The sequence below is a fragment of the Melopsittacus undulatus genome, chromosome 1, assembly GCF_012275295.1.
Source record: "Melopsittacus undulatus isolate bMelUnd1 chromosome 1, bMelUnd1.mat.Z, whole genome shotgun sequence".
Classification (NCBI taxonomy): Eukaryota; Metazoa; Chordata; class Aves; order Psittaciformes; family Psittaculidae; genus Melopsittacus; species Melopsittacus undulatus.
In genome coordinates this window covers 119,300,658-119,416,041 of record NC_047527.1, presented here as the reverse complement: position 1 = coordinate 119,416,041, position 115,384 = coordinate 119,300,658, and the positions used below count along the sequence as shown (strand labels likewise).

At 40.6% G+C, this 115,384-nt stretch overlaps 1 protein-coding gene across 2 annotated transcripts; it reads right to left on the bottom strand.

Moving 5' to 3' along the window:
• Window positions 1-4,875: 4,875 nt before the first annotated feature.
• Window positions 4,876-99,387, bottom strand: FAM171A1 (family with sequence similarity 171 member A1). 2 transcript variants are annotated; one of them, XM_034063026.1, is made up of 8 exons: window positions 98,972-99,387; window positions 40,986-41,213; window positions 35,337-35,429; window positions 29,859-30,017; window positions 24,513-24,689; window positions 11,039-11,155; window positions 8,477-8,591; window positions 4,876-7,755 (listed from the first exon to the last, which is right to left on the bottom strand). In XM_034063026.1, exons 1-8 carry the CDS (start codon window positions 99,063-99,065, stop codon window positions 6,054-6,056), a joined length of 2,685 nt encoding a protein of 894 aa, XP_033918917.1. In that variant the 5' UTR covers window positions 99,066-99,387; the 3' UTR covers window positions 4,876-6,053. The 2 variants fall into 2 exon arrangements, with proteins under 2 accessions (XP_033918917.1, XP_033918919.1); XM_034063028.1 differs by lacking the exon at window positions 98,972-99,387 and having other exon boundaries at window positions 40,959-41,011.
• Window positions 99,388-115,384: the final 15,997 nt, after the last annotated feature.

The following is a 115,384-nucleotide window of genomic DNA, read 5'->3' as shown; positions in this document are numbered from 1 at the left end:
TAAATCTCATGGAAGGTGAGGGCAGAGCCACAGCAGAAACTCAGCATCAAGCATGGCTTTGACCCTGCAATGTCAGATCACAAGGACAATTAATTAATACACGTCTTTATGAGCTCTTATGCTGGTTCGTCCAGTCAGCCTAGGTGACTGACCTTTACTTTGGCATCACTTGATGTCAAAATGCTGAAAGTAGCATTTAAGCCAGCTTTTATATTAAATACACATGTATCTACACATGCAAATACACACATACATTTACTCAGGTATGCTTCACTGATTTCAAGGAATAAAAGCCCAATCTGTCTCTCAAAAGAAAAATTTTCCTCATATGGGGGAAGACAGCTACCACACTGAGCTTCTGCCATTGTTACTGTGTTATTCAATATAGGATTACAAGCTGTTAACTTCAAGGTAGAGCTAATGGCATAGACACAAAGAGACATAGCTTGAGAAAGTTCACCCTCACCAACACCTACAAGTGGCATTCCTGAAATATTATAGTGTCACATTTATGTCCCATCCATGTTGGCCTCACAGCATGGCACAAAACTGAAGGTAGAACTGGGATTTGAGTTTATAGAAGGGCTATTCCCTGAAGACACAGAGAAGGAAGCCAAGACTCATGGCCTCTCACCTTCAGGGGTTGGGGACACTGGGAGAAAGGCCTTGCCCTGAACATGTAGGTAAGGGTAGTATGTAGGCAAATCTGCTGTTAGTTTCTTTCCATGCAGATTTTCCCAAGTTTGAGGTGTGGTTCTGACTTCTTCCTTTTTTGATGGAAGAAACCCAGAAGAAATGCATAGGGAAGAAAATCTCCCTGGAGTAGCTGGCACAGCTCTGGCTGTGGTGCACATGCCACAGCCAGAGCTGTAAGCTCCAGCATCAGAGTAGGACAACAATGGGTTTCTACCTAGGGAGAAGCTGAGGGGCCAGCATTGCTGCAAGTGTGCTTGTGAAAATCTGGTGAGGGGTGGCAAGAAGACAGTTTTGAAGATTTTTTAAAATCCCCACAACAACTAAACCACCAAAACCCTTTAAAAACCAATGCTGGTAAGAGGACCCCTTTCAGATAATTTCTTACAGCTTTGATGCCAAACATCTTTCTCAGCAGGACCAGCCATTTCTCTGAAATGGTATTTCTCATTTCAAGAACCATTTCCTACCTTTATAATATAAAACTGGCAGGACCATTCCTCAGGTGGGTTTATGCAAGAACACGTTTCTCTAGTCACGTGAACACAAAGTGCTTCTCTCAAGAATTACCATAAAATAAACCAGAAATAAACCCCTTCATTTGTACCTCCCTATTACATTTTCCTTCTCTGCAAGATTCCCAGGCAGAAGAAACACTTAATGATCAAACATCCTAACTGGTACTGTTTATTCCTAAAAGAAAAGCACAATAATAAACCAAGAAGTACTTCAGTCAAATGATAATGGACCATGTGCCACATTTTGCAAGCTAGTAATCTGTAGATACCAGAAGATTATTAAAAAGAACTAGATACCTTGTCTGTTCTTACTGTCACATAGAAGACAGTACCTGGTGTCAGTTTTGCAGTTGGAATTATACCAGTAACATAAAAAAATGGTCATCCATGCTGAAAAAGGCACTTGGCTGCTGCCTACTGGTCTACCTGAAGCTCCAATTCCAGAAGGTTTGCAGCCTGGAAATGAAAATATCAGACATATATCATGAAAATATCATGTGCATATCATGGTACAGGATCTATCATTATACTATTTGCACCATGTATCATATATATGAGTAAGGTCAGCAGTGAACCTCACAGCTTACATTTATCTGTAAGCAGAGGAACAGGAAAAGAGTAATTATTCAGTAGCTTTTATTTTTCTCAACTTCTGAAGCATTCAGATTGACAACAGGCCCATGGAACAACTGATGCTCTTCTGCCAGCTGCCTTCAATAACTGGTGTTACTGAAGTTACAAACCGTGCTTCATATTGAAATTATGAACTGTTTTATAGAAAGCATGTACAGACAAACAGTTCACCACCAGGTGGCAGATATTCCAACTTCAACAATTTCAAATGCTAAGTGGGCCCAAACAGCAGCAGTGATTTAAAAAATACCCTTTACCTGTCACCCATTTTAGAAAAGCAAACTTCTTTTAATTATTATCTTATTAAATTTTTTATTTTATTCTATTTTAGAAAAGACATTCCTCTTCTAGTTTGACCAAGTCCAAGGACGCATGGGATAGATGCTACCATGCCCCAGGATACAGCCTATTGATAGTTTAAGAAGTACCGTGTTACACTAGAAGTTTTAATCCTCAGATAAATTCTTGTTAAGAAAAACATGTCTTTTTGTTTCATTACGGACCTTGCTAGAGAGAGTAAATATCTAACCCAACACTTGCTCATTTACACCTGTACTCTTCTGTAAGCTAAACCCTACATGGGACAAGTAATTTCTTACCAGTCCAACCATGTTGGTTTAGGATAATTACATTGATCCACCACAGCATTTATGGATAAAACAAAAGAAAGAAAATGAAAATACTGCCACGGCATTTTGAGAGTGCTTAATTTACTCTAATAAAGCTACTAAATCCTTCCTGTAAGAGAGAAAAGCATCATAAGCTATTTCCACATGATGGGGTTTCTTTGTAAGCTGTTTATTTAAGCTCAGTACCACAATTTTGTGTGTTTGTGTAATGTGTTATTGCAAATGCTGCAAGGCAGGAACCATTTTTTTCCTGTACTTGTAGAGGGTTTAGCATGCTGGTACAGACAAAGCACTCTATCAAGTAACAGAGGGTCATTATCACAATAAGTCAAGGTGCTTTACAGACAGTTTAATAAGCTTTGAGAAGCAAGTATTTATTGGGAACAAAGAGGGAGCTGAGAGACAACCATGAAGTGAATGGATTCTTAATGAGTGTATTAACTTCCAACAGTCCTAACATTTCATAGGCCCTATGATATGGACTTTGGATAATATAAACCTGAGATTTTACTCCTTCACTCATTATCCATCTGAAAATCCTGATTACTGACAGATCAACTGAAGCCCTGTTCTTCGTTTAAGTCCAGTGTATTTTCATGACTTTTGTAATCTTTGTCATTACAATATTTTGCATTTTTCCCCACTAATACTTGCCATCAAAAAGTAAGAAAATGACTACTTTTCTAGGTTATCTTCTACGTGGGCTAAGATCACCTGGGAGCTGCTTAAGCCAAGACCTATTCAAGTTATAATTCACTCTGTTTTATACGTCTTATTGGTACTTGCTTCACTGTGCAACTGCAAAATGAATATAACAAAAGTTCTTTATATTTTACAGAACTCTTCCTCAGTATGCTTCTGAAAATTAAAACACAGAACTTATCACTGGACTATAAGATTACACAAAGTGTGTACAATGGACACACTTTAATCTCAGCTATTATCAGATCTGTGTTACTCTGTTCCTATTTCATTTAACATGTGGCTCAGGTCTGTTGGATGTATCAAGAATTACGTTTCATAAACTATTTATTCTGCACAACCCAACTACTGTATGGCTCATGGTATCACAGCAATTTTAAAAAATGCTATTTTAAAGATTTGCAAAATACCCACTTTGTGTTTGTTCAAATATATTTGTTGTATACTTTCACAAATTATCAGACCATCAAAATACATTTTGAACATAAAACCAACACAATTAAAGAAACAAACCACTGCAATTTAATAGCAACAATCTCACTTCACAAGATAATAATGATGTAAAATGCAAAGGAATCTGAAAAAGAATGCAATTAAAAATGACCCATTTAAGACAACAGAGAGTTCAAAATTAAATAGCACGATAATTCTAGTACGTGGAAATTCTAACCAGATGCAGCATTCTGATTAGTGACACTGTGTTACCAGCACTTACTGACATCTGACAAATACTATTCCTTTAAAGCAGTATTTTTCTGTTCAGTGACCTTGCACAGACAGGCCCCAGAGACAGTTCACATGTGGTCAGTAGCAAAATTCCTAAATAGAAGAGGAAGGATCTGGAACACATGATGAATAAACCATAACTTCCTGCCAATATGGTGATTTCAATATTCAGCACACTCCACAAATATTATTTTAGATTTCTTTTACAACATACACCACTTCCAAACATAAATCAAAGCAAGACAGAGGTGAAGTGACTTTGTGGATGGAGAGGAGCACTGGCCTGGCAACTAGGAAATCAGGATTTGGTTGCTGGCTCAAGCCCAGATCCCAGTTAAGACATTCAGTAAGACAGAAATTACAAAACTGGCCTTCTAAGAAAGCCCTGAAATCTACTTAAAAAAAAAAACAACCCAATGAATCCAAGTCAGGGCTTATTATTAAAAATTAAATAGGACCTATGTAATACTTTCTCTAATCACTTTGGAAATAATGTAATAGTTAACTTTATTAAGCATGACTGCTGCTGATGCTGCATATAACAATTAAACATGATAAACTGAATGTATACAAAGGATTCCACAACAGTGAATGTCAAACTTTCCCTTCTTTGAACCTGATTCATGAAGAAGTGAGAAGTGTGCTATGAGCACCCACAGAAATCTCAGAAAGAAAACTGGTCCCACAGGAAGTGTGACTCCATAGCAAATTTTAGTGATACCAGGATTTCATTTCCAAGGTCTTCAATGATACTTAAGTAAATAGTTATATATTTATCAAGACAGGGAGGATGCTTTTCTGAAAAGTGGTCTTAATTTCAGTATTGACTGAAGTTCATGAGAACTGCATGAGAAAGTATGTAAGTCACCGAAGCATAGATACATACGCACAGCAAAGTGAACCCAAAGTATTTTTCTCATTAAATAACATAAAATAATGTGATGACTATCAACAGAGGAAAAAATCCACAAAGGTATTTTTTGCAGTTTATTTTCAATTATAATTTTTGGATAACCAAGCAGCTCTGTATGGAGAAAGCACAGAAGAGTCATTCTGGCACTTTTGGATAGTATATTATTATTTGTTTTTTCTTTCCCAAAATTTTTCTAGACACATTCAGTCCACTTGCTCGGTCTATAGTCCATTTTATATGAGCGTGATTAGCTCATATGATTCCAGAGGAAACTAACAATATATACAGTCAATGAAACTATCTTCTTGGCTACTCTGGGCCCTTTAAAATGACTTCTAAGTCTATCCTGGCTAAACAGAATCCACAATATACATGATAGCTACAGAATACACTGTATTGAAATGAGAAATGCTCAGCACAAATTGGGACTCTTGGCATGCAGCTTAAAATAAAAGGTAGAAGTTCAGAAATTTATAAAATCTCAAATGGGGTCAATTAAAAGGAGTTAGCAAAAGAAGGGACTGTTCATTGTTACTGTAAAAAAGGCACTTTGAGTAAATGGGACCAGAATTGGAGGAATCTTAGTCGACACAAAGTTCAGTTTGGTTTCATAAAAAGGCTTCAATGCTAAGGGATGCTACTCAAGTTTCCTGCAGTTTTACATTAAAATAAATTGCTGAGTAGTTTATAATAAAGGACATAAAATGTTTACAACCAACTTGTAAAATTAAGAAAAGCATAGTATAAGCAAATATTACTAAAAGCAGCAATGCATAGCCTTTCATTAAGATAATGCACAATTTTGGACACCATGTGTCAAATTCTTATTTTTAAGATACTTTCAGTAGCATTATCAACATAAAATTGGCCTACAAAACAAAAGCTTTACCAGCTCCCATTCATAAGGAGATTGAGGTCATAAACCAACCAAAAACAACTTGTCAGTATTTTCAACATCCTGGATGACCAATATCAAGTATATGGAATAATAATCACACTCTTTGTTCAGCTCTCTCACTGGAGGCAGCTGTTAAATCAGAGGAATGATTTTAACTCTTTTCTAACATTTACACAGTAATGCATTTAAGTTCTTTCAAATGTTGCTCACCACAGTTTGTTTTTCTCGTTTCTCTCCACAACAAAACAAAAACCAAGAAAGGAAAAAAAAAATCAAGCACTTCCACAGAAAGAATATTTGGCAATTTAATACTCCACTGAAGGGTGGATTTTCACAATAGCTCACTTCAGATTGAAAGTCATTAGTGGTCGCTCCTCTCGCTTCTGCCAAGGACTCTTCTTATCTTCACCTTGGTCATCTTCCTCATCCTCCTCATCCTCCTCCTCATCTTGAACTGATGTTCCATGTTCAGGACTAGTTAATGGCTCTGGTTTGGTATCCACAGTTCTCGTTTCCTCCTGCAGGCTGGGCAGCTGCACGCCACTTCTCTTACTCGTGCCTTCTAGTAGGCATCGTAGAGCATTGTCCTCAGGGCTACAAACCGCTGTTCCACACTCACTGCCACTTTGGTCCATATCATCCAAGTACACAAGCTGTGTGTAAGCTGTGCTATCTGAAACCTTCCGCTCTCTCTGCTGGTGCTCCTGCACTGGTGGGTGACTCTGTGGCGCAGACAGATGATCTCCTCTTCCCTTTCGGGCAGATTTTGGTTCATTCATGTCAACGCCAGAGTCCAAACTGGCATCGTTACTCCCATTCCTACCAGCTCTTTGGAGATCAATGTATGAATGTCTAACATGAGCATTTGAACGTCCATCTAGAGAAACAAACCATGCTCGAGGATGAGGCAATGGCTTTCCACCTCCTAATTCCATCAAAGCCTTTTCTGTAAGAAGCTGCACTTCACTATTCATTTGAGCCAGGGATGCATCGTTGAGTGAGGCAGGAATGGAAATAGATTCAGACATGGAAGCATTCTGTTGACTCCACTCAGCTGCACCTGCATCTTGCAAATGTTGCTGAGATATTGCTTGGGATGCTAACTGCTGGGGTTGCAGCTGTTGTGGGGGGTGTGGAAAAAGTCGTGCATGAGGGTTAGGAAGCTCAGCCTGAAGTCTTTCTATATCAATCTGCTGGTCAGCTGGGACAACCAGTGGCTGGCTAACAAAAGGATGCTCTCCTGGCAATTTCATGTAATGACCGGGGATGACCAGTGCAGGCAAAACTTTTCTGTAAACACTGTCATTGACTTGGTCAACAGAATTGCAGCAGATTAACTGACCTGGTCGAGGGAAAGATGTAGGTCTTTCAAGGTGATCAACTGAACGAGACATCATACAATCAGTAGGTCTGCAGTCCAGCAGCTCTTTTTCAGGAGCTGAAGGTGTGGGGTATATTTGTTCCTGAATATTGTATTTACTTCCAGTAGCAATATGATTCATAGATACTTGAATTTCTCTCTCTTGCTTTTCAAATAAAGGCTGAGACAGCATAGCATTGTAACTCCTCCTATACTCATCTTTGATAGGGGACTCATAGCCTTCAGCTGTTTCTGTAGATTTTCTTGTCTTTAAAGGAAAACTATCTGCTGACTTGTGGTAGTCTTTCCTTAGAGACCCACTGGGAGTCAGGTCATCCAAGGAAATTCTGCTCTTGTCTTTCTCCTTCTCAGAGTGCAGTTCTTCTCGGGAGCTAAACTCCTGGGAAGTGCTGAATGAGTGTTTGAGCATAGGCGTATGCATATCTGCTTCTCCACTAGGTGATGCCATCTCCATGTGGACAGCGCTGATTAATTCCTTTGCACCTGAGTTTTCAGTGTGTCCATTGCTAGCAACGGACAATCCGCCAGGAAATTCCGACTCACGACGTGAAAAGATTAAATTTATATGGGACATTGAGGTTGCCTGATCCTTTTTAGAAGTGTCCAGTGCTGTTGAAAGCTGCAGCTTCTTATGATGCTGACGTGGTCTTAAACATTTTCTTCTACAAAAGCCAGTAAAAAAGAAGTTACACATTTATGACTGTTTTACACAGAAACAAGAGCAGCAAGTGTGTTTTAATGGGAGATTTTTAAGCAGTGATTAGTATTAGGGGAATTGTACTTCTATTACATAACCTAACAATTAAAAGCTTATTCCAGCAGCGAAGATAAAATTTAAGAATAACTAATGTCAATTGGGAAATATCTCATGCACCAATTATAAACTGGAGCAAATATCTGGAGGAGGCAAATATCAAATCACTCATTAATATACACATGCTGATATAACATTCATTTTAATGTAAGACCAACAGAAAGATCACTTGCAAATACGTGAGGTGTCCCTGCCTATGGCGGGGGGATTGGAACTAGATGATCTTAAGATCCTTTCCAACACTAACTATTCCATGATTCTATGAAATGTATTACAGGTACAATGACAGACAGCTTGTACCTATGCCCATGTTTGACAGGAGGTGTTAGAACATCTTACAAGAAAATCACAGGTACAGATGCATATGATTCACTCAACTCTACCTGCTGCATGTAATCAGGAATGTATGAAATTTGATTTCACTGTTTCTTTTTCAAGCCTTTGCTTCCCTTCCCCCTCTCCCAAATTTCCAAAGTGAAAAAGTTTCAATACAAAAACTTGTAATTTGACAAGCACAAAACCCCTTCTATTTCCAACACAAACTAAGTAACCAGGGTTGTGAATCTTACCTGCAATAATACAAAAGCAGACACAGCAAGACTAGAAGTATGAGAGCCATTCCTCCTAAAATTGCCAAAAGAAACACTGTGTGATAGCTGGTAATGTCGTGAGTTACAACGGGACCTGGAGGGCCAGAAAAGAGAACTTAGACCTGTGACAACATGCAAACAAGAAGCAGAATAACACTTAAACAGAGAGCAACATCCACCCCTGTTATGAGGGTGATAAGTGAGCAACACTGCCGCTCATAGCCCTGGTGCCTATTGAGCAGACCATCTCTGGATCAGGGAGCAAGTTGTGGAGAAAGCATGTGGTGGTTTTCAGGACTGCGAGCCCAAATAGATCATTCTGTGGAAAAGCAGTTAGTTTCAATGGGAGTATGTGCCAGTGAAGGCTGCTTTCCAGTTCCTGATGCCAACACAGTGCACCAAAGCTCTCATCATTGCAGAAAAAAACCATTACAACATCTTCCAGCACTGTAATGCATGCAGCAGCCCTGTGGCAAACAACTTCTCTTTAACAACACCTGCGGTGCTTTGCACTAAACAGTACATACAGTGCAGTACAGGATTCACTGGAAGATGCATTGGTGCCCTGAAGTCTAGATCAAGCCAAGCCAAGCAGATCTTCAGTAGCTTTAAAAACCAGGCTGCCAATGAAACAGTGTTGTTAACTCCAGGTTTCAGTAATGCTTAGTAAATGTTCTAACATACGAAGGAATGCACACACATGAACAGCATCTGTTCACAATTATGCATGTGGAACCCTGTTGGTTTGTAAAATCCTTATCATGATTTTGACATAACAGCCCAAATGTTCATCTGCAGGCAAGGAGGTACAGCACCAGCTGACAGAGTAACATGCACATATTGTGAAGGACAGCCAACTTGGCCAACATTAAGGTTCTAGATCATGAGGTTTGTAAAACCTCATCTGTGGATCTTGAGTTGTCAGCAGAGCCACTGCTAGGAACACAATGCTCATTTTTGCCCATTTTTTGAGGTAAGAAATTAAATAGATTCAATGAGGAGATAAAATAAGCAAAGACATTAACCTCATTAAAAACAACATCAATTATATGGCATTTGGGGAATACAAATATTTATACATTCTGGCCCACCACTACCTTTATATAATTGATTGATATTGTTGCTTCAGGACATTAAGCAAAAAGAAGAGATGAACCACTTGAATTTTTTCATGGAGATACTGTTCTCATTACCATAAAGTTTTAGGAACACAGATCTAGCCCCGAGAAAGAAGGAAAAGTAAAATACAAGTAGAAATTCTGCCATACAAGTGAACCTTCAAGGACAAATAAGCCTTCTGTTAGTGTTACACAACTTCTAACCTTAAGAGTTACAGGAACAGTTTCATGGCTAGTGTAACTTCCTTGCAGTCCGCAAAATGTCTGATTCAGAGCAGTTGCTTTTTTTTAAAGTACAATTCTTTTGTAAAGTTCCATTAAATTCAGTATGAGAGCTTATCCAGATCTGCACCTGCCTCTAAGCTCTGCTCACCAAGGACTCAGCTGAATATTCCAGCAGTTTCATTTGATATAACCTCAAATAAAAAGCTTGCTTATCATGGAACAACTTCATGGCATATACAACAGACTTTAAAAACAGTCCTCATGCTAGAGTTTGTTTTGTTGGTTAAATATAGTTTATTTAGCTTGCACAGACAAGGCAAGAATGTTTTCATTTCTACTGATTTAGTTTTCATCCAGAAAACCTACTAAAGAAAATCTGGAAGAGGAGGATGTAGTTTTTGTTTGATTGACTGGCTCTTTTATACAGAGAGGTATCTCTGGTTATTGGTGGCTGAAGAACTAACACTATGAAATGCAGGCAGCCACAGACAGAAAAAAAGGAAGAGCAAGCTGCAACATTAATGATCTCCATAGGCACAGAAGTACATATAATGCCTAATTCAAAGGGATTTTCGACAGTCATGCCAAGAGGCTTGCAGATGGTAACCAGTCAGCTGGTCTCCTAATGCCACTCTGTTAATACACTTTCCATTAACTTCTGCGCCAAGCTATTTTTGGTGTGAATTAATCAGTCACCAAGATGACGCAAAGTGTAAGTCAGGGCAAAATGGGCATCTTCAGCATAAAAGAAAAACAAGTTACGATCAATCAGACCATTAGTAAACATCTAACGCAGAACGATGTTGGTCTTAGGTGAATTCATTTCTTTGAGAGTTTCTGCACAGAAACTTCACAGCACGTATTTTTCTACCTGCCGTAACACCAATACATTGATGTTATAATTCCCCTTATTTTCTAGCAATGGCTCTACCAGGCAGTGGTGACATATATGCATCAAAGCAGGAACACTTTAAAAAGTTTCCCATTTAAATGGCTCAGAGATTTTGAGCACAAGGGTTGCCCCCCACAATCCCCAAAAGATTTTAGCCCTTTACTTTCAGATTTCTTTTTTCTAATAATCCATTATTGATCAAGCTGTGGCATCTCAGATGGGGTCATTCTGAAAAACATAAACATTATAGATGAATAAATAATTACTCAGTGCTGTGAACATCAATAAAATTCAATTTCATCTTACCTGGGACAGTAGGTGACATAGCTGCAACCCAGTAGCCCAGCTGAGGTGCAATGTAAGTCCAAGTCAACTGGTTTCCTTCTTGTTGTACAAGGCCCAAACTACTCTTCAGCCATGTCCCTGTAAAGTTTGTAGGAAGGCGTTACAGATATAGTCATACCTTCCTCTGCAAACAGGTGGAAAAGTAAGTAGTAACAAACCCTGTCGGGGTTGTATGTATTGCTGTTAAGTGGAAGATTGTGCCTTTTTGTCAATGGCACTTGAGAACTCCCACAAGCAGTCATCCCCACGGCCTTCTCAGAAGCTTAGTACAGAAAAAAACATTGAAGATTAAATAAAACTAAAAATATCTTCAAAAAGGGTTAAAAGAAAATTATTGCTCCAATATTAGATTCCATTTTTTAAAGAAGGGTATTCCTGAAGCTGATTATATGTAGGCAGCCCACTTAAAAACTGTATCTCAAGAGACATCACATCTCCCAGACCACATGCGTGTTCTTCACACCATTCTTCTATGAACTCTGGCTGTCAGCTTCTGAGGGCTGAAGAAAATACTTCCACAAAACGTGAGTTTTTCTATACAGAAAACAAGCTTATGAATATTACTGCCAATTCATGTAGAATTAAGTTGCACCATCACTTTGATTCATTCAGAATGTGTATACACCCAGGAATCCTCTTTGATAATAGATGAAGAGTTTTTTTAAAACATGCTTCTCAAAGGAAATGTAAAAGGTTTTTTAGAATTACCAAATGATCATCCTGAAATAAATAAGACTGGCAATTGTAAAACAATGTGTTTACATTCACATAGCTCTTAAGTAGTCCAGACTGACAATCTACACCAGTTGAGCGTTTTTCTATTTACAGAAGATAGATTTTGTTGCAAGAACTGGGCTACAAAAAAAACCTTTATAACTATATCAGCTGTATGCCTTTTTGTAATTCATTAAGACCGCTGATTCTGGGGCTATAGGAGAACAAAATTGTCATAGTTTCTGATGTATTAAATGTCCAGCATGGCTTGTAGACTGCCCCCATATGTACGGTCTCTAAAAGAAACACAGAATTGCTGGCCTGGACACAGAGCAGTTGCTGGGAAGCCACGCTTGACACCAAGCAGTGTTTCCAAAGCTGCAGTCCTGGTCTGGCATCTCCAGTGGGTGCCGTAACACAGGACATTAACTCACGAAAGAGGTTCTTCACTTTGGTGGCTGTGTACAGAGAAGGGATAAATCCCTCTGCACTTCTGTAGCACAGCTCTCAAATTTTGTGCATTTCCCTTACTCCAACTGCTCACTGTAAAGGCAAGCTGCATCTTGTACTTGTGATTCCCTTTCCTTCAGTCTCTGGCATGTAATTCCTGAAACAGTGCTTTTCATCAGATGTCACTTAGGGCTAAGACTGACCATCTGTGGATGACAGTCATGTCAACACTTAGCAGTGAATGCATAGCATTCAGAAGAGATGCTGCTATTGTTTTGGGGTTTTTTTAATAACTCTGAGATCCTGATGATTTACCCTGTATTCCTTAGATTATCCATCTGTGCAAACCCTGTACAGATCAGAATGACTTTCCTAAGTATTTAGTTTCTCTCTACTACTGACTTGTCCTATGTAAGCACACCCTTAAAGTCCACTATCTTTGGCTAAGAATAAATGCATTTACATATTGTTTATGTCTGTTGTTTAGTCTGGAGAAGGGGGCGGACCTTATCACTCTCTACAACTACCTGAAAGGAGGCTGTAGCGTGTGTGTGGGGTGTCAAGTCTCTTTTCCCAAGTAACAAGTGATAGGACAAGAATTAACAGCCTCAAGCCATGCCAGGGGAGGTTTACATTGGATATTAGGAAAAAAATTCTTCACTGAGAGGGTGATCAGGCATTGGAACAGGCTGAACAGGGCAGTGCTGGAATCACCGTCCCTGGAAGTATTCAAAACCCATTTAGATGAAGCCCTCAGCGACATGGTTTAGTCATGGACTTGGCAGTCTTGGGGTAATGGTTGGACTTCATGATCTTAAAGGTGTTTTCCAGCCTAGATGATTCTGTGATTCTATGATACAGTGAAAGGTTTAGAAAAACACATGTCTGAGAGGATTTCTAGGTCTAGGTGACTAGTATTGCCAGACATTTGTAACCAAACTGAATTTGTGGGCAACAGGGTAGGAATTACTGATGTAATTTTCAGCTTTCCAAGTATTGTTTCCAGTCTGTACAGGATAGCTATAATCTGCTATTTCATAAAGAAAGTTACACAAGACAAATGGTTTTGATTCATAGTACCAAACGGACCAAAATCTGTACAGATCTGCATTTATGGCATCCATAGCTGTCATATCAGAACACACAGAATAGAACTGAATTGTCCACAGTTATGTGTGAAGGTTCTGGAAAACCCAGGAAAAGTAGATTCATTTTCTCCACTAAGATGGCCACTATCCCTTCAAATTTTCTACCCACACAGTTTTTGGGAAGATGTCATACTAATAGCCCTGAACTACAAGGTGAGAAATGTCATTTGTAAGAAAACTCCTGTAAGTTTAAGCTTTGTAACTGTTTTCTGCAAGTTCTAGACAAGATTGTGCACCAACTATTCAAATACACAACAATGTGAAACAAAACTTTGAAGACTAAAAGAGATATAAAAGTGCTCATTAAAAACAGAAGAATGGGAGGACCTGGGTGATGAATTCATCATGCTTCCCATACTTACCTTACCATCTCTAAGCCCTTTACATTTACACACAAGCAGAACACATATGCAATGTAGCAAAGTTCATTACCTTTACAATCTATATAGCTACCTCCCTGCGCAGAAACTATTACTGATTCTCTCACTAGGGGGAAGTTGTGCTCAGCTTGCTTATTCACATTGCACTGCACTCTAATGAACACAATCCTCCTAATCGCTCTTTAAAAGCCTTTTGCTCAGTAATACTCTGCTTGCATAATGCAGTGATCAAGATGCTAACAGAGGCTGAACTCTTATTGCTCTGAGCAGAGCTCAGCTGCCATCCTGCCAAACAAGCAGCAGCTCAGATTGCTCATATTTTAGCAATGAAAGGAATTCCTGTATTTGCAATGGAAGCAAACAATAGTATCTACTGCACATGATCAGACAGGTTTCATGCTTGTCTTCTGCTCTTTTAGGTCACCCTGTTTTGCTAAGCACTGGATATACACAAGAAAATGTAAGGGTCTTTATATCATTAGAGAAAAATGTAATTCCCTCTTTCTCTTATGGACAGTGAAGAATTTCAAAAGACTAACAAATATATCCGATACTGGTAATGGAACTTTTGTTGATGACACCCTACACATCAGTATGTGACGACTGCTAGAAAAGAACTACTTTTTAAATGACACTTCCCGATTTCCTTCATCAAGACAACAAGAGCAGGTTCCTGGGAACCATGGGTACACATCATCAACTGCCTTTTTTAATACCTTCTTGGTCCAACATTTTAGTGATAAACTCTCCTCTTAAATTTTCACCATATCTTACCAATAGTCCACTAATAAAACAGAGCATCCTCCCACATGATGGGATAATGAGAATAAAGCACCTGATCCTTCAGAACAGCAGCAGCAAAACCCAAACACACTGTACTTTCTGCCCATTGCTTCTAGTGTTTCAAGCTGCCTTGAGTAAGCAAGACTTCACTGCTGTGCAGTCTCAAGAGTGAATTTCCTATCCTGCCCCAGATTCTTCCTTGCAGGGTGAAACAAGATGTTTTTCTGTTCTAAAAAACACAGCTGCTTATCCTCTGTGTCCTCACATACTTGGTCTTGTAAGCAAGACAGGAGACTGAGGGGCAATGAGTAAAGGACTTTTTCTGTCCTTTCCTATCCACTAGCCTGTAAATGAAGTAAGGGCAAGAAGCACTCCTTTTGTTCTGTGCAGGCAGGATTACAGCTGCAGAACTAAGCAGAAGGATTTAGGAGGGAAGAGAGATCTCACCTCCCTGCATGGCTGTGTTATGATCATTTAATTCATTATTCTCCAAATATCCCATAACATCTACTTCCTCCCCCTGCCCAAGGCAGCTCAATCAACTGGCTTCATTGCTCATAAAGTTTAATACACGATGTGAAATAATTGTTAACTAACAAGCAATACAGGATTATAAATAAAAAGCAGTACAGATAATTGATGTAATAGAACTGGTAATTTTTGCTCAGGATTGAGTGTGTACTTACAAAGAAAACTTGTCAATGCATCTCTGGAGCAGAAACAGCAAGTTCATATAGTTTGTAAGCACTGTATGATTTGGGACAGTTTGCCATTAATTCCTAAGAAGTGTCTGGTGCTCCATGGAAAACTTCTATATATAGAGACATTCTTGCTTATAGATCACTTTTACATTTCTCTTCCTCTTTTTCCTCTATTGCTGCTCAGTGAAGCCAACATGCTGATCCAGGATTCAAGTCAGGGGAGCTGTCTCCTGGCTCAAACTAATGGCAGGGGGAGAACCAAAAAGTTTGTTAACTCTTTCTTCACTAAAATTATATTTAGTGTTACTGACCTCTTCAAATAAATGGTGTCATTTAACAAACTTTTAAAAAAGCTTATGAAGGAGTGCTACCCCTACACAGAACTTAAAACCAAGGCAAGAGAATTACCATCATTGACACTACAAAGGATATAAAAATGAGAGTACTTTAAAAGAAATACAAGTCAAAAAACAATTGGATAAAGAAATCTGAGCTCCATCTGGCTGCAAAAATACCCAAATATCAGAGACAAGTTGAAGATTTCAGCAGAGCAGGAGAAACAAATTCTGCTACAGAGAAGCATCTTAATGCTTTGCAGTGACTTTGATTCTGATGAACATGCTTATTTATCTGAGGCAGCTTTTAGGACTTGCCAATGGGGGCAAGAGAGGGTTACAAGTAAATTTAATGGCAACAGGTTTGCGCATTAAATCTTTGCTTCAACACACATTTTGGACTAAAAATGTCTTTCTGTAATTTGATCTAGTTTACTTTTAAATTAGCTTGAGATACCACACTTTCAGCAAGGAGGGTGTCCAGGTGGGCAGCTACTGCAGAGAAACCATCACAAAACAGATATTCTAGACTATTTCCCTGCACAATTAGGTCACTACATGCATGCCCAGTCTACCAAGAAAAGAGACATCTTGTTGTCTTCAAAGACACTAACTATTCAATGTGGCAGCTTGCTGGATCCAGACAGCATGAATGGATCTGCTTTTGTAGCATGATGCCTCTGAATAAGACATTGCTTCCATATTTTAAAGCTAGACCTTATTATTTTAAATTAATCTGTGGTGAAATCCAGGGAATCATACACCTCTCTGGCTTCAATGTGTGTGACTCTGCATGCTGACAACCTTGTGCTGCTCCAGCTCAAGCAAATGGCAAACCTCTGACTGGCTTACATTAGGCAGGACCAACCATACTTCGTTTAGGCAGGACTGCCCCACCAGGCCACCTACGCTAAGAGACATGCTTGTGACTCCTATTGAAGTCAAGAAGAAAGGAGACAAATTCCCCTTGTGTGCTGGCTGTAAGGGAGGGTATGCATGCTGGTGCCCCAGCACACCGTGCGACTCTCTTGGAGGATGCACAATGCTGCTTACTTCAGGTTGAACTTTCTAAACTGACTCTTTCAGAGCCCCCCAGATCATTACTGCTGCAGTGATTTCTGTTGACTTTGACTGTGACTTCTTCCTGTCACTGAGCAAAACAGTTCTGGTAAATGACTGCCAGAGGAGCATGCTGTAGCCAGCAGCTTCCCCTAAGGACAGTCATAAAGTCTAAATATTGCTAGTGTTTAAATATATGGAAGCTCTGGTGTCTTTTTTCATGGATTACTTTTACGTGTGAGCTTTTGGTAAGAAACTCTTCCACTGCTCAAATACTAGTTGCGTTTTGTTTCTTTTAACAGGCAACAGCGTCATCTGATCCCACTCGATCAGGGAACCAAAACCGTGCTATTTACAGCATGAATTATTTCCATCCAATAGGTTTGACAAATAAGAGGATTTAATTAGCCAGAGAGCAAATTAAGCATAATCCTATTATATGAATTTATTTTTATTCACAAGATTATCTTCCCTGGACAAAGGAGTTTTGGAAAGAAAAGAAAGAGATTGTCAACTGTACAATTAAATAGCATAGATGTTTTAAATAAACATAATGGGAAGTGCTTTTCTTTCAGCATGGATCTTTTCTACGCTGTTTATGATGTCTTGCAAGACTGCCATTGCCCCTTCCTTGGGCAGAGATTCACAGTTAAATGGCAATAAACGTGTCAAAAGGAATTGAGGCAGGTTGTTAAACAGGGTGTGGGACAGCAAAGGATATTCAAAACATACAGTGTTTCCAGGGGTAATTGATTTAGACACTTCAAATGGCAATGTTGTTATGGAGGTTAATCAAGGGCAAGTTTGTGAAAATAACTTCCTAAAGCATGTTCTGACATACATAAAATGCAGCTTTTCATTCTACCAGCTGAAAGCTGCTTATCAGATTTCTTCTTCCAACCAGAAAAACACCTCTAATCTGCATCAGCACAGGAAGTTTTACTACAAAAGGATAGTTCGGTGGGTTTTTTTTTTTTTTACATTTAATTTCTAGAAAGCAAAAAGCTGCTGGCATTGGAAGCCAAAAAATTCCTTCTTGAGTACTGGTAGAGATTAATCTCCTCTTACCCTCCTCCAATACACAGGGGTTTAAAAATTCATAGTATTTCAGTTAATATTACAATTTTGGTTTTGGAGTTGCTAGGCAACATCAAAAAAAAACAAAACGTCCCTGCTCTGAGCTCATACCTTCATTATTCTGCCACTCTCACAGAATTTGTTACACAAGCCTTCCAGGGCTGAATCTTGCTACTGTTCGAGCAGAACCGCCATTATTTGGTGTGCTGTAATGGAAATGTTTTTAACATCATACCTTGAAGATATTTGCAAGGATGTCTAACTGTTCTATTTGCTACTAGTGTCTGAGAAGCTCTGTAGTTTTTTGCCATCTCTACTCATTTTTCCCCTTAAATCACCTGTCAAGTAAAAAACAAAAGAACAGGACAGTTTCATTATTTCATAGTTTTAATTATGTCAGGGCAGAAGGCAGAGCACACTGTCCACAGAACTGCTTGCATTGCTTCAGTCCCCTCAACATTTCCTTCCAGAATGCCAGAAGAGATTTAATTAAGGAAATTACTTCCATACATAATTATTGGTGAATAATTGTATTTCAAAAGGGAAAGCTTAGCTATGCTCACTAGACCACCATCCCTAGTTACTGGTGTACGTGAAAGATATTACCTTTAATATTTACTTTATCACATTATTAACCACATTCAGTCAATTATTGACAAAATTGTTAGAACAAGTAACAAATAAAAGCTCAAGGCAGTTCAAAACACTGCATGCCTTTTCCTTCAGTCAGCCTCACATCATGCTCACATTCAGTTTCTATTTTTCAAGCTGGAAGTAGAAGCAGACGCACTTAGATTTGATCTGCCACCCCAAGGCCATAAAGGTTGTCCCAGCCCCTCCTCAGCCTTTTCCAGCTCCACCCAGACACTTCACACCCCTGCTCTATGCACTCCTGCATGTATTTCCACCAATCTCAAAGTCCTCTCCAGCCCAAGCAGCTGCACAAGCACAATAGCCTTTAAGTTTCCACTTTTGAAATTTCCATGTCCACCTCTTCCCACCTTCTACTGCATGCCTTCTGTAGGTGGAGCTACAGGGCCATCTACATCATGAAGCATATAGTCTGTTACTAAAACCTGTTCCCAAAACCCACACTATTTGTATCATCAGTGACATAATAGTAAAGTATTTGCATTTATCACTAAGCTTTGGCACCAGCCTGATTCCTTGAACATCCTCTTAAGCTCCACCAGCATGCTATGGCATACCATACTTGCTTTACCACAAATGCAATTCACATGGTATATGAGGTGGGCAGAAGATCAAACAATCCATTCACATCACTTTCACATGTCTAAGTCACAACATCCATTTAAAAACCAACATACGTATCAATAAACAAGCACAACTGCATCCTGTGATCCACTACACCTCTCCATAGGAATCATGATAATGAGAACATACCTCAGTAAGCTACATTGTGAAGCATTGGAGGAAGAGCTTCTTTTCCTTTGAATGCTTAGGGGTCTGTCTACTACTCTACAATTATATCTGCACCTATTATGTAGACATCGTAAATGGTAAAAAAGCTGAGTTTGGTAGCTACCATTTCTATGGCAACACTCAAAACACTAAATTCTTTGAGAGCAGTTAGTTAAAAATCTGTATTCCTTGGTGTATTTAATCTTTAAGAATAACTTAACCTGCACAGCTGAGATAGGAGTCAAAATCAAGTTGTCAAGGAATTTGTAAAGTACAGTAACAATGTAGCTATGAACTTTGTGAAAACTTGGATTTCTCCTTGCAATCTGCAAATACATCTCCGTATTACCAGTGAATATGAGCTAGAACCAAATGTTCTGGATCTGATTATATTAAATTCAAAGAGGCAAGTGCTTGTACCCAGTTTCTGATCAAGTAACAGACTGCAGAATGATTATTTTGTGTTACGCAGTGTATGTCTGCAGTCAGAAATTAACAGAATTCATAGCAAAAGGGAATGATTTTTACTTTTAAACGATGAAAACGTTAAGTCAGTCTTGTCTTTGGGTGGGTTATCTTTGCTACCACACTGGAATCTTGAATCAGATTTTTACAAACCATGTTATTTACAAAACATGTGCAGTGAACTGGACGGGTAAGTGAAGAGAAACCCGCTTACATCTTCTGCCTGACAGTAGCTGTTGCTCTCTCCCTATGAACAAAAACCAAGCACCATTTCACCTCCATGAAATACAGCAAAACCGTACCGCAGTCAAGTTTAAGTAGGCACTGATATTGTTTGTGCATAAAGTATACCCTCATGGCTTCTTCTGAACACAGAAAACAGTATCTGCATTTTGCTGAGGAAAGAACATCAGGAAATTCTGACTCTACAAAAATAAATGGAAATTTTACCGCCGAAGGCAGGACATCACCTTGAAAAAGCAAGTACTAGACTCTGAAATGTATTTAGAAATCTATGATGGCATTAAATGCAGTCAGAAAGCACTGACCAAGCACAGCAGAGTACATAAATTATTGTGCTTTACAAAGCTATAAAAAGAGCTCCCCAAGATACTCTTCTCTGTATTCTGCCATCACTTTACATTAATACATGGTTGAGATTTCAGGCACTGGGGAAACAGCCTGCTCTGCAAAGAAGCTAGTAATTTAAAGACAACAAGGTCATGTCAAAGATGTATACCAAGTATTCGGAGAGGAGGAAGAGCAGTCAAATGGTACTTCATTTACCGTAGTGCACAAGAAATAACACATTTTAAGGAGGAGGAGCAAAGGAGTGTAGGTTAAACCCTTCACAGTCCTTTGCCCCACAAGGTAAAAATAGTGTTGAAAATATTTTCCTGTTATTGGGTGGAATTAATAAACTAGCAGATACATTGATATTGCCACTTAAGAATAAATCCCATTTCTGTATTATGCATACTGGAATATTTGGTAATATTTTAAAGTCCTTCATACAGCTCTAGATGTGGTTCTAGAAGTCTAGGTGCAATATAATGCCTCTGTATCACATGGGATGAAACTGAGGACTTAAAATGGAGAACTCTGGTCTTACAGTTTTACTCACTGAATCCAACGAAAAACAGACACCTTAACATAAAGCACAAATCATTTAAGTGGGGGCTGAGGAGAATGCAGCTAAGTAAGTGCTGTGTTATTCAGTCCAGCTGGTGAGAGCTGGAAATGATACAGGAGGTACAAAGTTTCCTTCCTACTGGGATCTGTAGTATTCATTTCTGACTGAAGAGGACAAGGCTAGAAAGAAGTATTGGACAGAAATCTGGTGTCCAAGAACAGAGAGATTAATTTCATTGCTGTAAATCCTGCTGACATCAAGGCAAATACAGAGGGAGGAAGTCATGATCCCAACCATCTGTTTATGGATAAAGAAGAAAAAAAGTTTTCCATCCCTTCAGATTTTGAGAAAAAAAAAAAAAAAGACAACACTCGGGAAAGAAAAAAAGCCAGGAACCCAGAAAACCAGACTGAGCAATCCTGATTTATAAAAACAAGAATGCCTATCTCTTCTTGTTCAATCCTGTAAGTGTGCACTATGAAATAAAACTACTCTGCTACAGTAGTGTGAAGCACAAGAGATACAGATATGTCAACAGCAGGGAATGATTAGATACATTTTAGAGTATGTACCTCCAGAACATCAATGCATCTGTGCTTATTATTACCAACACTAAGAAATGCTACAGAGAAAAGTGGTGGAGTGCATTTCCATCACAAGAACAAGGCTAGACATATTCCTTTACCCTAAAACTCCCAGGCATAGCTAGCTGCTCTTCATTTTATTAATTATTCAAAAAGGTATTACTGCTTTAATTTGCTTGCTGTGCACGTAGAGCAGTAAGTTTGTTCTGTAATGGAAAATCTCATTTGGAACAGCATAAAGTAGATGGAGCAGATTGTCTTATTTTGATGTCAGCCTGCTTTTTCTGGCTGTGTGTTTCATCAGTGTCAATGGAACCACCCTCAGCCCTAAGTAGGCTATGCTGCTTCTCCCCCTTCTCTCAAGGACAGAAACTGTAGTCATGAAAATACAGATTGTTTACAGTAAACATCCTAAAAAGCCATTAATTATTTTTGGCTGCTATAATATGCTAATATGCCTAATTTCTGTAGAAACTATAAAAATCTCTGCACTTCCAATCAGATGCCACTGGGTTTATATTAGTACATTATGAGAGCAGCAAAATGTATGAGATTCTAAGGTTTAAAACATATTTGTGGTATTTCTGTCCCTTCTCCATTTTCTCCTCTAAAAGTGAAAAGTAACTCTGCTTTTTAGAGCAGAAATTATACTTCATGCAGTAATGATGACAACCACATGGATTCTAAACAAAAACAATGGCTTGCACGAACAAGCACCCACTGTACTCTAGTATGCTAGAGAGAAGCACTGCACTATTGCCTGGTAATACAGTCACAGTTCCCTATCTCTGGCATTTACTCAATTTTCAGATACAAGTGTGAAGATTTAATCCACTGAAAATCTATTAAGGAGAGACTGCAACAGAAATATCGTTGAAAAAAGCAGCTCCTGAAATGAAAAAAAATCAGAATAATGAGGTTAGATGTCCTCTCCTGACAAGGCACAGATCTGGCAGTGCAAATGTGTTACTGTACCTTATTTGCTAGTTAAATACTTCTCCAGCATGGAGCCATCCCAGCCATCATCCATCCTCCTCCCTTTACAGTCCAAGCACAACAGGAATGGGGAATGACAGGGTAACACCGTGTTTACTTTACATATAGCTAGTTTGACAGGCCTTAGAGTGCTCATGTAGCCTGCACAAATAGAATGGCTGCTCTACTTATTAAATTAGGCTACTTTAATATAAATTGGTTGGGACATGGCCAAAATTCTACTAGAACTGGCATGATGCAGTCAGGGCTTAAATGCGTCTTTGTTCAACATCTTTGGTTGCATGGAAAGATGCTTGCTTCAGCTGAAGTGTGAGCTGGAGCCTAAGCGTATCATCTTCAATACCTTCCTCTCCATGGCTTTGTGAAGCTAAGTGGCCCAACAAAGACACATTTTGTTTAGTGGTCCTCAAGCCTTCCCTTTCCAATAATACAAGTGCTCCAGCAGTTTGTCATGAATCAAACAAGGCTGGATTTGTCTCAAGATTGGGAGCCTCAAGCCTGCAACACTAATTAACTAACCCATATTGCTCTTTACTAATATATACTGCAACAAAAGGGTAACTAGCTCTTTATATGCAAGAGTAAAAAAACATTTTCCATACTAAGAGCTTTTGTGGCCCCACGACGGGGGCATGGAAATTCAGCCATAAATGAGAAAGCTCCATAATCAAAATCAGAACCATTTTACTGGAAGTGAGTAACTAGCAATGAAGCAGTCTGCAGCTATAACACAGCTAACAGGAAGGCCTGGGGATGGACTGCTTTTTGTGGAGAAAGTAAAGGTGAGTCAGTCTTCCCTTTTTCTGAACAAGGGAAAACAAAATAGCTTATAAATTCACAAATTAAAATCAGTTTCAGGAAGAATGCAGCGAAACTTAGTGTGAGAGCACCACCAGACAAGTGCCATTTCCACAGTTCAGGGAAATGCTGAATCCATTCATTGCACTCTTTTTTCTATTGCTCCATTTTATACCATATTCAAATTTATTCTTTATTAAATCCCACTGTTTTATGCTCTAATACAGCCAACTTCTGACAAAAGATTTATAGCATGCTGTTTGAAAATACATCACCTTTTTCAATGAACAGAGGCAGGAAGGAAGCAAAAAATGTTTCCCCCTTCACCTCTCTCATCCTCCCTCCCCTCCCTTCCACCAACACGCTGGTTTCATGCTTGTTGCTCTACTTCTGGATGTGATCATACACTGGCTCAAAACATTTGCCTTGCAGGGACAAAAATCCCACCAATTGTCTATACAGACACACATTTTTGTCTCCTTTTTCTTCTTCTCTTCCTCACAGCATCTATCTTTCCCACCTTCAATTCTTCTTTTTTTTTTACTTCTTTTTCTTAACAACCATCTGGTGCATATTTAAGAAGACACAGTACAACTTACTGAAGGGGAACCACCAGAAAAGACTTAGGCACCCCTTAATCCTTTACACTTGGAAGGTGTAAAGATAGCCAGCAGAGTATACCAGCTAGCAGTGAAAAAAACAAACATAAATAGGGAGCCTAAACCACATATTTATGGAAAATGTCCTGTTCACAATAGGAAACATTATCCTAAAGTGTAGAACACTGAGTACATTTTACAGCTAGCATTACTCACTTGGTCCTTTCAAAAATATTTTATTAATTTTGCTTGCCTTATTTTTTTTAATTTTAAATCATTTATATGTACTTTTCTTCTTTAATGCAGTAGTCAATCTTAAAGTGATTTACAAAAGAAGTTGGTACTATATACCCTATCTGACAGGCAGGAAACTGAGCTACAGACAAGAGACAGACCAAAGGTCAGATAGCTGGCTGCTGGCAAAGATAAGGCTAGTTTCCATTTCTCCAGGCTTCCAATTCAATGCTGCAGCAAATACGTCTTCCTACTTCTCCGTCTGTGGGTGAAATCAAGTTCTTTCAAGATAGTTTTTACAAGAAATATTTAATAACTGCAAAAATGGTACATTTACAAAAAAAATCTGTCTAGAAGCAGCACACAATGCTACTCAAGTGTATTTGCATATATACTATGTATTACTTGATGAATAAAACTCAGTGTTCTCTTCTTTTAGACAGAGAACAGGTTTCTGTATGCTTATATGACCATACTATGTTAACATAATAAATGCAGCAAGACATTTGTTTCAGACAAATGAAGCCATCCAGGGAATCCCAATGAGATGTTACCTACCAAATTTTTGGTCAAACCTCCACGCTGGAACGTGCGCATTGTGCTTCAGGTTGCTGTTTGTTGGCAGAGGCACTGTTACATAGATGGGGCCATTCACAGGGATTGGAGTCCCATCACTGTTGAGGAGATGAACGCTGACTGCAGTGACAGGGGTGAGGTCATACCTAGTGCTGTTTCCTATCAAGAGAATGAATTAATATTGTGACCACAGAATTTCCTAGAATTTACACCCATGGTGTCCAAAACTGCAGTACCACACCAGCATATTTCCTCTAGGGACTGTGGAAGTAATCCTCCCCACCTTACAAAATTCACAACACAGATATCCATGCTTCTGTATTTTTCACTTAATATTGAAAAACTGTGAAGAAAACTACAATGAAAAAATCTCCTGCATATACTTTAATTCATCTTAAAGAAATACATATGAGTATCACAGTGATAATCATAGCAAAAAAGAAAATAATCTCACAAGCCTTTACTATAGCCTCACATGCCCATATTATAACTAACAGACAGCCAAACATGGAGTGAAAATACCATGATGGTCAGGCATATGTTTAAGAATGCCAGGATGGGTTTCCTTTGGCCTTTCACTGAAATAAACCAAGCTAAAGGCATTGTTAGGATACACAGTGTTAGCCTCTTATCTATGTAAGGTAATAATATTTACTCTTTATGTTTAAACTGCATGCCAATGGATGTTACTTCATGACAACACTACTTAAAAAAGCGTTATAACCCTTCAGCCATTTAACCAAATTAATCATTGACAGGGAAAAATACCATATACACACACACACACACATGTATTCAGGGTATATACATATATGTATTCAGAGGAGAAAAGCTTGAAGTTTAAAACCAAAGAGAACTGAAACTTTAAGAAATAGTGATAGTAGTTTAAATCTGAAGAGATGGAGCTTCCAGTTTTATGGGTCCCTAGTGCTGCCAAGAGCAGCAGTCCTGCAATCTCCTTCGTGCTAATCTGGGGCTGTGCAGCTGGTCATCCTGCTGTGGGGCTAATGTGACAGAAGTAGCAGGGGTGCCTGGTTGGCAGAGCACGGGGTACTGTCCTTCCTGTCATCCTGGTGCCTTACATCAGCATAAACTGCCTGTAAAAGCACATTCACACCCCTCAGTGGTACACTACCTGTAACACTGAGACACAGAGTATTCTCACGAACATGCATTATCTCAGTGGCTGTTCATTAGGGTAAGTACATTTGAGGGAATGAAGGGAGAGCACTAAGGCTTTTATGACTTCTCCTAACAGTGAGTAAGTCTCAAGGAATGGCTTTTAAAATTGATATATCTGAGTAACAGCTCAGCAAAGTCAAGACATCACCAGGAAAGGGGTGGGAAAGTGGCAAAGGGAAAGTGGCAAAGGGAAAGGAAAAAGACAAAACTCCTCAGAATTTTAAAATTCTTTGGATTTTGTGAGAGTTGCCAAACTAAAGACATGGAAAATAGCTTGCATGTGGCTCATTTACTATAGCATCTACTCTGATGCACATTTTCTCCAGATTCCAAGGCGAGTGTCACTGCTGCACAGCTGACATGCAAGGGGCATGCACGCTGCTTTGATCTACTGTGAACAGCAGGGCAGAAGCATATCTTCCGAATTAAAGTGCTGAGAAAACAGGCACTCTGAAGATGGCCATATAAGAAAGCCACAGAGCTAACAGAGAAAAAAACCTGAAAAAAAATAAGGTTTGGAAATTCAGTTAAGGGGTAGGGGAAGGCTGACAGCCTACCCAAGCATTTGTATATTACAGGTTCCAGCGGTGCACAGTATCATCCCCTTACAGCCTTAGAATATAAAATAGAAATAGAGGAGGAAACTGGTGGGGGGAAAAGTTGTTCCTTTATTCCCAATTGTTCAATCCACTGCTTCTGTCATGCATCTATAACTTATGTCAGATTGATACTTGTCCCCGGGTCACTGGACTTGAGCCAGTAAATTTGTCAGGCTGTATCAGAGAAATAAATTCCTGGTACTTATTATCATAACCTGACTAAGTTCTGGCATATACAAATGCCTAATGACAAAAGGTACAGCTTCAGATCTTAGTTATCTGAACTAAGATTAATATTTAAGATTAAATTGTACTTATTTTTAGGTATCAAATGTATTGAATTTCTCTTTCATTACTGTCTTGATAAAGCATATCTGCCTACTATCTGTAAATATGAGTTTTCATCCCCAGAAAAAGCATTCTGACTTTGCATCTTTTTTACGTAAGATGTACTGACTTTGCTCTGTGTTGTCTTGTACTGATGCTTTGCTCAGTGCTGGGTTGAACAAGTTACATTAGCAAATGGAAGAAATTTCTGAAATCCACTGACCTCTGCAAGAAGAAATAATCCTCCAGTTTTCCAACTTGCACAGTATGCAAATGCTCATTAAAAAGATAAATCTTTGTCTTTTCTGTTGTAAATGTAAATTAAAATCAATGCTTATGAAATTCTCACATGCTATAAAAATGATAAGCACTTGCACAGATTAAATGGGAATGGACTTCAATAAATGTCAGCTTTCATTTCTTTCTTGTCACTTTTGACTTCTGGTGACCTGCAAAGAGCTCTAAAAATAATCAGAGGAAAATCCACTGTGATTTAGACTCAACTCTTCATAGAACAGCCTACAAATGCAGCGAGAGTAATGGTTATTAGCCAGCTTTGCCTATTGCTGCAGCTGATGGCAAATTTTGTTTACCTTAGTTAAAAGGACAAGATAGGGTGAAACCAATCTGTCCAACTGGTGATTAATACAAACAATAAGCTAATACTATACAGGCTTGTCACTATGAGCAGCTAAATTCTTGGAATTTTTATGTTTGGAACATGCTGATTCATGCAATGAATTTTCACTGCTCCATATTCAACACCTAGTTGGGATTTAGTGGAAACTGTTGAACTCATAGATAATGGGTTTTAATTAAAACAACTGTAAAGTCACTCTGGATGAATACTAGTCAGAGAACTGAGCTCACTGAAACAAACGGGAGGACCTCTCCAAAACTCTGCAGACATGTAGAACTGTGAAAAAACAGAGGAGTAACTGTGTAGGGAAGAGAGGTGAGAGACAGGGGACATGGAGCAGTGGTCAGGAACACTCCAAAACTTCCCATGCATGTAAATGCTAAGTTTTTTTTAGAATTCTAAAAGTTTTACATATTTTCCTTTTGAGAAGAGAAATATTCAAATTCCCCCAGCAAGTGGTGATCTCATTTTTTGTTGCTTCAAAAGTTTTTCAGGTGAAATCTTCACCAAGCCACTTGGAGATGAAGGAAAGCAAGTCAACCCAAGTTTAGGATTTTAAAGTTTCATCTTCCACAGGAGGAGAAACTTCTAATAAAAATGGAGAACATTTCACCTATACTACAGTACATATACAAATATATTGTATTTGTAGTCTCTATTATATCATACTGAATACTAATACTATAGCATTCAGAAAACATGGCTCTTCACAGTCTCTTAAACCCCATCTGCCAGTTATTTTGGTCTTTTGTGACATACATTTACTTGAAGGCTAGTAACAGTCCAAACCAGGACCCCATGCTGAAGCAGAAAAGGTTCTGTCATGCAAGCAAACGCAACACTAAAAATCCAAGGGTGTGTTCACCTGTTCTGTAGGAGGCAAAACAGGAGAGAGATGATATCCTGGCTATTTGGGGGTGTTCAAGGTCAGGTTGGACAGAGCCTTAGGTGACATGGTTTAGTGTGAGGTGTCCCTGCCCATGGCAGGGGGGTTGGAACTAGATGATCTTAAGGTCCTTTCCAACCCAAACTATCCTATGATTCTATGTAATTCTCAGGAGAGTGATCATCTGAAAACTTTGCAAGACCTGTTTTCACTAAATAAATGCAAGGGTGGGAAGTTGTGTTGCTGAGTACTAAGGAAAGACTCGGAAAGAGGAATCCCACACACATTGTTAACTCTTTGTTCAGTGGGTTTAGAGATAAAAAGGAAGATGAGGAAGGAGACAGAAGAATGAGATCAAGTGCATTCCTTCATTTTAAAAAAGAGATAAAGAGATATTTGATCATGTCTGAGTATGAAGAGCCAGATAAGACTGACGGTTGAAGAAGAGAATAGGGAAATAACAGAGGGAGAGAATGAGATAGGATGAGATGTACTCCCTGGAGCACACAGAAGTATTAGAGTAAGGTAGCAGACATTCCTAATCATAATAGAGAAAGAGATATACAGATTTGTGTAAGTTTTTTTATAAATTTGTATAAGATTTGTATAAACAAAGGGAAGTTTATTTTGCCTTTTTTTTTTTTGCTTTTTTAGGGGAAAGAAAGCAAGCTCAGTATATACACACATGACCTAGCATTCAAAGTCACCTAGATCAACACATTACAGGTAAATGTATCCTGAGAAACAGCAGGGAGGGACCTCAAGGGGTTATTCAGCCTGCTTCAAGGCAGGCTCTTAACGCCTATGCCATCCTCACAGGTGATTACCTAACCCTGTCCAACACCCTCAAGCAATTGATTCTAAAGCTTAAACTGTTCTCACCATAGCAAGGTTTTCCTCATAACTAGTCTGCATCTCTCTTGCTGCACTGCAAGTCCACTGTTGCTTTCTACATCAATAAGAACATAGAAAACATTATTCTCCTTTTCCCAGCAGTACTTTATGAATTTAAAGAGTTCTGTTCCCAATTCTTCTATTTTTCTCTAGCTTACACAACACCAATCATTTCAATTAAGAGTAAATGAGAAGTGGAAGAAGATTAACAGGCAGTCACAGTCATAAAAATGTATTACAGCTTTGAACTGAACAGTGGTTGTGTTTCTACTATGAATTTTCATTGTTTTCCCTTTGGTGCTAGATGAATTTCCACATTTTTTGGCTGAAGCTAGATTCAAAAGTATTAACCAAGCCATTGAAACAACTCTTAGCTGAAACAACAGAGTATTGAATCCTTGATACACAGGCATTTTATTTATTTTTAGGAAAAAAAAATTACCAAGAATTCTATGGCATCCTCAAGTTAAATTCTCTTTTGTCCCTTCACATTAACTTCCATTCTTGTATGTGCATGTGTGACACATTTGGAAACTTAGCTCTAAACTACAGGTGTAAGAAACTTTTCTGATCTCCCAAGACCAGAGTCTTCACCTTTGCTATTCAGTGGCCCCATTTAAGGGACAGAGGACCTTGCTCTCTTGCTTATTGGAACAGCACTTTGGTAGAGAAGTTGAACCTGTCACATCACAGGAATTTTAAGGAACATTTGCTGAAATCGGGAATGGAAAAAATTGTATGGTCAAAAGTCAATCCCAGGACCAGTACGAAATCAGAGCAAAAACAAAGTAGTGAGTTACCTGTTCCATTTCCATCTAATCCCTGCAAATACGGAAAACTGTCCACTTCCCAGGGTGAACTGGCTGCAGTCAGATATGCTGTCAAATCGCTGTAGCTAGTGTTCTCTGGTAATTTCACAGATCTTCTCTGAAAGTGAACTTGTGGCTGAGTTCGTGCACCTAAAAAAAATTAGAAGCGACTTTATACCCAAGGTGGGCAGAATACGTAGGTTTTTGCATTTATGGAAGCACATTTACAGTCTTTTTCTATTATAAACTGTGATAGTTTGTGAAGGATAGACATCAGAGGGCTATTATGAAAGAGGACAGAAAACAGTACTTTTACATTTATTTTGCATTTGCCATTATTTTTCCACAAGTATTACAGAGCAAAATTGTTAAGGCAACTAATGTCAGAGGCTTTTTTGACTATGTTTTTTTCCCCTGGATCACCTCCAATTTCATTACATGCTTTTTTAAATGTATATAACCGAAACTAAAACTGAGTTCAGAGGCAGAGCATGTGAAAGCACAGAAAAACATCCTGTTCACCACATTTGTTTACATTTTGTTTTTCCTGAATTCCTGAAATAGAAAGGTAAATGTAGTTTATACTCTTGAAAGTGATTTTCTAAGAGACAATTCTACCTCTAGTCCAAATTAACTTGTGTAATTTCTGTATTTAATTTTTACAAAGCTTTGGCCACGTTATCTATCTCTAGGGCTGAGAGAACAAATGTTCTTCATTTAAATCACTGGATAAAAAGATTTACTTGACAAAACTTGGGTGAAAAGTTTCCACCTTTCCCCACATAAAGAACACATCTAAACAGAACCAGATTAGCTGGCATCTAAAATTTCTCTCTTTTCCTCTGTGTTGTACAGTTTGAGTGTTTTTTTCAAGATCACTAGGTGTTAATTGAGGGGTCTTTGCTGCAACATGATTTAAGAGTGTTTTATGTGCTATGGCATTTCATGTCTCATTTAAATCTCAGTTTACAAAGTCAATAGTCTTTTTTTAATGGATGTTCACATTATCACTGTTCAGCAACACACAGCAAGACTCCATCTGCAAGTTTGTGTGTGCAACATGAAATTAATTTTTAAATCAAAAGCTATTGTATTCTCTGGAGCTCATTTTGAACACACAACCCCCTCTCCCCCCACCTCCCTACCCGGCACAAAATCAAGAGGCAAGCAGTTTTTTTCTTAATTTGCATTTGACTATGCAGTTCAAAAATGTCAACTCCAAACAATTTTGCTTCTTTTCCCCTATTAGTCTCTGCCAACACTTTAAGGTTACATGCAAGTTCATGGCAAGAAAGATTAAAGAGTTTGACTCTCAACTCCTAAGCTTTGTAACTGCCGATGTCATTAAACCAGGAGACTGGAATCTTTTCTTGCATTATTTTCTAGCAGAAGCTCTAGCTATGAGAAAACATAAAATTCCACAGGACAAACTTTGCATTGGCCAACAGGAACCGCTATGTAGGCAGGCAAGTATCTGCAAGAAAAAGCTATAAACCAAGTTTTTCAGTTTCTGAAACACATAAGTATTTACAGGAGGCTCTCAGGACTGGCAGTATCAAGTGTTTAAGATGGGCATTAAACAACACTCACGTGAAACAGGGAGGAATCTCACTTATTCAATTTCTAGGCTTAAACAGAAAACAACATAAAAGACTAAATCGACTGCAATGAACTTGGGGAAGATTTCTCCCGAGTGCTCTGCAACACCATAGTAGTTTGCTATACCTTGGGAACAGATCTGTTCAGGTAGTTAGAAACCTCTGACTGCACTACTGAGCAGGCTCCTACAGCCCGCAGTGATAAGTGTTCACAGTAACAAAACAGAAAAAACCCTAAACACAATAAAGAAACTGGCATTAGGATTATCACTAACAGTTCAATGTAAAATTGTAGGCTCTTCTGCAGTCTGAATCTCTGGTTAAGATGACTTATGCAAGTTGCCAAGAACCAGTATTATATTTCCAAAGATCTGAAGTAATTAAGAATTAAAACCGAAGTAACTGCTGTTGAGTGTCTAACACTGTAGTTTATGTGAAGGCTCTACGGTCTTCTAGTAACAAATAGCTGTTTTGTAGCTCTGGGAGAGCACTGAGCTTCCAAATTTTAACTAGATATGGAGGACTCAGAAAGCCAGTTTCAGTTTCTTGAATCCTACAGGCAGCACAAGGTATTCCTGTGGCTGAGCCCCAGACCTGGCAAGAAAACTTGGATGCAGGTTTTAAGGTGGAAGAAACAGCTTCCTCTGTAGATAGTGCTTATACCGACAGTAAATCAGTGCAGTGCAGTTAATTCACTCTATGTTAACAAGCTGTTTGATACTGATATAACACCTGCCATTCACCCTGACTCTAGCCTCAGTTGGATCTCTCCAAACCTGGCAAGAGTCTTCAAAGTGGCAGAATACTGGGACCTACCAGTGAAAGGCTTGTGAGGAAAGCAGCTACCAAAACTTTCGCCTTCTTTCACCACCTCGCTAGAAGATAATCCAGTGTACTCCTTTAACGGAGGTCACAGAATCCCAAGGGTTGGAAGGGACCTCAAAAGATCATCTAGTCCAACCCCCCTGCAAGAGCAGGGTAACCTAGAGTACATCACACAGGAACTTGTCCAGGCAGGCCTTGAGTATCTCCAATGTAGGAGACTCCACAACCTCCCTGGGCAACCTGTTCCAGTGCTCTGTCACTCTCACAGTAAAGTTCTTCCTGATTTGGGACCATATGTTTAGGAGAAGATTTACTGGGGGAATTGGAAGTGGTAAAATGCAGAAATAGACTTGTGCTGACCATACTCTCTTTTTGTTCAACAAGTCAACACTTATCACTGGGAGTGGATTGTTATTGCTTCTACCAAAGATATCCGGACAGCATGCTAGGACATCTAGTCTAGGTCCTGCTTTGTCTAGAAAGGTTGGACCAGATGATCCTTGAGGCTCCTTCCAACCTGGTATTCCATGATTCCATGATATCTAGTTCTGACTTAAAAAACCCAAACACAATCCAAACACATTCAAGTATAAAACTGGCATGTGAGCTCTCTCTACTTGGTGAGTGCCATGAGGTAAAGGACTGCTGAGCATTGATCTTACCTTCTTTAAACATCTTGTCAACACACTGGCCCTGCATTGAATCACACAATGATTCAAAGGCTGTCAGCTCCAGTTTGCTAGTACACACCTGAAGACGTAACCATCTCAAAGAGTCCCTTCTAGGGAACCTCTCGTCACACTGAATACATGACACACGGCATTACTGGCATTTGAGCTTCAATCTATGCAAAATAACATTGAAGTATCATCAGTTCATGCTCTGATTGCTCATGTGTCAGAGGCAGATAGAGGGTACCCATACAGTTCCCATTCACTGAATACTGAACTTCAGCTCATCACTGGGCTGGTATTAAATAACTTAAATGACCCAGTGGCTGGCAAACTCCATCCCTTGCAATTACTGACAGAGCAGAGCAGCGGAATGTAATGCCATCATGAAAATGAAGCTGGCTGTATCAACTCAGACAAACCTCTCAATTGCATAATAAGTCGCTTGCTTGCTTAATTATTCAGAAGCAACTGGTAACTTCTTGTACCAGACAGGCCTTTCTTTCCCTTTGACTAGTGCTTCCAACACCAGTGTTCCCAGTCCGTTCCTGGGTATAATGAGTTCTGTTTTGCTCTCATTTTTGCACTGAGGTAACTCTTGATCAGCTCTTTTGAAGCAGTGTGAAGTTACTGGGAAATAAACTGGAGAAGTAACAGAGAAAAACTAGGTCACAAGAACCTTGGATCAAGACAAGAGAGGCTCCATTCAAATTTTAGTACAATGTCTAGGCTGTCTTTCGTTCAGGTTTCACCATAAGAGAATTCCCAAGAAAAGGAGTGTGGGCTGTTCCCATAAAATAGTTTTTATTGGACAAGACTGTGGGTTCAAATCCCAACCCTTAGAGTACTTGTGGTATCACTTTCCTCTCTTATCCTCTTTCTCTGCTATACCAGCAGAACCAGTAATATTATTCTAATTTATATATATATATAGGGGACACTGTGAATCAATTCACTGAAGGGAGCATGCTTATGCGGGAAATACTTATGAGTGTCACTCAGTTGTTAAATTGTCCCTCTAGTCTTTTAACATCCCCCATTTATCTGAAGAAAGGAAGCTGTAAATATGAAAAGACTGTTGTTTTAAAATTAACTGCATAATGTTAGCACTTTTACAAAAGAATAAGAGTATTTAATACACTGTGCTAGTAGAATACTGTTGGTAAACAACATTTCATGTCTTGTCTAATGGAATCCCTTGTGGTTTAACACAGCTCACTGTCCATCTAATCTACCCCATTAGATAATACGAGCTCTCAAACTGCAGAATGTATGGCAGCTGTGCTGTTCTCAAGCTCCTTCTGAGCATTCCATCAGCTAATTCGTTTAGTGCTTTTTCAGCTCCAGTTGTATCTACTACTATAATTAATGAAAAGCATATTGTATATCTGGATGCTTTCTAACTATATAAAAAAAAGGTATCAGGAAGGCATAACTGTATTACATTCTCTCAGATAAAACAAGTTTCTCTTAGAATATGATTGAAGGTACTATTCCCATGTTTATTAATTATCTGCTGGAGTGATGCTAATCATAATACACATGAATAAGACAAAGTTTATGCCCAATAAGCTCACAGGAAGGATGTCCCTTGTTTTGGCTCATTAAAGGTATCTTTAAAAATTTCTGTTCTTACATCAACAGACTTACCTCAGTTGTCACATCAACTAGGCTAAATCAGGTCTGATCCCTAGGTCAGATTAACGTTTTATTCTTTACTATGTAATTCAGGAAATACAGTGTTCATCCTATTGATGCTACTGTTGCTTCAACTTCTACGTTTGGCCTTATGAAAAGGTATTCAAACTTTACTCTTCTAATACACTGGGTTTCATTCTGTAGTATGTGGGTCTGCAGACAGTCTAATAAGGGGCCCACCACAGGAGATACTTAAGAAAAGTAAGTTTGTATAGGGAATACAACAAAGTTGATATGAAAAATTTTTCTATGCCCTAAATTTCTAACGCCTTCATAGTAGGAAGCAATAAACACCAGATAAATTTCTTAGACAATAACAACATCAGAAAACATTTTCTGTAAGGGCAGCTAAATGAGGTTAGATATAAAAAAGAACCAAACCACTTAACAGATAGCAAAATAAATTTCATCTGTAGCTCTCAGATAGCACGCTGAAGTCCAAACTTGTTTATTAGCAAATAACTCAAATTCCCTAATCACAGCAGTTAGGAATGCATTTAGCTATTAATCAGTTTGGTAAAACCATTCCCCAGAAGAGCATTCCTTGGGGAACTCAGAAAAACTCCCAATGAAATACCATTCTCACCCACAGGATAGAGTTCAGAAAATATCAGGCTGTCAGGCTTTTTGTTTAGAGACCCTCAAATTTCACTTCTGACTTCCAATAAACATCATACCTTGAAATCCTGAGACTATCTGGACTACATCATCATAGACCATGAGAGTAGCTGAGCGTTCAGGAAGAAGGCCGAGACTCAGTGAAGAGAACACTGTGGGAGAGAAGTGATTTAAGTGGCATATATTTGAGTTCTTATAAACATAACCCAACAACAACAACACTTCTACATTTTTGCAAAAGCAGGCCACCCAAACTACTGCAATCATACTGCATACATGGCAAAAACCACATGCATTTTCTAAACCAAACAATCAAACTGCCAGGGTAATTATTATTGACCTAAAAAGCCTGTTCTACACTTTGGCTCCTGCAAGTCACGCATGGTAGCTGAAAGCACACATGAGTGCAGTGTGAAGCAGGGTTTTGGGTTATAATTCCCAGATCCAGATAAACACTTGTCATTACACGAAGACAACTGGAACAGTAACTCAGTCTGACTGCATTATTTTTCTATGAAACAGCTATATTTCTTACCTCAGGAAGATATTAATGAAACTTAACTTTTTAAATACTTTGAGATTACATAAAAAGTCATACAGAAAGTTAAAGTATGATGAATAAGTCTGAATAGTTTGCTTTAGAATACAGCACATCCCTATTGAGTCATCACCCACACTACAGCAGTGTTATATATAGCAGAACTACTGTCTCTACCAGTGGTGCAAAATGAGACAGACAAATGGTATTTGCTGCAAGAAATTTGCCCGTTGAGGACCTCATTTGCCACTGGGTACTGATGTTCCTTACAGGGGGCTGTCTCTGTATGCACACACATCTCTGGAGAGTGAAGATCATGGTACGATTTCATGCTAAGTTCTTCAGACCCAGAAGACCAGAAGTATGTATGGAATTAGCCACCAAGCACATCTGACTCCTGCACCCATGAACAGTAAGAAGTAAATCTGCCTGCAGTCCATGCATGGCTTTCAAAGACAGAAGAAGAGAAGGAGATAAATAGGGACTAATAATTTTTCGGAAGTGGGCAGCATCCCACATTTGCACCTGGAAAGTACTCATCCCATTCTGAAGAGACCACAGGCTGACAAAGACACTTCCAGAACTGATTAATGGAACACTGCAAGCTCTTCTGATTTTCTGGAGCTTCATAAATTTCCTCTAAACTAATATGTATTACCTAACCCAAAAGACTGTATAGATGTTAGCTACAAATATGGAAACTGTTTTAAGAAATATACTTTTTTAAAGATTATAAATTTTACTATTTGATGGAAAGGAGAAGAAATCTGGAGAAACACACTGATAACAACCACCATCTAAAAGATGGTCTTAATGTATCTGAACATTGGAAAAATAAAGAATCATGTTATTGCAAGTACAGCTGAGAATTTTCTTTCTAATGCTCTAGATGTGAAAGAGATCTACATATCAGGCAACATAAATAGGAAAGCCTAGTGTAAGTAGCACTAAGGCCACACAATTACAGAATTTGTCTGTCTTTACTCCAATAACTTAATTTGTATGAAGAAAGCTAATATAATTTAGACACCCTGGGGAGCTCACTACAATAAAACATGCCAACATCTTCTTCCATATATGCTAGACTATAATGCACATGCAACCCCCAAAGTTCCCTCAGGCTTTTCTGTACAATCTTTTCTCAGCATGACAAAGGCAGAAAGTCACAGTTTTTAAGGCCAGAAGGATGACTGTGATGATCCAGTCTCACTCCTGTGTAACCACAGCCTTCCCTGAATTAATTACTGCTTCAGCTCCAATAGCTGAGCTTAAACTAGAAAATATGTAGAAAATCTATCAAATTTTCTTTTAAAGTGTCCAGTGGTGAAGAACACACCACGACATCAAAGCTCTGGTAAATAATCATGAGCACAGTTGAACTATGTGCCTTTTTACCCATCAAAATTTATTGAGGTTAGACTTCCAGCCATTTGATCTGCTTTTTATACCAGCCTGCTAGACAGAGGAATTCTCTCATATCCTTTTCTTGTTCTCTATGTGGGTACTGATGGATTACGATCAAATTACTCCATGAGCTTTCTCTCTGGTGAACAAAATAAATTAAGCACTTCCAAGTCTTTCCCTGAAGCCATATCTTCCAATCTTTTAATCACTCCTGATATAACCCTAGAGATTTAAACATTCTTCTTGCAGCCTGGATCCAGAACTGGACACACATTTTCCTGAGTGGTCGTACCAAGGACAAGTTCTCAAACACTATACTCTGCCTTCTCAGTGTTTACCTTACTTTACAGCTAAGGCTCAGATTATTCTGCTTTATTGCAATGCTGAATTGGGAGGTAATTTTAAGTCGCTCATCTACCATGACTCACATGTCATCTGCAGAGGTGCTGCTTCCCAGATGAGCTCTCCTCTCCCAGGAGCATCATAAGCATCCTCTGTTCATAGGACTACATTTCACCACAGTGAATAACATGCCTTGCTTTGACTAACTGTCCTGGTTTCAGCTGGGAGAGAGTTATTTTTTCTCTAGTAGCTGCTGCAGTGCTGCGTTTCAGTTTTAGTATGAAAACAATGCTGCTCACCCATGTTTTAGTTGTTGCCAAGTAGCGCTTACCCTGATCAAGGACATTTCAGTCTCATGCTCTGCCAGTGAGGAGGGCACAAGAAGCCAGGAGGAAGCAGAGGCAGGACACCTGACCCAAACTAGCCAAAGGGATATTCCACACCAGAGCACATCATGTCCAGTATATGACTGGGGAGAGCTGGCCAAGAGGCACCAGTTTCTGCTCTGGGACAGGCTTGGGATCGATCAGCAGGTAGTGGGTGTGAGCGAGCAGTTACATGGTACTTAGTTGCTAGCTAGGGTTAAACACAACCATGACCCTAACAGCTTGTATGGACTGTGCTGCCTTAGCAACTTCCCACCATTCACTGCACATGCTGCTCCAAACACGCCCTCATAAACAGGGACTACCAGCCACAAACATTTTTCTTCCAAATCATTTGGAAAGGAAAAATCTATGTGCAGCTAACAGCAAGATAGATGAGCACATCTTCCATCACGAACACTTCAACAGCTCAAGTGATGTTAAATTAATGAACTGTTAATAAGTGGAGCCATGGCTCTAGTGATAAATATTTCAATGGAAAAAAAGATCTTAATCTTCTCCCCCTACCATTTACCTTTATGTAAACAAATAATTTTCCTGCTTAAGTGATAAAATGCTAGTAATTATTTTGGTTAATATAAGAAAGGTTCAGTTCTGCTGAATTAAGGGAACAGAAAACCCTTGATGCTTACTCCTTAAAGCTAATACAATAATATCATGAGTTCAGTAGCTGCTCAAATTTTCAATGTAAGATTATAACTAATGCATATTGACTGTGATGGAAGCATTGTTCCTGCCTGCTCCTCATCATCCAACTCAGATTAAAAATAATAACAAAAAATTCCCTGGTTTTCAAGACTTCTATACTGTGCTGGTTACAAGTTGAAGAGGCCTTTAAATACAGGGCATTTAAATACAAACAGTTCTTGGTAAGGTTTTTAAAGACTAGGTACCTTAATCAATACAAAACCTAACAGCCTAAGTATCTTGGGCCTGAACTTTATTGCCATGGCCCTTTGAAGGACTAACTCAAAGAACAACCCTATTAAATCTACATAAGGTGTATCAAGTTGTAACTTCTTGTTTCTTTAATCAAGGAAAGGATTAAGTTCAAGGTAAAGAAAGCAAAAGGAAAGATTCTACTCCCAATTAAATCAATGGCAACCCATTTCAATGGAGGATGATCAGAGGTGAAAGGAATGTATTTTCTGAGGTAAGCTCACATTTCAGGCGTGGAAAGATTTTGTGGAAACTGTATACAATTACTGCTCTTTAAACTTCAATGACTTACCAAAACAACAATGCCATGTTTGATTCCCTTCCCTCAAACTCAGTATCTGAGAAAAAGCAACAAGAAAAAAACCTAACCAAACAAACTCCAGGCCATGGAGGAGTAGGTCACATTCAAAGGATCTAGGGTGCAAGTCAGAAAGATAGGAGACACAAAACAAGAAAAAGGTTCAAGCAAGAAAAGGCTATTGCATGCTTTAATGATATATGATTATATCTTAAGGAAGTACATGAAGTATGCTGAGGAAATCGCACTTCATCTTATTTAAACAGAAAAACTATAAGGGACCTTTTTAAACAGAGTCACAGAACAATTACATTTGGAAGTAAACCTCTGGAGGTCACCTGCTTCAATCAAGCAGGGGGGTGTCCAGTTGAGATCTGAATATCCTTAAAGATAGAGCTTTCACAACCTTCCTTGGCAACCTATTCCAATCTTTAACTACAACTGCTGTAAAGAATTGTTCCCTTTTATTTCTTTGAAACTCTCCTTGCTGCAATGTATTTCAGTTGCTTCTTATTTTTTCACTATGCACCTAAGAACCTGGCTTACTCTTCACTATAGCTCCATTACGCAGCTGGAAAATGTGGCAGAATATAGCAGAGGAAATATGGAAGAAGTCAGTCTATCTTATCTGAAGCACACAAATGCAGGTAAGTAACCAGCATGCTGAAATGCCTAAAGCATAATCCTCAGTTTGAAGAGACTAAAGTTCCTTTCCCCATCTGAAAATACATTTGCTGCTTCCCCTTGCAGCAAGTCACACAGTCCCAATTGATATTAAGAAGTAAAAATATTTAATAAATAAAATGGGGGTTTATGAATATTACTATAAATAGATACTAATAAATATTAATAAATAAAATACATTGTAATAAATAAAATGGAGCCAAGGCATGGGGCTGAACACTGTCCTGTGATCATTTATATTATTTAAATATTAGCACACTTAAAACCTGGCATGGCTTTGGCCTGGGCTAGTTATCAGATCTGAGGTGATATTTGGGTGTGATCTGGATATAATACAAACCTGGGACCATTCCTAAACTACTTGGACTCTAATAGTGGCTGGGGATTAGAGGAAAGGCAGAAGAAAACTGCAGATGTGACCTTCAGCTAGATGTTATGTCTCAAGGTCTGAAAGCCACCCCCAATCTGTTCTATTTAGCAGTACATAAATAAGTCTTCATGACTCCGATTCCCATTCTGTACAACTAATGCAGAGTCTCCCACTTCTCATAAAATTGAGACATTCTGATAAAAACTAACATGCAAGTATTATTGTTACAGTTTCTGCCTGCAGAAGAAACAAATCACGCTAATTAAGTTAGAAAAAATCCTTACATCTGGATAACATAACTGCAGAATAAAACTGTCCTATGAGCAGGGCCCAGAACTGAAAGGCCAGGACTTCTTTTGTACACTACAGCCTATGGTGCAACAGTTGTTTCTACACCTTGGGAGAGAAACAAATGAGTACATCACAGCTGCTGAAACAAAACACTTGGAAACATAGTTCCCATAAAGAAAAAGATCTGGAATAGATTTGCATTTGCTGTGGAGCTCTAAGAGCACCAACAGTTGTTTGAAAACTGATGTAGCACTGTATTGAGAACAGCCAGAAGAGCTAGTCCCTGCACAGCCCTGATGCCACAGTTTAACTGAGGAAGAAACCTTGCCTTTTTTGAACAACCCAGATGTTCTTCCTCCCACCCAGGATCACAAGCATTAAAACACATCATACAAAACTGTGTAGCTTCCTTTAGATGCAAAATCTTACCTCAGAACAAAAATAAAGATCTCTTACCAGGCAATCTTACAGGTTTCCATGGTGCAGAATTTGGCACATATGCATGTTTACTAGCAGTCACTATCAGCTGATTGCCCAGCTTATACTGAAACTTGAGGAAGGCAGTGCCATCTGCTCCTGAGGTTCCAGATGCAATGGAGATCTGGTTGGTAAAAATCTCAATGAAGGCTTCAGTTACTGGCTGATGTGTGCTGGCATCGCTTACATGGACCTTCAGCGTTACTTCTGTAATGACAAACAACAACAGCAATTATCATCCCAAAAGCTTCTATATTCTATATTCCACTCATGACTCACATGCAGCCAGGCAGCACATCACCAGGGACAGGCAATATCCCCCTTGAGGGGCAACATGTCAATCTCACAGTAGCATCATAATTCTAATTATGCACACTATCAAACATCATGGATAGTATGGCATCCTGACTCTGTAAGGTCCCTGACTTCCTGTGCTTCTGCTCAGCCAGCCTTCTCCACCAGCAGTGGGGACAGGGAAGGGCTGGAAGTCTGCTGTGTTCCCTCACCCCTTCCCCAAAACATTCTCTCCATGTGCAGTGAAGGAACAGAGGTCATCTGCTGTGATGGAAGCCTGGGAAGAAAGTGGACAATGTGGGGCCTGTGTTACAGTCAGAGATTTTGAACCCCAGCAGGAGAGGTTGCCCCAGCTGGCACAGGACTTCCCTGGCGATGTCTAACCAAGACAGTGAAAACCCACAGGATCAGGTCCTTTTCCTCAAAACACAGGACAGTTAGGATGCTAGCAGTGAAGAAGAGGGGTACACTTCCCCCACCACCTCCCAGTTCAGTGGCCTTTTTTCTGAAGGGGCAAACATGTCACAGGCCCTGGTGATACCTGCTTGTCTGCCCTGATACCACTGTATTGCTTGTCCCCACATACAAGTGGTGGCTATGAGAAGCAAAGAAGTGATAAGGTTAAGGCAGTCTGGAGAATCATACATCTTGTAGACATGCAGTCAGAAGCTAACACAATGAACTTCATTTTCCTTCAGTAATTTGCGATTTTTCCAGAAACTAATTACTTGTTTAAATGTTTCCAGATGTACAATATGTCTACTCCAGGGCACTCCTATGACTAAACCATGCATTGTGTCACCAGACTTTGTTACATAAAGTGGAGTGGCTTGTGCAAGACAGTCCCTGTGGAAGGCATTCCTCTGTATCTACGATTATTTTTCTGCCCCTCCAATATTTCCTCTGCCTCATGCTCTAAAGAAGCAGCTGTTGCCTTTCTTCAGTAACTATGACTCAAATGCAATGCTGCACTGAAAAGACACACCAACGGTTCAATGACTCCACCAAGCCACTTCTTGGATTTTTTCATTTACAGTTGCCTTGTTTTCCTCCATGAGTATCTCCCTCCCTCCCTCTTCTCTCTTCCACTTTCCCTTCTCTCATTCTCATCTTTGGAAATCCTGCTGTTCTTGCATGAAGTCCCCCACCTCTGCTTATTCCATTCCCCAAGATAACAGACAGTACCACATGCAACACATTTCTTCACATGCTGCCCAGAAAAGAGAGCATGACCTCCTTTTCATACAGATTTTAAAACAACACATTGATTTACATAGAACAGTGTTGGTGGTACAGTTCTGTTACTACAGTGCACTAGATTTTAAGAACTTATTTCAGTGTAAGCCCTGAGCCAGCAAGACATAACACCAAGAACCACAAAGAACAAAATCTCTGTTGTGAATTTCAATAGTGAAATGACACAACTGAGTATGCTGAGAAACATACTGTAACAACATAAAAATTTAAAAGGATATCAGGAACTAATACAAAAATATCAGCACATCTGTCTTAAGGGCATTTCAGCCAGAAACATATTGGGCCCTTTTATAAGCAGAGACTTTCTGGTTTAATCCTATAGTACAGAAAATACAAATATCAGGCAGCCCTGAACAAAAACCCCATTAGAGAAATTCATCATCATTGCAGCCCTCACTTTAGAACTTGGCGATGGCAAATGCCAATTTAGAAGGGATCAGCATGAAATACGCCCTAGCTATTAAAGATTCTGGACTTGTTCCCAGTTTTGCATTTAGTAGTCAAAGGAAACAACATATACTGAAAAACAGTGACCATACACTCTGATGTGCACATACTGAATGCCTCTTTAGAAATCTTGCCTTGACCACCAAGCAACTTGTGAAGTCTTACGCACATGAAAAGCAGCCACATTAATTAAAAGAGGAATGCCTGTGTATTTATGTATTTACAAACTGTACATGTATTTACAAACATGAGGGCAAAAAGCAATATAAGTTATTTTCAAAATGTGCAGGAACAATACACTTAGATCCAAAGCCAGATAGCTGTGCTGTTAATGTTTCCCACTTTGAATTGCCTAGCAAAGAATGCTGAAGAACAGATGCGGTTAAGAATAATGGGTCATGCATTAAAGAAAAAGCAAGGGAACAGGACAAGCTGAACACTGTGGTTAGTAATTTCAACAACATGAAAGTTTAGCCTTTTCTAAACAACCACATATAAGAAGGAGCTAAAGAGCTTTGAAATATTAAATATTAATCAAAGAAGAGTATAAGAAAACAACAGAAGTATCAAATCTATTTAATTCCTGATAGACATTCAAAATTCTAGAATAGACTACTACTAAAATTGATCTAGAAACAAAGCCTGACAAACCAAAAAAATTCCTGAATACACAAATCCAGATCTCTCTTCCCAAACAAGAGAGCTAGCCATTGGTATCTCCAATAGGAAATTCCTTTATCCTTCACTCGACAGCTATATAGGTGGCTCTGTCTACATCCTTCTATTGTTCTGATAAGGAAAAGATAAGGGTTTCCAAAATCCTGTTTCTAAACAGAATTGGCAAAGGCCATCACCCAAGATGGGAGACTGATGTCCCAAAAGGCAACAGACTGGAACTGCTGTTGCAATCCACACAGGGCTTTGTTGTTTTTTTAATCCTCCTTTTTAATATTTAGACTTGTTGGGGCTTTTTTATGACTCAGAAGATAGAGAAAATCCTAGCAGCCTGAACAACCCCAATTTCTTTTCATGTATTATCTTCCCTGACATATATGTGAAACGTATACAACTTACTTAACTAAGGGCTTTCTCCCACGCAAAAGCTCCTTTTTCTTATCTAATGCAGCAATGAAGTCATGAACAGCAAACCCGCATTATCACAGTGATTTCCACAGCAACAGAATGATTACAAGCTTTAAATTGCAGAGAAACTGTTGAAACAGTGAGTGTGACGAGAACAACCTATAAAGAGAGACTACTAAAAAAACTTAAAGCTATACAGGAAGTTTGAAAATTGTTAGGAGATACTCGGACTTCTTAACAGGAGAACCTAAGAAAGAAGAGAGCAGAGGAAAGACAGCAAGTGATGAAAATCACTCTGACCTCAAATTAATAGGGAGGTCTTAGACCGAAGCATCAGGTATAATAAAAGAAGTATTTAATTATAAAAAGCTGCCTAGAAGACTCATTATTAGCTACAGAATACAGTCTTTAAAATATCTGGCAAACATTTTAGTCTGTACTTTCAGTAAAACAGTGGGAATAAAGCAGATACATTATTCTGGAGTTTTACAGCCTACCACAGCAAACAGCCTGCCAGAATTAAAGACACATGGATTCTGAGAAGGAAGAACATCTGCAGTTAGTGGGGAACACGATGGAGACAGGAAACCAAAAGCACTGTAGAAGGTAAACTCTGAGAACACGAACTGCTAACATGAAGCATGCTTCATTCTTCCACAGATTTGTGATACTGTTTTCTCTCTATTATTGAGTACAGCAGGAATATTCAGTTACTAAGATCTGAAGGAACTTTGCTGTGTGCTGCTAGTGAATTTCTGGAGGAAGGAAGGGGACATAATGGTGCACAGTGCTGATGTTTCCTCCCTGCAGATCAAAGCAGAGATGGCTGAGGTGACAGGCCCCAGGCTGATGAATTCACCCAGGGCAGCTGTGATCTCACCCCCCAGACAGGACAGGCTATGCCTGAGCCAATAGCCCCTATGTAGCAGACCTGGCTCCTGACCACTGTGCTATGAATGTGACCCTTTCAGACCTGGGCTCTGGCACACGACTCCCTGTTCGCTTGCAGGGCACAGGTAAAGCCAGAATAATTTGCTTGTACTACTAGTGCATGCCCTGTAATATTCCTACAGGAATGTTTCCTGTTCAAAGCAAGAGCTACTTAATGTTAACTGTTCATTTCCAGGAGATAAACTACAAGCAAAGATATCCTGTCTGGATGGGCAAAAAGACTCTATGTCCCTGTATAAAAGCACTGCTAGGAATGGGCCACACAATGGTTAAATAGTGCAAGCCATCTGGGAAACCCTGCAACTCCACTTCAAGAATGCCAAATCGAAGTGGGAAAAGGAGATTAGCAGGAAAACAGCAAATACAGGGTTACAATCCACAAAGAGGACAAGGTTGCTGTATGTATATGCTCAAGCAAGTCCAGCCTAAATTTCTCTTCTCACATTTATAATCCTTTGTCTTCTTTCAGCAACTGCATCTTGTTCAAATGAGTGCAAAAAAACCCTACTAGTTACAGTGAAAACAGCTGCTGAAGTATAACTCCCTCCCAGTTTTCTAGTACTAAATTTATTGTCAGCTGTATAAAAAAATCCCAGCATCTCCAAGGTTATAATTTGGGAAAGTGAAATAGAAAAAGGCAAAAAAAGCCCTAGCATGTTAGCATTCCAATCCAGAACCCCATCTGTCTTCTTAATCTGATTTTTGAGATTTTGCTAAATCTAAACTTTCTCTGAGCAATCCTTCCAGTGCCATCTGCTTTATGAACCATACTGCCTCCTCTGAAATACAAGTAACCTTAAGACAACTGTTTCTGCAGTTGCAACCCCTCTTTAAATTGCTGCGTACTCCCAGTTTGGGAATGGCTACTTTCAGAACTGGTATAATCAGTGCTGTCGTCTATAACCAAACTTCTGAAAAGTGAAAAGCACCAGTTTTGGTTTTTAAAAATAATCAAAAGCACACACAAAGCCCCCATTCTTTGTAAAATTTTATGTAACATTCTATATAATGTTACATAGAAAGAAAACTCCTAATCTATCTGAGTGATGGCACACTGTCAGATCTCAAATACTGAAATAAACAGAGAAAAGTTATGACACAGATTGGAAGTAAAAGATTATAATCTTTAGATGCCAATCCTGCAATTTGGTGTGCATACACTCCTGTCAGGCAGACTCCCACTGATATCTGCTGGACAGATGATCTCTTTTGGGAACAGGCTGACACAGGCAGCCTTTATCACTTATCGTTTCCTCTGAGGGTCCCCTATCCATGGACAATGTCAGGATATTACCAAAGCAAGAGATATTTAAATTATCTAGGTTTTAATTAGAGAAAGAAAACTTCCTGTTAATTTAAAAAATACCATTATGAACTTTATTTAAAATTGCATCCTCTGCTCTGATTGAGCTTACTGGCAACTTGCCTGGTTTTGAATCCTATGTGCCAAATGGATAAGCGTTTCTGCCTCCTGACCTTTTGCCCAAGTGCAAGGTCACTCCTCAGCCAAACAATAGAATTTTCATTTATCTAAAGGAAAACATTTTCCTAGAAAAAGGAGTGTTTCCCCCCAGCCACAGATGCCAACTCAAGCATTTATATATTGTCATATCTTTGTAATGTACTGTATCAAGAAGGCTCTACTGACAACCATGCTTCAAAACAGCAGCAGAGTAAGTTTGTATGAAGAAAAAGGAAATATACACAAAATCCCTCTAGAAGCACGGTCTGATCTTCACTGATGTCGGCACCTGAAAAGTAAGTTCACTAATACCATCTTAAATAGCAGACTATGTGTGCTTGTAGAATACTCACAACAAAGACAATGACATCCCTTGCTCAGAACAGGCTCTGGCCCACAGGAAACAGGACAAACCAGTGGTACTACACAGCCTTCCCCTTCACCACAGAAGACCAAGCCTTCAACTGGGTGAGCATCTGCCACTGGTTTCCAGGGAACCCAACAATGCAGAGGGTAGGATTTGGAAGGTCTGCTTCCACTCATTGCCTGTTCAGTGATTCCTGAGGTTATACTAGGGCTGCTGCAGTCCCTGGCATCAAGCAGAAAGATCCTTACTTCTGTCCACAGCACTGGTCAGAACTGTAGTAAGGACCACACAACAGGGCTTGGTTCTCAGGCCCACACCTGAAGGATATACAAAGTGGAGGGGTTCAGAGAAGAGCCACATAAAAATCTAGGGTACAGGGAAGTAGCCTTGGGACCAGCCATCTGAAGAAGCTGACCTCTTCATCTATTGAAAGAGAGGGCTGGATGATTGTGTGAAACAGGGAAACTGCCAAAACCAGGTCAGCTTTAGTCTTGTTGACAGAGGTACAGTATGACCCAAAAGCTATACACTGAACTTAATCAAATTCAGGTGTCATTTCTCAGCAACAAGAGAACAGCTCGAGAGATAGCAGACTCATTTGTGCTGACAGATAGTGGGAAGATTTTATTTTTTTTAATAGTTCTAATTTTAAGTGCTTAATTAAGGCTTACAATTAATGTTTAATTCTGGAGTTAAGAGACTTCATGTTTGATTCCAGAACATTTATGAAGATAGCCCGAATGGTTGTCTGTAGTGCTTCTGATTTTTTAGCACTGCAATCTGAATTTGCTAAACACTTTTCTGCTTTACAGGTCACGGGGAAGACTGTCAGTACTGTCCTGATACACTCTGTCTGCACACTCTGAGCACTTGTTATGGGATGACTATAATTAACTCTCACACCTCAAGTACATTTTTCCCCAAATGTACAACTGACTCTGATTTCTGAGCTCTTCTTCTATTCCTATCCCTTGCTTTTCCTCAGAAACAGTATGAACTCATGCAATGGGAGCTGCATAGTCCAGCCTCTGAGCTGGTGCAGAGAAGCCCATCTGCGATGCTCTGGGGTGGTACATAAGGCTTTTTTTCCTCCTCTGAAGCACAGGTTGATTTGTCTGCATTTCTCATCTAACATTCCTTGCCACTGCAAGTGCCTCAGGCATTGTTGGCACTGTGTCTGGTTCCTCTAGTGTGCACAAATTTCATTTCCATGGGACAGAAATGGTTTCTCTTAACTAAAATAATTAGACTCAATCCATAATATTAAAGCACAGTGGTCTGTGATATGAAGGTCAGACAGGTGGCCTACTTGCCTCTTCAGGTCTAAAATCTATTAAACAAAGCATTTGAAAACTCAAATGATAAACACATTAGTTAATCTTAAAGTATCTGCTAGTAATAATGCATACAAAAGGAACTTCAATATAAAAAATAGAGCGATTTATGCTATGTCCAGTGACAACCAGGCTACTAAACAACCATGTGCTCAAGGGGGAGGGAGGGGCAGAGAAAGGATAATAAAATAAAGATATCCATCACACAGCTGTCTAACATTTAAAAGAGGATTTGTGTATCCCAACCTGTGAGAGCCTGGAGCAGTACCACCAAAATTAATTTCTTAGGGAAAAAAAAAGGTAGGAATTTGCTTTAATTTAAAAAAGTGAGAGCTATATGCACAATGCCCATATGAGACTCCGATACCCTATTGTTAAGTGATTAAACAAGCATTTATAATTAACTTGAAACTCACACGGCTATGAAACTCATGAATAGCAATAGTTGCATTAACAGGTCTGCCTTTGATCTCTACAGGAACTGTGCATGACGTAAACTAATTTCATTTCCAAACCTTGTCTTTTAGACATCGAATTATATAAAATACTGTCATGGATACAGATGGAAGTTGACTTTCAAAGCTTTAGCTTGCCACACACATAATGCATTCTTTGCAAAACATGAAAATGTAATCCCAGCTTAAAACTCTCTTTTTTTCCCCTAAGAGAGTCCTTTGAAACTCTGTCTGGAGATCAATACGGAATGAAAAGTTAATGCACTGATATTTTTCAGTTGCTGAGCATTTGAGTTCTCCACTGACTCAAACAAGACCACTGCTGATTTTGCAACATCAGCTCTGAGGATAACAACGCATGAGCTCAGCTGCTGAACAGCTTGCAGGGATTTTAAGCCAACTTTATACCTACTGCATTACCAATCCAACCTGGGGGAGGGCAGAAAGGGAAAGCCTGGATTTGCTTAACCATGAATGGATGTGTTACATTTTCTTGGAACATCTTTTTCCTAACTCTATTATTAACAGTATGCATCTGATGAAAACAATTTAAAGCAGCTGTATTCTATGTCTAAGTGAACCAGCGCATGTGTAATGGGGCAGGAGGAGATAAGCAGTTCTTTTTGCTTATTTCCAGTCAGCTTTAGCGTTAGGTTTAAGCTTTACTTATTTCCAAAACCTGTTGTGAAAGCAAAGCTAAATATCCCTTTGGAAGAGTGTACTTTTATTCGAGTTGTTTGTCTTTTATTTTATAAACAAACCACTGTAGCAGTTCAAACAAACCCAACTCAAGTGACTCTTCTACATTCCCACTGCAGTCTGCAGGGCAGATTTCCACTTTCATCTCAGTACTCCATCAGCAAAAGCTAATACAGAGGCAAATTCTTGTGTTAAAATTTTATCCAAGCACTTGCATGACCTTTTTTTTTTTTTCAAATAACTAAACAACCAATTTATATTCACTTCACTCCTTGAAGAGGTTATCCCCAACTGGCAGACAGGAAAATTAAGCCTAGGTGAAGCTATGCATGGGAACAACCCCATTCTTCTCAGCAACCTGCCCGAGCAGATTTGTGCAAGGTGATGAGGAGCTCAGCACTGCTGCTCAGTTACTCCAGGGAAAAAAAACAGGCACATCCCCTCCGTTCCCCCCTCCATGGCCTGGCCTGAAGACTTCTACTCTGTCTCCTCTGCTGCTCTGCTGCTCCTTGGACCTCTCACTGTGTCAGCTCCATTTACTAACCCAGCACAGCACCAGTGTAACCAAACAGAAGGCTTGTCCCCAGGTTATCAGGTTGAGCTGCTGAAGCAACATGGCTTTAAGTGACAACATCAGCAGAATGGACAGGCATGGTGACAGAGAGGCATGAAGTCTTCTGGCCAAGCACAACACTGGTGGAGGAAAAAGCAGGAATGGTTCCACGCCTGCCAGTTCATGGGCAATTAGGTCTGCACAGTTGTACCACTGAAACACACCCTGAGAGACCTTCTCAAGTAACTGCACCCCATGGTCACTCTGGAAGGCTGCCTGTGGTCACTCTGGAAGGCTGCCTGTGCCACTCCCGACTTAAGACAAGCTTTAGGTCAGTATTTGATGTGTACATTGCAGGAAACCTTTATTTTGTGTTAGTCCCAAATAACTTCCTGGCTGTGGTACCCCTACCACTGCAAAATGGTACCTGGCTCCTTAAGGACAGGATGCTTGTGACAATGCCAAAGGGAAGAGCTTGATTTGGAGTAGTGAGGACTTTCACACGGGCACTATACAGGGTTTACAGCCGCTCCTGAACACCCACAAATCTCTACAGGCACAGCTGATATTTCTGTCTGGGTGGAGGTAGGTTACTGCTTGTTCCTCCTAACCCTAAAAAGAGTGCTTTCATTAACATGCCAGCTGCTGTTGCTTCTGTTTTCTCCTCACTGCAGCCAAGGATTAATTACCCCCAACTTGTCTATACTGAAACTTTTGTATCCTCCAAAAATTTTTCAGTGTATTTCCAAGTTCCTGAGATTTTTTTTTGCTCAAAACAATGTTCACATTTCCTTATTTGAAATAGCTAATAAAAAAATTAATCTCTGATCTAAGCCTTCTTCTTGAAAATTAATGAAGACTACAAACAAAATAGGGCCCATACAGTTCCCTCCATCCTGTGAAACATCCCCAGCTTGACACAGGGCCATTTGTCATTAGCCCCAGTTTAGCCCTTCATCCAGTATCAGTAACACAGAAGTCTTCTCATCCAAGACAATTTTTCAATTAATATTTTTAACCAGGCTGCTGCACTGTTTGTATTTCAGCTGAGATGACTGCATATATATGCAAAGCATAACAACTGACTCAGCAACCAAAACTTGCTTCAGTTTAAGTTATTGTAACAGCATGGTGATCTTAATTCCTGTAAGAGGATTAACTTTAGGGCTGCTAGGATTTCATTAGAAAAATTTCTAATCAGACTAAAACTGTGAATTTTAAAATACTACTTTCTATTCCCCTACACTGGAAGTCAATTACGTAAATCAAAGTTATTAGCTCTTTCACAAATTCACAATCATGATTGGAAAGTACATTTACAGTTGCACTTGCAACATGTATCTTTCTTGCAGACTCATTTTATCTAAAAACCACAAAGCAACAATGACCAGAGTTTTGATACACTGCTCATCCAGCCTATATTGCTTTCTCTTACCAGAAGAGCACTGGAACATACCTTTGTGTTTCTTGGTCACCTGCAGCTCTGATTGCACTTGTTAAGAGTCCACTACAGTTCTGCAGTCTCCCAGCACTGCAGCTAGGAGGGTTTTCAACTTACAGGTCCATGGTCCAGGCTTTGGGCATGTTTGAAACTTGACTTGGTGAAGCATGTTCATTTAGGCTGTGAGACTGCCTGCCTAAGGGGGGCCTGAAGGGGACAGCACTCTGCTAGAGGAGGCTCTTGCGGCTCACAAATCAAAACGTTGAAAATCAACGAACCACAGCAGAAACGGCTGATCAAACAAACAGGTGAATTACCTGTTCTCTTTAGAGATAAATTTCAATGTAAAATGCTCTGATTGGCCAATAAATGATGGAAGAAGGCTGAAAGGAGACAGGCAAGGGTGACATGCCCTGAAGCTCTGGGAATAATGCAGGGTGTGACTAAACACAGCTGCTGCAAACTGGGCTGACTTCATCTCAATACAAATGGGACTCAAGATTGGCCTTGGTTTTACATGAACATGAGTTCCTCTGACAGCTACTGGATCAACCGACTATACCACAGGTGAGTGGATCAAATCTTTCTCCCAGGTTCACTAAAAGAGAGATAATGTCTCCCAGACCACCATGGGGATAGGGCATATGCATGGCTCAGCCTGGCACAAAGTATAAAACCTGAAAAACTAACAACAGATACAAGTAAATTTGAAGACAGCAAAGAGCTTCAGCTGGTTTCAACCCACATATTTCTTCTTGGTGACTGGTGATGTCCAGCATTGTGATGGTGAACATATTACAGAGACCAGCAACAGGTATCACACATTGGTGATTGTGACTGAACTGTTATTGCCATTGCTGTATTTCCTATTTGCTAAGTGCAAATTGCACTGGTATTGTGATTACAGTATATTTTGTATCACTGTGCTAAAACAAAAATCCCATGTAACATTAAATATCTTCAAATTAAGTACATTTGATATTAAGCATTTTACCCTTCACATGTGGCCTACCTAAGTCCAGTCAGAGAGTAGAGGATTCTTAAAAACACCCCTATTACTTACTAGTTTGCCCATCTGACAACAGAAACGGGTTATTGGTTATACTCCACCATAAACCCATCTGAGATATTTACAGCTGTAAACATCACCCTGCTCAAGCTCTCTCACACAGCACAAAATCCCTCAAATTCTGCCATTTTATCTCTTCTGTTTCTATGCTCATGCGGCAAAACACACATCTGTTTAAAAGTAACGCTATCATGACAGGCTGCTGGCATTTTTAGTTTAACAACTACGTCCACTTTCCCATTAACAAGCAGATACATAGAACTGAAAACATTCCAGCAGCATGCTCTGTTTCCTTGGCACAGACAGCAACATGAATATTTTGTAGGCCATTTAGTCTATGCATTAAGCAAGCATTTTAAATTATTATACTGCTTTAAACAAATAGCTGTATGTTTGGAAAGTAAACTACTGCATATGAGCAGTGTTTGAAGGGGAGACAGAAGGAAGGCATTTCTAAACAACAATATCATACAGATGCTAAACATATATACAGAAGCTGCATTAACAAGATGTGCTGGAGGAATTTGCTGGGAAGCAAAGGAAAAAGTACAAACTGAATAATCAACTTCTGAAAGGGTAAAATATGCTCTATTTTCTATCTAAGATGAACATAAGGTTAGCAGATGAAGGGTTCATGGATGTTATGCATACTTGCACACATGTATGTGTGCTAAACTAAACTGAAAATACAAGGTACAGCTAATCCCACTAGAAGTTATAGCATTTACTTAAAAAGTTTCCTCGGCACTATCAGTCCATATCACTGTCCTGAAACCTATTCTAAGAAGCTGCTTTAGGGGTACTTTCTTGATGTTAAGAAACTATGTATTTCATGCAGGGATATGAAATCATAGAATCATAGAATAGTTAGGGTTGGAAGGGACCTTAAGATCACCTAATTCCAACCCTCCTGCCATGGGCAGGGACACCTCACATTAAACCATGCCACCCATCTTCTCAGTGCCTGAAGCTGACTTCAGTCAGGGAACAGTGAATTCTCAACTCACTCTCATTCTGTGTCATTTTGTCCCTTCCCTATAGCAAGAGGAGGATATAAACTGGATGGGGAAGTATATGGTGAGAAGTAGTTTGCATTAATAGTTTCTACACTACTTGGTACCACCTTCTTTCACACAGTCTGGAAAAGTTTGGCTGATATCACTTTGTGCAAAACTGAGATAAAAATCTGCATTTATGTAGTCTCAATCTTTAGAAGAATTATTCCTCTTGTACTCTTGCTATGACACTGTTTAACAGTACAAAAATGACCCTTGCTAAGACATTTTACCTTTTCTACGTTGCTCTAATCCAACTGTAAGCGTGCAGTAACTCTAAGAAATTGCCTGTGATTTTTTTGGTATTGAACTCGAGAAGCATTAAGCAGATTTGCTCCTACCACCTTTCAGAGGCAGAATGCCTCTAGGTGGCCAAGCAAACAAAGCCCAAGGTATATGAAATTAAAACAATCTTAGCCTGGAATTCTTGGGAAAACAGTGCAATTATTTTACAAAACCTCACATCATCAGTCTAGTCTTTCTCACAGAAAATTAAGAAAACATACAGAAATGTTCCCTTTTTTTCCGTATCATCTTTTGTTTGCAATTAATTCTGTTCTCACACTGAGAAAGGGAACTGCTAAGGAAAATAACAGTATACAACAGTTAGCCAAAATTTTGAAGGAGCCAGCTGCATACATTTAAAACCTGTTCTACCATATTTAGTCACAAATACAATTCCAGTGAGAACTACAGGAGTGCTAACCACCTTGTAAATATGTAAAATAAACACACAGAATCCTCATCTTCTGAAATTTAACAGCTTTAGGAAATCTGCAAATACCAGTTTTTAGCAATATATTCAGTAACATTTCATGTTACATATTACTTTGACGTCCATTTCTCTGAAGTGCTATACACCTAATTTAAAAGTTCAGATAACTTCAACATGTGCTGGGATTTGGGAAATTAACACTCCAAAATAGAAAAATACGGTATTCTTCCTGCTTTGCTGAGCATATGTTCTAAATCAAAATTGCACTTCATTTTTTTTTCTCTCTCTTCACATTAAGCCCTGGGAAAAAAAACTAAACACATAACCCAGTGGATGTGTATGTACATAAACACACATCCCACAGCAAGCAGTTTTACAAGAAAGCTGATGTATTTATTTCAACAACTGGTCTAATAACCCAAGTGGCCACTTGTTCTCTTGAGGTTACAGAATTACTTAAGGGAAGAGTAAAAGGACAGCAGACTGCTATTATTGCTCAAAGCCAACCCGAATTCCCAGGCAGCCTTGTGCTACAGTACTAGCACAAGACAGGCTTCTAGCCATCAGCTGGCAGAGCGCAATATGCACAGTTTTAAAGAGCTTGCAACATAAAAAGGTTAGGAAATCCAGCAGCACTCACCCAGTAGGAACTGACTGTCTACCCCCTCAAAGATTATTGACAATCACCTGAGTTGCCTTAGATGCTTACAAAGAGAAAAGGACTTTGGGTCCGCTGATCTAGTACAGTATCAGCTAATGCAGGACAGTGAACGAGTGACAGCTCTGATTCTACAGCTACAACATTAACATCCTCTACCCATATACACGTGGATGCAGCGAAAACAAAATCGCCTTACTGTCAATGTCAAATAGTGTATCTGCAGACTTCAAGTTTCTCCCAGAAAAAGCTGTTACACCAATGCCAAGACGTTCAATGTAAGCAAGAAGGATTTTAACTTTGGCTTTGGACCATTCATCAGATGCTCCCACCTCGGTGGGTAGTTAAATAAAGAAAAAGAGTGACAAGTAATAACCATTAACAGTTAATGTGAATGAAACAACCTTAAGTATTTGAACTTTATCTTTCTAGTCATTAAATGCATATTAAACTTAGACTGGAATTATTTTGTGGTTATATTCACATAGAGCACAAAATCCTTCGGATCATGAACAGCACATAAAATGCAAGGTAATCACCTGGCTAAGTACAGACACTCACAGTGTATACGTATTCATTTAAAACCTGGTGGTTCTTAGGTTATCTGAGTACCAAAGCCAAGAAAAATACATTTTGTATCCTTTTAAATGAGGATGATACATATAAAACATTGTTGTGTACTTTGGATTCTGCTTTTGAAATTCATTTAACAAACTGCAGCGAGGTTGGTGGAATTCCTTAATATCTCTTTTCAGATAGGAACTCAGCAAACATATTTCCTAGAGCTACTGTTCCAACTCTCTTGGTAAAAAGGACTTTTTGAAAAGCAAATAGGTACCTGTGAAGCATAATGGGTGAGATTTCATGATTCACTTAGGGATACAGTGCTAAACTTTCCGTCAACACAGAGAATGGTAGGAGCAGATGGCTTTGCGGGCCATAAGCTAGTTTTGCACCATGCCTATCCTTCGCTGCAAATTAGAGGGATTTCCTGGCAAAGTGCCTTGGGGACTGCCAGAAATCAGCTGTAACAAGGCCTGGACTCTGAAGATGTGGCTTTGCCCTTGACAGTTCTCTTGTTTCTGCTGCCTAGGCTACACCAGAGGCATAAGGAAGGGGTCTGTGAAAGGCAGCTGTGCTCCAAGACTCCCTGGCAGGCAGTGCAGTTGCAGAGCATCTCCCTGGCCTAGGTTCCTGGCACAATCAGTTTAAGAAGGTACTCAAGGCTGATGGTCTCACCCAGGAATCATGGTCTGGCTTATTTTCCACTCTTGTGCTGAAGTCTCATTTGGCTTAAAACCACCTCTTTGGCCTGATGAGCTTCTGCTGATGTAACTTTGATGTGTACTGTACCTCAGCTATGAATTTTCAGAGATGTTTATCAAACACCTTGCTTCATATTCAGGTACCTTTGCCCTGCTGTCCTCCTACTTCAAGACTCCATCACTCAATAATACACATTTGTTTAAAAGCAGAAGGAGAAAGCTCTGCTAGAGATAAATTTAATCAAGTGATTTTAAGTTTAAAAACCCAAAATAAATGCATTTACTCTAGAGCAATATGTCTTTAGCTTCATTTTATCTAAGTAGTGATAGCATATTATACCAAATATGCTTAAAGACCAGACCTGCCACCGTTAAAAGAAAAAACAACACATCTATTTTATTTCTGTCTCTCTCTGCAAAAGCTTGATATAACCTGTCTCAAGCTTCACATGAGGTTCTGCCAATCTGCAGAGAAAAAACAGGTTTCAGAAGTTCATCCTACAAAGTGCATCAAAATTTGAAACTGCTTTTTAAATTAAGACTGCTCATTTTTCAACAGCTTCATTGCAACCCTCACTACTTTGATGCCCAAGAGTCCCCTTGAAAAAAGTATCCTTTTTAGTTTGCTTACTACAGTGACAGCAGGCACACTGCTTCCAGCAAGTGCAGCAGCTCAGTTGTGAAGTTACCAAATTAAATCCAAAGTTAAAAGAAGCCCACAGAATTATGTTGCACATCTTTTGAGTATCTGGAATGTGGTAAGATCACGAAGGTCTAGCAGCAAGAAGGCCCCTTGGTACACCAGAGTCCTGGAGCTCCTACATCTAGGGTGAGAAAACTAAGGGTCTAGCAGACTCACAAGAACTCATCTTCCTCTCATTTTGTGTGGGCAGCCCTAATTACTCTTGCGTATCACTCAATTGTAACAGTCAGCAGATGGGTACTTGACCTCAAGGGAAGCTATCACCTACTCATCTATTTGTTTTTCATGGCAGTGTTTTTCAGGTTCTGTACAAGGTCCCTGAATCTACAGATTAAAGATTCACAAATGACACCTGAAAAACAATAAGCCTTAAAAAAGCAAGCCATGAGGCTTACCAGTGTTGTACTGGCATTTTTGCTGTTACTGGATGTTTCCATATTTTTTAATAGGATTCATAAAAGCAAAAAGGATAAAAACCACTGCTGAATAATGAAAGAAATCTATTGAGATGTCAGTTGAGTTGCTTCTTGGTTTGGGATTCTTAAGAAACTGATACTTACAGACTCTGTGCATGAAAACAAGCTCTGAACTCAAAGAATAACAGTGCAATAGTGGAAGATGGAAATATAATAGAGTAGTATCTAGCTTTTACATGAGTTAAATTAAAGCCTATGAATAGATTTATTCTAATAATTTGTTAGCTTGCAACGAATCTACACAAGGCTTTGTGTTCAGTGGGACTTTCACCTTCTATTAGATAAAAACAGGTGAGTGAATGTATCCTTGTAAAAAAAGGCCTTTGGGGTGAGCAGTAAAGGGATGTGCTCAACAGGCAGTGACACCTAACACAGCTGAGAGTCCATCTCATTACCTGCCATCTCTGGCAGCTTGAGTATGTACAAAGCTGACAGGAAGACACAGGGAGAGGTGGACAATCTCCATCCACTGCAACAAATAAACAAGAACAAGGAGAGATGCTTATGGAAAAGTCATAGGTTTGTAGATGCTATCCCTCTGTCTTGCTGGAGTATTTTAAAAACCCAAGGGTTTTCTCCCTGAATGTTGGGCTCTCCTTCCTTTATGAGTCCTTATCACATTCCAGTAATTCCCAGCAGCTCTAGACTGACTGCTGCAATTTGCTTGTACTTGCCTTAAAAAGGATCCAAAAGTATTAGGAGAAGCAAGATGCAGCAAAAATTTTTCCTTTGTGCAGTGGTGAGAGAATGAGGCTTAGACAATGCCACAGGCCCTGCTCACTGATACACCCACCTCTCCACTTTCCTTACCTGCCAAGCTCTCCAGAATGGAGGTGTAAAGCAGCAGAGGCAGCACAAGCTATGTTCCCACAGACAGCAAAGAGCAGCTGGGCTTCCTTAGTGCTCTGCTGGGGGGGCTACCCCCTCCCCCATCGCTGGACCCACACACTTCACTGACATCATGCAAAATTCACTCCTCTCCCAGCACGTCCACCCCAGATACTGCCAACATCTGCTCTGGGCCAGAACACCTTGGCCTTTTGACTCCTATTTCCCCTTACTCTTTGAGATCATTTGCTACGTTTTATTTAAGACAGCAGCTGGCTGTTCAAGTTTAAGATCCTCCTACACATGTGGGGTTTGTACACGAAAAGTATCATGTCCCCCTGGATGTGGGAGTGCTGGGACATAAAATAAGAAGCTGAGTATTTCAGGCTGCTCTCTTTGATTTGCACAGGACTACATCACTGCTGCACCCCAAGGCACTGCGGTCCAAGGGCTGCAGGCAGCTGTGCTCTGGTGGAGGCAGGCAGTAGAACAGGGAAGCTCCACAGCTGGCATACACTCCTGCCCACTGGGCCACTTTGGCATCTTGCCTCACCACACTATCTCAGGGCTGTCAGCTAGCTGGTAAGGAAGCCAGGTGGAAAGGGGAGAAAAATAATTAATCCAAGGCTCTGTCTTCTCCCTCCACAGCAGCTAAGACAAGCTGCAAGAGATGCAAACACTTCCCTACCCACACATTGTGCTCTGATGCTGCTCATGGACTGCAGGAAAATCACATCCCCTCTTTCTCTCTCCCTCCTTCCTTCCCCCAGAGGAACAGTGACTCATACAAGCACTAACTTCACATCATGCAAGCATCAAAACCAGCGGCAGGGTATCAGGGGTGAGGGGAAGGTATACTGAACAGCATGCCCCGTCTCCTATTATAGGGCTTAAGGAAATTTCCTGGATTTTGGCTCTGTAGGCACTGCTTCAACAGATCCCAGTGCCAGTCCTAAGCTGAGAGGAGACCTAGGAATATGCCATCCTCTCCAGCTTCTCCAGCTTGTTTTCCACAAGATGAAACCCAGAATAGTTGCAATCCATCTGTGTCCCACCCCAGCCAGAACTGCAAGGCACGTGGTGGAACCCTCTCGCCCTGGACCTTTGACTTGGCTTGTGTGATCCTCTCAGCATCTGGGACACTCGCTGCACTTTGCAACTTGCTCTGGTCTTATCTTGCAATGAGAAAGGCATCTAACACTAGCATGGCTTTCACAAACACTTCAGTAAATCAGAGGTTAAGCAGCTAAGTAAGTGCTAGAAGATGATCTGAATGTTGTTTTATGGGAGGAGGGGGTCAAATAAAATAGATTTTGTCACTTGCAGCAATGAACAGTGGTGAAAGACACAGATACATTTTTGAAACACATATGAAGCAATATATGAAGTGAAATGAGTAAAAATGGCATGCTTAAATGCAAATGGTGTGTCATAGGTGCTTTTTCTATGCTGCCTTAACTCCAAAAATCTTGGTGCTTTTCGGATGTTACATGATTAGAGATAATGTTTGGGTTTTTTTTAGTAGTTTAATTATGTTCCTCATTGCCAGTAAGATATTTGCTAGCTTTTACACAGAAATTTCCCACTGAAGTCTTACATAAAAGGCTCACTGGTGCTGCAATGAGTAACTGTAGGACACTCACTTGCAGGCTAAAGCTTGTTTACTTGTTTACCTGAGAAACTGCAAGCTTTAGCAAGTCCAGAAATTGAAGCTTTCTGAGCAGTCTTTATAGACCTGCAGGATTCCAGAGGCTATAGGGATTCATGCTCCTATGTCACCAGCATACCTCTGTGAAAAAGGCAAGTAATACAGAGTGTTAAGTTTAGGCTCTTGTTTTTGAATGCTCTGCCTGTGTATGTCTAACAAACTAGTCCTGAATTATTCAAAGTTAGTACAAAAAGAAAGTACTTCGTTCTTAACACTAATCCAATTTTATTATGAAGTGCCAGAGGCAACACAGAATACAGTTAGTGTTTACCAGGCAGTTTGGTTCTACACACTACTCATGTCCAGCTGCCAGAACATCCTTAACTGAGTACCCAGAAAAGTAAGCTTTTAAGGTGCAAGAACACGGACAACAGCACCAAGGCCAATGGCATTAGAAGTGTGAGTACCATTGCCTATCATATGTAAATTTTATAAACTCCTAGGCTTTATCTGCATTCTTCTGGCTTTTGCTATAATGGCTTTTTTGAGATATTCAAAAGCACTCTTAGGACAGCTTATTAACAAACCAAGATGTAACTCAAGCCTTATACACTATAGTCTGAAGCTCTAATCAACCTGTGCTTTTAAACAAAATATACACATTAAATACATAGTTTAAAAGGGAGATTTAAAAGAGCTTAAAAACCCCAAACAGAAAAAAGGATGTTTAAAATTATTCTTACTCATATCTGGTCTGAAAAATACTGCATTCATATTTACAATTCATGCCTAGCAAGCAGAGTCCCTTCTTTACAGAAGTTGATCTTTATAAAATACGTAAAAAATCTAAATCATCTGTTGTGTGTGAAGCTTAATTCCAAGAATACCACTTTAACTGTAGTTTTAATATAGGAAAAACAGCTGTGAATTTCACCAAGTGACCAGACACTTCCAGTTCCCAGCCTGGGTTCTGCCCAGTCAGGTAGGAAGGTGACTGGAAGTTTTACATGGAAAAAAGATGACAAGCTCTCCTGGGGTTTGAGGGAACAGACTACAGGCATACATGGGAGAAGTTTCCCAGTTCTAGACACTCCTCACACCAAGGAGCCTGACATGTCTAGCCAACATGCTCTTTCCTACATTGCTCCTCCAGGGAAGTGTGACACAGATTCTACAGTATGACCCACAGGACCAACAGAAAAACAGGTAACTTCAGGGAAACAGATTTTTTATTAACCTTCCCCCCCCTTAATTTTTAATAAAAGCAATTCGTAAGGGCTTGAAATTCTGTGAACTGCGTGGTGGCCACATGGAAATATTTCTCCATTGTGCTGAAGGGGAGACTGCCTCCCTGGCAGGAATGCTCACAATGACTCTTATTCATAGCTAGCTCCAGAGGGCTCACAGAGGGGTGAGTGGGCCGAGGATGACAGCCACTTTGTGAGAACAAGCAGGAATCTGGTGACGCACTAATCACTGCCTTCATTTTTCACTGCAGAACCCCTCATGTGCCTGTTTCAGCAGCCAACTCTCACCCTGCTTTGCTGCCACAGCAACACAGGAACCATCATGTGGGAGTACTGAAAACGGATTTCCTCTCATTACTGAAACCAAGAGACCCAGCAGCAGATGGGGAACCAAGAACAACTCACTCTTCCACCACTCTCCTACCACCTTGTGGGTTCATCCCACTCAAGTCCCAAAGGCACAGTTTGAAGGTTTTCTTACTCAGTCTTAAAACAAACACCCCTGCTGCCCACAGCCAACATGAAAAATCTAAGGTGAGTTCTACACAGTAATGCTTTTGACTGGGCTCATTTTGATCAGTGCTTATTGTCTGGTTCGTGGGCAAGGATGAGTTGTTGACACTTCTTGTGAATCAGCCTCAGCAGCACAAGAAGCCCCAGGTTACACTGCAGAACCAGGCAAAAGGAAACAGCCACCCTGAAGCCAAGACCCTATGAGTCAAGAAAAATGCTCTTGACTTTTCTTCTTCTTTGAGGAGATCCCTGCTTTTTCAGCAGGGCTTTAGGCCTGACTGGAAGACCTACAAACTTACACAGCACCTCAACAGAAAACAAAGGTGGCTGCTACCAGGGTAGGTCATGCAGATCACCAGGATATCTTACTATGCTTCTGCTACTTTTCCCTTGTAATAGACTTGCAGCTTTTTGACAAGGATACAGTTTTTAATTTTGCATTATAAACTTTCACAGTCAATACCCTGACAGCTAGTGAAACATATAATAGGCTGCTGAGATTCTGCAGTGTGGAAAATTCAGTCTGTGGGTGGTGTTTTATAAGTAGCAGTTTCCCTCCTGAGGATTGCTACTGCATCTGTGGTTACAGGGAGGAGAAGGCAACAGTTCACCACAGCACCGCACACACTAAAAAGCCCACTGCTGCACACCTATTGCTTTTGTCATGCTCTATGCAAAGAGAGAGAGTAAATCCTGGTCACCACAGGAATTCAACCTATTAGTATACACCCTCATATAGCTCACAGCTTTTAGTGTTACAACCACATCACCTATCTTAATATTGTGTTTTCCTGCAGGAGTAAGAAAGAATATTTAAAGTGTGTCATTTACTAAAAAGCAAACAACTAAATAGGAAGTTTATAATTTTCTTCAGCCAAGGCAAGGCAGAACTGAAACACCTGAAAATAAGAATTTAACTTAATTTCACTGGAATATATCCTTCATTCCAATTAGGAGATTATTTTCCTAAAAAACTTTGTGGGTTTTATGCATTACTCCTTATGCATTACATCTTCAATAGAAGTATTGGCTCAGATGCACAAGGAAGAGTGAGGACTAACTTTCCTGCAGTTAAATCAAGAAACCACAATTTCCACTTCATGCAGGCTTTGTTTCGGGGCTAGAACACTTCATCATATGGTATCAATATAGAGCCAAGAAACCCAAACAGAAAGGCCTTACCCATACTACAATTTCAGACAAATTTTAATTCAGCACCATTCAATCTGGTGGTCATTTAACTGTAAGTGGCAAGCAAAAACTTAATTGTATCTGACAGTAAGGTTCTCAGTATCAGAATACTTATTCACTATCATATGAACACAATATGTTTCAGAATTGAAATATGTCACACCTCAGTATGGATCCAGCAATGTGGCGCGGCTGCTTGAATCACACCATCCATGCACAGCATGCCCACTGACAAAAAATGGCCTCAGTGTGAAATCCTGTGACAACAGAGCTAGAAGCAGAACTCTGAGAAGATTCACCTTTCCCCCTTGTCAAACACATACCATGAGCTGATGGTTGACAGTGCTGTGTGCACGACAGTTGTACCATAGTGGTCTTCTGCAACTATACAGGTCTACTGAGGTGGGGGACTCTTCATTAGGGACTGTAGTGATAGGACACGGGGTAACAGGTTAAAACTTAAACAGGGAAAGTTTAGATTGGATATAAGAAATAAGTTCTTTACTGTGAGGGTGGTGAGGCACTGGAATGGGTTGCCCAGGGAAGTTTTGACTGCTCCATCCCTCGGGGTGTTCAGGGCCGGGTTGGACAGAGCCTCAGGTGACATGGTTTAGTGGGAGATGTCCCTGCCCATGGCAGGGGGGTTGGAACTAGTTGATCTTAAGGTCCTTTCTAACTCTAACTATTCTATGATTCTATCACCAGCAGCAAGCAGCATGACTGTTCAATGCAGGACTGCTACTGCCTGGCATTTGACTTGCCTTTCAGGTCTTTTATCTTATTCTGACTTCTTTTCCTTGCAGATCAGAAGTGCTACAATAAAGCTCTAAGTGTAAAAATCCCGGACTGGAGACACAGTGAGGGAGTTTTATATCGTATGTTTTAGACTGCAAGAAGCATTCAAATCCAGCACCTCCAGGAAAGGTCAGCATGCCTCCAGTGACAATGTAAAGAATACAGTATGCTTATTTTGGTACTTTGATTTGCAAGCAAGTTAAATACCCATACAAGCTTAAAATTCATATGGAAAATTATTCCATCTATCTACATGAAAACTTATGCAGAAAAATCTCATGGCAACTGGGGGAAAAGTTCGTAGTCAAACTGTCTCTCTGAGAAGTACTTGGTAAGCAAAGGGGAAAAGGAGTCTGATTAACAGAGCAGCATTCCCTTTAGTTGACTTAAATTCATCTGTATTCATTTATTTAACAGATGTCAAAGAGAGCAAACCATTATTTGCCAGTTTAAAGCAATTTCACAAAGCAATCTTTAACCCTCCGTGGTATTATCTCCCTTAGCTTTCTGACCACTACAAAGTTACTACAAATGTAGTTAATCAGGCTGTTATCAGTACCGATACTGCTATGAGGTATCAGGAAAGCAGTGCATAAAACCCATACAGCTTTCTATGAAAATAATCTCCTAACTAACAGAATACACTGTGGCAATGAAATCAAGTGATATTCTAGCTTTCACATAGTCCAATTCCAACTTTCCTAGCATCTTCATTAAGTCAATCCACACACACACACTGATAATGAACAAGCCTGCCTACAAAATAAGGATATGCTCCCTCTCCTTTTAGTTACACCTAGAAAAGCATAGTAATGATCTGATGTCCCATATCTTGCAGCTATATGCTTTTTACCTGCTGTCCACTGTATTTAAAAGAGAAAACAAAGTGGACACTTTACAGTTTTATATAGCAAAAAACACTCAGTCAAAATTTGCTGCAATAAATTATCTTATTCTAAACCATCTTGAAAGAGTGATCTTGCTGAAATACATCCTTTGAGAAAATACAGTTGAAAGAGTAGTATGGAAAAGACATAACACTAAAGCAGACTGGAAACTGGTTTAAAAGGCAATCTGTTTTCCCTCCATGCTTAACAGGGAACATTACCTGCATCAAGCCACTTTTTAAAATCAACTGGATTCCATTTCTCCTTGGAGTGCTTTCAAGCCTGATGCTTCCTCAAGTCCTTTTCAATAATGACTTCGTTTGCACTTCAATTTCTTTTGACATTTGAGTTAACATTCACATTAAATGTTAGTTGAAGATAAAAGTACCCCACTTAACAGTTCCTGTATGTGAATATAATGGGTATATCACCTTAATTACAGTCATTCCCTTCCCCCTCAAAGAACAGAAAAAAAGCCCAACCACAAGCAGAAGCCAGGGCTGTTAACAGTGCATTAGTTTACCATAGTGTCAGAAACAAAGAATAGTAGTGGGCAAACTTTCAAAATACAAATTTTCTACTGTGAGAGTCCTTCTGTTTTCAATCTGTTACAGCTAAGTGTACATGCTCATTAAAAGTATGTTTTGCACAAACAGGGCTTAGAGAGCAATGAAATGTTCACTTTCAAGTGAAGTTAATATGGTTGCTCACAAGTCAACATGACACGAACAAGCGAAAAGGCAATTCAGTGATGCAAAGGCAACACCACTTACCTGCCAAGAGTAATATAACTGAAACCTGCACTGCTTAATTGTCTTTTCTTTTAAATAATGCATATAGTCTTTCACATTTAGCCAACTTAATTTGGCTTAGATCACTACCTTGTTTTTTCATGGGCTTTTTAAAAAGATCCTTTTCTAAGGCTGTAGATGACCAAAACTTCCATCATTTTGGTAAATATTTAGGAAAATGCCTGGATGGATACCTTCAATTAGACTTTTTTGTTGAATGCAGAAAAGGCTCACAACCACATTAGCCTGCATTTATAAGCCACATAGTACATTTGGGACAACCTACATTTGGAAGAAGGGAAAAACAAGAGAGCAGAAAGAACAAATTTAAATCTTCAGAAAAATGTCTTTGGTGATCTGCATAAGTATTTGTCTGAAAAGAAGTTTTATTCCTAGGTATACAACATGCAAGAATACTGCAGCTCTCAACTCCTCATGTGCCTTTGTGTGTTGGGGAAAGGAACAAAAGAAATGTGCAGTTTACTTCTGAGGACACAAACCTCCTGGAAAATATAACCGATGCAGTTACCACATGGAAGCAAAGTACAAAGGATTTTAAGGTATAATTTTATTATTTTTCCATTTTAAACTGGTCAATTTTATTTTCTGCAAGATATTGAGGAAAGGTAAGTACAAACAAAATCGGCAATTTAAGCAAGTTAACTTGTAATGGACAGAGCCCCATATTCAGCTGTATCAGAACTATTCCTAGTTCCTTCTGCAACAAGCACATAGATGCCATCTCATTTGGGACTCCAGATCAGACAACACACACCACAGAAAGGATGAATGTCAAGGAAATGAACCATTAAGGCTGTTCTTTTCCCTAAGAGAACATCAGTTAGAAAGACCTAGAGGGTGTACAAGCCTATTTACTCACCCACCGGCCTTGCTCTGTAACTTTATCAATGCTGTCTGAATACGGCTATACTGACTGGACAGAAGGAAAAACTCCACTAAGGTTAGTATTCACGGGTACGTTAAGTAAAGACATTTATCCTTTTAGTAGCCCCATGATCCTATGAGGTAATTCTCCAACTTTACATTAACACCATGGGGACAGCTCTACATTTTGGATTCACGAATGCCACTTACTACTCTTTTCCAAGCCCTGACTTGTTACTAAAAAGAGTGACTGAGAGTGTGTGTAGGGGGTGAGAGAAGGAGGGGAAACCTGCTGTGAATACTAGTGCATGACGACCTTCATAATGTGCAAGATGAGACTCTGACTTAGTCTAAAGATACTTATTTTTTTCAGATAGATATATTTTCCCCACTCTTTTGTCCAACTGTAAGCTGTATTTTTTCCTACTCAGCAACATGATTTACATAAAAAGGCAGCAGAGAGCTGCAAAGAGCATATTTTACTCAAATTGCTGCATCCCTGGTGTTGATTCTACAAAGAAAATTTCATTTCTATACTTCAGGAACATACTATCAAGAGACAAGATGGGGCTCAGTCTCACTGCATTATCTACAGCATATCCATCAGAGCTACAAAACAGCTGAGCATTTGCAAGGTCAGGCAGCGCAACAGTCATTACAATTAACTTCAGTAACTGATTAACAGATGAGAACCTGAAATATCTGCTGGGCTGCACCTTTGCGGAGGTACACAGATAAAATGTCTCAACAGTCCTCACATGTGTACTCTATAAATTCATGTCCCTGTCATGAGTCACGACAGTTGTTTTAGTGACTTTAAATTTCAACTTTTCCATATTCCACAAGTCCTAATCATCTTGCCAGTGACTATATCTTCAGCAGCTTAGAAACAGCACGAAATGAACATATGGCTGGTATGAGGAGACAACTGGACATCCCAGTTGCAGCCACTGAACCAGAGGAATGTTGTATCCTCTTGAGCCATGAGACATTTCAAAAGGATGTTTTTTCAATATAACAAAGCTATCCAATAAGGAAGCTATGCCCCAGGCAGTTCTAGAAGCGTACAGAGTCAAGTTCTATGTATTTCACTGTCAAGCATGGTCAGTTATATCTTGACAGCAAAAGCAACATCTACAGTGGAGCCTCTAGAGTTCCTTAACTAAGAACTTCAAAGCAGATACCCCCTTACCAGCCAGTCATTTTGTACTTGTCAAGATATAATAAAGAGTATGCAAAATATTAAAAGTCAACCAAGTCCACTATTGAATGAACTTTTAGAAAACCAGGGCAGTACTGTCCTCAACAAAACAAACGTTTGCCAATTATTCCCCTGCTACAACACAGGGCAGAATGTCATTTAACTCACAAGCAAGGCAGAGAATTGACTAACCTATTGATTTCTGACCCAGAGTGTGAGACGGGTTTTAGCCATACAAATTTAGGGTTATCCAGAGCCAGAGGGTGGGTACAGTCCACCTGACAGATCCTCTGTGACAGAACTCAGTCACTGCTTTGACAAAAAACAAGTATCAAAGCTAGGAAATGAGGCTGAACCACTAAAATATGCCTTCAGGCAGTTTGGGTGGGTTATTTTTTAATGGCAGCAGCGAATATTACTTCACAGATCAGGGACCCCTGAATGATGAATATGGGCTGAACTTGAACCAATGACCTATAAACTGCATTATCTTTTGTTGGGTTCTGCAATTTACTAGCGTGACTACTGAAATAATGAAAACCATTCACCTCATTAAACCCTTATATTGACACTCCCAACGGTCATTCATTCATTTATGCTTTTAGACACAACTTACATCTACACTCAGCCTCAAAATACTTGATTACCATGAAGTAATTTGCAATACTTCTTTGTGGTTTGGATTTAGGTAAATCAGACTTTAAACCAACAGATGTATTTAAAAAACAAACAAACAAACCATTTATTAAAGAATGTAAACAGGATCTGCCACAGCAGATCAGACCACTACTGTATGGTATTTGCCTTTGTCATTGGCTCAATACTGCAGATTGGCAAGAAAGTGACAAAGTCAGCCCAATTAAAAAAAAGAAGAGTTGTACAACATACATATATGAGAATAAAAGGGTAAAGAACGGGGAAAGTGTATTGTCTTACATAAAAATCATGTAATAAATTATGCAGTTTCCTGAGTTAATTCACTGTTCAAGGTTATAACTCTGCAAGCAGTCCAAGGAGCAATTAAGAACAATGCCGAAGTAATCTCACAAGCATTACAAGTGAGAGCAAACTTAGAAATACAACAGATAATGGATGGTATCACGACAGATGGGGCTCCGTCTGCCAAGTACATCTAGTCAATAAAGGAAATTCTGAAAGAACTGATGGGGGGAAAACAAAATTCCAGCTGGTGCAAGAAGAGACCTTCTTCAAATGTTGTTCCAGAAGGGACTTAACCAGGGTACAGCAGCACTCGAGAGTTTTGCAGGCCTTTAATTCTCTCCACTTTTCCACAAACATGGGCTGGTTAACAAACCTGAAGTAAAAAACTAAGACGGGCAGGATTTGTTTTTAACCCAGGTCACTGGTATAGTGGGTAGTGATGGTACCAGTACATCCAAAAGGTGGTAGAGAAGACAGATGAGTGGTTGGGGTCAAGGCAGTGGAGTTGCACCCTGACTTTTACATATGCAGCAGTATCATGTATCAATTTTTCTTACTCAGTTTTTTATTTTGGGAGACAGTAAGTGTTGCTCACACCATATATCCTTTAAGATGCCTCATGGTTATCAAGAAACTCCCCACAAGGAAGTTATTTGGATAATCAGGAAATAATTCCCACATTCATTTTATTAGGACTAAAGAGAAAAACTTTCCCAAGCAAAGAACTGCTCAGTTCACTGACCTAAGTTAAAGAATCTACCTTTTTTGTAGATAAGTACAGCTGCCAGGAGATGTTATTTTTATGGTCTGTTAAGACCTAACAAAGTTCTGAAGCAATAGAAAAAGAAGAAAAATCAGGGGGAAAAAAAGTTAACTTACCCCCACACCCCAAAAAAAAAGAAAAATCTAGGAAACTTCTTGAGAGAACCATCCAGGAAAAGATCAACTTGCAGGCAAGCCATAGAGGATTGTATGTACCATGCTGGAGCAGTAAGCAAGACAAAAAAAAGCAAGGTCACATAGCAGAAAAAGGACGTGATCCCGATATCTGCTTTTTTTCTTCATATCTGCAATTTCACTTGGGATCAGTTTTCAACTAATACTTAAATTTTGTCAAAACAAATGTAGAAACAGAATATTCTTTGGCTGAAAAATAGCTAAGCTAGAAAACATTATTGAAAAATAGTTGAATAGCTATTTGCAGTAAGCTTGGTCAGACTTAGCTGTGTGCAGGACACTCCATGCAGAAGGGTATTCCACAGCCTAAAGCATTCATGCATCAAAAGAATCTAATGTTTCTAAAATTGTGAACAATCTCCATTGCTGGTCATAACATTAAACCAAACTGCATCAATTAGCTCTCTAACCTTAGCAGGAGCTCTCTGTTCTTATTCAAGTGTTGAGAATACTTGGATAGACTAAAGCTTCAACCTTTGCCACTTTATCACCGAAGTCTTCTACACTGTAAGTGAGCACACAAAGAAACCCACAGACTGAGGTTCTGAAAGCACGTTTGCTGAAGAACGCAGCCACCACTATATAAATTTAATTCCATCAGCTCATTAAGGCAATATCCGCAGTAGTCACACCTTTGTGTGATCATAGAATAGACATCTAAACAGCCATTTAACTTTTCCCAAGATTAGGAGCTGCATTTAAGTTTGGATTGTTTTTCATATTCCTTTTGCTATCCAGTCATTTGCATTAGTGATTAACCACCACCAAACCCACCATAAACAAGAATGCGAATTCTTCCATATTCAGTCATTCAAGTCAGCACTGAAATGCAATTACAATATTTATCCTTTCAGTCCCCTATTTGCACAGTAAAGACTACCCATGTGCACTGAACAGAGCTACAAGTTCTCTTGCAGTAAGAAGGGACAAAAAGTACTTACACTTAAAGCAACCTGTACAGGAATTATCAAGAAATACTAACATGCAATCCCTAATAAACTTCAATACGCATACAAAAGGAAGCATAAATCCCAGGAAATTATAGAGTAACTTTTTCAACATCTTGTGTTAGTTTTAGTTTTTTATTTAAATACTGGGTCATCTCAGGCCATTTTTAGAAAAAGGATTTTTGTATTTCACTGAAAAAATAAAAATTAAAAACAAAGGAAAAATATTTTATCTTGATCTTCATTGCACTACCTCATCTTCCTGTGGTTTTAATTCTTTTCAGTTATTCTTAGTAGGAATGCTTTAAATTAGAAGAAAGGACATAAAGGGATCATGCAGGTAGTCATTTCCAGGCCTCTGTCCACAAGAACTATATGCAACAAAAAAAGGCACAAGCTTTTCAAGTGCCATTTTAAAAACAGTAATTACACATCTTTCATCCCTATGCAGCTGGCTGCTGTGCCAGAACCCCACTTCTCTCATTTCTCATGGCCAAACTCTGAAGTGTCACTCTTCCCTTAAAGAGGTTCTTTCTGTATCTGCAGACAGCAATCACATTTCACTCTTCTTTTTCCCCAAGTCCCTTTTTTCCCTTTTGTTCTCCACTGAGAGGCACCCTCTTTTGCTTTCCCAGTTTAAAATGTATTTTCAAAGGTTTGAACTACCCCCTTCCAAACAAGAAACAGAATGGAATCCAGAATTTCAGAGAAGGTGCTGCCCATGTCTTTACAACAGCGTTAATATCACTCTTGCTGCTGAGAACTCATACAACACATTCTGCGGTCACATTCGTTTTTTCCATAGCAAAATCACTTTAGCGGCTCATAAAACACCCTGTGATTGACCGATACTCTTGTGTCTATTTCTTCTTCTGTAATGACTGATGAGCCTCCAACTTGAAAATTCTTGTTATTGGTCCCCAAAGCCATAAATCCGCACTGCAATACAGTTGCCTCATATTGTAAAGAATGTTATAAAATTAAACCTTTAGAAATCTTATCGTTAGAAATGTGAACAAAAAAAACATCAGTAAAAATATTCAGTACCTATTCATGGGCTAGTATGCTTGGTCACATAGGAATACTTTTGTGATGCCAGATGCAAAACAAAACCTGCATGAAACACTACTAACATCTTTGGTACTTCAGGTACTGAAAGGTTTGGGCTCCATAAGCTTTAGAGAAACAGCACTTTTATCCCATTAAATATTATCTGAAGCTTATGCGCAGTGTTAACATGTTACGAGAGAAAGATCCAAAACAACTTCTACAAGAGTCTATCAAAATCTCAGCTTTGTAGAAAATAAGGGAAAACAGTCACAAATGTTCTTCATCACAGCCATTTTTCAGCTCTTAGAAGTAAAAGAGCAGACAATATAAAATTAAAATTTCCCTACAAAACAAAAACCCCAAGCAACCCAGAACCAACTAAACAAAAACCCAAGCCACAAACACATAAGAAACCCTCACCTTCCTCCTCCCAAAAAAATCCCACCAAACAAACCCCCAAAACCCAAGGCATAAGTTCTGGAAGTCTAAATACAAATGCAATCTCAAGACACACTGAAGCCTTTATCAAGTTAGAAGTTAGATGTAAGACTACAAGTAAAAATTAAAGATTCAAACTTTGCTAAAAAGTGATCCTAATAAATATGATGTTTCCCATGTTACTGGATTATTGCATGCACTATGAAACCATTTACTTCAAGACCATTAATGTATATGCTAAGCAGAAGACAGGGAGTCCAGAGGAGTACCATGAAGATGATCAGGGGGCTAGCACACCTCTCCTATGAGGACAGGCTGAGAGAGTTGGGCCTGGAGAAGTGAAGGCTGCGTGGAGACCTCATAGCAGCCTTCCAGAATCTGAGGGGGCCTACAAGAAATCTGGAGAAGGACTTTTTACAAAGGCATGTAGTGATAGGATAAAAGAGAATGGCTTTAAACTAAAAGAGGGTAGATTTAGAATAGATATTAGGAAGAAATTTTCACTATAAAGGTGGTGAGACAGTTGGACAGGTTGCCTGGAGAGGTAATAGATGCCCCACACCCTGGAAGTGTTCAAGGTCAGGCTGGTTGTGTCCTGGTCTAGTGGAAGATGTCCCTGCCCATGGCATGGGGGTTGGAATTAGATGATCTGTAAGGTTCCTTCCAGCCCAAACCATTCTATGATTCTACGACTGGATGCATTTATGATGTTTAATATTAAGACATTTGCTTTGCGACTGACATGGACAAAACAAGAGCATAGAGCAAGCACATACTTTTCTGATAACTTTTCAGCTTTGAAAAGAGCATTTCAACTCTGTAAGAAAAACAGAGCTTTGTAACTGAGACCACAGAACACAAAGGGCAGTAAGGGATGCAAAAGAATACAAAGATCTCGGGATAAAAATGTTTAGGAAAGTTTACTTGAGAATTAGTTTCCTATCTGTAACAACTGAAAGCATAACATTACAATAATAAATGATGTAATAGGTTGAACTGTGATGTTTCCATGAAAACAAGTCTTCAGGATTTATAACTTTGCAAAAAGTTACTCAGAAGTACAAAAAAAAACAATAAAAGTGCTTTTAACAGGTGGTCTGATCTGCAGAACCATGAAGGCAGGGTGCAACCCTGAGAGAAGATCCAGTAGACAGGACACCTACTGCAGAAGTCCCCGGTTCTGATGGTGAATTTCCAGCTACAACTCCTCTTGAGCAAGAGGCAGTGACAGTAATTCTTACACCGCTCAAGAGGTCAAACACGTGCTATTTTCCAAAATATTTTCCAGAATTCTTGAAGAAAAGCAGCAGGTCTTATGGATTAACCTAGGGATGGCACAGTGTGGCCATGAGACAACCAGCTTGATCATGAAATCTTGAGAAACCTTTTTAATCCCCTCCACCCTGTATCCCCCCTTTTTTTAATGGGGGATAGACAGCTAAGGGTTTTGCGAGTACTGGGATGCAGCGTTAGGTCACTGAAAGTACAAAGCTGAAAGTCAAAAGAGAACATAGCAATATACTCGGAAATGCTGATGGAATCTATCCTATAAAATGATTTCTGTGAGCAATCTTTACTAGAGGAAAACTAAGTTAATTATGCCATGAGAAGAAAAAAAGTGTGATTGAGCAAGTTCATCTGTAGTTCAAAAGCTAGATAGCAATGAACATTACAGAAACAAGAAATGAATTCATTTATCTCCAATCATCACATACTGATGTTTATATGATTATTCAGGGCCTGAAGCGGCTGTTTCCTCCTTTCTGGAAAAGGAGAGAAAATTGAATGTATTGGAGCTGTGCCAGGTGGCAAAAACTAACACAAGAGAAAAAGCAAAATCCCATGTGGCTTTGCAAAGCTGTGAGCTCAGGCTAGCAACAGCTATCCTTTTCTGGATAGGTAAATAGCATTCACTTCTGATTAGCCTAAAGAATAAGACTGCTTTTTGAATGGGATCAAACACCATTATAACAGCTACTCACCATGAGTACTAAAGGGGTAGGAAAAACAGTGTCATCACTAACATCAGTAGCAGATGAGGATGATCATACCCAAGCTGCCTAGCACCAACCCTCATCTCCATATTATTGCTCCTACAGCTGAAGGATCACAGAGCTTACTTGAGCATATCTCATCTACAACAGCACAAAAGCAGCCAGGCAGTGATTCCATCCACCAATACTGCCAACAGGCTTCTGATGAAAATCAGTTGAAGTAACTCAAACTGGAGAATAGCAAAATCTACCTGCTGCAATATCCCAAGCTGATTCTGCTAGATCTGGAAAGATAATAATCTTAACTGTAAGGAGGAAACAGTGTAAGGATTATGATATAAAACTGCTTATCAAATACGATAATAGATGCCAACACCTATGGCTAAAAAAAGAAAAATAAACAAAACCCAAGAACACATGCAGGGTAATACTACAACTCGCTGTATATTAAATTCTACATAGCCAGAGCTCTGGATAGACAGATGTAATGTGAAAACATTTTCCTTGAGATACTTTAGATCACAGGCAACTGTTAAACACCCAAATTGCCTGGCCATCCACCTTGTATCTTTACTGTTCATGTTTCAATAACAAATGCTTTGAAAGCAATACAACTTCACTCAAAATAACCTGGCTTACTGTCAATTTCTTGCCTCTGTATGGAATTAATAATATTGAGGCAGTATGCAAGGCTTCATTTCCAAGACATATCTTGTACTGAATGAGTAATTAGTAAGATTTTAATAATTTTTCCAAACACAAGTGTCTTTTTACCCTCTCTGGTCTTATTAGTAGCAGCACCTTCCAATGAAATTTAACTTGGAAAAAAGAACTTTTAATGTGGCATAGTTATGTGAACACCATATAGTCACAGTTTTTCCTCACTTCCTACTTCAGTGTAGAGATGACAGAGCCAGGCTCCTCTCAGTGGTAGTCAGTGACAGGACCAGAAGCAATGAAACTAAAACACATGAGGTTCCCTCTGAACATCAGGAAACATTTTTTCCATTGAGAGGGTGAGTAAACACTGGGACAGGTTGTCCAGGGAGGTTGTGGAGTCTCCATCTGTAGAGATACTTAAAAGACGACACAATCCAGGGCCACTGACTCTAGGTGGCCCTGCTTGAGCAGGGGCTGGACCACCTCCAGAAGTGCCTCCCAACCTCAAAACTTCTGTGATTCTGTAATCCTAGCCCCCTGCTATTTCAGTGCCTTCCCCTCTCCAGTTTGATGGATATTAACCATCCTCTCTCCCTCCCAATTCATCTTGTCTCAATATTAACTTAAATTTAAGTCAGTGTAACCCTACTGAAGTATGTACAAGTTGAAAAGCCTGCAAGCTTACCTGCTGGTTTTCTGATTCACAAGATAGTCCAAAATACAACAGTTCTAAGAAACAGGACCACATGCAAGCTACATTCATTTGGGTAAGACTGAAGAAGGAAAGCATGAGGGATTATGCGGTTCAGACTAGTTTACCACTTCAGTTCAGTTACCCAAGTTCTCCTGAATACCAAAACTGGATAGGAATTGATTGCTTGGTTTTCTGAACACTTGTGGCTAGCATCTGCTGGCAGAGATCCCATGTGTCCAATTTTTAGCTTATAATTTATTCTTCTTTTTTACCTTACACCAAGCATGAGGGTGTTTTGTACAACTATGACTTTCACTGAACTCAACCAAATGCATCAAGCTGTTGGGTCACTCATGAGCTATTATTTAACTGTTTTAATTGCTGTTGCAGATGAAAAGTATTGTAAAGTTTGCTCTGGATAACACAATATTACAGTGAAATGCTTTGAAGCATCCTCCAATTCATAAATGGTGAAATCAAGCAGAACTCAGTTTTGAGATGAGGTCAATCAGATTCAAGAAGAGCTCACACAGCACCTGCTATAGAGATGACAATCCAGTTGGTTCCAGCCCCATACTCCTACACTTTCATCAGGCTCACTGTTCATATTCAAAACTGTGTTCCAAACATATTTAGGTCAAACGCAGAAGTTAACATATTGCTGCACTTCATTACCTCTTCCCACCTACAAAGAGCATTGTGGTTGCATCTTGCACACCACCTGTAATTTCTGCAGTAACACATGTGCAGATAGGATGGCAGAAGGGCCATTTGATATGACATCTAACACAAAGGAATTTCACCTAGTTCCCACTCCTATTCTGCATACAAGCACTAACTACAACCTTGTAGGCCAAGCTACTCGCTCTGAAAACATGCAACCATTTTGCACACCAAAAAGGAGAAATGAGACAGCCTCCCTTTACTTTCAGCTAGCAAATACTTGCTTTTTATCTTCTACAGTTAACCATCTTGCTCCAGGTTATAAGCAAAGAAGACAAGACAGACCTATTAGACTAAAGAAATGTATGTGTAGGGAAGTTAAAAACAGGAAAATCAGTAATCCAAAAATCGAGTACAGGCTATTATTAATGGTTCCTATAACAGCTTTCAGAAATTCAAATAAACACAGATTACTGACAAGGAAATCTCAAGTTTATATAATACACAAGATCTCAAGACTATTACTGAAGTGCTCCAAAGAGTACAAATTGCCCCTGAGGAGATAATTCTAAAATAATTATAATAAAAAATTAACCAGAAATCACAAGTTATATTTATTCTGGTATAAGACTTGGAATTTCTTGGAATTAAATATCTGTTTTTTTTATTAAAAACATCCATGTCTGTTCACGCTGGTTTTAAAACATGAACAGAAGACATTTGCTAGATTAACACCCTTGCTGTTACGTCTTAACTCTTTAAAGAATCGCACAATAAAAAGTTAGCATCTGATTTTCATCAGTTGACAATGCAGTCCATATTTTTCCCCCCATAAAAAAAAATAACCTTATTCCTCCCTCAGAAACCAAGATGGTAAGTAAAGAGTTAAAGCTGTTTGGCAGCTGTTACTTTAAACTCCTTTGGGTTTTACAATTCGCAGAGCATGTCAGTTCCTCCACCCTGGAACTTTTTTAAAATACTGAAGCAGAGGAATGTCACAGCACGATCATCTGCCATCAGTACAATAGTCAAGAGATAGGACACAGCAATGGACCTCCTCCTCCTTCAAATCTGTCACTTGTAATAAATTATACTGTAGCCAGGAGCTGACTGAGACCAGACAGACAAAGAAATCAAAATTAAAAGAGTACGTAGAATTGAACATGACCTATATAGAACTGACAGATAAGGCTGAAGAAAGCAGTGATTTCTTAGAGGGAGAATACAGGCAGAGAGGAGGGACAGAGCCAAATAGCACTCCACAGTGAAAGGGACAAACAGGAACATAAAGCCTGGAGTTATTAAAAAGGAACAGTCTGAGGCAGTAGTCAAGCACACACCACCAGTTTCTTCTTAGAGGGGCTCAGAAAGTAAAGACTAATGAACATCACTAAAATCCAGCCACAGTGAACTCAGATCAGAGACAAGGTCAGCACTGCAAGATGTGAAGGGCAAGCGCCACACAGAAATCAGAGACTGTCTTTGAAGAGAATACCTAGAACAGAAGCGTTTGCACAACTGAGTAAGAAATATAAATGCTTGTGTTTTTAATTCTACAAATCAATGTCCTTTTTACTATAAGCTCCTATTTTCAGCACCTATGGAGAAAGGCTATTCCATAAGACGAACATCACATATCACTTCATCAAGCCCCTATATCTGGGAAATACAAACCCCCTTAAAGCAGAGAAATGTAACGTGGATAGAGAAGCTAACATTTGAAGACAGATAACTGCTACCCCATCATTTCATAACCTTGCACTACATATATTTCCTCTACAAGTATCCAATTCCATCAACTCCAAGCTGTCAGCAGGAACTAATGAACAGTAAAATACCCTCCAGCTCCTACTCAGTACTGCAGGACAGTAGCTGTGACGCAGTGCTGCACAACTCTGCCTTCAGCAAATGAGGGTGGACACATTCTTCTCTTACCAGTTTAGAACAAGCAGCCAAGGCCAGTAAGACACTGAGGGGTACCTTTCATGTATCCTCTCTTATTCTGTTTACCTCTTCCAACTACTTTGGAAGCATTTTCATATGAACTTTTTTCTTCTATTTCTATCTGATTTGCTTTTACCTAGTGCACAACTTACAGCATCAGAAGTTGTCACAAAGCACAACTTCTGCTATTTAGCTCCCTGGCAATGGAAAAAGGGGGGGAAAAAAAGCACAATTTGACAGATTACAGCACAGCAGAACCTGAGCCACAAGCTGGGGCCCTCATGCATTACTGCTGTTTACAGATATTTAATAGCCAAGCAAGAAGTTACAGCAGTGGTAGGCAGTGCAAGCCCAGTATCTGCCTCCTGCAAGTACTGAGAGCTAAACAATGAGACGTTTGTTCCAAGCTCATACAGCAAGGCAAAAACAACTGTATAGCAGCCACCATTCTTCTGAACAGAAGCCAATTAAGATTATTTTATTTTTTCCCTTCCCACAATGAGTTCACAAAATGTTCATAATAATAATAATTTTTTATTAATTATTGCACAGATCCATGCCATCTGGATGCACAGTTACTCAAAAAGCAGCTGCAGTGGGCCTGGGATGATTGCAAAGAACAGGAGCATAGTTTGCTCACTGCTCTAAGTTCCACCACACCAGCCCATGCTGGAGAAGCTGCAGTATAGGATCCCCAGTGGGCAGAAAGCCAACATGATAGTTTCTTTGCAGTCTGGATGCAATGTGTCAAAAAGAACACAAGTGACTGCCCAAGCACTGCAGCACTTAGTAGCCATGAGATACCACTGCCATGACTGTCAAGCTAACCAGGCATCCCTCAAGTAGGATATAACACAGAAACATACTGTTGTAGCAACAGCCCCTGCATGGTAGCAAAGGCCATTGAAACGCCTTATTCCACCCACACATCCAGCATCTCTCTCCAGGATCCACTGAGCAACCAAATCCTCCTCAATCACTTCTAATTGGGATTGAGAATCTGGGAGAAGAGTAAAACATAGGGATTACAGTATTTCAGAAGCCAAAATGAAGCTGTATTTCAAGCAGCTAGAAGGCCAGGTTGAAACACTGCCAAGTTATCAGAGACAAATAACTCATGAGTAAAACACCTAGGTAATACAACCTTTATAATGCACAGTTGGAAATACTGAACAGAAGTTCAAGTGAATCTGACAAAGCGTAAAATACCTTCAGGATTGCCACAAGAATGGACAGCCTCCGGAAACAAGAATCATGAAACAACCAAGTCTTTAGCACAACTCCCTGATGAACTATTCATCTCCTCAATACTTTGGCCTGAGTGTGCTCCTTGCTCTAAGGGAAGCATAGGAACGTGATGAGGAGGAGACATTTTCATCTCTTCTGAAAGTTGGGGTGGTAATAACCTTGAAAAATGACAGAGCATCAGTTCCAAACTGATTAGTAAGAGTACAGGAGCAGTTAGAAACCAAGGACCTACTATCACCACCAAAGTGAAGAGCCTACTTATAACAGAGTAGTATCATCTTGGAAGTATATTATTTCTGTCTTTGGTCAACAAGCATCAATACAGAATCACACAGGTTCCAGCACAAAGCACCAGTGAGTTGGGAAAAAGAAATCAAAATACACAGAATCTATCAGTTCTGGGTAAATACATCTGATTCAACATCTGGTCAGTTTTTAGGGTAACTTAACTACCTCTGGAACCCTACTTAACAGATAAAAAGCTCTCCATTTTAATGTTATGCATATTTGTGTTTTTAGAAAGGATAATTTTTAATAGTTTCAAAGGCACTATCACAGACTAAAGGCTGAATTGTCTTGAGCTCCTAGAATGGGAGTAAAAAAATTTCTGAGTGATACAGGTTTATGTAAAGATCTGAAAGTCAGCACTACAAGACATGAAGAGCAAGTGCCACATAGCACTGAGACTGTCTTTGAAGAGAATACAATCACAGAAATCACCTAGGTTGGAAAATACCTTTAAGATCATCAACTCCAACAATCACCCCAGCACTGCCAAGTCTACCACTAAGCCATGTCACTGAGGGCCTCATCTACAGGGTTTCAGAACACTCCCAGGAACAGTGATTCTACCACTGCCCTGGGCAGCCAGTTCCAAAACCTGTACACCCTCTCGGGGAAGAAACTGTCCCAAATATCCAATCTAAACCTCTGCTGGCACAGCTGGAGGCCATCTCCTCTTGTCCTATTGCTTGTTACTTGGGAGAAGAGACTGATCCCTAATACAACCTCCTTTCAGGTAGTTGTGGAGAGCAATAAGGCCTCCCCTCTCCTTCTCCAGACTAAACAGTTCCCTTGGCTGTTCCTCATCAGACTTGGGCTTCAGACCCTTCACCAGCTTTGTTGCCCTTCTCTGGACCAGCTCCAGCACCTCAATGTCTCTCTTGAAGTGAGGGGTCCAGATCTGAAGACAGTATTCAAGGTGCAGCCTCACAAGAGCGAGTGTAAGGGGATGATCACTTCCCTGGTCCTCCTAAGCACACTATTTCTGATACAGTCCAGGTTGCTCTTGGCCACCTAGGCATAAGCTGGCTCATATTCAGTTGGCTGCCAACCAGCACCCCCAGGCCCTTTTCCACTGAACAGCTTCCCCAAGCCTGTTGCATTGCATGGGGTTGTTGTGGCCCAAATGCAGGACCACGCACTTTGCCGTGTTGAACCTCATACCACTGGCCCCAGCTCCTCGATCCAGCCTGTCCAGATCCCTCTGCAGAGGTTTACTATCCTTCAGCAGATCAACACTCCCAGCCAACTTGGTGTCATCTGCAAAATTACTGAGGGTGCACTTGGTTCCCTCACCCAGATCATCAATGAAGATAATAAACAACACTGGCCCTAACGCCAAGCACTGAGGGACACCACTACTGACTGGTCACCAATTAGATGTGACACCATTTACCACCACTCTTTGGGCTCAGCCATCCAGCCAGCTTCCAACCCAGTCAAAAATCTACAATCCACACCATGAGCAGCCAATTTCTCCAGAACGCTGTGGGAGACAGTGTCAAAAGCTTTACTTAAGTCCATAGAGATAGTGTCCACAGCCTTTCCCTCAACAACCAGGCAGGTCACCTTATCATAGAAAGAGATCAGGTTGGTCAAGAAGGACATGCCCTTCGTGACCCCATGCTGACTGGGCCTGATCCCCCCGTTTTCCTGTACATGCTTTGTGATCTCACTTAGGATTATCTGCTTCATGACCTTTCCCAGCACTGAGGTCAGGCTGACAGACCTGCAGCTTCCAGGGTCTTCCTTCCTGCCCTTTTTATAGTGAGGCATCACATTGGCCAACCCAGAACCTTGACCCTGAATACCTATATTAAAAGCTTTTACACAACTGAGTAAGAAAAATAAATGCTTATGTTTATAATTGTACAAATCAATGCCCTTCTCCCCTGTAAGCTCCTCTTTTCTGCACCTACAGAGAAAGACTATACCTTCACACAAACATCACATATCACTAAATCAAGCCGCTGTATGTGGGTAATACAGACCCCCTTAAAGCAGAGAAATACCAAAAAGCAACTTTTTCTGAGAAAACTTGAGATTTGTAAGAACTCCTGGTAATAGTATGCAAATACCATGAAAATTACAGGCAAAAAAGAAGACCAGAAGCCTGTGATGCATAATTAAAGGTTTCAACAGATTGTTTAAAATTTTTGAAAAAGGAAGTACACATACTCACACACTCAGTTAATTCACATGTCTTCTATGTGCTAGCAAGGATTTACTTCAAATCTATTGCCATGAACAAGAAAGAACAAACACATCTGTATATGTCTACAAGCCAAAGCTGCTTTGAATAAAGTGAGCAGAAAAGAAGATGCAACTTCTGGTGTTATTTCAATAACTGCAGCAATCCAAGGACAAAATTGAAGCCAAGTACCCTGGATAACACATTAATTTCATAGAATAATGACCATTTATAAAGGACAATCACTTTAAGTTGTTCAAAGTACAGAGTACCATGCCATGAACACATAACTGACAATGGTGGAAAATGCATTACAGTTTTACTACTGAGGCAAGCTTTGATTCATACCATATGGTCTTACAAGACAAGCATGTGCGCACGTCTGCACATGTGTGCATGAATGCTGAGGTGTCCAACCCACAATTATATCCATCCCAGTTTTCTAGCAGAAGTAAATACTGAATTCATAGTTTTTCAGAGTCATTCAGGAAAGCTAGTAATATTGTCTCAGAAACCTGGTAATTAAGTCAAACTGAAACAAATTAAGGTGTGACAATAATACCTACCATCAATATAATACCTAGTTATATAACATCTTTAAAAGGCTTAAAAAAAGCAACCCTAAAACCTGACAAAACCAATCATATTAGCTGTTGAATAATTCGTGACAAGGAAAGGGATCAATGAACATATCATTGCGTTATTTTCTTCTTCCCTATTCTGTTTAACATGGTATAAAACATGCAGTATTTTTATTACTCCCTCAGGCAAACAGGTCCTGTGAATGCAATACGTGGCTACTTCACAAACTCACGGATCATCAGTCTGCATTTAAAATTTAAAAAAGCTTAAGGAAATACTACACTAGGTGCAGAGAGAACATAATTTACAAGCTCAATTAGTTATCAGCAAACTTCTCTGAAGTCAACATTTATCTGCATTGCCTTACTCTTTGAATTAAGATAATTGCTTCTTACGGTGTTTTCTGCATTGTAACTATAGGCAAATACTGACTCTTAACAGCACTTTGGATTTGAAGCATTTCATCCTCCTGATGCTTAAGAACATGAAGTGAGATTCTGATGTTACTCCCAACATCAAGCTTGTGAGTATGTTTGAAACACAGATTTGTTTACATGACTGCTTTTGAAAATGTAGGCTGTCTTCTGGCAGACTGAAATGAAGTTAAAAATTAAGTTCAACTCCATAGTGAAGGGAAGGGAAAGAGCAAGAGGAAAAGGAAGAAGCTTTTTAGTACTTGTAGCTGGAACCTATTCAAACTTCATTTCCTATGTAGGAATTTTAACATGCCATTTTATCATTTTCATGCTTGTCTTCCCCTCCCCCCCCATCATACATATTTTTATACAACATATATTTTCAGAAACCAAGCTTGCCATCCATTTGGGGGATAGAAAGCAAGCTTGCCATATACATACTGGCTATGTATCTACTTATAAAAAAAATCTCCTCAAATTTGAACATCAGTGTAGCAGGAGGGAGCTGTCTGCCTTCTCAGGAGGCCAAAAACCAGCCCAGACCGATAACACACCACTGCACTGCCTACTGTCAGGCAGCTTTCTGGCTTCCCCCTTTTCACTCATGCAAATGTGACAAAGAAAAGCATGGGATAGCAAGAAAAGGGTGACTAAATCCAGAAATTATTTCATAAGGGTCCAAAAAGAAACTACCATGACTATCAGCAAATTTGTTAAAATCCCCCTAATCATTGAAATAAAACTAGCATGAATTAAGACCCAATTCTTGTGTGGCCTTGGTTTACTTCCCAGCCCCAACCTAGACAATGTGCCATCTTGGTCACTGCTCTTTCTCTTTACTCTTGACCTTATATTCTGTACAATATATATACCTTCATCATCCTGTAACTAGAGAGTAAGCAACAAGTGTTTCAACAAAGATACATTCTCTTATTACTGTTAACTTTTATTATGTACTCAAGATGTTATAAAGAATAACTTAGAGATGCAACTCAGCAAGAGAAAGTGCTATTCCTCTTGGCGAATGCATGCATCACCTCCTTTGGGTTGTTAAGAGATCTTCCAAATTTTAAAGAGATCTGGAGTAATGAACGCTGCACTTTGCTATCTCCACAAAGACACACCAGAAAGGAAGCACTGATCAGCCCTGCAACCCAATACTGTCAGATACTGTTTGTTTACAGACAGTCCCCAGATGTACCAAAGCTCTTTCATGATGGACTATTTAAGAGCATATCCTTACTTACTGTTAATCTGTATAGCAGTAGACAGAATGGCATAAAGAAAGAGTGAGGCAACGGAATTTCTGCCCCATGTCAGCATCATGGTCAGGAAACACTACTAGGGCATCTGGTTCGTCCTCCAGTTCAATGTACACCTTCTAGGAAATGCAAGAATCACCACAGTTTTGTAAGGCACAGACATGCAGATTAAATAACACCTGGGAGTTCGGCCATAAAAATTTGAGCTTCAATATTCTCCACCATGCAATTAGGCTAAGGGTAAGGAAGGATGATATTTGATCAGTTCCTAGTGGCTAACTGATGCAAAACTTAATACCTGAATGCATCTGATATTAAAAAGCATCTTTGTGTGCAATCATCCATGTAAACAAAAATTCTCTGCTGCTCTGGAGGAATCCACAGGGCTATCACTTATTTATAAGAGAGTCCGATACACATCTTTTTGGATTCTTCTTCACCACAGACAAATTTATGAACGTCTGGAGTACTCACTTAAAAGCATGCATTAACTTGCACATGGGAATAACCATTACCTTTCTAGGACACCACCACAAACACTGCTCTGCTCTCTGCTATCTAGCCCCTCACCCCTCAAAACCCAAGGATTTTTTCCATGCAGAAAGTTAGCTTGAGATATGACACTGCTTCAGTCCCCTTCCTAATGAGAACATCTGCTGAGAGGGCTCACTTGGCTCTTTCGGCAGCAACAGTAAACCATGCTTTAAAAACAGAGAGTGAGCAAGAATATTACTGAAAGATTAACTGCATACTCACAGGTAAAATTACTAATTAAAAAAGATCTCCAGCAAGATTTTTGAACATAGCTGAAGAGTGCCAAGTAGTTTTCATCGAGGTAAAACTTCCCAGAGCAGATAGATAGCTACTCATATCTGATCTAAAGAAGGAAGTCCTTATCTAATCAAATGTCTGGAAAACTATTAGCTTTCATCAAGAATTTCAATACATCATGGTGTCTTCCTTCAACAACTGATTTTTGAAGTATTTTTACTAGTTTAATATTCCAAAGCCTGCTGCAGTTATAACTCAATAGCTTGCAGCAACAAGTGAACTTGAAATTCATCCCATTAGAAGCTCTTGCTCCTACTGCTTCAGGCTGCTGGAAGCAAACATATTTTCAATTTTCAGGTAGACTGCTAACAACAATATTTACATTGAGTAAGTTTTATGCCATAGTTCCCTCTAAAAAGTTTTAACTAGCAGCATACGAAAGAGTAACTGTCCTGGAAGAACAAAGGAAAATTTAACTTTTGAAAGACAACAAATGTATTCATATTAAAGTTTTAATAGCAGGGGAAAAGGTTCCCACAGTCCCCACACACAGGCACTCTGCAAAACAACAAAAATACAGCTCCCATTTCAACCATCTGTGTTTCTGGCTCCTGTAAATCCTACATTATGAACCTAGAGACTGGCTCAAATTTAAGTTATTTGCCGGGACCTCAAATACAGCACCATATGCTGAAATAAACTGAGTTGCAAGAATACTCTGGGTGCTAGCAGTAAAGCTAAAAGAGCAATATAGTTATTGCTGTGCTTCACTGTGTCTTTCAACATTATTACCACAAGTAGCTTTTCAACTACCCTAATATTTGCCCAGGTCAGCACGCTGCTCAGCAGGTTTCAGAACATGCCAGGAGCACAGTTCAAAGGGAGTCAAAGTGAGCAACTGCTGCTCCCATCTTGAGCCAATGCCACACATTGTGCAAACACAATGCGGCGCCTGAACACGTTTATCACCCTGCTGCCCGGTGGCATGTTCCTACCCTCGCTGCCTCACCCCCCGCAGACCACCAGTCCTGTCTCCAGAGCTCCTGGACCATTTATTGTCCTAGCAATGCCTGCCCAACAGAAACATGAAACGGCCATGAACACTTAGTAGATTTTCCTGCCTGTCTGCAGCAACTCCACTCCAAGCCTTTCATGACACAAAAGGGCTAACACAGGGACAGAAGGAGAAAGGGTGGGATAAGGAATGAAAATTTCTTATCTCTCAGCAGACACCCTGATCTAGCAGACATCAATGCAGAAGCACAGTAACTAAGGAAAGCAAGGCAATTATCTGGTGGAGAGTGGGAACTGCTCTGGCTAACAGACAGGTCAGGGAGGAGTGACCAGAAGCTATCAGGCGTTATGCACTAATTATGCCAAATCGGGCATTCACAGCTAGCTGACAAATGTTACTTTAGCCAGAATGCTATGGTGAGTGCCCAGAGCTGCCCTCCGCATTTCTATGGCATTTAAATAAGCTGAAGTGCATCTTTTCCTCTCAACCTATATAGGACATCCAGACAGCAGAGAAAAGATGACTTGGATACTAACCCACCCATTACCCTACAACTGGGAGAAACACTGATGAGTGCTGCATCTCACACTTCACTTAAGCAGAAACTGCAGATGAAGCTCTTCTTTAAACTACGACACAGGGTACAAACTGAAGTACCTGAGGCAGGGACAAAAACCAGTCACAGCTGAAAGAGTCAAATCATCTGCCATTGCCTCCTGTGGGACCTGCACTGCAGATACTCCCTCAGACTTAGGTCACAGCTTGTCATGTGCAACATATCATAGCTGTTGCTATGATTTGTATTTATTTATAAACAAAGTTATTTTACCTTAGTTTAGGTGAGGTTAATTTAGGCTCATTTCAGTTAGTTAATTTTAGTCTAATTTAGTATAGATTCTATTTTCTTTTTCTTTACCTGTTTCAGAGCTGATGCTCACAAGCATTAACCCGATGCCCATGCATAGCCAGCAGCAGGCTGACGCATCCTTAAATCTAGCTTGAAAAAAGCCTCCCTTGCAGCCTGACAAAGGAACAAAGCCGGGGCAGGAGCAGTCCCGTGGTGGTGCAAGAGCAGTGCAAGAAAGAACCCAGCCAGAACAGGCCAGGGAAGACCTGACAAGGGGGGTGCTCAGTGCTACAGAGAGAAGCAGCAAGTCCCAAGGCCACGGTGGGGCCACCCTGGGAATGCAGAAGGCTTCCTCTCCCCAGATGCGGGCCACGAGGGCCACCTGCGTGGAGCACGAGCAGCTGCCTTCGGGCTACAATAACCCAAAGCAGCCCCACGAAGGGGCTGTGCTCGGCTGCGGAGGATGCAAAAAACCCCGGGGACACTTGCTAGTCCACCTGGGGGCAAAAAAGCCTTCCTCCCCCAGCTGCAGGACACGAGGGGCCACCTTCGTGGTGCATGAGCACCAGGCGATAACGCAGAGCACCAGGACCAGAGGAGCCCTGACAAGTGGTCATGCTCAGTGCTCAGAGGAAGGCAAAAAACCCCCAGTGACCGGTGCCAATCTGGCCCGGGGGAAAATTCCTTCCTGACCCCAGCGCTGGCGATCGGCTACTCCCTGAGCACGTGAGCAAGACCTGCTCCTGATCCATGGGCTGGTTATGCCTCTGAGGGGACAAGAGGACACTGGCACTGCCTGTTCTGCCTCCACCTGAAGCCATCTCAGGGGCTCCCAAGAAGAGCAAAATGCTGCTGGCCTGATCTAGCCTGGGAGCCACAATCCTTTCAGTGCTTGGCACTGGAGCTCCAAAGCACTGGTGGAGAACACTGGGCTTTATAGTGCCCCAGAGCACTGTGATGCTGCGTTGCCGGGTGCTGGCACTATGACACGGGGATGACGGTGCCCCCACAGCCCTGCCCACTGCAGCCCTGCTGCTGCTGCTGCCCCTTGGCCCTGCATGCCCTGGAGAAAGACCTTTGGGGTGCTGGCCCTGAGGCAGTGCCTGTGCCCAGGAGGCCCAGGGGGATGTCCCTGCCCATGGCAGCCACACACTGGGCACCACTACGGGCTGTCCCTCTACATTAATGCCTTTGTCCAGGCTGTATCAATAAAGGCTTTTATACCCCATACAGTCATTGGAGTGTGGCGATCCCAGAGGTGAAAGAACGGGGTTTTGGTTCCCTCCATGTGAACACTGCAGAAACACAGAGAGCACATAGGATTTCCTCACCATCCCTCACCAATATACCAAGTGGCAATTGCTACTATGCTGCTTATGGTTAGGTCTTCTTGGAAAGAAGAAAGAAACTCAGAAATATCTTCTGTGTTTTTCACATAGGGTGTTTCAATATTTGTGCTTATTAACATTCATGGGTCTAGTTTGGGGGTTTACATCTTGTATTGCTACTTGAGTGCATGACTTCACTGGCTGCTGCCTAATTCCATGTTCTTGATAGCTCAATAAAGTGTTTTGGTCCCAATTTGGTTAAAACCGCGTGAATGAGCAGTTTCTTCCTGCAACACTCAAGAGAAACAAAGAACTGACTCAGCTGTGTAGAACGGTTTTAGAAACCTCAGCTAAGTGTCTCATAAGGGTACTGTACAGAGGGCAGAGATTGGGAAACTGGCAATAAATCCACCCAGCACATTTGTCCAGATTCTTGAAATGCAGAATGCCCACTGGTCTCTCTCCCATAGGCTTATTTCTTGAAGGGGGGGGGGGAAGGGACAGTCACAGAGTTTGTTACTGGAGATGGTGTAGGCAGCAAACGACAGCCCCGGATGGGCTCCTGTCTGAAATGAGGGAATTTTTGCGTCTGTCTGAACAAACTCTTCTTTTAGGCAAAACACCCATGTTTTTCATGTACAAGAGTAGAAAATGCTACTGCTTCTGCCCAGTTCTGGAGGAAAGTGATCCTTCTCTATCTCTCTATAGCTATACCTATATCATTTATATCTCTATATCTGGATCTATATTCATAGCTGTACATGTATATCTACATCTCTCTCTCTCTCTCCCTGTCTCCTGAGCTAAAATAAATCCTCACATAACAGCAGTAGTCATGACATCATGAGATGGTCAAGTTCGAGTTCCTCAGGACAGTGAGAAGAGCGTGCAGCAAGCTCACTGCCCTGGATTGCAAGAGAGCAGACTTTTTGCTCCTCAGGAACCTGCTTAATAAGGTTCCATGGGATATAGTCCCAGAGGGCAGGAGGGCCCAAGACTGTTGGTTGATATTCAAGTATCACCTCCTACAAGCTCAGAAGGGTCACATCCCAACTAGAAGGAAGTGCAGCAGGAGGGCCAGGAGACCTCCTTGGATGGATAAGGAGCTGCTGAAGAAAGTTAGAGGTGAAAAAAGAAACTTTGAAAAAGAGGAAGCAAGGACAGGGAGCCTGGGAAGAATACAGGGATGTTGTCCAGGAAGCTAGGGACCAGGTCACGAAAGCTAAGGCCCAGGTCAAAAAAGCTAAGGCCCAGGAAGAATTAAATCTGGCAAGAGGCGTGAAAGATAATAAGAAGGGCTTCTATAGATATGTAGCAAACAAAAGACAGGGCTAATGTGGGCCCCCTCCAGAAGCTATCAGGAGAACTGGCTACACAGGATTTGGAGAAGGCTGAGGTTCTGAATGACTTCTTTGCCTCAGTCTTCACTGGCAAAGGCTCTGACCGCACCACCCAAGTCTTGGAAGGCAGACACAGGGACTGTGAAAACCTAGACTTTAGGCACACTGCAGGAGAGGATCTGGTTAGAGACCATCTTAAGAACCTGAATGTACACAGGTCCATGTGACCTGACGAAATCCATCAGCGGGTCCTGAAGGAGCTGGTGAATGAAGTTGCTAAGCCACTGGCCATCATATTTGAAAAATCATGGCAGTCAGGTGAAGTTCCTGATGACTGGAAAAAGGGAAATATAACCCCCATTTTCAAGAAGGGGAAAATGGATGACCCGAGGAATTACAGACCAATCAGTCTCACCTCTGTGCCTGGCAGGATCATGGAGCAGATTCTCCTGGAAGGCATGCTAGGGCACATGAAAAACAATGAGGTGCTTGGTGACAGCCAGCATGGGTTCACTAAGGGGAAATCCTGCCTGACCAATTTGGTGGCCTTCTATGATGGAGCTACAAAAATGATTGACAGGGGTGGAGCAGTTGATGTCATCTACCTGGACTTGTGCAAAGCTTTTGATACTGTCCTGCATGACATCCTTGTCTCTAAATTGGAGTGTCATCAATTTGATATAGGTGGACCACTCGGTGGATAAAGAACTGGCTGGGTGGCTGCACACAAAGAATTATGGTCAATGGCTCAATGTCTGGCTGGGGACAAGTGGTGTCCCTCAGGGATCGGTGTTGGGACTGGTCTTATTCAACATCTCTGCCAGTGACATGGACAGTGGGATTAAGTGTGCTCTCAACAAATTTGCCAATGACACCAAGCTGCATGGGTCACTTGATATACTGGAGAGAAGGAAGACATCCAGAGGGACCTTGGCAAGCTTGAGAGGCAGGGCAATGCCAATCTCATGAAGTTACCTCATGATACCTCATGAATCTCAGGAACCAAGCTTAGTGCAAGGTCCTACACCTGGGTTGGGGTAATCCCAGGTGCAGCAGAGAAGAGATTCACAGCAGATCTGCAGAGAAGGACTTCGGAGTTATGGTTCATGAGAAACTTAACATGAGCCAGCTTCAGTGTGTGCTTGCAGCCCAGAAAGCCAACCGTATTCTGGGCTGCATCAAAAGGAGTGTGACCAGCAGGTCGAAGGAGCTGATCCTGCCCCTCTACTCCACTCTTGTGAGACCTCACTTGGAGGATTGTGTGCAGTGGTGGTGCCCTCAACATAAAAAGGACATGGAACTCTTGGAACAAGTCCAGAGGAGGGCTACAAGGATGATCAGGGGACTGGAGCACCTCCCATATGAAGACAGGCTGAGAAAGTTGGGGCTGTTCAGCCTGGAGAAGGCTGCATGGAGACCTCATAGCAGCCTTCCAGTATCTGAAGGGAGCCTATAAGGATACTGGTGAGGGACTCTTCATTAGGGACTGTAGTTGTAGGACAATGAGTAACAGGTCCAAACTTAAATAGGGGAAGTTTAGATTGGATATAGGGAGGAAGTTCTTTACTGTAACAGTGGTGAGGCACTGGAACAGGTTGCCCAAGAAAGTTGTGGATGCTCCATCCCTGGCAGTGTTCAAGGCCAGGTTGGATGAAGCCTTGAGTGATATGGTTTAGTGGGAGGTGTCCCTGCCCATGGCAGGGGGGTTGGAACTAGATGATCTTAAGGTCCTTCCTATCCCTAACTATTCTATGATTCTACCTATGTCAAGATCTGCCATTATTCACTGCTCTAATTCAGACTTCTTGTCGACTGTAGGCAAATTAGTTTTCAAGAAATTCTTCATGCCTTTTTTTGAGCAATGGGGTAGTATTGTATTCTTAGACAATAGCTATGTCCTTTGAGCAGCAACTTCTAAAACTCAACTTATTAAATGCTGTGTCCTACATCTTATGTCACAGTTCTACAAACAATTTGTTCCTGCATCAACTGGCACTACTGCCTTGAAATCCTTGTTTTTCTCTGTCACTTCCTCTCAGCCCTTTCCTCCACACCAGCTACAGCATTTGTGTAATTCCCAAAGGGAAGTGATTCAGGTAAAGACTAAACTGGTGCACAGAGTTTTCGCTGAATGACTTCCTTGATTTGGTTTACCATATTGCTTACACGAACGCCAGTAAGAGAAAACAGACAAAGGTGGGAGTAACAGTGCAGCTTAATTCAGAATAAATCAACCCTTGGGAATACAAGGCTAATTAAAATATGGCAAAAAACCATGCAGGCAAAAAAACATGCAGACAAGCTCAAACAGTTCTGCAAGCCTCCTGACTTGTCTAAACCCTTCTTTTTGTTTACCTGCTCTTGGGAGTGAAACACTTAGGCTCATAAGCATGATGTACAAAGACAAATAGTTTAGAAATGTAAATAGACAATAACTCACACTTGTTTGAGTCCTGAAAAATGCAAGATAACCCAGCCAGGTAATCCAAGAGCACGCGTGTGTGTTCCTTCACACAGCTTATTACATGGTACATATTCAGCAGCTCTGAGGCTGAGCCAGAGGGCAACACCAGGCTGATGAAACTGCCAGTTAGAAGTATCTGAGGGAGAATTCATTTGACTAAATGGGAGTACAAACAGCTTTGTCTAGGCTGCCATGTTAGTCAATGAATGTTCACACAACACAGTCCACCTGACCAAATGTGTTTACTCAAGTTGACAGGAACGACACTTGGCTCCATTAACTGAAAAGATCAGATTTTCATGTCTGTAACAGGGCTGTGGATGACTAGCTAAGAGGTCACAGACACTCGCAGACTGCAGACACACAAGTTAGACAGGACACTTCTCACCCTGGCCGATAGGTGCATATCCTTTGCATGACAAGTTTTACATTCAGATATCAAGCACAGACTGAGAGATGAGATGTTTGGATCTTAACCTTTTATTTTGCACAACTGTACACTGTATGCTAGAGTGCAGGAGGGCTGGACAAAACTGCTGATACATTAATTTTCTTCCTGCAGCAGTCCAAATACAGTGCTTAGCTTAATTTGTTCTTTTTTTATTATCAAGTCTCACAGCACCATTTGATAAATACTTGTTGCTGCATCAGTATACGCCCTTGCTTATAAAGAATGAAAGAGACCTTTTTTCCAGTAATGACAATCACAGTCACAAAGGTGGGATAAAACTAGAGGGAGCTCCAACACTGCTATCATCTCTGTTAATTACTGCATGAAGAAGAAAGGCCTTTTTGTTTTCTTTTAAAAAAGCAGGACTATTACTGTGCCTCTAGTCTCAACATTTAGTGACTGTCAAGGTAAGCTCACCTTTGCTGTTAAGCACTGATATTGTATTATACCTACCATACAGTAGGTTCTCAGCACTCTTGCAGACTGAATTTAAGAAAACTGAAAGTATTTTGCACCTTACTGGATTCAGCTCCTTTGTTGTCCCCAAGCCAAAAGGATGCTGCTATTTCCTTCCCCTGAGCTTTCCCCCATGCTCCATTTCCTATTTCCTTCCCTGCTAACAGCAGTTGCAGCTGTGTCTCCTAGAAGAAGCTTGGTTCTCCCATGGCAGAGAGGCTGAGGATGGCCCCTACAAGTCATCACTCGTTCAGCAAGGTTTAGGTTATATCCCCTCTCCTGCCATGTGCTTTTGCCTCCCCACCTGAAAAATTACCATTACAGTAGCATAGCAGAGGTCTCATCGTAGATTCCTACTCGCAGTGACAGGGAGGCTTCACCTCCTGGTGCATGAGGTGTACAGATAATCCATAAAGACAGGATTTCACTTCCTAGCATGCCTCCACAGCATGGCACAGGCAGTGACAGCTCACAGAACTGCAAAAGCTAAGAGCAGGAACAATTAAAAGATAGCTGTAGTGTGGAATTTCCAGGGACTTCTGTGCCCTGCCTGCAGAGACTGCTTCTATTCAAAACATACTTTATACTGAAAGCAGTTGTGTTTAAATACACCCTATCTCCCAAGTAGCTAGTGAGGGAGATAAATTTACAGACCATACTGTGTGTAAATTAATTTTTCCTTCAGATTGTCTCAAGATCAACTGCTCATCAAGCTAGCAAAGAAGTGACACAGGTATATCTGAACCAGAATACCAGCATTTTGCATGAAGTAAAAATGTAGCTCTAATTTGAAATATATTTAAATACTGCTTTCAAGACCACAGACTCACCATTATATCAAATATGATTGTCTAAATATTTTAAAGTGAAAGATTCAATGTGCTTGCTAAAAGCAACAAGAAATTACAGTATGTTCATATTTTTACAACTCTGTATTAACAACTATACAGGTATCTTTCCAGTTTCCCATAAAACTAAAGATGGTGTTTGTAAAAACCATGTGTGTAGTACTTAATACCCATGCGCAACAAACCAGATATTGTATTAACTGAAAACATAATGTAAACCAGCTCACAGGAAAATGTTTCTGGAATTTATGAAGGAAGAAAAAAGCAGCACTCAGCTCACTTTAGTATTTCCCAAAACAAAATACTTTAGTGTATATTATTAGTATTATATTTAGTATTATTAAACTCAGTTGTTCTAGTAAATACAACCCTTTACACAGGCTTCTCGCCTCCCTTATTTGTGCTTCCTGACAGGTAAATTATAAAACCACTGAGACCTGTAGGAGCAGCAGAATAACAACAGTGCAGTTCTCTCAGGAGTTGCCTTTTTTCATATCTAAAACCAGAAACTATATCCACTGAAGGCAAGGGAAATTAATGTTACAAAAAAGCAACATGCATAAGGCAATTGGTGTATAAAGTAACAAATACTGAAAATGCACACTTTGATTTGATGCAAGTATTCTGGAGAGATTATTTAGTTTACCTTTGGCTGACAGGAAAAGTTAACTACCTTCCTAATTATCAGCTCAAGATACACCACACAACTATATTGATCAAATGTACTAATTTGAGATATGTGGAAAAGAAGGATCATTCCCAACCAGACTGCTATCCAACAGCCAAACTTCCAGAAGGATTGTTAAAAAACGGCATTAAAGATGAACCACCAAGATGCCAGGTTCTGTGCATACCTACACTGGCATGACCTATGCACTGAATTTCCTTGCCATGCATTTTCCCGTTTTTCTCATGCACCAAGACTATGGCACAGAAGACAAGAGACAGAATAAACTCGTGAAGTTTGCACAAGCAGGAGGCAGAATGACAGCTCTGCTCCTCCATGCACCGAAACCACTGGAGATTTCTTAAGTTTTCCAACAAACCTAAATGCACAATCCTTCTTCCTCCCCAGCACACAACTACATATACCCAGGTGATTTGGTTAAATTAACAAGCATACGGTAAACTGTATTTCATTGATATCAGAAAACTCTCTTGTGGAGAGAGGACTTCTATCTGAAACCATTCACTTGAACAGAAGTTGGCCCAGAAAGGAGTCATCCCTAAAACTTTAATGAAATAAGTTCCAGTCTCATGCAGTAACAGGTGTCAGTGTGAGGTTTAAAAAAAAAAGACAAAAGCAAAGGGAGAGGGAGAAAGGTTGTTTTAACCCTTCTGTTAGGTGACACATGGCAATTAACACCATCTTAAGACACAAGCAGACAAATGACCACAGGGAAAACCAGCATATGAATGTGCTGTCATTTAACAAGTGTATACACACATTATTTAAGGTAAGCTGAATCCTTTACTGGGAAGTATTACAAGCCAAAAGACTAAATACAAATGTTTTGTAGAAAAAGACTGCAGTTAAAAACCTTCAGCTCACCCGAGCTTACTCATGATTGAGAGAAATCAGTTACTAAGCATTTGCAGACATTAGTAGTCCAAGGTAAATATGAAAAAGAAATCCGGAAAAAAATTCGTGCTAACCCGCATCTTACAACAAGCAAAATCAATGAATATCCCATCCTTATGAAGATTTTGCAACAGTGTCTAGTACTAAGTAAACAAGTTGCTCCTACACTAAAATAAAACACCATCTTTTGTGCTGTTTTAAATCACTTTAGCTTCCACTCTTATGAGTCCATTTGTGGTATCAATGAAACAAAAGTTTGCATTTGAAGGTCATTAGTAATTTGCTGCTGATCGAGATGAGAGAGTATGGCAGCACAAGACAAAAGAAAGACTATTTCTGCATCATCTAAACTGTATCATCATGGCTAAAACTGCAATTCAGGATAACTGGCTTAGGAAAAAAAGAAAACCCAACACAGGAACTTGTGGGTCTCCTCACAGCTGTTACTGTGCTGTCCAGAAAAGAAGCCTTCACAAAACATCCAGCTTGAAATGGTTGTGAAATTAGCTTTTACAATGTCAAGCAATGCAATGGCTGTTTGCAAGGCAGGCAGGCAATTCAAACAGCAGCACTCAAGCATCAACCCTCCTGTCCTCCATGTGCACAGAAGGAGAAAATATTGCATATTCCGAATAAGAAGCAACAGCTGAACTTTTATCCACCATTGTACTAGGAAAAAAAAAAAAGTATCTGCCTGATCTCACTCTGGGATTACAAAGCTGATACCCTGAGCATATTCACCTACTAGTAGTATAGTCCTTGAAGTGGCTGCTAGTTATTGCTCAAATTATATTTTATTATTCCTAACTTCTCCGAGCAACTACCGAAATCTGAAGATCAACCAAGACATGATTTAAAAACAATACCGAAGTCATACTGGACTTCTGCACTACAGCATAAAATCCTAGGTTTTTTCCTCAAAGAGCCTCCATAGCATCTACAAATGAGGTGCCTTCATCTACTGTGAAGCAAAGTTTACAGGTGACAAATTTAACCCCTTCTAACATTGCACCAATTTTGCTTACTTTTCCCCGGGTTAGTGTTACTTCTTCACATAACTCTTACATTATCATTTAGGCAAAGCTCCTTAAATTTAAAAGAGACCCATTCAAATGAAGAAAACTCACTTGTGTCTTTTGTTTGTACCCATCAGACAAGTGATCAGTCTAGGAATGCATTTAAGGGCTGGTTTGGCTTTTTGGTTTAATTAAAATTTCCGCACGTTCATTTCAGTATTGAAACCCATTTAGGTTCTGTAATACTTGGTAGAACAATTAAAAACCAAGCAAACCTCACAAAAAAACCCCAACCCTCTCAAATCCAAGTCCTCACTTGAAACACTTGTCAGGTTGTAAGTATTTGAGAAGTTAAGGAGGTAAAGCTGTACCAACCCTAAAGTGTACCTTCATGGACTTTTAACCACCTCACTGCTGGGGCTTCAAGCATCAACAGCGACAAAAATGAACAACTCACCTGTGTGGATTTTACCATATTAAAGACAGCGACTTACTGAAACTTAGAAGGTACCTCTGTGACCTTCAGAGGGCACAAAAGATCTGCATAATGAGTCAAACAAGGTAACAGCATGCCAAAGTCACCCAATTTTCTAAATAGGGTGCTAACTGCAGAGCTTAATTACCAGTGCTTTTCATATTCAGGAATTACGTAATCAGCCTGGCGGAGCAGAGTTTGAGGCTGGAACTGTCTTAACATATGGCTGAGAGGAGCGAAAGAGACAAACGTTCGATGCAGAGCACCGCTCCTTATCCCTTCCTTAATCAGAACACCGACGACAAATCCCTCCTTCAAATATCTCTCAATGCAAGACCTATTTACTTGATCTGTTAACACAGGCATGGAACATCTTAACTCAATATATCTGTCCCATTTTGAGGAAGGCTTTCTGACTCAGTATCTTCCAGCTTGGCCAGCAATAAATATTGCAGCTGAACCAACTCCACGGTGGCATCCTCTGGTTTTCTCACTTTCCAGCTTTATTCCAAAGCCTTCGTTTTTCACTAGTGTCTTCCCAGCTAGAAGGGGAAAGTAAGTCATCTGCAAACATCCCTGAACTTTGGCAATGGCCATTCACCTGTACCTACAACTATCACCAGGGTGCCAAAAGGGTAAGAGGGGAAAAAACAGTTGGTTTAGGTTTCACAGCTATTTAGCACTTACTGTGCTCAGTATCCTAACAAGAAATGTGACTGGTACTAAATCTCTCCAAATGACGTTCACACCTGGTGATAAGAAATTTATTCAAGGCTACAAGCTGGTATGGCATAAACTTTCAAAAGAAAGACTCGTCGTAAGTAGCTGGTAACTAGTGAGCAGAATACACTTTGATATTAGCTCTACATATCCACTTACCGATGTGCATGACAAAAAGTAAAGATTTGGCTCATAATTAGACTTTGGAAAGTGATGCTATCTATGAAAGCTCATATGTTCCTACACCAAAGATAAAATTAGACCATTCTATTTAGACAGAAATGTTCTCTATTCATAGATATAGCTGCCATTACTTAAATAATCAGCTATCAGGCTTGATGGTGACATAGAGACAAGTTCTTCCACGTACCATGAACTGAATTTGACAATACAAGTTGTTTCAACAGGGCAGTTGAAAGGCACTAATTTGCCCAATACCTGACCACTTTGATCACATATACGAAAAAGATTTTCCATATGACACAGAAAAAGATTTAACTATTACACTGGTATCTGAAGTGCTGACTTCAAGGGATGAACACAGTGCTATTTTTCTGACACCTTTATCAATACAAACAGTATAGTCTCGAGTCTACTGGTCTCCGAGTTACATTTTGGTACTTCTCATTCCAGAACCACTACTGTTTTGTCCTTAGCTGACACAACATTTGATGTCAGACTGCCTAGCATGGTAGGCTTTGCAAGAAAATACCAATAGTTTTTGAATACTCTGTACAAGAATTCATAGGCCTACCTAGATCTTACTACACCACAAACGTTACTGCAAAGAAAACCATTAAAGTTCAAAAGGTTACTTCTAATGTTTTCCTTCTTGTGGCAAGCATCATTTACCGATTCTTAACATGTGAGACAGGAAAGCTTAGAGGAAACTGGACATAAGCATACACTTTGCATGGTGTATTTCTACCCAGCCACAGCAGGAAGAATGCTGCCAAACCATCACCACGAAGGCTAAGCGAGCATACGATCTCTCATCCTAGATGACACATTTCACCTCTTGACAACGCATGCCAACGAGGCTAACACTGACCATGAGGGGGATACATTTCCTCCTAGCATGTTTTGTACCCTTAGGTAGTCAAGTTTTCTGCTTCCTAGCATTGCCGTGGTCCCGGCAGGTGTGATGCTGCCACAGGCTGCCTGTCAGAGCCAGGTGGGAGAAAGCTAAAGGACGTGTGTCCTTCTGCCCCAAACGCGAGGGCACGGGGAGCATCTCCCCAAGCTGAGTTTCCATACGGGGAGAAGGCTGCAGGGCAGGTGCACCGAGCCGCCGAGGGGACGCCACACCATGGCACCTGTGAGGACCAGGCAGGACCCCGGCCCTGGACGACCAGGAGGAGGACCAGCCTCAGGGGCCGCGGACACCCCGGGGGTGGGTAGGGCTCTGCCCCGCCGCGGCTTCTGCTCCCACCCGCGTGAGGGCGGAGGGGGAGGCCAGCCCTACCCAGAAGGGAAGCGTTCCTCTCCGGCTACTGAGGGGTGCAGCGGCCCCCCGGCGCCGTGACAGGCCCCCGCCCGGCCGGCGGGCAGCCCACCTCGCCGAACAAAAGGCCCGGCCAAGGCCCGGAAACGTCCCGGGGCGGCGGTCTGAGCCGCGCCACCAGCCCGGGGGGCGAACCCTCAGCCCAGTGTTCCCGCACGGCCGGGGACGGGGCCTGCGGCCGCCAGTACCCCTCAGCCCGCCTCTCACCGCCGCGTCGGGCCCCGCAGTGGGAGGGAAGGAGCCGGGGTAGAGGGACGCAATGCAACAGCTCCGGCGGCGCTAAGGGAGGGAGGGGGCAGCACAATGAGGCCAACAGCAGCCCCTGCCCCTTCCGTTAACAAAAGCTCTCCAGCCGCGGGGCTGGCACCCGCCTCAACCACCCCGGACCCGGGGGGCTCTGCAGCGGGCGCCGCTCCCGCGGCGCCCCACAGCCGGAGGGCGGTGGGAGCTGCATCTCGCATCGCCGTTCCCCCACCGCCAAATCTCCGGCCAGCCCTTCCTTCCCTCCCCCCCCCCCCCAAGTTTGCCTCCGCCCGCACAATGCAGCCCCCCACCGCCCCGGGGGCCGCCGCACAAAGCGGGCCAGTCCCGCCGCCCTCCGCACCGACCTTGAGTCGCCTCAGGCACCGCTAAGGTTTTGGTCACCGCCTTCCACACGTTGCAGCCCAGCAGGCAGAGGAGAAGCGCCGCCGATCTGCTCATTTCCACCCGCCGCCGCCAGCCGCCGCCAGGGAGGGAATAGCCGCCGGAGCCGCTGCCCGGAGGAGGAGGAGAAAGAGCCGCATCAGGGGCTGGCCCGCTCCGCGCCTCCCTCCATGTTGCCGTGCGCTGCCCCTCCTGCTTTCTCCGCCTGCTGCATTGTCGTTCCGCCGCTGCGCCCCGGCCGCCGCATCCCGCGCTGTCCCCGCGGGCAAGCAACCGCAGGGGAAGGAGCCGCGGGGGCGCCGCGCGGCTGCCCGCCCAGCTGTATTCTCTATGCCCTGCACCGCTCACTTCTCCCCGCTCTCCCGGCAGCAGCAGCCGGGCTCCGCCGCCCGCTCCTTAACCCTTTTGCAGCATACTGTGCCCCGCACGGCGCGCCTGGCGGCACAGCGCCCCCTGCCGGCCCACTCACACCTAGCCCTGCCCTCCCGGCCCGCCGCGGGGCCGGGGGCTGCGGCTCCCCGGCGATCACCGGGGCCTGCAGGGCGGATTCACCTGCTGCCGCCGGCGTGCGCCCCCAGCGATACCGGCCGTGGCCGGGGGAGCAGGCGTATGGCCCTGGAGGGCAGCATGTGCCTCCGCCAGGTACAGCGGCTCTTACCTGCCGCGGGGGGGCGGGTGTCCCTGGCCGCGCCCGCCGCCCGCTCTCTCTGCCTTTCTCTTTCCACCTCAGCGGCTGCAAAATGGCCTCCTCGGTGGTGCTGTCCCCCGCTGCGGTAGCTCGCTCGCCTTCAGCCGCAGCCCAGCGGGAGGGACGAGGGGGAAGACGGACGTGGTGGCTATAATGGCACGGCTGAGACGTGTTGAGTCACAGGGTCCCCCGCGGCCATGCTGCTGTGCATGGCACCTGGCCTCGTCCCTGATGATGGTGATACATTCAAGTGATATTGAAAAATACAACCAAAGAACAACAGAAAATGCATCCATCTACTGGTTTTATGTAAAACTGTTTAAAAAACGCTATTGCAAACTGCACAAGGAACGCAAACTTTGAGGTTGAAATACTGGCATTGATGGCTGAGGTCAGCCTTGGCTCTTGAGGTGGGCTGTGGCAGTGTGATGGCCTCCCACTGTATCACAGTACAGGGCGGGACAGAAGCAGCACTGTGGAAACTAGCCAGGGCACAGAAGTCTCCTTGAAGGCTTTGTCACTAGTGTGTTTTGCACCATCGTAAGAGCATCCCTTGGTGCATTGTTTTCCAGGCCAGCAGAGACAAAATACAAGGCCACATCCTTCACTCCTCTCTTCCTGAGCTCTGCTGAGCATTATGCTTCCTAGAGGAGGGAGAACAGGAGCTCCTCCTGCTTCCTCCAGAGCAGGGGTTGCTGCTACAGACAGCTATTATGGCAAGTCTTTACACAGCTGTGCAAAGCAAAGTCCCTGCCCTACTGCCTCACAGATTTCCCAGGATCTGCTCCCAAACATCACCAGTGCTTCAGTTTGCCCATGAGACTGAAGTTTGTATAACTACAAGTTCATTCTCACAAAAGTGTCTTAAAGCTTCATGTTTTAACATCTATTTTTAAATAAAATTTGCCATAGAAATGCAATGGGCTGTACATTTCTTTTTAGAAAGCAGTTTACTTTGTCACTTCAGTATTTGAGCAGGGTAGGTATACCACAAGCTACAGGTTAATTTTACAAATTTTATTTAATTCTTGTGCCCCAGAAGTGTTAAAACACATTTTATGGTTCCTTTTAAGAGATGCTCCAATAGATTACAATATATTTCACTTTGGTTTTATCATTGAGTTGTTCAAATACACTTTCTGAGAGTTGGTAAATACAGCAGAAACTGCAACTTTTTTTTTTTATCCTGAGAATCTGGAGGAATTGCTTGTAAAACTTTGTCCTAGAAGAAAAGTAGGTACAAAAAGGCCATTCAGTTCACAGAGGAGACCAAATGAGCAAGTACAGATCATCTGATCTTACTCCTGCTCATCATAAAACAAAGATTTCTATATTGTAAACTCATGCCATGTCTAAACAGTTATCATCTAGCAAGCATGGTCTTAAGAGTCAACTGGATTTATACCAAAGCTGATTAGAGTTCAGGGGCTGTTAGTGACTGTGAGGCAACTCCTTCCTAAAGAAAGGTTAGCCATGTGGTAAATAATCACACGTTATATAACATCTTTTTTTGAGACCCCATTTCCCTTTCTCTGGATGTCCATGGTTTCAAATTAGCATACGTAAGATGAGCTCATAGCTAGAAACTTACATAAAATCTATTTCTGTTCATAAGGAAGGCTAGAGCAATTTGTTACAAATAGGAATATGCATTTTCCTGAATATAACTGTATTACTTCTACAGAAAACAGATACCGTGGACCTTGCAACACCAATGGATAACATAATGATTTGAGCTGGAAAAGAAATTAAATACTGCATTGAGATGTCTCCTAAATCATACTACAAGCTACAAGCATATGAAACATTAACTTTTCATTGTTGCCTTTTTCCTTCAAAGAAAAAAGAGTATTACTTGGAGCCACTCTCCATAGCACCTTCCTCTCTCCTGTGGCTGTGCACTGGGAGCTATCACATCCCACTGGAGCTACAGGCTGCTTTGGTCTTCCTATGTTGATTTGCTACCTAGCTTGAGTAAGCTGCCTTAAAGTTATGAAACCCAACTTTATTAGGCTGGTGGTCTCATAGCTTTTTGGTTTTATTTATCCTAGGAAATATAGTTCACCTGTTTGGATTCCATGACTAAGAGCTGTCATCATATGACATCTCCCAGTTGACAAAAGCCAATTAAACACAAAGAAAGGATCAAAGCTCTTCTGAAATTGGTTATTCACAAATCTTTTTAGAATTGCATATAAGTTAATATCTAGATCTTAGTTTTACAATATCCTACCTAAAAACATGGCAGAGAATGAAAAGAAAACCAATAGCTTTTCATTATGTTGTCATAAATATTTGACCCTACCAAGGTGAGGTGTGAATACCTGATCCTAAATAAACTATGCATATTTTGAAAACACAAGCTATATATACCACACACTCCCTGCATTAGCCTTCTTTATTTCAGCCCAGGTATATACTATGCTGGGTAAACAGAGTTTGTCTCCTTCCTGAATAAGCTAAATTTATGTATATAATTATGTGGTAGCACTCTCATAAATGCACCCACTCATGTCATGAAACTGAGCTATTCCTCCAAAGAGCTTCTCTTGAAACACTTTTCTGCCTTGCTTCAGTGAGCACTGAAGTATCTAGGGCTGACATAGTGGTAATGCCATTGATTCCTGAATGAACACTCCCTGTGACACATGCAACAGTTCATGTCTAAGAGCTCAATTCAAATACTCTTCAAACTTAAGCAAATATCAGTTATACCCTAGCCATGTTTTTCATGCCCTGTTTGCCAATACCCATTGGTTAGAAACCTTTAAAGAAAAAGAGGGAGCAATTTACTGTAATCTAAGTCAATACCACAGGAGGGGTGTCAGTAAGTAACATTAACACAATAATATGACCTAAGTCAGGCTCTAGTGAGAGTTCAGCCTTAACTCTAGGCATGCATGAGCCAGAAATGTGCCCTTGTAGAAAAGGTGAGTAGTATCCTGGGCTGTATTACACAAAGTATTGTCAGCAGGTCAAAGAAGGTGATCCTTCCCTTCTACTGAGTGCTGGCAAGGCCACACCTGGAGTGCTGCGTCCGGTTTCGGGCTCCCCAGTACAAGAGAAACAGACATACTGAAGGGAGTCCAACGAAGGGTCATGAAGATTATGAAGGGACTGGAACATGTCTCTTAATGAGGAAAGGCTGAGAAAGCTGGGGCTGTTCATCTTGGAGAAGGCTCAGGGGGATCTTATCAATGTATATAAATGCCTGAAGGGAAGGAGTAAATGAGACGGAGCCAAGCTTTTGTCAGTGATGGCCAGTGACAGAACCAGAGGCAATGTGCACAAACTGAAACACAGGAGGCTCCCTCTGAACATCAGAAAATACTAACTTACTGTGATGGTGCCTGAGCATTGGACAGGCTGCCCATGGAGGTTGTGGAGTCTCCATCCTTGGAGGTACTTGAAAGCCATCTGGACACAATCCTGGGCCACTGTCCCTAGGTAGCCCCACCTGAGCAGAGGGATTGGACCAGATGACCTCCAGAGGTCACTTCCAACTTCAGTCCTTTAGTGATTTCTGTTCAGAAGGAGTATTTGAGGCCTAGCACTCAAGGTGCAGTTCGAACTAGATGTTTTGACCTATTCCACAAGGTAGAAAGGAAATGTTTCCTTTCTACCGCATTTTCTATTTGTGCAGTCTGCACTTAGGCATGTACACATTGTATATTTTTACATTGTACAAACAATGTAAATTACATTTTAAATTGTACCAACACATACATTTTAAGTTGTACAAACACATTTTCAAATAGTGGACCATTCAAGTAATGCATATTAATATACTTTCAACATCATCAGCTATTAATGAGGCTCTCTGTACCAATTATTAGTAGATAGACATATTCAAAAAGTTAGGCTTATAGTTTTCTATGCTGAGTAGTTTCACAAACATTTTTGAATAGGATGCTGAATAAGTAAAACAAAAATTCAGACTAATTCTTTTCTATTCTTGCGTACAATTTCTAGTACAGTTTTTCTTGTGGTATTATTTCTGTGTACACAAATGTAAATTATTGAAGCAGTGCTCAGACAGCCAATGGCAAATCTAGAATGGGTTAAGAGTTAAATATTTTCTATATAGCAAGTGAGTTCGGTGAACCAAGAGGTGCGAATATCTGTAATAAATACATTTATATAACAGGGTGTTATCTAGCCTTTATGTTTGGTAGTACCAGTCTGTGCATTTCAGAATGGCTTTTATCATTTCTAGCAGAGTCCTTCTTTACTTTGCATATGGATGATCACACAAAACTAAATAAATTAAAAAAAAAAGAGAGTGAATGTCAGAGTACAAAGCCCTAAAGATTATTGCTGAGCCAGCTGCTCATTATGTGGTATTCAACATTTCACATGAAAACTACAGAAGCTATTTAGTCCTGGATCTTTCAAAGTGAAAAGCAGAGTTCTATGGCCAGGACAACAACAATTTCCAATCTTTACCAGAAATCTAGCAGTGTTTAATTATGACTGTTGTTTTAGTTGTAGCCATGCTGAGAGTGGATACCAAAACATAATGCTATCTTTTTGCATATCTTTTACCCTGAAGATCTCAGATGATTTCAATGTTGATATACACATGCTGTGCTATTAATATGAAAGTCAACTAGTGCCGTATGTGCTCATAAAATAAAGAAATATTTGCCTAAGTAAGACCTAAGTACTTGTTTACATAGGGAAGTCAGTGTGGAACAGTTACGTGTAAAATACATCGCCACACCTGACTGCACACTAAATCCCTTGGTAGACAACTGGATGCGGCCCAGCTCAAGGCTTCAATAAATATGGGAGCCAAAGCAGGTTTTACAGCCCTATCTCTATATTAAATAAAATAATATTTACCTTTCAGGAGCTACCAGAATAGGATTAGGCTGAGATTAAAAAAAAGGGGGGATCTGTAAGCATTGTCTAAGGTCACAGAGGAAAAACTAGTAGGGCATCTTGAACTCAAAATGAAGAGTTTTAGGAAGCTGGTCTCTTTCAGCTGAGAAAGGACTGGAAGACAGTGGTAGATCTGAAGCAGGGGTGAAAGGATGACTTAGAAGTCAGTGGGCTTTGGGACAGGGGAATGAGGGATGAAGGATGGGGCCTGTGAAGCTTTTGGGAGCTATGTGAGATAGCTCACAGTATCTGTGAGACTGTGCCTCTCCGTTCAGCATGATCTGCTCAGAAGATGAGCAGATCCCCACTGTCTTCTTTTCCTGACACCGTCTGCCTCTTAGCAGAAACAGTAGCCTCTGCTCTTGCCAAGAGAGATGACATGAGTAAGTGAAGTGCAGGCCCATGGCCAAGAGCAACGGAAGAGGAAAGCAGCACAAGGGAGAAGTGGCAGAGTTGTGATTGCCACTACCAGCAGATCACAGGCTCCCCTTCAAAGCAGCCACTGTCCCTCCCACCCTGGGCCTTCCCTTAGTGCGAACAGCTGCAAGTGGACCTGTGCATAGCTACAAAAACTGAAGTCCACTTCTGGAAGCAGTGAGCTCTACTTACCCCTTTGTTGGCTGGTGACCTGTAAGGAAACAGCTATTGCTTACTGGGATGAGCAGCAGCTCCTGTAGGTTGCTGCCCTAGGCAGCTGCCTACATCAAAAACTAGCTTTCTCTGTCAACACTGTGCAAAGCCTCCTTGGAATATCTACAGCACAGTGTTTGTATTTCCTTGAAGACTAGAACAACTAGCTGGGTGATAATCTATCTTGAAGAAGGTCTGGACTCACCTCAAGGACTCTTAAGGAGTCTAGGGCAGAGGTTATTTAAAAAAGCTTCATACTCTTCTGTTAAGAGGGAGAATGCAGGTTCAGAAATACTGTACAATAACCTATTGCTTCTTTGAAGCAACCTGTACTTCTGCTGGAAAAACATTTGATAGAAGCATATGATGAAAAAGGCTTCCAGACATTAGTCTGCCAGTCCAGTGTAGAAATGGTACCTACATTATTTCCCAGTGATAGTACATGTCTTGGCAAGTTAGGCATGGATACTTCAGTTTGCTGTCTCTAAGTTAGGGCAGAATATATTCAAACATGCAGCAGCTGGAAGTCTCTCTAAAACATGGAGAGATGCTAAAATCAACACTTGGGGATATGATCAAATTATTATTTTATAAACTAAGAAGTTTTATAAGTGCAGAGGATGGGCCAGAGAGGGCATATTGCCTTGTGAACAGCTTACTAACAATAAACAAATGAGAACCCACTAGCACTAGGCTGAAGGGATTTCATTTAATTGAAAGACAAAATATTAAGGCAATCCAAAACTAGAACACTGACAAGCAAATCAAGGTCTCAGTGTCTAACCACAAATGCTCTGAAGTAGAGCTGTAGTTATGATTCGTTTTAGCCTCTGCCAGTTCATGCTCATACAAACATACAAAGCTTTAGACTTGCTTACTGCTGAGTGGCTAAGTACATCCTAGTTTTAAGATTCTTTTCTTGTATGCCCAAAACTGCAGCACCATGTATAATGCATCAAGTGCTCACACACACAAGAGTAGTTTCCTTATTCTCTACTGCATTAATTTCAGATTTTCAGTATCACTAATCCTAAATGCCCAATTAAAAACCAGACACCTCACCTCCTTCCATCCACATTTTGGGACTGGCAGGGGTTTGTTTGGGTTTTTTTAACCTCAAGGGTAGTTACATTTTCCAGATTTTCCTGTGTTTCTGAAAGCTGAATTTGAAACAAACAACAAATACCTGAGAGTCCCAGATGAGCCCATGACTCTGAGCACTAAGGATTTAGTAAGAACACCAACACAACAAAATTCTCAATAAAATACAAAAACCCCCCAAAACCATTCATACTAAGCATTGTTATAAGGTAACACAGACTATAATTAAGAGGAAGTCAAGTATACAGCTCAAAAATCCTTTTTTTCCCTTTTCTGTTATATATGGCTTGAGTTATATGAAGGAATGACTCTACCATTCAGGTATGAGCTAGGAGAACTTAAAACTTGATTTGAACTGTGCTGGACACGATCTATGTGATTGCCTGAACTGTCACAAAGCTCTCATAACAAGAAACCTGTCAGATTTAAACAAACCAAACTATCTTTGTGCTACCGCAAGGGATGGCAAAAGAATATCAGCAAAATAGAAGTTTTCCAAAAATGTACTTTTGGAACAATGCCTTACTAAACCCACTGTCTTCTCTAAAGCTCTGAATGACTAAATTTAAGAGCCTCCACTCTGCTTAACCACCTTGATAAAATATACTCAAAGCATTTTAGATCTGAGAGCCTTACCACAGAGTCACACCGTTACTCTCAGTTGTCTCTCCCCATGCAACATAGCAGTACAGCTCTTCTAGACATCGATGGAGATATGAACACCTGGTCCAGGCACAGCTCTGTTCATGGAGCTTGCGAGTGCTTGTGCTTCCCTGTGCCTCCTGATGATAGTTACTTCTGTTCTCTTCCTTTGAGTCAGCACAAATAAAATGCAAGAGAGTCTTGCTTAATGGCCTTGAGCTGTCATTAAGAAGTTCTGTACATATTTTAGTCTTTTGGAAATAAATAAATAAAAAGAAACCACTTTATAGATCAATACAGAACTGTCAAACATTGTTCTCAGAAGCCATGATCTTAGTAAGATTTTAAAAATAGGATTTCACTAAAGTTCTCCAGTCAATTTTGTCTTTCTGTGACTCCCCTTCCTTCCATCTGCCTTTTACCTATGCTTTCTGACCTTGTCTCACCCAGGACACTTCACTTATGGTTTCAGCTACTGCCTATATTACTAAAATCCCATTCATCTTTCTGCTCCAATTTTTTTTTTTAACTTCAACCTTTTAGTTTCAAACACATCAATTTTAGAAACTGATGGGAAATTATAACCTTCTCAAAAACCTTATCCTTTCCTTCACCATTTAAAACCTGCTTACTGCACTCTCTCACCCATATGTCCGATTTCATTATTTGTTTTCTCTTTTTTTCCATCTGTTTTCTCTCATACATTTATCCCAGTGTGTCTTTCTGAACTTTGCTTTATCCTAAACATGCCTACTGCCACAGGCTTGATCAAGCAGTTTTACCTAATCTCTGTTATTACAGGTCCCTCCACATCCACTCCCACCTTCCTACCTCAATCTCTTTCCTTCTTTAATCTGAACTGAGGAACGGCTGGTTTCCATCAGAATTCAGCCCTTATCTTTGTTTGGTGTCAATACACCTGCTGACTCAAGCAGATGATGCTGCATTGGTTTGATTCATGGTTTCTTCATAAGAATTGGAGAGAGCATTTTAAAGGTAAAGCTTAAGATTTTTATTTTTTCAAATGCAGTTATGCAGCAGCTTAAAAATAATTCAGAGGTATTGGAAATTGACAGAGAAATGCATCGTAACCTTGGGACCTCTCTAAAGTATGACTTTCTAGGCTCTATTTCACGTATTCATTTCACCACATTATGCCACCAGCCCTGACTGGAAATAAGTTTTGAATATTTTGTCTACCTAGTCAAAAACAAACTATCGAGGCAATTATTGGTACAATTTTTCTCAAATGACTGGTCTGCTGCATCTGATTGCCACACACATCCCATCACAGTTTAGTAATCTCTTAGACAGCTACAGCTGTGCCAGCAAATGCAACTAGTTTCTTAGCTCCCAAGGGCCCAGCTTTGAATTAGCTTGTGCTAAAGTGTGTCCCTCCCACAGCCACTAACACAATGCACATTGCAATATTAGGTTTTTTCCTTCTTTCACTAAACCCAAGCTCATTAATAATGTCTTCAAACTCACAGAGTCTGCTACCAAGTGTTTTCATGTGACATGTAAGTATTAATTCTGTGACATAAATGTGTGTAAACCTCTGTTTTTTTCACGTGCGTTTATGCTTATAAATGGTTCTGATGGTTTACTTGCAATTATTCTGAGTCACATGATTTCCAGAGCTCACGTCTCAGGAAGCTTCTTGGCATACTTAGGCCTTTTCTTTCTTCTGCATCTCCCATTACTGTGTAAGTACACAAAACCTAAACCCATCACCTTAAGATTTTACCATTCCTTGAAACCATTATGCATGAAAGTAACGATAGTCACAGTCCTGCTCTTTTCAGGTTGTCCCTGAAGACCCAGAGTGCATTTGTTCTCTGTGCTATGCACAGAGATAGGAAGAAATGGAAATGAGATTGTACATGAACCAAAGTGTCAAAGGTTCATCTGGCAGCGAAGGAAGGAAGGAAGGCAATGTCAAAAACCTGTTGGAGAAAGCTGACCAAAGGACTGATGAACAGTTATAAGTGGGTTTGGTTTGTTCTGGCTATTTTGTCAGCTAGGGAAAGAAGTGATTGAAGCGTTCTGTATGCCAGAGTTTGAGAAATAATTTAGTCCCTGCTTTAGTAAAAAGGAGATAGCAGCTTTTTCTCTGTGCATTTAAAATACAAATGATAGAATTGAAAATGAAGGGGGTTCACCTGAAGACTAAAAAATTAAAAGGCATTTCATTATCATATTTAAATATTCTTCCCTTTCCGTGGTCCACTGCTTTTCTGAGTGCACTGAGACTGATCATTTAATGTCATCTAGATTCAGCCAAGAAGCTAATTACCATACTGGCAAATATTTATACACTTGTACCAGGACTTTTCCAGGTCAGGTTTTGCATATATTCCCTTGTATTTCTCCATATACTTATTATAAATGCACAGAACTCTGTCTGAACTGTTCTCTCCTTTTATCCCTGTATTTGTCCAGAGCGTGTAGACATGCCTGAACAGTCTGTTCATTTCAACTGTGATACTCTGCACTGTAAGTTTACCTTATACTTGGTAGATGGTATTGACTGAAGCACAAATACAGAACCCATCGCTGACTGCTAATTAAACCTGACATCTGTGCTGTTGATTACAAATGTACCAGAATTAAACGTTTGCTGAAATTTGTATTAAATGACATTAAAAAGATAGGGGAGTGGTTATTGTCTCAGTTGCTATCAGAGAATCAGTTTTTCCTATTCTTTTGGACGACTGTCTGTCTGAAACAGATGCCACCACAGATTTCCAAGGGAGGAGAGCATGAATGAGAGAAGGAGCATCTGCAGGTGGTTTTGCCTGAATTACTCATCATCTGGAAAAGACAGAGCTCAAGTAGCATGCAAGATAAACACAGTGAAATGTGAAATACTAAAATGATGGACAGGACTGTATTATTTGTCTCATGAGTGAATAAGACTGGGCATTGCAATTAATCATAAATATAACTGGCTGGGAGGGACTTATTTCATTATTACTTAGGAAAATGCTGAGGCTTTTCAAGAGGCACAAACCTCAGGAGATGGGGACTGAAGTGTGTGAAATTGCTTTTGTGTCTGGCATTCTGAACTCTTTGAAGACTGATATGGGCAGGCCTGGCTCTGAGAAAGGCCAAGTGGATAGTTGCCTATTAGATCAGACTCCTGAGAGTAATAAACCTCTGCTGTCATTGAAGAAGGGATCAGCTGCCTCTAGGAAAGGCATCAAAATTCTCTTTCCCAGGCCCTTCCCCTTAGATCTGCTCACAGCCTCTCCCTGATCTGTTGGTGTTTCCCAACATGCTGACACATCATATGCCTGCTCTGGTTATGGATTATCCAGATTAATATTACACTGAAGCCTGTGCTGCTTCCTGAGGAGCATTCATAGTCCCTTACTGAGCACTCCTACACCCTGTGCTGCTCCAGGAACAGCTTTGGCTGAAAGTATGCCTTCTATAAAGGAAAAAGTGTTATTATCATCCCCTGCATCCAACACAGAGGAAGCTACAGAAGAAGGCAAGAGAGTTTGTGGCCATATGTTGGGAAGACAGGGTAAACATTAATTAGAAATCTAAAAATCTCTTGGTTTTTTTTCCCCGTAGGAGGGGAGAAACCTATAGGACTGCTGAGCATGGGATTGTGGAATAATGGCCATAGATCAGAGCCAGGCTATCCCTGTAGTGGAAGGCTCAAGGACACTCAGCTTCTCTTACAAGCCCTGTACACTGCAAATAAAAGACAATAACTGGGAAAATATATCATGCTCACTCATTGACAGGGATGGTACGGCCACCAAAGAGAGTACAGAACCAGTGTGCAACAAGATCTGAGAAGCAGGCTGTTTCAGCTTTCACTGAAATCAAGCCAACTAAAAGTTGTCCATTGCAAATGTGTTTTCCAGAGCATGATGAATGTAACTTACGTAACTTTTCTAGGGCAACCCAGAAAATGAGATGTGAACTCATTGTATGTATCTTATGATTCCATGATTTTATATAGATTGAGAAAATAAAGATAAAACTGAATGGGTTTAGCCCAAGAAAAGTAGACAGTCCCAAAACTGCATTAGATACTTGCAGAGAGTGAGAGGTGCTCTGGAAGCCCTGTTTTTGTCCTGGTTGCAGGGAATTATTTCAGTGTGAGAGTGGCTCAGTCTAGTGCCAGTGCTGTTAAATGTGCACTGAGTTTGTTTGCCTGTTTCAGACTGGCTTAGTACATGCCAGCCTGCTTGTGAGATGTGCTGGTTTTGGGCTTAAGGACTTCAGTACCTTCGACAGTCAGGCACAGTGTTCTCAGGAATGTTTGGATACATGATTCTTATTGAAATTAAGGACTCAGGGTGGTTGTAACCTATATAAACACTACTGAAATGTGGACTGTAGGAAACTGGGACTTTTCAAATGTTAGACTTAACCACATATGCATGCACATGCACGTGGATACACACAAACAGGTAAAAATGGAAATCCAGTAGTACCAACATGGAAGTTGCACAATTCAAGCAAACTTTTCTTGTATTTCCCCTTCATGGAAAGCATTTATGTCTTTGCAATGTCACTGTGGAATACTGTCCTTTTTCAATCTTTATGTATATATTGTTAAATATATATATATATCAAGACACGTAAGTACACATATGGATGCTACAAGTGTATTTGTGCATGCCACTGGTAGATATACATATATATATATGTATATATGGAAAGTACTGACTGAGTAAAAGGCTTTAATTCCTTGCTCACTTTAAAGTCTGTAGGGTTAATATAATTCTTTAAAAATGACTGTTCTGTGCCAAGGCACACAAACATACACTCAGCACAGGCATCTTGAAAAATCAAAGCACATTGATAAAATCTTACAGCTCATGTCCTTACTTACCAGTCACTAAGGTGTGCTTCAGAACAGAATCATGACATTAGTGTCAAAGCATGCCACTGACTGGAGTCCAGGCTAATAAACCCTGCTGGGATAATTACCATGACATCCCTGCTATTGCTGTTAAGAGACATTAAGCCAAGGGAGAGCACAGGCAGGAAAACAAAAGCAGAAAGGACCAGACAGATAAAGATGAAGTCTGGGACTGGGAAAGTGGAGAAGGTGGCTGCAGGGAGTTCTGGCTACAAAAATTGTGGGAACAACAGATTCATATTCTGTAGCATGATCTAATGGCCCCAGCTGGCCTTAACCCAGATGGAAAGGCTTTGTTTAAGAACTATAAAAAAGCCTTCATTTTTTATAAGCTATGAGTGTAATCTAGGAAGAGAGAGAATTTGTCTGATCTGAATTACGTGGTCTTTGTTCACATTATATTCCTTACTGAATCTAAGGAACAATATGAAAGCCCTCCTGTGGCCAGCTGAGCACCTCTAAATTCCTTTGTTAGCAGTCAAAGACAAGACAACCCATAAGGTAATGCGTCTGCTTTCTTGTTCAATGGAGGCGAGTTGCTATTATCACACTATTTATTGTGTCTGCACTAACAGAAGTGTGCGCAGCACCCTCAACAGTAAATCAAAGGTGACTAGCGTCAAATACCTATTATCTAAGTTAGTGCACAGACACAGCAAAGTGAAACACAGAGCTAACAGTTGTGCAGGACATAACACCTAGTTATCTACTGCTGTAAGTTGGCACAGCTCCGTCAGTGCAGACAAAAGAAAGTAAGTGTATTGAAGAGGTAGCCATATGGAGCACTTCAAGAAAGGCAGTGGACCTGAAGTGGAAAGGATGGTTCTGAGCACAGACTCTGAGTCTTCATACCCACTGCACAGACATTTACTCCACCATGGAACAGATTTGAAATTCTGTGCTCTGAATGAGTATTTTTGATAGATCCCTTGTCAGAGGTGTAGATCCTTCACTAATTACCCAGCAAGATTCTTGTGATTAGTCTCCCACTTGTACACAGCTTTGACTACCAGGCTAATCTTCATTCACATTGACTTGATTTACAGCCGTATCAGACAAAAATGATTCAATATCATAACAAAAGCTGAGAGATCACACCTTCAATATCAGTAACTTTTCCAGTAAACATTTTCAATTTTCTACAGAGGCAGACAAAGACTCTATGCAGCCTCTTAAAAAAAGGGAATAGCTGGTCTAAGTACATAGAGACCTTGTAAGGTTAGAAAAAGAACAACTGATATTTCAAAGAATATGGACCAAAATAAGCCCTTTTAAGCAAAGAAATATTTCATCAATTTAGTCCTTTCATAACTATGAACATATCTTGCCATTAAATAGTTTATAAATTGTATAGTCAAATTCAAGAAGACATACTGAGAAGTGACAGCTTAGCTCCTCCTAGCAAATGTTCCCTGAGCATAGCATAAAGAACCAAGTGTGTGTCCTATGCAATGTAATGCATTACATTACTGGGATTTTTATATGGATGTAGATAGCTGAATATCTTGGAAGAGTTGTCAAGGATAACTTATGCAATATTTCTGATGATTTTCATTAGCATGAGTAAGTATGCAGGAAGAGAAAGCAGTTTTTAATCTTTTCAGAGCAACAATCAGTGATGCCTACCCCACTGTGGCCAGTTTTTCATTACTTGTAAATCAAAGTGACAAGTTGTTCGAATAACCTGTATCTGTAGTTTTGCCAGCAATAGCTCAGCATTATCCAAAAAACCTAAATAGTTGCTCCCTGAAACTTTTCAGCTTCATGATTCTTCTGTACTCTTGCATTTAGCTGTCCTTGCTCTCCTTGTTAGGCAGATGCCATGTGTGACAAACTCTGGCTCAGCACAAGAAGTTTAATGTGTGAATTAAAATATCTGCAAATCCAGATCAGTCTGAGGGGGGGGGGTCTCTGTTGGTAGTACAGCCAGTTGATCAGTAGATGGTGGTGGTGCACTGTCATCTGATGCAGTTGGCCAAGGACAGTATCTAGCTGTTAGAAGCTATTTCCATTTCAGACCAGTACAGCCCTAAAGATGACTGGGTTTTTAATGTATCAAAACATTAAGAAATGAGAAACACTAAATATTTGCTTCTTTTGAATGATGGAAAAAAATTTAAATTTCTAAGCTTACTTTTCCAGGATCCTGTATTTTTATTCTGTGGGAAGAGAGTCATTTAGCTTTTGCTGTTTTCATATCCTAATCAAAATTAAAGGCGCAAGGAGAAGTATTATAGAGTGAGGAGATAGCTAATGCAACCATCAAGCTACAGGAATCCTGCCAATATAGGTATTTGCCAGTTCCCTCCCACATTGATTTCATCACAGTGGCATCTGTCTGGTGAAGAAGGGAGTGAAGGAGCTGGTTTCAGTTTCCTCCTCTTCCCAGACAGGCAGGATGGAGAGGAGGAGCACTGAGGACATCCTTCACCTGTCTTATGTCTACCTGCTACATGTACAGGGCTCTGCCATACCTTTATCTTATAAGCTAGATCTGTTTTGCCTGCTGTGTGTATTTTGAGCTTCCTCCTAGGGATACATATGGCATTATGAATCTGGAGTCAGTGTCGCTGTCATGGTGATGGACTGTACTGATCTTGAGGCCTGTACTGAGACTGGAAGACGAGAGGTCTTGGAGCAGGACCACAAATGAGCAGATTAGAGCTGCCTTTCTGAGCAATACAGGCATTGAAGCTTTGTAGCAGGACCTCTGATGGGAGTGACATGCTGAAAGTGGTATCTAAAATATTGTAGATTAGGGGCCACATAGCAGGGCCAGATCAGATCTCCAGTTACACGTTTGCCACCCACTGGCCAGAATGCAGACTTGTCTGTTGATGCAATGGGAATCTGCAACTTGTAGGATATGATGTAGGATATGATCCATATGATGGATGATTAGGATGCAGAAAGCATAGTTTAACAGTAGATTATATCTGACTATTCCTAGGCTTTTGTTTACAATTTTAAATTTAATGACTCCAGAACCAGGCAGTGATAAGACCATACTAATACCTTTAATTTGGGGTTAACATATGCCATCAAAAGCAGTACTTTTTCAGCTCCCAAGTCATAATAAGAAGAGGAAGAGAAACATGCTGCCTAAATGACAGATTAAGTACATGAACAATCAAAGCTAAATAAGCAATTATATTTGGGCTGTGCATAAAACATGGAGGTAAAACCAGATATAAGTCAAAGTTGAACTAGTATTTGAGAACAGTGAGGAAGCTGATGCAAACTGTTCCTTTTCCTGAAGCATCTGGTGTCAGAAGAAGAATCTGGTGTCAGAAAAAAGAATCGAAGGGGGATGCCCAGAGGACTTGGCTGAAAGCATCTTCCCACAGTATTTGTTCCTATTCAGTTTTGTTTTCAGTCCTATCTGCATACAGAAACAGAACTGCGTTGTGAAGGTGGATAAGTCCTTGCCTCATCTCAAAAGCACTAGTAAAAGTCGGGCAGTGAAACAGAGGAAAATATGCCCCAGGGCTAGCAGGCCAGAATCAAGAAATGACCTTTTCATATTTTCCCACCATGAGTAAG

What these genes read in the sequence shown, in the direction of transcription:
- FAM171A1 (XM_034063026.1), bottom strand. Translation starts at nt 99,065, where the DNA reads ATGAGCAGATCGGCGGCGCTTCTCCTCTGCCTGCTGGGCTGCAACGTG. An exon ending in ATTAGATGGAAATGGAACAG is followed by an intron (nt 24,690 to 29,858) that starts GTAACTCACTAC and finishes TTCTCTTGATAG; the next exon opens with GAAACAGCACTAGGTATGAC. An exon ending in GAGGTTTGACCAAAAATTTG is followed by an intron (nt 11,156 to 24,512) that starts GTAGGTAACATC and finishes CAAACTTTACAG; the next exon opens with GGACATGGCTGAAGAGTAGT.